This window comes from Pseudophryne corroboree, chromosome 2 (assembly GCF_028390025.1).
Source record: "Pseudophryne corroboree isolate aPseCor3 chromosome 2, aPseCor3.hap2, whole genome shotgun sequence".
Taxonomy (NCBI): domain Eukaryota; kingdom Metazoa; phylum Chordata; class Amphibia; order Anura; family Myobatrachidae; genus Pseudophryne; species Pseudophryne corroboree.
The window spans coordinates 696584852-696729030 of record NC_086445.1 but is presented as its reverse complement, the minus strand read 5'-3'; the positions used below and the strand labels follow the sequence as shown (position 1 = coordinate 696729030).

Here is a 144179-nt window from a genome sequence, read left to right as displayed (position 1 = left end):
TGACTAGACGTACATGTAACTCACTTGTGTCCCTACGGTATACCTATCTGTGTAACTTTACTTGCCCCCCCCCACACACACACACACACACACACACACACACACACACACACACACACCTGCTTACCTGTTACCTACTTGGCTGTTGTATAGCAAACCGAAAACAAATTCCTAGTATACGTAAGTATACCTGTCCAATTAAGCTGATTCTGATTCTGATTGTAAATTTTACAAAAAGAGATTCATGTATCCATCCTGGTGCTAACTACATGGAGGATCCAGGTATGGGGAAGGGGAGTGTGAGTAAGATTTAATTTAAAAAAATTATTTTAAGAAGAGTATAGAAGAGGTTGTATCCTCATGAATGATGATGAACTTAAAACCCTTTTGCCTCCACGACCCAAAATTATATATAGACGGGCGCCCACAATTCAGAATAGCCTAATAAGAAGCCATCTCAGAATAGAGGACTACGATACTCGGGAATAAGACATCAGGTTTTTACAAATGCAACAACTGTTCAGCATGCAAGAAGACTAACAGCAAAACTACAAAACCCATTAGGAGCATAGTGTCAAAATCCACAAAAAAGGAGTTCAAAATAAAGGAAAATATCACATGCAATTCAGTAGGAGTAATCTATCTCCTCACTTGTCCTTGCGGTCTACAGTATATAGGAAAGACCGCCCGCAAACTCAGTATAAGAATAAATGAGCATTTACTGAACATCAAGAACAAGAAAGAGAATCATAGTATTCCCAGGCACTTTAATCTCATGCATAGAAGTGATCCATCAACTATAGAATTTGTAGGTCTCAAATATATCAAAAAACCATGGAGAGGAGGGGACTGGGACTCTGACCTTCTGAGAGAAGAAACAAGGCTGATTTTTGAGTTGGAGACCCTTACCCCAAAGGGATTAAACGTAGACTTGAGCTACATCCATTCCTCAAGAAATGAATATTTAGTGCTTGTAATCATATACAGGAAAATTCAATTCAATATTTTGGTACATAATTCTTAGCCTCACCCTCTTCTATACTCTTCTTAAAATATTTTTTTTACATTAAATCTTACTCACACTCCCCTTCCCCATACCTGGATCCTCCATGTAGTTAGCACCAGGATGGATACATGAATCTCTTTTTGTAAAATTTACAAACACACTGTATTATTGTCTAGAGGCACGACAATTACTTTCAACTAAATTCATATAGGTAAAACTTCCAGCATATGTGTAAACGCTAGATAGAAAATTGGATAGAAACTAGTAAGCATATACACTAACACATCTGTATATTTGCATATACACATTGAGATGGGTCTATATGCAAATGTACGTGTGATACTATACAAATCTGTGGATATAAATACTGGATCTAGTAAGGTATGAGCCTTGATTTAGGTATCACAGATCATACGACATCAATACCCCTTCTTCTAGCAACAAAAAAAAGGAGGAATATCAATTGCACTAATTTATATAAACACTATACATAGAGCTTACAATTATGATATTCAAGATATGTCTTATGTCTTATATGTTTTATGTTGACTTTCCTATCTGTCTCATTTCTATATTTATATGTCGCTATAGCTATTGATAGAGACTTAATAATAATAAAAAAAGGGGAAAAAAATTCTATTCCATATTTTAAATTACTATTCTCTATATTTCCTCTCTATCTCCTCCTATTTTTTCTACTTTTCATATTTTTTACTTTTTCCACTATTATTATAATATTTTTATAATTTTTTTATTTACTTTTTTCATCTTTATTATTATGCGTATACAAATTATGGCACGCATCCAAATTGAGATTGGATAAGAAGACCAAATGAGCTGTATAGCTGTATAATTGTAACTATATGAGATGAACACTTCCTGCTTAAACATTATATGTAAAGAACTCCATTAGAGATTGCGCCGGCATAGCGCACAGTGAGGGCGGAAGTGACGAGACGGCCTGACTGCAAGTAAGGGCACAGAACGGAATAAGAAGACGGGGTTTTGAAAGATCAGGCATCCTGACGAAGCCTGTGTAAACAGGCGAAACACGTTGATTGCCGAGCTGCGGATTGGATTCAAGCCTCAGAAACGCTGACCTCCGCTGCTACATCTTCTGTCTGCCGGCAGACACCCGCTTCAATTCACCTGCAGGGGACTTAAACAAGCATCCCGTCTTGCATCAGGAAGAGCAACCTGAGTGCATTGCGGATTTATCCTGATTAACTACTACTGCCTCACCATTCATCAACTATACTCCCTGACTGGAGATACTTTTCAGACTCTGAGAACTTGATACAAGTAACAACCTATATTACAGCAACACAGTAGCCATTAGAAGTTGAGCAGCTTCTTTGAAATGGACTTCTCTTAATAGAGTAAACCGCAAAAGCGTGTCTATTGAGTGCTTTCATATCTGTCTGTTAACCTTTTCCTTATATGTGTCGTCAAGTGTCTATTGTGTGAGTATACCGGTATTAGGAACACACATACACCCAGCATAAAACCGCGTGTTCTCTCTTTTTTTATTCAATATATTTTTTAATATTGCATGCATGAACTCTCATTTTACTCCATATACAGATCTTTTATAGCGATACATTTCTGATACCATTTTTTTAAACCTTTTTTCTGTGCAATAGTTTTCGATTTTCAACAAGTAATAAATCTATATATATTTTTAATCTATTTGATTCTTTTAGTCGTTTTATATATATATTCCTTATTATTTTTACTTTTATATGTTTAAATCAAAGCGCTGGGAGTAACCAATCTATACATATCTAATAGGACCAGTGGAATCCCTTATCCTTCTTAGCTGCTATTTAAACGGGTCTGGGACTGAGGGTCGACAGCACAAAGGTCGACACACCTTAGGTCGACGTCAATTGGTCGACACACCTTATGTCGACATGGACAAAAGTTCGACAGGAACAAGGTCGACATGGAAAAAGGTCGACATGAGTTTTTTATGTTTTTTTGGTGTCGTTTTCTTCGTAGAGTGACCGGGAACCCCAATTAGTGCACCGCGTCCCCTCGCATGGCTCGCTTCGCTCGCCATGCTTCGGGCATGGTGCCTTCGCTCCGCTACCGCTTTGCTCGGCACACTTTACCGTTCCAATCGTAGTCCACGTGGAACGTTAAGTATGAAAAGGTTCAAAAAAAGAAAAAAATCGTGAAAAACTCATGTCGACCTTTTTCCATGTCGACCTTGTTCCTGTCGACCTTTTGTCCATGTCAACCTTTTGTCCATGTCGACCGAAGGTGTGTTGACCAATTGGCGTCGACCTAAGGTGTGTCGACCTTTGTGCTGTCGACCTGGAGTCCGGATACCATTTAAACATAAGGTATTAGCGCAGCCCTCACAACATATTTCTAGTCTGCATTGTGGTTTGTGGCTCAGTACTATGAATGCATATGTCTTTTAACGTCAATAGTCAAGTCTTCCAATGGACTTATTAGTGAAACGTGATAGCTTTATTTTCTCTTTGTTTCCTCAAATATTGAATGCATATGTCTTGCAAATTTATTAATAAAGTATTCTAATGACTTGCTTATGACACCCTATAAAATATATCATGTTTAATACCATGGACATTGTAGCTTATTTACTTAAATCTCTTAATTGTTTTATGCAGCATCTGTGTGCAAACTGATTAGCTCAGTTGGAAAGGTGATGTGCTTTTGCTGTCATAGTAAGACTGTCATTGGTTTGAGTCCCATGTAAGGGTGTTTTTATTTTACTTGCCTGCATTGCAGTTTGTGGCTCTATTCTATGTAATGCATATGTCTTTTAACAACAACAGTCAAAGCTTCCAATCGGCTTGTTAGTGAAACTCAATATATAGCTTTATTTTCACTTTGTATCCTCAAATATTGAATGCATATGGGGGATTAAAACAGTAGCAGAAATGTCACTGTTTGGTAGGTTTGAAAGTGATATACACTGCAGTGATGAGTCTGTATTACACTCAGACCTGTGGCGTCCCACCTCTGTAGTGTTATGTCCTTCTGAATGTCTATGTGACCAGAGCCGATGAGGTGGTGCATCTGATAGTCCTATGGAGGTTCCGGAATGTGGGGTACCCCTGGTGGGCTGCTGGCAATGTGGGATATGACTAGGGCTGGTACTACGGTAGTTAGGACTCCGGACGCACCGCTTTCCCTTGCGCCCTGATCAGCCGCGGTGTCGCTCTGACAAGCGCACCGTGGTTCTCTGGGCAGCTGGGATGTGGTCACCGTCTTGGAGAGAGAGAAGGAAAAATGCTTCTAGCCCTGTTCGGCTGTCTGCTTTGCCTTCTCCTCTCCTACGGGGTCCCTTACCTTATTCTCTCAGCTCCGTCTGTCCTCTTCTTGCCCGCAGCCGGTATCTCTTCTCCTTGGTAACCTCTCTTCCTTCCGGGTCGGTCCGGTCACGTGACCGCAGCGGTGTTTCTCTCACAGAGATCCTGCAGTCTTCCCATGCAGACTGCCTGGGAAGACTGCAGGATCTCTGTGAGAGAAACACGATTCCTGATACAAACAGAGCCGTGGAGAAGGAGAGGCAACAGAGGACGAACGAACGAAGGGACAGCATACGGAGAGAACAACCACTGCGGTCACGTGACCGGACCGACCCGGAAGGAAGAGAGGTTGCCAAGGAGAAGAGATACCGGCTGCGGGCAAGAAGAAGACAGACGGAGCTGAGGGAATAAGGTAAGGGATCCCGTAGGAGAGGAGAAGGCAAAGCGGACAGCCGAACAGGGCTAGAAGCATTTTTCCTTCTCTCTCTCCAAGACGGTGACCAAATCCCAGCTGCCCAGAGAACCACGGTGCGCTTGTCAGAGCGACACCGCGGCTGATCAGGGCGCAAAGGGAAAGCGGTGCGTCCGGGGTCCTAACTACCGTAGTACCAGCCCTAGTCATATCCCACATTGCCAGCAGCCCACCAGGGGTACCCCACATTCCGGAACCTCCATAGGACTATCAGATGCACCACCTCATCGGCTCTGGTCACATAGACATTCAGAAGGACATAACACTACAGAGGTGGGACGCCACCGGTCTGAGTGTAATACAGACTCATCACTGCAGTGTATATCACTTTCAAACCTACCAAACAGTGACATTTCTGCTACTGTTTTTCTCCCCCTGAACACTGCAGAAACTGATTTTCTTTTTTCTTAAAACCCGTCTTTCCCCCTCCCCCCCTCCCCCCCTTTTTTTTTCTTTCCCCCCTTCCCTTTTACACCTTGCATCATATTCCTATATGTATGCATCAGGTGAATTTCAAATACACTATTTTTCTGATTAAAAATACGTTTTAAATCCCATAAGAATACATTGTGTAGGTTATCTTTTCAGTTATTATTTATACTAGTAATCCATCATTTCATGATAATTATTTGTGTACGCATCTATTAAGATAACTGACTCAGGCGCGGTTGTACATCTCCATTTCTGTATATCTTTAGAGGTTTGGGTTTTACCTCCTTTACAACCTTGCTGACATAACAGATATCCATACGAGCAGGGTGCTGGGTACGAACCTTATTATCATTATCTAACCATGTTTCACATTGTCAGAACTGTAGTTTTGATAATTGTTCGATGATAGCAGTGGAGCATATCAAGAGTACTGTGAGGGGAGGGGATCGGTTCAGTCGGTTGTGCAGGAGAGAGGCATACTGGATACACAGGATGGATACTCTCGTGCCCAACGGACTGAACGATACAGTTGAACTTAATGGATTCTAGTATGTGTAAAATCCTTTATAAAATTTATAAAATATATCTAATTGTGAAAATATGATCTTTTGACGGTAATCAATGATAATAATAATAAGAATGATTGGTATCTTTAGATAAATATAGAAATATATGATATTGATGGCTATATGTGAAGATATATTGCCAAGTAATTGGAACTCCCTGTATAGAGCATTTATTTTATGGTATATAGTAGGTAATTATCACGGGCTAAGTCTATGGTTCAAACGATAAGTTATAATAAAATAAAATAATAAAGAAAAAGGTAGAAAAAAGACAATATAATCACTATTGGTAAAAGATTATATAAATATCTATAATTTGTTGGTGGTAATTAGTTATACTACGAAATGAACTCTATTTATTTAGGTTATGAGGAGTTACATTGTTTGAATAAAGATAAATATCTGTCTGTATGTATGTCAGAGGTGCCATAATGATTTGTGACCACTAGATGTCAAAGCGATTAAGTTTGGTTTATTGGGTACAGCTGACTATATATGTATATATATATATATGTGTTTTTATGGAGAAAAATAACTTGTAAAAGCTATGAGCTGTTTAGTATAATTATGAGACACATATATGTATATATATATATATATATATGTAGTAGGAGCCATAATTATCCATATGCATTTAACTTGATAATGAGGCTTGGAAGAGAAAGCATCAGAATATTAATATTCAAGAACCTCATCTCCTCCCAGTCTTCCAACCCCCGGTGCCTCTTTGCCACTCTCAACTCACTCCTCTGCCCACCTCCACCTCGTCTCCCTTCCTCACTCTCTGCTCTTGACTTTGCCAATTACTTCACATCCAAAATCGACTCCATACGTCAGGACATCACATCACACCAGTCCATCAGTAACCAGCTTTCTCCCATCCCTTACCAACCCTCCCCATCCCTCGCACCTACTCTGACATCTTTCTCCCATGCATCTGGAGAGGAAGTCATGGCCCTCATTCGTTCCTGTCCCTCACCACCTCCCCACTTGACCCTATCCCCTCCCGCCTCCTCCGCTACCTCTCTCCTTCTGCTTGTTCCCATCTTTCCCACCTTCTCAATCTATCCCTCTCATCAGGCACTGTCCCCTCTGCCTTCAAGCATGCACTCATCTCTCCTATTCTTAAAAAAACTACACTTGATCCAAACACTCTCTCCAACTACTGACCCATCTCTCTCCTCCCTTTTGCCTCCAAACTCCTTGAGCGTATTGTCTACAAACGCCTAACTTCCTTTCTTTCCTCACACTCACTGCTTGACCCATTCCAGTTGACACGATCCGAGTACTGAGACGCCATTTTCTGCCCGTTAGGTGCCTCCTGAGGTTGGCTTTAACCTTGGTTGTGGCCTGCAGCGCTGGTCTTAGCATTCACCCAGGTATGTGTACTCACGGAAGTGCGGTACTCTCAGCCCCGACGCGGCCGTCACCGCCGCATCCGAGGATCTCTCCTGGATACACGTCCTCCATGTGTCTCTGCCGTTCCTGTGGCCGCTGTGTGCGTCTGGGCGCGTGAAGCTCTGCTGTTGCGGCCTTCGCCGCCATTGTTACATGGCTAAAGTACTTTGTTCCCCTTCTGTGTGTGTTCATGGGTGCAGCCATGTTGGACTTCATCACATGACATTGTTCCTCCTATCCGCAGTGCTGACAGTGCTGGAGCCTAATTGCCCACCAATCCCTGCTAAGCTGTGGGTATAAATATCCTGGATCCACACCCAGAAGATTGTCAGTGCTTCTGTTTCCTTCAGCTACTCCAGTGTAGTTCTCTGTGGATTCTCTCTGCAGCTCAGCCTGACTCTCCAGTGGTTTCCTCCTGCGGTGCATTCCAGCTCTCCTGTGTCCAGCTTGTGGAGCAGCCTGCTTCTCTGTGTTCCTGCATCCAGAGCTAAGTAGTGAGTATACTCTGTATTCCCCAGCGAACCCCAGCTGCATTTCCTATTTCCCAGCGAACCCCAGCTGCGTTTCCTATTTACCAGCGATCCCCAGCTGCATTTCTTATTTACCAGCGAACCCCAGCTGCATTTCTTATTTACCAGCGAACCCCAGCTGCATTTCTTATTTATCAGCGAACTCCAGCTGCATTTCTTATTTACCAACGAACCCCAGCTTCATTTTCCATTTACCTGCAAACCTCAGCTTCATCTTCTGTTTATTCACGAACACTCACATTATTTACAGCTTCACAAATCATCCTCATCATCACGTTAGTCCTCACCTGAGTCCTCAAGCTTTATATAGAACTTTTATTCATTTTGGATTACTGGTCTCAACCAGCAGTATGTTCTTTATCCCTGGTGACAGTATTATTTCAATGCACCTTATTTGACTTTTATTTAATAAAAACCTTCAAAGTTATTTCAGTTGTCATGGTCACGCCTTCGGGCTTCTATTACTACTACTGTGCGCATGTCTAGGAGTCCACTCTCTCCTCCTAAATTCCGGTACCAGTCAGCCCCTACAACTGAGGCTTCCAGTCACCGTCATCAGCCCTCAGTTGTGACACCAGTCTGGCTTCCGTCCTCTCCACTCCACCGAAACTGCCCTTACAAAAGTATGCAATGACCTCCATGCTGCTAAATCTAAGGGACACTACTCTATACTTATTCTACTTGATCTCTCTGCTGCTTTTTGTCACAACTGAGGGTTTAGGTTGACAGGAGGAAGCCTCAGTTGTAGGGGCTGAAATGAAATTAAACTTGGGAGGTTTAATCAGACCCCTGGACATGAAAGTGTAGAAGGATTACCCGATGGTGTGACCATGACAACCAGGTTTAAAAGTCAATAAAAGCTTTATTAACAGACTCCGTGTAGAAACAACAGTATTCACAGATGATAATGAACAGTGGCAATTTATACAGTTCCTGGATCACTATACCATGGAAGGTATCACAGAGCACTGGTAGGTTGAGGAACAGGTGTTAAAGTCCATTGAAAGAATAACCTTACCAGGCCTGGCTGTAGTAGTGTAGGTAGCCGAGGAACACGCCAGTAGATGTATTAGATGAAGCTGGTAACTTGAATAGACTGTTGTAGATACTGGATGGAACCAGCAGATGGTAGAAACACGGAGTGGATGCTGAATGGAATCAGCCAGGTAATGAAGACATGGATTGGATGCTGGATGGAACCAGCCAGGTAATGAAGACACGGAGTGGATACTGTAAGATGCTAGGGAGCGTGGAAACAGGAGAGTTGAAAAGTGGTTACCGGTGGTTAGTGGATACTGCTGGTAAGTAGGGATCCGCTAGAACAATACCGGCACTTTAAGGAAGCTGGATTCTGCTGGAAGCTGACCGCTGGAAGCAGATGGGTTAATAGCTGGAAGCTGGAACAGCCACGGAGGACTGCAGAGTCAGGCTGCACCGCAGGATGGAAGGCAGGTGCGGGTCTCTTAGTGGATACTGGAGACAGGAGCTGGAACCTGGAGAAACAACCACAGGAGAGAGAGACTGGAACTAGGTTTGAACACCAAAGCACTGACCATTTCCTGGTTCAGGCACAGGATACTTATACCTGCTGCAGGGCAGGCATTGGCTGACCAATCATGCAGATTCCACAGCGCAGCAGATTGGTGGAGATTGAACATGTGACTGAAACCAACATGGCTGCGCCCATGTTAGTACTTGGAGGGAGAGTTGGTTTAGAAAACCATGTGGAAACATAGCAGCAATGGCGGCACCGCCGCAGAGGACAGGAGACGCCAAACTGACAACTGCACACTGAGACACATGGATGACAGCGGAGGCCGCGGCAGGCATGAGGCACCACTCTGACAACCTGTATACTGAAACACAGGAGCGGCGGCGGAGGCCGCGGAGGACGGGAGACACCATACAGAATCAAACATGGCGCCGCTGTGACAGCGTCTCAGAGTGACAGGAGGGATATGCAGAGTGTGGACATCAGTAACACAGATGAGATCCGGCCCTGGAACGCTGAGCCAGCCTCAGGAGACATCTAAAAGGCAAGTAATGGCGTCCAGATACCTGGATCGTGACAGCACCCCCCCCCCCTTTAGGAGTGGCCCCAGGACACTTCTTAGGCTTTTGAGGAAACTTAGAATGGAAATTCCGGACCAAGGCAGGAGCATGGACATCTGACGCATTGGTCCAAGAGCGTTCTTCAGGACCATAGCCCTTACAGTCAATAAGATACTGCAATTGACCATAACGGAAACGTGAATCCAGAATCTTGGCAACTTCATACTCAACTCCCCGTTGAGTCTGGACTTTAGGAGCCGGAGGAAGTGCAGAATGAAACCGATTCAGAATCAGCGGTTTCAATAGGGAAACATGGAATGTCCTGGGTATTTTCAAGAAGGGAGGTAAATGGAGTCTGTAAGCAACAGGATTGAGGACTTGTTCAATTTTAAGAGGACCGATGTAACGAGGTGCAAACTTCATGCTGGGAACTCTCAACCTCAAATTATTCGTGGACAACCATACACGATCACCCACTTTGAGAGCAGGAACCGCTCTACGCTTCCTATCTGCAAACTTCTTGTACCTGAACGAGGCTTTGAGCAGGGCCGCTCGCACATTCTTCCAGTTATTTGAAAACTGACGCAAGGTGACATCCACTGCTGGAACAGAAGTTGCTGGAAGCGGTTGGAATTCTGGAACTTTAGGGTGGAATCCATAGTTGATGAAGAATGGTGTTGAAGAAGATGAGGAATGGTATTGGTTGTTGTGGCTGAACTTGGCCCAGGGAAGGAGTTGAACCCAGTCATCTTGAGAGGACGACACATAAATGCGGAGGAAGGCCTCCAAGTCCTGATTCACCCTCTCAGTTTGACCATTGGTCTGAGGATGGTAAGCTGTAGAAAACTTCAACTTGACTTGGAGGGCTTGACACAAACTTCGCCAAAATTTGGCTACAAATTGTACTCCTCGATCAGAGATGATCTCTTCAGGAAGACCGTGAAGTCGGAAGATCTCTTGAATAAACACTTGAGCCAACTTGGAAGCTGACGGAAGACCGGTGAGAGGTATGAAATGTGCCATCTTGGTGAACCGGTCAACTACCACCCAGATGGTATTAAACTTGTTGCACGTAGACAGGTCTGTAACAAAGTCCATCGACAAATGAGTCCACGGCCGACGGGGAACAGATAATGGAATCAGTTGCCCCGCAGGCGACTGGCGGGAGACTTTGTGTTGGGCACACTTTGGGCAAGAGGCAATAAACTCCATGACGTCCATCTTCAGAGTTGGCCACCAATAGGACCTAGAGATAAACTCAAGGGTTTTCTGAAAGCCTGTATGTCCGGCAAAATGGGAAGCATGGGCCCAATGCATGAGCTTCTTCCTTAACACCGGCTTCACAAAACTTTTCTCTGGTGGGGGCGTAGAGTCCATCCCTACCGTGGAGAATGCCAACGGATTAATAATAGGATGCTTGTCCGAAGACTCCGACCCATTTTCTTGCTCCCATGAGCGGGAAAGGGCATCGGCCTTGCGATTCTGAGAGCCCGGACAGAACTGGAGTTTAAAGTCGAACCTGGAAAAGAAAAGTGCCCATCTGGCCTGATGAGGGTTAAGACATTGTGCGCTTTTCAGGTATAAAAGATTCTTGTGGTCGGTAAGTATAGTGATTGAAAGAGAAGCTCCCTCCAACAGATATCTCCACTCCTCTAGAGCGAGCTTGATGGCTAGCAACTCCTGGTCGCCAATGGCATAGTTGCGCTCAGCTGGGGAGAACTTCCGGGAGAAGAAACTGCAAGGATGTAGATGACCATCTTTAGCCCTCTGGGATAACACCACTCCTACTCCAATGGAGGAGGCATCCACCTCAAGGATGAAAGGAGAGTCGATGTCGGGCTGTTTCAGAACCGGTGCAGAGATGAACCATTGCTTTAATAGATGAAAAGCTTGCATAGCTTCTTCAGACCACTTGGACGGATTAGCACCCTTCTTGGTTAACGCAGTGATAGGCGCCACAATGGTGGAAAAGTCTCGTATAAACTTTCTGTAGTAATTGGCGAACCCTAAAAACCTCTGGACCCCTTTGAGGGTTAAGGGTATCGGCCAATTCTGGATTGCTTGTAGTTTCTCAGGATCCATCTCTAGTCCGGAACCGGACACAATGTAACCTAGAAACGGAATGGACTTGACTTCAAAGACACATTTCTCTAATTTTCAATAGAGATGATTGACACGGAGACGGGACAGAACCTCCTTTACCCAAAAACGATGTTCCTCTAGATTATTGGCAAAGATAAGGATATCATCTAGATAAACCACGACATGGCGGTATAAGATGTCTCTGAAGATCTCATTCAGGAAATGCTGGAAGACAGCTGGAGCGTTGCTCAATCTGAAGGGCATGACGAGGTACTCATAATGTCCATCACGGGTGTTAAAGGCAGTCTTCCACTCATCACCCTCACGGATCCGGATGAGATTGTAGGCACCCCTCAAATCCAACGTTGTAAAGATGGTTGCTCCGCTAACTCTATCGAAGAGCTCTGTAATCAAGGGTAAAGGATATCGGTTCTTGACGGTAATGTCGTTCAGACCTCTGTAGTCGATGCACGGCCGCAGGCCACCGTCTTTCTTCTTAACAAAAAAGAAGCCTGCGCCAGCTGGAGAAGAAGAAGGTCAAATAAAACCCTTCGCCAGGTTCTCCTTGATGTACTCCTCCATGGAATGCGTCTCTGGTAGAGACAACGGATAAGTTCGGCCTCGAGGTGGAACCTTCCCTGGGATGAGATCAATTGGACAGTCCCATTCTCTATGAGGAGGAAGGATATCAGCGGAAGCTTTACTGAACACGTCCGTGTAGTCTTGATATGGAGGAGGTGGAACATCAGACGACCTGGGGAAGGAAGAACAAACAAGAAGCACTTTGGACAAACAGGTCTCAGCACAGGAGGGTCCCCATACTAGTATTTGTGTAGTTGTCCAGTCAATCGATGGATTGTGGAGACGGAGCCATGGAAGGCCCAAAACCACTGGATGTGTGGCTCTTGGAATCACAAGAAAGGAAATAAATTCTGAATGAAGAACTCCTACTCTCAGACGAACTGGTAGAGTCCTTAGAAAAATAACTGCGTCAAAAATCTAACTGCCATCCACGGCAGTCAAGGAAATGGACGAGGAAAGTCTCTCGGTGGGTAGGGACCACCGTTTAACATAAGCTTCGGTTATGAAATTCCCAGCTGCTCCGGAATCTAGGAGGGCAATGACGTTCCTATAACGCTGAGCAATTTGAAGCGAGACTGGGAGATTACAATCGTGAGGAGATGGAGAGGAGATCATTACTCCAAGCCGGCCCTCTCCTTGGCGAGCTAGGATTTGAAGTTTCCCGGACGTTTGGGACAGGCATTGATAGCGTGAGACGGAGCTGCACAGTAGAGACAGAGAGACTCAGAGAGACGTCTTCGTCGCTCAGCGGGAGATAGACGGGAACGACCAATTTGCATGGGCTCATCATTGGATGGAGACGGTTGACGAGGAGGAGGAGCAGAAGATTTTGGAATAGATGATCTTCCTCGCTCAGTTGCTCTTTCTCTGAACCGTAAATCAACTTTTGTGCATAGTGAAATTAGCTCATCCAACTTAGAGGGCAAGTCTCTGGTAGCTAATTCATCCTTGATGCGTTCTGATAAGCCATGCCAGAATGCAGCATACAGGGCCTCGTCGTTCCATGCCAGTTCAGATGCCAGGATCTTGAACTGTATAAGATACTGTCCCACAGTACGCGTTCCCTGGCGTAAACGGAGAATCTCAGATGAAGCTGAAGTTACCCGGCCTGGCTCGTCGAAGATGCGCCTGAATGTTGCTACAAAGTCAGTAAAGGAGGACAGCAGGGTATCAGACTTCTCCCATAAAGGTGATGCCCAGTCAAGGGCTGAGCCACTGAGAAGGGAAATAATATAGGCAATTTTAGTACGATCACTGGGGAAATTGCCAGGTTGTAGTTTAAAATGGATTTCACATTGGTTGAGAAATCCCCTGCAGAATCTTGGAGATCCGTCAAATTTTGCTGGCATTGGAAAATGAAGACGTGGAGTAGAAATGGGTAAGGTGGGTGGGGTTACAGCTGGTGTCACTGTGGTGGACGCACCGGACGTGCCTGGTCCACGGAGGGTCGTTTGAATCCCATCCAGCCGAGTAGAGAGATCCTGGAGACAGCGGATGATGTGGACTTGTGCAGCCTCCTGATGTTCGAGTCTGGCTGCCAGTTCTTGCATCGGCCTGGCCGCTTGATCCTGGTCTCCGGCTGGATTCATATGGTCAGTGCTTACTGTCACAACTGAGGGTTTAGGCTGACAGGAGGAAGCCTTAGTTGTAGGGGCTGAAATGAAATTAAACTTGGGAGGTTTAATCAGACCCCTGGACATGTAAGTGTAGAAGGATTACCCGAAGGTGTGACCATGACAACCAGGTTTAAAAGTCAATAAAAGCTTTATTAACAGACTCCGTGTAGAAACAACAGTATTCACAGATGATAATGAACAGTGGCAATTTATACAGTTCCTGGATCACTATACCATGGAAGGTATCACAGAGCACTGGTAGGTTGAGGAACAGGTGTTAAAGTCAATTGATAGAATAACCTTACCAGGCCTGGCTGTAGTAGTGTAGGTAGCCGAGGAACACGCCAGTAGATGTATTAGATGAAGCTGGTAACTTGAATAGACTGTTGTAGATACTGGATGGAACCAGCAGATGGTAGAAACACGGAGTGGATGCTGAATGGAATCAGCCAGGTGATGAAGACACGGAGTGGATGCTGGATGGAACCAGCCAGGCAATGAAGACACGGAGTGGATACTGTAAGATGCTAGGGAGCGTGGAAACAGGAGAGTTGAAAAGTGGTTACCGGTGGTTAGTGAATACTGCTGGTAAGTAGGGATCCGCTGGAACAACACCGGCACTTTAAGGAAGCTGGATTCTGCTGGAAGCTGACCGCTGGAAGCAGATGGGTTAATAGCTGGAAGCTGGAACAGCCACGGAGGACTGCAGAGTCAGGCTGCACCGCAGGATGGAAGGCAGGTGCGGGTCTCTTAGTGGATGCTGGAGACAGGAGCTGGAACCTGGAGAAACAACCACAGGAGAGAGAGAGAGGAACTAGGTTTGAACACCAAAGCACTGACCATTTCCTGGTTCAGGCACAGGATACTTATACCTGCTGCAGGGCAGACATTGGCTGACCAATCATGCAAAATCCACAGCGCAGCAGATTGGTGGAGATTGAACATGTGACTGAAACCAACATGGCTGCGCCCATGTTAGTACTTGGAGGGAAAGTTGGTTTGGAAAACCATGTGGAAACATAGCAGCAATGGCGGCGCCGGCCGCAGAGGACAGGAGACGCCAGACTGACAACTGCACACTGAGACACATGGATGACAGCGGAGGCCGCGGCAGGCATGAGGCACCACTCTGACAACCTGTATACTGAAACACAGGAGCGGCGGCGGAGGCCGCGAGACACCATACAGAATCAAACATGGCGCAGCTGTGACAGCGTCTCAGAGTGACAGGAGGGATATGCAGAGTGTGGACATCAGTAACACAGATGAGATCCGGCCCTGGAACGCTGAGCCAGCCTCAGGAGACATCTAAAAGGCAAGTAATGGCGTCCAGATACCCGGATCGTGACACTTTTGACACTGTGGACCATCCTCTCCTACTGCAAATTCTTCACTCCATTGGTCTATGTGACACTGCCCTCTCTTGGCTGTCCTCTTACCTTTCTGACCATTCTTTCTCTGTCTCCTCTCATGACTCCACCTCCCCCTCACTTCCACTAACTGTAGGGGTACCCCAAGGTTCTGTCCTTGGTCCTCTTCTCTTAACTCTCTATACGTCCTAACTAGGTAAGCTCATTAGTTCTTTTGGTTTCCAATATCATCTCTACGCTGATGACACCCAAATCTATCTTTCCTCTCCAGACCTCTCCCCTGCTCTCCTCACTCGTATCTCCAACTGTCTCTCTGCTACCTCTTCCTGGATGTCCCAGCGCTTTCTTAAACTTAACATGTCTAAGACCAAGCTGATCATCTTCCCTTCCTCCCGCATAACCTCACCTCCTACAATCTCATTATCTATTGATGGCACTACTATCTCCTCTAGCCCCCAAGTGCGCTGTCTTGGAGTAATCCTTGACTCCTCCCTCTCCTTCAAACCACATATTCAGCACCTCTCACAAAGCTGCCATTTTCATCTAAAAAATATTTCCAGGATCAGACCCTTTCTGACCCAGGATGCTACTACGACTCTTATCCACTCACTGGTCATCTCCAGACTGGACTACTGTAATCTGCTCCTGACTGGCATTCCTGACAAATACCTCTCTCCACTCCAATCTATCCTCAATGCTGCTGCCCGGCTCATCTTCCTCACCAAACGCACTACGTCCACCTCTCCTCTCTTACTAGACCTTCACTGGCTCCCCTTCCCTTTCAGAATCCATTTCAAGCTTCTCACACTCGCTTACAAAGCCCTCACCCACTCCTCTCCCATCTACATCTCTGACCTTATCTCCCTTTACACTCCCACCCGTCCTCTTCGCTCTGCTAATGCACGCCGACTCTCCTGCCTACGGATTACTTCCTCCCACTCCTACCTCCAAGATTTTTCACGTGCTGCACCACTTCTTTGGAATTCCCTACCTCTCCCCCTCAGACTCTCCACCTCTCTACAAAACTTCAAACGGGCTCTCAAGACCCACTTCTTCACCAAACCCAGCCAAATCTCATCCTAACCCTCTGTTCTACGCTCTCTATGTACCCCAACTGTGTCACCCCTGTCTGTCTACCCCTCCCCTTTAGAATGTAAGCTCTCACGAGCAGGGCCCTCTTCCCTCATGTGCTTATCCTTTCTTACTTTAATAATCTTCAACTGCACCAATTCCATCAGTCTTCTGCCACCTGATACTTATTCCAGTGTCATCTGCTGATGTAACTATGTTTATTTACCCTGTACTTGTCCTATACTGTCATCAACTGTAAGTTGCTGTTTTCCTATTTGATTATTTGTTTATGTACTCTGTAATTGGGCGCTGCGGAACCCTTGTGGCGCCATATAAATAAAGGATAATAATAATAATAATGAACTAGTAATGAAAATGAGGCTTGGATCGCGGGTGCTATTGCGCATGCGCGAACCTGGAATGCCGGTATTTAAAGTTAAAATGAAGGAGGAGGAATAATTATTCACTGAGGAAGCCGCCGAAGCCGGAGGGTAGGCGGAGAAACGCGTTTGTGGACTCACTGTGGTAGTACCACGTCATCATTTGCTGCTGCTGCCATGATTGATTGAGCGCTCGTACCAGCGCTGGCTGTGCTGAGGAGAGCCGGGATCTATTGCAGCTATCACCACGCTGTGCTGCCGCGGCTGTTTGAAGCAGTTATCAGGCATCCATAGCATTAAGGAGAAAAGCCCATACACCGGAGAGTGAGATACGGATCACAGTTATCATTGCCACTGGCTGGAAGGCTGGTATGCCTACAAGCATTGTTTGGAGAGGTATCCATTAGAGTACAGAGTGTACTGCACTCGTGGTGTATTGTGGATTCTCAGCTATTCAGACGGGGCTTTACATATACTGCCTATTTGTATAAACAGTTGATTATATACTAATAGCGATAAATGCTTAATATAACAACATCAACATCAAGTCTTCTGTAAGGTATGGACGGTATTGAATATAACACAGGCTCAATATCTATCTGACTAAAACACTAAAAGCTGATCTCAAATTAACAGCTGCACCATCAATTATATCTATAGTGCACTAACAAACAACCTGCTTGAACTGTTGGACAAATTCCTCTGCTTTAAAATCTTTCTTGCTTAAACTAACATGTGCATGCGGACTTCTCTGTTTACCAATAAGGCATACTGTGCTGTATAGAAAATTTAAGGAATTTACATCTTAGAGCCATATTAGGAGAATTATAGAGATATAGGGCATTTGTTATTCTAGTTGGATAATTTTGAATGAATTGTTTTCTGTTGTGGAGATAATTTTAATATATTATATATTTTTTAGATTAAATTGATACTGGCCGGTATCTTAGTGTGATATCTCTATATATATGTATAGGTGAAAATCTTTTTATATCTGTATTCTATATATCAAATATAAAGTAAAGGTTATCTTTTTATACAACGTGAAAAGCGCTGTCTCATTCTTTGTTCTAGTTCCTTTAAATCTTGGGACAACTGGGATCAGTGTCCCGAGACTAGCTGCTTTCACATTGTAGGTGACAGCGCCAGGTGTATATTTCTAAATCATCATTGTACACAGCTGCTGGCATGGCCCAGAGACCCACTATTGCATGTGCGTGGATCACAAAAGCCATTGCTAAATGGTCAGGTAGCCTAACTGAGGGGTTAGATTCCTTGTCTAGGGGGGATGTTGTTTTACTCCTGCAGCATATACAGGACTCTGCAAACTTTATGGTGGAAGCCATACAAGAGATAGGCTTGCTTAATGCACGCACCACCGCTATGGCTGTGTCAGCACGCAGGGGCTTGTGGCTATGCCAGTGGACTGCTGATGTGGACTCCAGGAAAGGCGTGGAAGGCCTACCATTCACAGGAGAGGCCTTGTTTGGAGATGAACTAAACAAATGGATTTCCAAAGCTACTGTGGGTAAGTCTACGTATCTTCATTCCGCAGCTCCACGCTTCTACGGCCTCTAGAGGCACAAGAGGTAAACCACGTAAACCAGCAAATTCAGGTGCTCAGGAACAGAGCTCAGGCTCTGCTTCCTCAAAGCCTTCAGCATGACGGTGGACAGCGATGCCTGGAAGGCTGTCAGGTGGGAGCCCGACTAAAATTCTTCAGTCGCATCTGGTCAAGTTTGTGCCAGGATCCCTGAGTCATAGATCTTATTTCTCAGTGCTACAGACTGGAGTTCCAAGAGCTCCCACCTCACAGATTCTTCAAATCAGGCTTACCAGTTTCACAAGAGGCAAGTATAACTTTACAGCATGCCATCCAAAAACTGGTACAGACTCAAGTCATTGTTCCAGTTCCAACTCATCTGCAAAACAAGGGGTACTATTTCAACTTGTTTGTAGTACCGAAACCGGATGGTTCGGTATGGCCGATTCTGAACCTCAAGTCCTAGAACCCATTCTTAAGAGTGTTCAAGTTCAAGATGGAGTCTCTGAGAGCGGTGATCTCAGGTCTGGAGGAGGGGGAATTCCTAGTGTCTTTGGATATCAAGGATGCGTAACTTCACATTCCGATCTGGCCGCCTCACCAGGCTTATCTACGGTTTGCACTGCAGGACTGTCACTGCCAGTTCCAGGCCCTGCCATTTGGTCTCTCCACGGCACCAAGGGTGTTCACCAAAGTGATGGTAGAGATGATGTTTCTACTCCGCAAACAGGGAGTGAATATAATTCCGTACCTGGACATTCTTCTACGTCCAAGCGCCGTCCAGGGAGAGGTTGCTGGACAGCATTGGACTCCTAATCAAACTCCTCCAGGATCACGGGTGGATTCTGAACCTTCCGAAATCTCACCTAGAGCTAAAACGGAGGCTTCCATTCCTGGGAATGATACTGACATGGAGTCGCAGAAGGTGTTCCTTCCATTGGAAAAGGCATTAGTAATCCAGTCGATGGTTCGGGATGTCCTGAAGCTAACCCGGATATTGGTGCATCTGTGCATTCGCCTTCTGGGGAAAATGGTGGCCTCTTACGAGGCACTTCAATAAGGAAGTTTTCACAGAAGACCCTTCCAGCTCGATCTGTTGGACAAATGGTCCAGATCACATCTTCACATGCACCAGAGGATCCATCTGTCGCCAAAAGCCAGGATCTCCCTTCTGTGGTGGCTACAGACTTATCACCTCATCAAGGGTCGGAGGTTCGGAATTCAGAACTGGATTCTGTTAACCACGGTCGCAAGCCTCAGAGGTTGGGGAGCAGTCACCCAGGGGGTGCAGTTTCAAGGAAGATGGTCAAGTCAGAAAGTCATCCTTCCAATCAACATTCTGGGACTCAGGGCCATATGCAACGCCCTACTGCAGGCCTCACATCTCCTTTTCAGGATCGGGCCATTCAGGTCCAGTCGGACACTGTGACGGCGGTGACGTACATAAACCAACAGGCAGACTAAAAAGCAGAGCAGCGATGTCAGAGGTGTCAAGAATTCTCCTCTGGGCAGAAAAAAACAAACGCTGTGGCGTTGTCAGCGGTCTTCATTCCGGGAGTAGACAAACTGGGAAGCAGACTTCCTCAGCAGACAAGACCTGCAAAAACGTAATTCTCCTTTTCCAAAACTACTCACAGTACAGCTGTACCGTGAGTAGTCTTGGAAAATGAGAATTACGTTTTTATCATTATCTTTGGACTTCTTTTTTGCCTTATTGGATTTCGTTTTTATGCTATTTTTTTTTTTGTCTTTACCATATGTATATTGTGGTACCTTTGCCATTGAACTTCTGTTTCAAATTAAATGAAATCACATAGACGTCAATAAAGATACCTTTATGGGTACCCACTTACTTGTTTCTGTGTAAGTGGGGTACGCCCTTCTTTTACTTTGTGGAAATAATGAGTAACTTAATCGGGTCCATTTGAAACTGTTCTACACATTTGTCTTTTTGCTTTTATCTCTTTGGATGAACTGGGAGGAACTCACAACATACTGTATTAAGATTGTTCCAAACGAAAAACCCATTTTTACTGCAATTGGAGATCATTCATCTTTAATAATAAGGGATGTAATGTATTCCATGTTAAATTGTATTTATGCGCCCTGGACATGAGGGAGAAAATGCTCTGTTCCTGGACTTTCCTGGTAATGTATGATTGCCATCACCTGTGGTGAAACACCTTTATCAATTAACTAGCTCACCACAAGTGATGGCAATCATGCATTACCAGGAAAGTCCAGGAACAGAGCATTTTCTCCCTCATGGAGAGGGTCAGGTAGGCAAGTATGTGCTGTGCCCGTGCTGCACCCCTATGGACTCCCCCGCTCCATTAGACTCTCCCCGACCTTGCAAAGCTTCAAACGGGCACTAAAAATAAGATTTTACTTACCGGTAAATCTATTTCTCGTAGTCCGTAGTGGATGTTGGGGACTCCTTAAGGACCATGGGGAATAGACGGGCTCTGCAGGAGACATGGGCACTTTAAGAAAGAATTTAGATTCTGGTGTGCTCTGGCTCCTCCCTCTATGTCCCTCCTCCAGACCTCAGTTAGAGAAACTGTGCCCGGAAGAGCTGACAGTACAAGGAAAGGATTTTGGGAATCCAGGGTAAGACTCATACCAGCCACACCAATCACACCGTATAACTTGTGATAACTTTACCCAGTTAACAGTATGAACAATCACAGAGCATTAGATAAACTCTGATGCAACTATAACATAACCCTTATTTAAGCAATAATAAGAATTTATTTACCGATAATTCTATTTCTCGTAGTCCGTAGTGGATGCTGGGGACTCCGTCAGGACCATGGGGATTAGCGGCTCCGCAGGAGACAGGGCACAAAAGTAAAAGCTTTAGGATCAGGTGGTGTGCACTGGCTCCTCCCCCTATGACCCTCCTCCAAGCCTCAGTTAGGATACTGTGCCCGGACGAGCGTAGACAATAAGGAAGGATTTTGAATCCCGGGTAAGACTCATACCAGCCACACCAATCACACTGTACAACCTGTGATCTGAACCCAGTTAACAGCATGATAACAGCGGAGCCTCTGAAAAGATGGCTCACAACAATAATAACCCGATTTTTGTAACAATAACTATGTACAAGTATTGCAGACAATCCGCACTTGGGATGGGCGCCCAGCATCCACTACGGACTACGAGAAATAGAATTATCGGTAAGTAAATTCTTATTTTCTCTGACGTCCTAAGTGGATGCTGGGGACTCCGTCAGGACCATGGGGATTATACCAAAGCTCCCAAACGGGCGGGAGAGTGCGGATGACTCTGCAGCACCGAATGAGAGAACTCCAGGTCCTCCTCAGTCAGGGTGTGCCCCTGACCAAGTATCAGCTCGGCAAAGTTGTAAAGCCGAGACCCCTCGGGCAGCCGCCCAAGATGAGCCCACCTTCCTTGTGGAATGGGCATTTACATATTTTGGCTGTGGCAGGCCTGCCACAGAATGTGCAAGCTGAATTGTACTACACATCCAACTAGCAATCGTCTGCTTAGAAGCAAGAGCACCCAGTTTGTTGGGTGCATACAGGATAACAGCAAGTCAGTTTTCCTGACTCCAGCCGTCCTGGAAACTATATTTTCAGGGCCCTGACAACATCTAGCAACTTGGAGTCCTCCAAGTCCCTAGTAGCCGCAGGTACCACAATAAGCTGGTTCGGGTGAAACACTGACACCACCTTAGGGAGAAACTGGGGACGAGTCCGCAGCTCTGCCCTGTCCGAATGGACAATCAGATATGGGCTTTTCTGAGACAAACGCCGCCAATTCTGACACTCGCCTGGCCGAGGCCAGGGCCAACAGCATGGTCACTTTCCCTGTGAGATATTTCAAATCCACAGATTTGAGCGGTTTAAACCAATGTGATTTTAGGAATCCCAGAACTACGTTGAGATCCCACAGTGCCACTGGAGGCACAAAAGGGGGTTGTATATGCAGTACTCCCTTGACAAACTTCTGGACTTCAGGAACTGAAGCCAATTCTTTCTGGAAGAAAATCGACAGGGCCGAAATTTGAACCTTAATGGACCCCAATTTGAGGCCCATAGACACTCCTGTTTGCAGGAAATGCAGGAAACGACCGAGTTGAAATTTCTTCATGGGGCCTTCCTGGCCTCACACCACGCAACATATTTTCGCCACATGTGGTGATAATCTTGTGCGGTCACCTCCTTCCTGGCTTTGACCAGGGTAGGAATGACCTCTTCCGGAATGCCTTTTTCCCTTAGGATCCGGCGTTCAACCGCCATGCCGTCAAACGCAGCCGCGGTAAGTCTTGGAACAGACATGGTACTTGCTGAAGCAAGTCCCTTCTTAGCGGCAGAGGCCATGAGTCCTCTGTGAGCATCTCTTGAAGTTCCGGGTACCAAGTCCTTCTTGGCCAATCCGGAGCCACGAGTATAGTTCTTACTCCTCTACGTCTTATAATTCTCAATACCTTGGGTATGAGAAGCAGAGGAGGGAAGACATACACCGACTGGTACACCCACGGTGTTACCAGAACGTCCACAGCTATTGCCTGAGGGTCTTTTGACCTGGCGCAATACTTGTCCAGTTTTTTGTTCAGGCGGGACGCCATCATGTCCACCTTTGGTCTTTTCCAACAGTTCACAATCATGTGGAAGACTTCCCGATGAAGTCCCCACTCTCCCGGGTGGAGGTTGTGCTGAGGAAGTCTGCTTCCCAGTTGTCCACTCCCGGAATAACCACTGCTGACAGTGCTATCACATGATTTTCCGCCCAGCGAAAAATCCTTGCTTTTTCTGCCATTGCCCTCCTGCTTCTTGTGCCGCCCTGTCTGTTTACGTGGGCGACTGCCGTGATGTTGTCCCACTGGATCAATACCGGCTGACCTTGAAGCAGAGGTCTTGCTAAGCTTAGAGCATTGTAAATTGCCCTTAGCTCAGTATATTTATGTGGAGAAAAATCTCCAGACTTGATCACACTCCCTGGAAATTTTTTCCCTGTGTGACTGCTCCCCAGCCTCTCAGGCTGGCCTCCGTGGTCACCAGCATCCAATCCTGAATGCCGAATCTGCGGCCCTCTAGAAGATGAGCACTCTGTAACCACCACAGGAGAGACACCCTTGTCCTTGGAGATAGGGTTATCCGCTGATGCATCTGAAAATGCGATCCGGACCATTTGTCCAGCAGATCCCACTGAAAAGTTCTTGCGTGGAATCTGCCGAATGGAATCGCTTCGTAATAAGCCACCATTTTTCCCAGGACTCTTGTGCAATGATGCACTGACACTTTTCCTGGTTTTAGGAGGTTCCTGACTAGCTCGGATAACTCCCTGGCTTTCTCCTCCGGGAGAAACACCTTTTTCTGGACTGTGTCCAGAACCATCCCTAGGAACAGCAGACGTGTCGTCGGAAACGGCTGCGATTTTGGATATTTAGAATCCACCCGTGCTGTCGTAGAACTACTTGAGATAGTGCTACTCCGACTTCCAACTGTTCTCTGGACCTTGCCCTTATCAGGAGATCGTCCAAGTAAGGGATAATTAAGACGCCTTTTCTTTGAAGAAGAATCATCATTTCGGCCATTACTTTGGTAAAGACCCGGGGTGCCGTGGACAATCCAAACGGCAGCGTCTGAAACTGATAGTGACAGTTCCGTACCACGAACCTGAGGTACCCTTGGAGAGAAGGGCAATTTGGGACATGGAGGTAAGCATCCTTGATGTCCAGGGACACCATATAGTCCCCTTCTTCCTGGTTCGCTATCACTGCTCTGAGTGACTCCATCTTGATTTGAACCTTTGTATGTAAGTGTTCAAAGATTTCCCATTTAGAATAGGTCTCACCGAGCCGTCTGGCTTCAGTACCACAATATAGTGTGGAATAATACCCCTTTCCTTGTTGTAGGAGGGGTACTTTGATTATCACCTGCTGGGAATACAGCTTGTGAATTGTTTCCAATACTGCCTCCCTGTCGGAGGAAGACGTTGGTAAAGCAGACATCAGGAGCCTGCGAGGGGGAGACGTCTCGAATTTCCAGTCTGTACCCCTGGGATACTACTTGTAGGATCCAGGGGTCCACTTGCGAGTGAGCCCACTACGCGCTGAAACTCTTGAGACGACCCCCCACCGCAATTGAGTCCGCTTGTACGGCCCCAGCGTCATGCTGAGGACTTGGCAGAAGCTGTGGAGGGCTTCTGTTCCTGGGAATGGGCTGCCTGCTGCAGTCTTCTTCCCTTTCCTCTATCCCTGGGCAGATATGACTGGCCTTTTGCCCGCTTGCCCTTATGGGGACGAAAGGACTGAGGCTGAAAAGACGGTGTCTTTTTCTGCTGAGATGTGATTTGGGGTAAAAAAGGTGGATTTTCCAGCTGTTGCCGAGGCCACCAGGTCCGATGGACCGACCCCAAATAACTCCTCCCCTTTATACGGCAATACTTCCATGTGCCGTTTGGAATCTGCATCACCTGACCACTGTCGTGTCCATAAACATCTTCTGGCAGATATGGACATCGCACTTACTCTTGATGCCAGAGTGCAAATATCCCTCTGTGCATCTCGCATATATAGAAATGCATCCTTTAAATGCTCTATAGTCAATAAAATACTGTCCCTGTCAAGGGTATCAATATTTTCAGTCAGGGAATCCGACCAAGCCACCCCAGCGCTGCACATCCAGGCTGAGGCGATCGCTGGTCGCAGTATAACACCAGTATGTGTGTATATACCTTTTTAGGATATTTTTCAGCCTCTCAGCTGGCTCCTTGAGGGCGGCCCTATCTGGAGACGGTACCGCCACTTGTTTTGATAAGCGTGTGAGCGCCTTATCTACTCTAAAGGGTGTTTCCCAACGCGCCCTAACTTCTGGCGGGAAAGGGTATACCGCCAATAATTTTCTATCGGGGGAAACCCACGCATCATCACACACTTCATTTAATTTATCTGATTCAGGAAAAACTACAGGTAGTTTTTTCACACCCCACATAATACCCTTCTTGTGGTACTTGTAGTATCAGAAATATGTAACACCTCCTTCATTGCCCTTAACATGTAACGTGTGGCCCTAAAGGAAAATACGTTTGTTTCTTCACCGTCGACACTGGAGTCAGTGTCCGTGTCTGTGTCGACCGACTGAGGTAAATGAGCGTTTTACAGCCCCTGACGGTGTTTGAGACGCCTGGACAGGTACTAATTTGTTTGCCGGCCGTCTCATGTCGTCAACCGACCTTGCAGCGTGTTGACATTATCACGTAATTCCTTAAATAAGCCATCCATTCCGGTGTCGACTCCCTAGAGAGTGACATCACCATTTCAGGCAATTGCTCCGCCTCCTCACCAACATCGTCCTCATACATGTCGACACACACGTACCGACACACAGCACACACACAGGGAATGCTCTGATAGAGGACAGGACCCCACTAGCCCTTTGTGGAGACAGAGGGAGAGTTTGCCAGCACACACCAAAAACGCTATAATTATACAGGGACAACCTTTATATAAGTGTTTTTCCCTTATAGCATTTTAATATATATATATACATATCGCCAAATAAGTGCCCCCCCTCTCTGTTTTAACCCTGTTTCTGTAGTGCAGTGCAGGGGAGAGCCTGGGAGCCTTCCCACCAGCATTTCTGTGAGGGAAAATGGCGCTGTGTGCTGAGGAGAATAGGCCCCGCCCCCTTTTCGGCGGGCTTCTTCTCCCGTTTTTCTGAGACCTGGCAGGGGTTAAATACATCCATATAGCCCCCAGGGGCTGTATGTGATGTATTTTTAGCCAGAATAAGGTACTATCATTGCTGCCCAGGGCACCCCCCCCCAGCGCCCTGCACCCTCAGTGACCGCTGCTATGAAGTGTGCTGACAACAATGGCGCACAGCTGCAGTGCTGTGCGCTACCTTATGAAGACTGAAGAGTCTTCTGCCGCCGTTTCTGGACCTTCACTTTTCGGCATCTGCAAGGGGGGTCGGCGGCGCGGCTCCGGGACGAACCCCAGGGTGAGACCTGTGTTCCGACTCCCTCTGGAGCTAATGGTGTCCAGTAGCCTAAGAAGCCAATCCATCCTGCACGCAGGTGAGTTCACTTCTCTCCCCTAAGTCCCTCGTAGCAGTGAGCCTGTTGCCAGCAGGACTCACTGAAAATAAAAAACCTAACAAACTTTTACTCTAAGCAGCTCTTTAGGAGAGCCACCTAGATTGCACCCTTCTCGGCCGGGCACAAAAATCTAACTGAGGCTTGGAGGAGGGTCATAGGGGGAGGAGCCAGTGCACACCACCTGATCCTAAAGCTTTTACTTTTGTACCCTGTCTCCTGCGGAGCCGCTAATCCCCATGGTCCTGACGGAGTCCCCAGCATCCACTTAGGACGTCAGAGAAAACTATATACAAGCATTGCAGAAGAAGTCCGCACTTGGGACGGGCGCCCAGCATCCACTACGGACTACGAGAAATAGATTTACCGGTAAGTAAAATCTTATTTTCTCTAACGTCCTAGTGGATGCTGGGGACTCTGTAAGGACCATGGGGATTATACCAAAGCTCCAAAACGGGCGGGAGAGTGCGGATAACTCTGCAGCACCGAATGAGCAAACACAAGGTCCTCCTCAGCCAGGGTATCAAACTTGTAGAACCTTGCAAAGGTGTTTGAACCTGACCAAGTAGCCGCTCGGCAAAGCTGTACTGCCGAGACCCCTCGGGCAGCCGCCCAAGAAGAGCCCACCTTTCTTGTGGAATGGGCCTTAACTGATTTAGGCAGCTGCAACCCAGCCGCAGAATGAGCCCACTGAATCGTGTTAGAGATCCAGCGAGCAATAGTTTGCTTTGAAGCAGGCGCCCCAAGCTTGTTGGAAGCATACAGGGTAAACAAAGATTCTGTTTTCCTGACCTTAGCCGTTCTGGCTACATAAACCTTCAAAGCCCCGACCACATCCAGTGACTCGGAATCCTCCAAGTCAGTAGTAGCCACAGGCACCACAATAGGTTGGTTTAAATGAAAGGGTGAAACCACTTTCGGCAGAAATTGTGGGCGGGTCCGCAATTCTGCTCTATCCGCATGGAAAACCAGATAAGGGCTTTTATGTGACAAAGTCGCCAATTCTGACACACGCCTAGCCGAAGCCAAGGCTAATAGCATGACCACCTTCTACGTGAGATATTTTACTTCCATAGTTTTGAGTGGTTCAAACCAGTGTGATTTCAGGAAACTCAACACCACGTTAAGATCCCAAGGTGCCACTGGAGGCACAAAAGGGGGCTGAATATGCAGCACTCCCTTTACAAACGTCTGAACTTCAGGCAGAGAAGCCAGTTCTTTTTGAAAGAAAATGGATAAGGCCGAAATCTGAAACTTAATGGAACCCCAATTGAAGGCCCAAAGTCACTCCCGACTGTAGGAAGTGAAGGAAAAGGCCCAGCTGGAATTCCTCTGTAGGGGCATTCCTGGCCTCACACCAAGCCACATATTTTCGCCATATACGGTGATAATGTTAAGCCGTCACATCCTTCCTAGCCTCTATCAGCGTAGGAATGAACTCATCCGGAATGCCTTTTTCTGCTAGGATCTGGCGTTCAACCGCCATGCCATTAAACGTAGCCGTGGTAAGTCTTGGAACAGACAGGGCCCCTGTTGCACAATTCCTGTCCTAGAGGCAGAGGCCACGGGTCCTCTGTGAGCATTTCTTGCAGATCTGGATACCAAGTCCTTCTTGGCCAATCCGGAACAAAGAGTATTGTTCTCACTCCTCTTTTCCTTATGATTCTCAGCACCTTGGGTATGAGAGGAAGAGGAGGAAATACATAGACCGACGGGAACACCCACGGTGTCACCAGTGCGTCCACAGCTATCGCCTGAGGGTCTCTTGACCTGGCGCAATATCTCTGCAGCTTTTTGTTGAGGCGGGATGCCATCATGTCCACTTGTGGCAGTTCCCACCAACTTGCAATCTGCATGAAGACTTCTTGATGAAGTCCCCACTCTCCCGGGTGGAGGTCGTGCCTGCTGAGGAAGTCTGATTCCCAGTTGTCCACTCCAGGAACGAACACCGCTGACAGTGCGCTTACGTGATTCTCCGCCCAGCGAAGAATTCTGGTGGCTTCTACCATCGCCACCCTGCTCCTTGTGCCGCCTTGGCGGTTTACATGAGCCACTGCGGTGATATTGTCTGACTGAATCAGAACCGTTTGGTCGCGAAGCAGAGACTCCGCTTGACGTAGGGCGTTGTATATGGCCCTTAGTTCCAGGATATTGATGTGAAGGCAAGTCTCCTGACTTGACCACAGCCCTTGGAAATTTCTTCCCTGTGTGACTGCCCCCCACCCTCGGATGCTTGCATCCGTGGTCACCAGGACCCAGTCCTGAATGCCGAATCTGCAACCTTCGAGAAGGTGAGCACTCTGCAGCCACCACAGGAGAGACACCCTAGCCCTGGGGGATAGGGTGATTAACTGATGCATCTGAAGATGTGATCCTGACCACTTGTCCAGTAAGTCCCATTGGAAGGTCCTCGCATGGAACCTGCCGAAGGGAATGGCCTCGTATGATGCCACCATCCTTCCCAGGACTCGAGTGCAGTGATGCACTGACACCTGTTTTGGTTTTAATAGATTCCTGACCAGTGTCACGAGCTCCTGAGCTCTCTCTATCGGGAGATAAACCCTTTTCTGGTCTGTGTCTAGGATCATGCCTAGGAGAGGCAGATGAGCTGAAGGAACCAACTGCGACTTTGGTATATATAGAATCCAGCCGTGTTGCCGTTACACTTCCAGAGAAAGTGATACGCTGTTCAGCAACTGCTCTCTTGATCTCGCTTTTATGAGGAGATCGTCCAAGTACGTGATAATAGTGACACCTTGCTTCCGCAGGAGCACCATCATTTCCGCCATTACCTTGGTGAATATTCTCGAGGCCTGTGGAGAGACCAAACGGCAACGTCTGAGATTGGTAATGACAATCCCGTACCGCAATTCTGAGGTACGCCTGATGAGGTGGATAAATGGGGACATGAAGGTATGCATCCTTTATGTCCCGAGTCACCATAAAATCTCCCCCTTTCAGGCTTGCAATGACCGCTCTTAGCGATTCCATCTTGAACTTGAACCTTTTCAGGTATATGTTCAGGGATTTTAAATTCAATATGGGTCTGACCGAACCGTCCGGTTTTGGGACTACAACATGGTCGAATAATAACCCCCTCCTTGTTGAAGGAGGGGAACCTTGACCACCACCTGTTGAAGATACAATTTGTGAATTGCAGTTAACACTGTTTCCCTCTAGTGGGGGGAAGCCGGTAGGGCCGTCGGTGAGGGGGCATCTTCTCAAAGTCCAGCTTGTATCCCTGAGACACAATATCGATTGCCCAGGGATCTAACAGGGAGTGAACCCACTTGTGGCTGAACTTACGAAGGCGTGCCCCCACCGGGCCAAGCTCCGCCTGTGGAGCCCCAGCAACCTGCGGTGGATTTTTGTAGAGGCTGGGGAGGACTTCTGTTCCTGGGAACTAGCTGTGTTGTGCAGCTTCTTTCCTCTGCCCCCGCCTCTGGCAAGAAAGGACGCACCTCGGACTTTCTTGTTTCTTTATTGGAAAGGCTGCATTTGATAATGTCGTGCTTTCCTAGGCTGTGCAGGAATATAAGGCAAAATATCAGAATTACCAGCTATAGCTGTGGAGACCAGGTCCGAGAACCCTTCTCCACACAATTCTCAGCCTTCCATATGCCTCTTAAGTCGGCATCATCTGTCCATTGCATATTCTACAGGACACGTCAAGCAGAAATCGACATAGCTTTGACTCTAGGACCCAGTATACTCCTGTCTCTTTGGGCATCTTTTATATATACATATCTCTTAAGACAGCATCTTTAATATATATATATATATCTCTATATATACATATATATCTATATACATACTAGGGTCTCCATCTCTGCTAAGGTACCTGTCCACGCTGCCACAGCGCTATAAACCCATGTCGACACAATCGCCGGTCTGAGTAGTGTACCAGAAAGTGCACGCTATCTGCAGGATCCCTGAGAATAGCTTGACACCCTAGGGGAAGATTCCCATCATATCCTGGCCCTAGTGGGGAAAGGATACTGCCTGAGAATTCTTTGTGGGAAACTGCAGTCTCTTGTCTGGAGATTCCCGCTCTTTTTCATCATGAGAGGAGGGAAATTTACCTCAGCTTTCTTCCCCTTAAACATGTGTACCCTTGTGTCAGGGACAGATGAGTCATCAGTGATATGCAAATCATCTTTTATTACAATAATCATATATTGAATACTTTTCTGCCATTTTGGCTGTAACTTTGCATTATCATAGTCGACACTGGAGTCAAACTCTGTGTCGATATCAGTGTCTATTATTTTGGATAGTGAGCATTGAGAGACTCTGAAGGTCTCTGCGACATAGGGACAGACATGGGTAGATTTCCTGTCTGTTCTCTAATCTTTTGTGCAATAAATTCACCTTAGCACTTAATTACACATATCCAAACAGGTGTCGGCGTTGTCGATGGAGACACCCTCTCACACACATATTTGCTCCATCTCCTCCTTAGGGGAGCCTTTTACCTCAGACATGTCGACACACACGTACCGACACACCACACACTCAGGGAATGCTCATCTGAAGACAATTCCCCCATAAGGCCCTTTGGAGAGACAGAGAGAGAGTATGCCAGCACACACCACAGCGCTATTAACCCAGGAACAACACAGTAACTTAATGTTAACCCAGTAGCTGCCGTTTATATAGATTTTTGCGCCTAATTATGTGCCCCCCCTCTCTTTTTACCCTCTTCTACCGTGTAACTGCAGGGGAGAGACTGGGGAGCTTCCTCTCAGCGGTGCTGTGGAGAAAAAACATGGCGCTGGTGAGTGCTGAGGAAGAAGCCCCGCCCCCTCGACGGCGGGCTTCTGTCCCGCTTTCATGTACAATTTTGGCGGGGGCTCATACATATATACAGTGCCCAACTGTATATTATGCAAACTTTTGCCAAAGAGGTCTATAATTGCTGCCCAGGGCGCCCCCCCCCCCCCCCCTGCACCCTTACAGTGACCGGAGTATGTGGGTGTAGTGTGGGAGCAATGGCGCACAGCTGCAGTGCTGTGCGCTACCTCATATGAAGACTGGAGTCTTCTGCCGCCGATTTCGAAGTCTTCTTGCTTCTTTCATCTGGCTTCTGTCTTCCGGCTCTGCGAGGGGGACGGCGGCACGGCTCCGGGATCGGACGACAAAGGGTGAGATCCTGTGTACGATCCCTCTGGAGCTAATGGTGTCCAGTAGGGTATCCGGACTCCAGGTCGACAGCACAAAGGTCGACACACTTTAGGTTGACGCCAATTGGTCGACACACCTTAGGTCGACATGGACAAAAGGTCGACATGGACAAAAGGTCGACAGGAACAAGGTCGACATGGAAAAAGGTCGACATGAGTTTTTCACAATTTTTTTCTTTTTTTGAACCTTTTCATACTTAACGATCCACGTGGACTACGATTGGAACGGTATAGTGTGCCGAGCGAAGCGGTAGCAGAGCGAAGGCACCATGCCCGAAGCATGGCGAGCGAAGCGAGCCATGCGAGGGGACGTGGTGCACTAATTGGGGTTCCCGGTTACTCTACGAAGAAAACTACACCAAAAAAACATAAAAAACTCATGTCGACCTTTTTCCATGTCGACCTTTTGTCCATGTCGACCCAAGGCGTGGCGACCAATTGGCGTCGACCTAAAGTGTGTCGACCTTTGTGCTGTCGACCCTCAGTCCCAGACCCAGAACGTGTGGTGCTCTATTTTACCTGTACTCTATTTCTGTTATTTATTTACTGTAATGCTATGTTTGTCTCCCTGTACTGTCCTTTGTACGGCACTGCGAAACACGTGGCGCCTAATACATAAAATGTAATAATAATAATAATAATAATATCCTGGCAGAGCGGGACAGGGGGCATGGCCAGCAGCTCTCACAGCACTGTTCATGCCCCCACAATGACGAAAATGGGGGCGAGGCTTGCGATTGTGGCACTTGCTGCGAGGCCACGCCCCCTAAATTCGGCGCTGGCGGCCCTCCTTTAATGACTGCAAAGTTGGGAGGTATGGAATGGGTCATGTTAGAGGGTACAAGGTACAGTTGGAGGGTTAGTCTTTATATAGAAAGTCAGGATGCCACACACTACATTAAACTGCACATGCCTACATATGACATAAGCATCTAAATGCAAAACAAAATATGGTAGATGCTAGAACCAAGTTGGAGAAAGGACCTCTGACCTGCTGCTCCGGAGCGCTCAAGAAAACCGGAAGCGGAAACACAAAACACAGCAGACAAAGCGTCGTGCGGCAAGAAACGCTGGTGAGCCGGAAGCGGAATAGATGTCACGTAGCCTACACCCCGGAATATGTTTAATTTGTGTGTGTTATGTTGGTTATGGTTAAAACCGAGTTGGAGAAAGGACCTCCGACGTCACAAGGGGGAGGAGCCACGTCACCATGGGTAGGAGCCATACCCGAACGGTAGATGCTAGAACCAAGTTGGAGAAAGGACCTCTGACCTGCTGCTTCGGAGCGCTCAAGAAAACCGGAAGCGGAAACACAAAACACAGCAGACAAAGCGTCGTGCGGCAAGAAACGCTGGTGAGCCGGAAGCGGAATAGACGTCACAGGGGAGGAGCTACGGGCGAACAGGGTACCGAAAAGTACCCTCGCGGCCTCGCTTCGCTCGCCACGCTTCGGGGTCCCTTAGCCCACTTGATTCTAGCATCTACCGTTCGGGTATGGTAGATGCTAGAATCAAGTGGGCTAATGGACCTTTTCCGTCTGGGGGAGGAGCCACGACTCAAGGGGGAGGAGCTAGGCCAGCGGGATAGTTCCTCTACTATCCACACCACTAACTATTACCTGTAGTAATCAGGTGGCGAGCGAAGCGAGCCCACGAGGGTACTTTTCGGTACCCTGTTCGCCCGTAGCTCCTCCCCCTGGTGACGTGTCTCCTCCCCTAGATACGTCAGAAGGTCCCTTCTCCCATTCCGATATAGAATCAACCGTTCGGGTATGGCACCTACCCATGGTGACGTGGCTCCTCCCCCTTGTGACGTCGGAGGTCCTTTCTCCAACTCGGTTTTAACCATAACCAACATAACACACACAAATTAAACATATTCCGGGGTGAAGGCTACGTGACGTCTATTCCGCTTCCGGCTCACCAGCGTTTCTTGCCGCACGACGCTTTGTCTGCTGTGTTTTGTGTTTCCGCTTCCGGTTTTCTTGAGCGCTCCGGAGCAGCAGGCAGAGATGGCGTATCGCGGGCAGGGTCCGAAGGTTCAGAAAGTGATGGTGCAGCCCATCGTATCCTTATGCCGGGCGGGGTGGTCTCTCTCCGGGATCAGACAGAGCTACGTACCCCCTGCAGTTGGGCCTCCGCACACGTGCTCCCTCCCTGCTGTCTGTCTCCCGCTCTCCGCCGCCATGGTGGCTGTATCCGGCCTCTGATACTCTCCGCAGATGGCCGTATACAACCGATAGCCGGACGTGCAGGGCAGAGAGCACCGGGGCTGGGGTGGGCAATGTGGGTAAAATCAGGGCTGCCCTCATGCCAGTACCCAGCTGCAGGTTCCCCTTATGTTCGCACTGGCTTTTTATAAATGTCGGAATGAGATGTGACCGCTGCTGCTTATATGTATTTGTCTGTATTAGGGCAGTGTGGGTCAATTCTAGCTAATACCCATCGTTGGGTCAGATGTGTATGGGGGATGAATGTACTGATGTCGTTTTATTAACTTAGTGCAGTGGTTCCCAATCTTCAGATTTTATTTTTCGTAGCACCCCTACACCAAAAGTTTCTTATTGAGCGATTTACATAGAAATATTCAATTAAGTAAATTGTGTTTTATGTCATCCTTAGGTTCAATTATGTGGTGTGGTACAAGATTTGTTTGTTTGTCCACATTTTGTGCTTGACAGCCACCAGCACTGGTTTTAAGCTTACAGCCTTATTAAAAAGGAGTGCTGATTTAAAAGTAAAAATTTAATCACAAAATAAAAGTAGTGTTAGCAGATTTTATATAACATATCACCATCAAGGTAATCAAATAACGGTAAAGAGTCCCATGCAATGTTCATATTGGAAATGAAACAGATGTCACTACACCTGTTCAAGTGTCCATTGGTTGAGTGTGTTTTATTTGTAGACCGTATGTCTAATATATATATATATAATCATCCCTGGATGCGATCCAGATCAGAGTCCCATTTTCATTATAATCACCACTTGGGTAAGCTTTGCTACTACCCCTAAATCAGGATATATTCTCGCCCACGGAAGTAGAGTTTTGATCGTCACTCAGCTGAATCACCGGCGCATTGGAGAGCAGTCTGCTGCAGTGAATGTAGGCCATCAGCCTTTCAGTGAGTACTCGTGGTGAGTCACCTCCTTACGTGCAGAGATGACCAGCGGTAATGGCACAGTGTGATGGAGTGTTTTTCCTTAAGAGGGAGGGTGAACCCAGGTTCAGTTGTAGTTATGAGCAATTTAGCAGACTTCTTTGAAGCTGCCTTTCATATTGAACAGCTGACATCACCACCACTGAACCTGGGATCGCCCTCCCCCTTCAGGAAAAACACGCCAGGAACACTCCATCACACTCTGCCATTACCGCAGGTCATCTCGGCACGTAAGGAGGTGACTCACCACGGGTACTCACTGAAAGGCCAACGCTGACGGCCCACATTGAATGCAGGAAGCTGCTCTCCAATGCGCCGGTGATTCATCTGAGTAACAATCAAAACTCTACTCCCGTGGGTGAGTACGTGGGGTATATTCAATTAAAGTCTGATCCATTCCGACATGTATTGTCGGAATGGATCCGACAACCACTATTCAATCCCATCTAAAATTCGACTTTTTCAAGTCGATTTTTAGATGGGACCCAGAGGAGGAGAGGGGGGGAGCGAGCCGAGGGGGGACACCCGGCGGCAGCCAGAGGAGATGCGCTGCAGCAGGATGTCACTCACCCGCCAGAGCTCACAGCGGCTTCCACCCGGCTTCAGCAGCGTGCTGGAGCCGGGTGGAAGCTGCCGTGTGCTCGGGTGAGTGACATCCAGCTGTAGTGCTGATCTCCTTTATGCCCGCCGGCTGTCTCCCTGCGGTTTCCCCCCTCGCCTCCTCCGGGACTACATTTTGTTGTCTGATTGAGATAGTCGAAAAGGGGGCCAAAACCTGTCGGATTTGGCCCCGTTTTCGACATCAACACGTGGATCGGCAGCTATTCCGCCGATCCACGTGCTTGTCGACAAGTCGAATGCCTCAACTTGTCGAAAAGCTCTGAGTAGGTCAAATCAGGATTCGACCTTAAAAAGTCGAAAACTGCTGTCTTTTCGACAGACGGCAGTTTTCGACTGCAATTGAATATACCCCTATATCCTGATTTAGGGTTAGTAGCATAGCTTACCCAAGTGGTGGTGATAATGAAAAAGGGACTCTGATCTGGATCGTGTCCAGAGATAGATAGATATGTATGTGTGTATATAATATTTCTCTGAGGTCCTAGTGGATGCTGGGAACTCCGTAAGGACCATGGGGAATAGACGGGCTCCGCAGGAGACTGGGCACTCTAAAAGAAAGATTAGGTACTATCTGGTGTGCACTGGCTCCTCCCTCTATGCCCCTCCTCCAGACCTCAGTTAGAATCTGTGCCCGGCCAGAGCTGGGTGCTCCTAGTGGGTTCTCCTGAGCTTGCTAGAAAAGAAAGTATTTGTTAGGTTTTTTATTTTCAGTGAGATCTGCTGGCAACAGACTCACTGCTACGTGGGACTGAGGGGAGAGAAGCAAACCTACCTGCTTGCAGCTAGCTTGTGCTTCTAAGGCTACTGGACACCATTAGCTCCAGAGGGATCGAACACAGGGCCCGACCTCGATCGTCCGTTTCGGAGCCGCGCCGCCGTCCCCCTTGCAGAGCCAGAAGACAGAAGAGAAACGACGAAAACGGCGGCTGAAGACTCCTGTCTTCATTAAGGTAGCGCACAGCACTGCAGCTGTGCGCCATTGCTCCCGCAGCTTACCACACACTCTGGTCACTGTTGGGTGCAGGACGCTGGGGGGGGGGCGCCCTGGGCAGCAATTAGATTACCTTTTGGCACAAAATGCACATAATACAGTCTATAAAACTGTATATGTGCAAAAAACTCCGCCATTAACATTATACAAAACGCGGGAGAAGCCTGCCGCTGAAGGGGCGGGGCCTTCTTCCTCAGCACACCAGCGCCATTTTCTCTTCACAGCTCCGCTGGAAGGACGCTCCCCAGGCTCTCCGCTGCAGTATCTAATACAACAAGGGTAAAAAAGAGAGGGGGGGGGGGGGCACTTAAATTTAGGCGCAAATGTGATAAGAAGCAGCTATTGGAAAAAATCACTCTTTTTAGTGTAAATCCCTGTGTTATATAGCGCTGTGGTGTGTGCTGGCATACTCTCTCTCTGTCTCCCCAAAGGACTTTGTGGGGTCCTGTCCTCAGTCAGAGCATTCCCTGTGTGTGTGCGTTGTATCGGTACGGCTGTGTCGACATGTTTGATGAGGAGGGTTACGTGGAGGAGGAGCAGGAGCCAATGTGTGGTGTCGCCCCCGACGGGGCTGACACCGGAGTGGATGGATATGTGGAAGGTATTAACCGACAGTGTCAACTCCTTACATAAAAGGTTCGATGACGCAGCAGCCTTGGGACAGCCGGGGTCTCAACCCGCGCCTGCCCAGGCGTCTCAGAGGCCATCAGGGACTCATAAACGCCCACTAGCTCAGATGGCTGACACAAATGTCGACACGGAGTCTGACTCCAGTGTAGATGAGGATGAGACAAATGTACAGTCCACAAGGGCCATCCGATGCATGATTACTGCAATGAAAAATGTATTGCACATTTCTGACATTAACCCGGTTACCACCAAAAAGGGTATTATGTTTGGGGAGAAAAAGCTGCCAGTGACTTTTCCCCCATCTGATGAGTTAAATGAATTGTGTGAAGAAGCGTGGAGTTCCCCTGATAAGAAACTAGTGATTTCTAAGAGGTTACTGATGGCGTACCCTTTCCCGGCATCGGATAGGTTACGTTGGGAAACATCTCCTAGGGTGGACAAGGCGCTCACACGCTTATCAAAAAAGGTGGCACTGCCGTCTCAGGATACGGCCGCCCTAAAGGAGCCTGCAGATAGAAAGCAGGAGGCTATCCTGAAGTCTGTGTATACACACTCAGGTGCTATACTGAGACCTGCTATTGCTTCAGCATGGATGTGTAGTGCTGCAGCAGCATGGTCTGATACCCTGTCAGACAACATTGATTCCCTCGACAGGGATACTATTTTGCTAACCATAGAACATATAATGGACGTCGTCTTATATATAAGGGATGCACAGAGGGACATTTGCCGGCTGGCATCTAGAATTAATGAAATGTCCATTTCTGCCAGGAGAGTATTATGGACTCGGCAGTGGACAGGTGATGCTGATTCTAAAAGGCACATGGAGGTTTTGCCTTATAAGGGTGAGGAATTGTTTGTGAACGGTCTCTCGGACCTCGTATCCACAGCAACAGCTGGGAAGTCGGCTTTTTTACCTCCAGGTTCCCTCACAGCCTAAGAAAGCACCGTATTATCAAGTACAGTCCTTTCGGCCTCAGAAAGGCAAGCGGGTCAGAGGCGCATCCTTTCTGCCCAGAGGCAGGGGTAGAGGAAAGAAGCTGCACCAGGCAGCCAGTTCCCAGGAACAAAAATCCTCCCCTGCTTCCACTAAGTCCACCGCATGACGCTGGGGCTCCACAGGCGGAGCCAGGTGCGGTGGGGGCGCGTCTCCGGAACTTCAGCAACCAGTGGGTTCGCTCACAGGTGGATCTCTGGGCTGTACAAATTGTATCTCGGGGATACAAGCTGGAGTTCGAGGCGACTCCCCCTCGCCATTACCTCCAATCAGCCTTGCCAGCTGCTCCCAGGGAAAGGGAGGTAGTACTGGCGGCTATTCACAAGCTGTACCTCCAGCAGGTGATAATCAAGGTTCCCCTCCAACAGAGACAGGGTTACTATTCCACAATGTTTGTGGTAACGAAACCAGACGGTTCGATGAGACCCATTCTGAATTTAAAATCCTTGAACACTTATATAAGGAAGTTCAAGTTCAAAATGGAATCGCTCAGGGCGGTTTTTGCAAGCCTGGAAGAGGGGGATTTTATGGTGTCGCTGGACATCAAGGATGCTTACTTGCATGTCCCCATTTACCCACCTCACCAGGAGTACCTCAGGTTTGTGGTACAGGGCTGTCATTACCAATTCCAGACGTTGCCGTTTGGTCTGTCCACGGCACCGAGAGTATTTACCAAGGTAATGGCCGAAATGATGATACTCCTTCGGAAAAAGGGAGTAATCATTATCCCGTACTTGGACGATCTCCTTATAAAGGCGAGGTCCAGAGAGCAGTTGTTAGTCAGCGTAACACTACCTCGGGAAGTGTTGCAACAGCACGGCTGGATTCTGAATATCCCAAAGTCGCAGCTGATTCCTGCGACGCGTCTGCTGTTCTTGGGTATGATTCTGGACACAGAACAGAAGGTGTTTCTCCCGGAGGAGAAGGCCCAGGAATTATCATCTCTGGTCAGGGACATCCTGAAATTAAAACAGGTGTCGGTGCATCATTGCACGCAAGTCCTGGGAAAGATGGTGGCTTCTTACGAAGCAATCCCCTTCGGCAGATTCCATGCAAAGATCTTTCAGTGGGATCTGTTAGACAAATGGTCCGGATCGCATCTTCAGATGCATCGGTTGAACACCCTGTCCCCAAGGGCCAGGGTGTCTCTGCTGTGGTGGCTGCAGAGTGCTCATCTTCTCGAGGGCCGCAGATTCGGCATACAGGACTGGGTCCTGGTGACCACGGATGCAAGCCTCCTAGGAAGTGGGGCAGTCACTCAGGGAAGGAACTTCCAAGGACAGTGGTCAAGTCAGGAGACTTCACTACAGGCGATGGCAGAAGCCACAAGGATTCTTCGATGGGCGGAGAATCACGTCCTAGCACTGTCAGCAGTGTTCATTCCGGGAGTGGACAACTGGGAAGCAGACTTCCTCAGCAGGCACGACCTCCACCCGGGAGAGTGGGGACTTCATCCAGAAGTCTTCACACTGATTGTAAATCGTTGGGAACGGCCACAGGTGGACATGATGGCGTCCCGCCTCAACAAAAAGCTAAAAAGATATTGCGCCAGGTCAAGGAACCCTCAGGCGATAGCTGTGGATGCACTGGTGACACCGTGGGTGTACCAGTCGGTGTATGTGTTCCCTCCTCTTCCTCTCATACCCAAGGTACTGAGGATAATAAGAAAGAGAGGAATAAGAACTATACTCATCGTTCCGGATTGGCCAAGAAGAACTTGGTACCCAGAACTACAAGAAATGATCTCAGAGGACCCATGGCCTCTGCCTCTCCGACAGGACCTGCTACAGCAGGGGCCCTGTCTATTCCAAGACTTACCGTGGCTGCGTTTGACGGCATGGCGGTTGAACGCCGGATCCTAACGGAAAAGGGCATCCCAGATGAAGTGATTCCTACGCTGATAAAAGCTAGGAAGGATGTGACAGCAAAACATTATCACCGCATATGGCGGAAATATGTTGCTTGGTGTGAGGCCAGGAAGGCCCCATCGGAGGAATTCCAGCTGGGTCGATTTCTGCACTTCCTACAGTCAGGGGTGACTATGGGCCCTAAATTGGGGTCCATAAAGGTCCAGATTTCGGCCCTGTCTATTTTCTTTCAAAAAGAACTGGCTTCACTGCCTGAAGTTCAGACGTTTATTAAGGGAGTGCTGCATATTCAGCCCCCTTTTGTGCCTCCAGTGGCACCTTGGGATCTTAACGTTGTGTTGGATTTCCTGAAACCCCATTGGTTTGAGCCACTTAAGACCATGGCGCTAAAGTATCTCACGTGGAAGGTGGTCATGCTGTTGGCCTTGGCTTCAGCTAGGCGTGTGTCAGAACTGGCGGCTTTGTCATGTAAAAGTCCATATCTGATTTTCCATATGGACAGGGCAGAATTGAGGACTCGTCCCCAATTTCTCCCAAAGGTGGTATCAGCGTTTCATTTGAACCAACCTATTGTGGTGCCTGCGGCTCTTCGGGACTTGGAGGATTCCAAGTTGCTGGACGTAGTCCGGGCCCTAAAAATGTATGTTTCCAGGATGGTTAGAGTCAGAAAAACTGACTCGCTGTTTATCCTGCATGCACCCAACATGCTGGGTGCTCCTGTTTCAAAGCAGACTATTGCTCTCTGGATCTGTAGCACGATTCAGCTGGCACATTCTGCGGCTGGACTGCCGCATCCTAAATCAGTAAAAGCCCATTCCACAAGGAAGGTGGGCTCTTCTTGGGCGGCTGCCCGAGGGGTCTCTGCTTTACAGCTTTGCCGAGCTGCTACTTGGTCTGGTTCAAACACATTTGCAAAATTCTACAAGTTTGATACCCTGGCTGAGGAGGACCTTGAGTTTGCTCATTCGGTGCTGCAGAGTCATCCGCACTCTCCCGCCCGTTTGGGAGCTTTGGTATAATCCCCATGGTCCTTACGGAGTTCCCAGCATCCACTAGGACGTCCGAGAAAATAAGAATTTACTCACCGGTAATTCTATTTCTCGTAGTCCGTAGATGCTGGGTGCCCGTCCCAAGTGCGGACTCTCTGCAATACATGTATATAGTTATTGCTTAACTTAAGGGTTATTGTTATGAGCCATCTCTTGAATGAGGCTCAGTTTTTTGTTCATACTGTTAACTGGGTATAGTTATCACGAGTTGTACGGTGTGATTGGTGTGGCTGGTATGAGTCTTACCCTGGATTCCAAATCCTTTCCTTGTTGTGTCAGCTCTTCCGGGAACAGTTTCCCTAACTGAGGTCTGGAGGAGGGGCATAGAGGGAGGAGCCAGTGCACACCAGATAGTACCTAATCTTTCTTTTAGAGTGCCCAGTCTCCTGCGGAGCCCGTCTATTCCCCATGGTCCTTACGGAGTACCCAGCATCGACTACGAGAAATAGAATTACCGGTGAGTAAATTCTTAATAAATAAATAAATAAATATATATATATATATATGCAAGAGAAGAATGAGGGGCGCGGAGTGTGTCCCCCTCGGTGTCTCCGGAACACATCCGATATGGAGACCTCCCGCCGGCGCTTCACCGCTCACCGCTCTCCGGTTAATGCGTTATAGAATCAGGACAGCATGTAGGACGTAGGCTCGTCACTTTAGTCGTTATGTGTTCCGGAGACACCGAGGGGGACTGACTGTGCCGTTTATTCTAAACTAAGATGTATGTATCTATGTACTACAATTAAATGAACTGTTTGCATTTACACTTATACTCCGCGCCCCTCATTCTTCTCTTGCATATATATATAGCGCGCTCTGGTGTGTGCTGGCATACTCTCCCTCTGTCTCCCCAAAGGGCTAGTGGGGTCCTGTCCTCTATCAGAGCATTCCCTGTGTGTGTGCTGTGTGTCGGTACGTTTGTGTCGACATGTATGAGGAGAAAAATGATGTGGAGACGGAGCAGAGTGTCTGTAACAGTGATGTCACCACCTAGGGGGTCGACACCTGAGTGGATGTACTGTTGAAAATTACGTGACAGTGTCAGCTCTGTATTAAAAAAACAAACAAAAAAAAAACAGTGGTTGACATGAGACAGCCGGCTACTCAGCTTGTGCCTGTCCAGACGTCTCATAGGCCGTCAGGGGCTCTAAAGCGCCCGTTACCTCAGATGGCAGATACAGACGCCGACACGGATACTGACTCCTGTGTCGACGGTGAAGAGACAACCGTGATTTCCAGTAGGGCCACACGTTACATGATTGAGACAATGGAAAATGTTTTATACATTTCTGATAATACGAGTACCACCAAAAAGGGGTATTATGTTCGGTGAGGGAAAAACTACCTGTAGTTTTCCTGAATCTGAGAAATAAAATGAGGTGTGTGATGATGCGTGGGTTTCCCCCCGATAACAATTGATAATTTCTTAAAAAGTATTGGTGTATACCCTTTCCCGCCAGAGGTTAGGGTACATTGGGAAACACCCCCTAGGGGGGATAAGGCGCTCACACGCTTGTAAGAACAAGGGCTCTACCCTCTCATGAGATGGCCGCCCTTAAGGATCCTGCTGATAGAAAGCAGGAGGGTATCCAAAAATGTATTCACACACATACTGGTGTTATACTGCGACCAGCAATCGCCTCAGCCTGGAGGTGCAGTGCTGGGTTGGCATGGTCGGATTCCCTGACTGGAAATATTGATATCCTAGATAAGGATAGTATATTATTGCCTATAGAGCATTTAAAAGATGCATTTCTATATATGCATGATGCACAGCGGAATATTTGCCGACTGGCGTCAAGTCTAAGTGCGTTGTCCAATTCTACCAGTAAAATGGTCAGGTGATGCGGATTCCAAACGGCATTTGGAAGTATTGCCTTTGAAAAGGGACATTTGGGGTCGGTCTTTTAGACCTGGTGGCCACGGCAACAACTGGGAAATCCACGTTTGTACCCCAGGTCGCCTCTCAAAATAAGACGCCGTATTATCAGGCGCAGTCCTTTGTTGGCAAGCGGACAAAAGGTTCCTCTTTTCTGCTCGTGACAGAGGGAGAGGAAAAAGGCTGAAGAGATTAGCCAGTTCCCAGGAACAGAAACCCTTTCCCGCCTCTGCCAAGCCCTCAGTATGACGCTAGGGCCTTACAAGCTCAGGCACGGTGGGGGCCCGTTCTCAATGAATTTCAGTGCGCAGTGGGCTCACTCGCAAGTAGACCCCTGGATCCTTCAGGTAATATCTCAAGGGTACATATTGGAATTCGAGACGTCTCCCCCTCGCCGTTTCCAATAGTCGGCTTTACCGACGTCTCCCTCTGACAGGGAGGCGGTTTTGGAAGCCATTCACAAGCTGTATTCCCAGCAGGTGATAATCAAGGTACCCCTCCTGCAACAGGGAACGGGGTATTATTCCACACTATTGTGGTACCGAAGCCAGGCGGCTTGGTGAGACCGATTCTAAATCTAAAATCTTTGAACACTTACATACAGAGGTTCAAATTCAAGATTGAGTCACTCAGAGCAGTGATTGCGAACCTGGAAGAAGGGGACTACATGATGTCTCGGGACATCAAGGATGCTTACCTTCATGTCAAAATTTACCCTTCTCACCAAGGGTACCTCAGGTTATGGTACAGAACTGTCACTATCAGTTCAGACGCTGCCGTAGGGATGGTCCACGGCACCCCGGGTCTTTACCAAGGTAATGGCCGAAATGATATCCCTTCGAAGGAAGGGAATTTTAGTTATCCCTTACTTGGACGATTCCCTGATAAGGGTAAGATCCAGGGAACAGTTGGAAGTTGGTGTAGCACTATCTCAGGTAGTGTTGCGGCAGCACGATTGGATTCTCAATATTCCAAAATCGCAGCTGGTTCCGACGACTTGTCTTCTGTTTCCTAGGGCTGTTCCTGGACACAGTCCAGAAAAAAGGTGTTTCTCCTGGAAGAGAAAGCCAGGGAGTTATCCGAGCTAGTCAGGAACCTCCTAAAACCGAACCAAGTCTCAGTGCATCAATGCACAAGGGTTCTGGGTAAAAAATGGTGGCTTCCTACGAAGCAATCCCATTCGTTAGATTCCACGCAAGAACTTTCCAGTGGAACCTACTGGACAAATGGTCCGGGTCGCATTTTCAGATGCATCAGCGGATAACCCTGTCACCAAGGACAAGGGTATCCATCCTGTGGTGGTTGCAGAGTGCTCATCTTCTAGAGGGCCGCAGATTGGGCATTCAGGAATGGGTCCTGGTGACCACGGATGCCAGCCTGCGAGGCTGGGGAGCAGTCACACAGGGAAGGAATATCCAGGGCTTAGGGTCAAGCCTGGATACATCACTTCACATAAATATCCTGAAGCTAAGGGCCATTTACAATGCTCTAAGCTTAGCAAGACCTCTGCTTCAAGGTCAGCCGGTGTTGATCCAGTCGGACAACATCATGGCAGTCACCCACGTAAACAGACAGGGTGGCACAAGAAGCAGGAGGGCAATGGCAGAAGCTGCAGGGATTCTTCGCTGGGCGGAAAATCATGTGATAGCACTGTTAACAGTATTCATTCCGGGAGTGGACAACTGGGAAGCAGACTTCCTCAGCACGACCTCCACCCGGGAGAGTGGGGACTTCACCCAGAAGTCGTCCACTTGATTAAAAAACTCGACAGGTATTGCGCCAGGTCAAGAGACCCTCAGGCAATAGTTGTAGACGCTCTGGTAACACCGTGGGTGTACCAGTCAGTGTATGTGTTCCCTCCTCTGCCTCTCATACCCAAGGTACTGAGATTGATAAGATGGAGAGGAGAAAGCACTATATTCGTGGCTCCGGATTGGCCAAGAAGGACTTGGTAACCGGAACTTCAAGAGATGCTCACGGAGGATCCGTGGCCTCTACCTCTAAGAAGGGACCTGCTCCAGCAAGTACCCTGTCTGTTCCAAGACTTACCGCGGCTGCGTTTGACGGCATGCCGGTTGAACACCGGATCCTGAAGGAAAAAAGGCATTCCGGATGAAGTCATCCATATCCTGATCTAAAGCCAGGAAGGATGTAACCGCAAAAACATTATCACCGCAATTGGCGAAAATATGTTGCGTAGTGCGAGGCCAGTAAGGCCCGACGGAGGAAATTCAACTGGGTCGATTCCTACATTTCCTGCAAACAGGAGTGTCTATGGGCCTGAAATTGGGGTCCATTAAGGTTCAGATTTCGGCCCTGTCAATTTTCTTCCAAAAAAGAACTAGCTTCAGTCCCTGAAGTTTAGACGTTTGTAAAAGGGGTACTGCATATACAGCCTCCTTTTGTGCCTCCAGTGGCAATTTGGGATCTCAATGTAGTTTGGGTTCCAAAAGTCACATTGGTTTGAACCACTTAAATCTGTGGAGTTAAAATATCTCACATGGAAAGTGGTCATGCTGTTGGCCCTGGCCTGGGCCAGGCGCGTGTCAGAATTGGCGGCTTTATCCTGTAAAAGCCCTTATCTGATTTTCCATTCGGACAGGGCGGAATTGAGGACTCGTCCTCCGTTTCTCCCTAAGGTGGTTCCAGCGTTTTCACCTGAACCAACCTATTGTGGTGCCTGCCTGCGGCTACTAGGGACTTGGAGGAATCCAAGTTGCTGGATGTTGTCAGGGCCCTGAAAATATTTCCAGGACGGCTGGAGTCAGGAAATCTGACTCGCTGTTTATCCTGTATGCACCCAACAAGCTGGGTGCTCCTGCTTCTAAGCAGACTATTGCTCGTTGGATTTGTAGTACAATTCAGCTTGCACATTCTGTGGCAGGCCTGCCACAGCTAAAATCTGAAAAAAGCCCGTTCCACAAGGAAAGTGGGCTCATCTTGGGCGGCTGCCCGAGGGGTCTCGGCTTTACAACTTTGCCGAGCAGCTACTTGGTCAGGGGCAAACACGTTTGCTAAATTCTACAAATTTGATACCCTGGCTGAGGAGGACCTGGAGTTCTCTCATTCGGTGCTGCAGAGTCATCCGCACTCTCCCGCCCGTTTGGGAGCTTTGGTATAATCCCCATGGTCCTTACGGAGTCCCCAGCATCCACTTAGGACGTTAGAGAAAATAAGAATTTACTTACCGATAATTCTATTTCTCATAGTCCGTAGTGGATGCTGGGCGCCCATCCCAAGTGCGGATTGTCTGCAATACTTGTACATAGTTATTGTTACAAAAATCGGGTTATTGTTGGGAGCCATCTTTTCAGAGGCTCCTCTGTTATCATACTGTTAACTGGGTTCAGATCACAAGTTATACGGTGTGATTGGTGTGGCTGGTATGAGTCTTACCCGGGATTCAAAATCCTTCCTTATTGTGTACGCTCGTCCGGGCACAGTATCCTAACTGAGGCTTGGAGGAGGGTCATAGGGGGAGGAGCCAGTGCACACCAGTTAGTCCTAAAGCTTTCTTTAGATGTGCCCAGTCTCCTGCGGAGCCGCTATTCCCCATGGTCCTTACGGAGTCCCCAGCATCCACTACGGACTATGAGAAATAGAATTATCGGTAAGTAAATTCTTATTTTTTCCCCCTTCTGAAGAATTGAATGAAGTGTGTGAACTAGCGTGGGCTTCCCCCGATAAATTGGTAATTTCAAAAAAATTACTAATGGCGTACCCTTTCCCGCCAGAGGATAGGTCACGTTGGGAAACACCCCCTAGGGTGGATAAAGCACTTACGCGCTTATCAAAAAAGGTGGCACTGCCGTCCCAGGATACGGCCGCCCTAAAGGAACCTGCTGACAGAAAGCAGGAGGCTCTCCAGAAAGCTATATATACACACACTGGTATTATACTGAGACCAGCTATTGCCTCAGCATGGATGTGCAGTGCTGCAGCTGCATGGTCAGACTCCCTGTCAGAAAACATTGACACCCTAGACAGGGACACTATATTGCTAAACGTAGAGCATATTAAAGACGCTGTCTTTTACATAAGAGATGCACAGAGGGATATTTGCCGGCTGGCATCAAAAATAAGTGCACTGTCCATTTGTGCCAGGAGAGGGTTATGGACCCGGCAGTGGACAGGTGATGCAGATTCTAAAAGGCACATGGAAGTTTTGCCTTATAAGGGTGAGGAGTTGTTCGGAGATGGTCTTTCAGACTTAGTGTCCACAGCAACAGCTGGGAAGTCAGCATTTTTGCCACATGTCCCCTCACAACCAAAGAGAGCACCGTATTATCAGGTGCAGTCCTTTCGCCCCCAAAAGAGCCACTTCCCAGGAACAAAAGTCCTCCCCCGCTTCTTCTGCTAAGTCCGCCGCATGACGCTGGGGCTCAGCAGGCGGAGCCAGGTACGGTGGGGGGCCGTCTCAAAAACTTCAGCAATCAGTGGGCTCGCTCACAGGTAGATCCCTGGATCCTTCAAGTGGTATCTCGGGTACAGGCTGGAATTCGAGACATTCCTCCGCCCCCCCGCCGTTTCCTCAAATCTGCCTTACCAACGACTCCTTCAGAAAGAGAGGCTGTGTTAGAGGCAATTCACAAGCTGTATTCCCAGCAGGTGATAGTCAAGGTGCCCCTACTTCAACAAGGACGGGGTTACTATTCCACAATGTTTGTGGTACCGAAACCGGACGGTTCGGTGAGACCCATTTTCTCTGACGTCCTAGTGGATGCTGGGAACTCCGTAAGGACCATGGGGAATAGCGGCTCCGCAGGAGACAGGGCACATCTAAAGAAAGCTTTAGGATCACCTGGTGTGCACTGGCTCCTCCCCCTATGACCCTCCTCCAAGCCTCAGTTAGATTTCTGTGCCCGACGAGAAGGGTGCACACTAGGGGCTCTCCTGAGCTCTTTGTGAAAGTTTTAGTTTAGGTTTATTATTTTCAGTGAGACCTGCTGGCAACAGGCTCACTGCATCGAGGGACTAAGGGGAGAAGAAGCGAACTCACCTGCGTGCAGAGTGGATTGGGCTTCTTAGGCTACTGGACATTAGCTCCAGAGGGACGATCACAGGTTCAGCCTGGATGGGTCACCGGAGCCGCGCCGCCGGCCCCCTTACAGAGCCAGAAGAGCGAAGAGGTCCGGAAAAATCGGCGGCAGAAGACTTTCCTGTCTTCAGATAAAGGTAGGCGCACAGCACCGCAGCTGTGCGCCATTGCTCTCAGCACACTTCACACTCCGGTCACTGAGGGTGCAGGGCGCTGGGGGGGCAGCGCCCTGAGACGCAATAAATCGTTAGAAAACCTTTTATGGCTAAAATAAATGCATCACATATAACTCCTGGGCTATATGGATGCATTTAACCCCTGCCAAAACATACAAGAAAACGGATGATAGGCTCCGCCCCTTTCTCGGCGTCCTTATCTCCTCAGCACACTGGCGCCATTTTCCCTCACAGCTCAGTTGGAGGGAAGCTCCCTGGCTCTCCCCTGCAGTCACTACACTACAGAAAGGGGTTAAAAAAGAGAGGGGGGCACAAATTAGGCGCAGTATAAACAATACAGCAGCTATAAAGGGAAAAACACTTATATAAGGTTATCCCTGTATATATATATATAGCGCTCTGGTGTGTGCTGGCAAACTCTCCCTCTGTCTCCCCAAAGGGCTAGTGGGGTCCTGTCCTCTATCAGAGCATTCCCTGTGTGTGTGCTGTGTCGGTACGTTTGTGTCGACATGTATGAGGAGAAAAATGATGAGGAGACGGAGTAGAGTGTCTGTAATAGTGTTGTCACCCCCTGGGGGGTCGACACCTGAGTGGATGTACTGTGGAAATTGCGTGACAGTGTCAGCTTTGTATAAAAGACAGTGGTTGACATGAGACAGCCGGCTACTCAGCTTGTGCATGTCCAGACGTCTCATATAGGGGCTCTAAAGCGCCCGTTACCTCAGATACAGACGCCGACACGGATACTGACTCCTGTGTCGACGGTGAAGAGACAACCGTGATTTCCAAATAGGGCCACACATTGCATGATTGAGGCAATGAAAAAAGTTTACACTTTTCTGATAATATGAATACCACCAAAAAAAAGGGGTATTATGTTGGTGAGGAAAAACTTCCTGTAGTTTTCCTGAATCTGAAAAATAAAATGCGTGGGTTTCCCCCCGATAACAATTGATAATTTCTAAAAAGTTATTGGCAGTATACCTTTTCCCGCCAGAGGTTAGGGTGCGTTGGGAAACACCCCCTAGGGGGGATAAGGCGTTCACACGCTTGTAAGAACAAGGGCTCTACCCTCTCTTGAGATGGCCGCCCTTAAGGATCCTGCTGATAGAAAGCAGGAGGGTATCCTACAATGTATTTACACACATACTGGTGTTATACTGCGACCAGCAATCGCCTCAGCCTGGATGTGCAGTGCTGGGTTGGCGTGGGCGGATTCCCTGACTGGAAATATGATATCCTAGATAAGGACAGTATATTATTGCCTATAGAGCAATTAAAAGATGCATTTCTATATATGCATGATGCACAGCGGAATATTTGCCAACTGGCATCAAGTATAGGTGCGTTGTCCAATTATACCAGTAAAGTGGTCAGGTGATGCGGATTCCAAACGGCATTTGGAAGTATTGCCTTAAAAGAGGGGATGTACCCCAGGTCGCCTCTCAAAATAAGACGCCGTATTATCAGGCGCTGGCCTGGTTGGCAAGCGGACAAAAGGGTTCCTCTTTTCTGCTCGTGACAGAGGGAGAGGAAAATGGCTGCAGAGATCAGCCAGTTCCAAGGAACAGAAACTCTTTTCCGCCTCTGCCAAGCCCTCAGTATGACGCTAGGGCTTTACAAGTTCAGGCACGGTGGGGTCCCGTTCTCAATGAATTTCAGTGCGCAGTGGGCTCACTCACAAGTAGATCCCTGGATCCTTCAGGTAATATTTCAGGGGTACAAATTGGAATTCGAGACGTATCCCCCTCGCCGTTTCCAAAGGTCTGTTTTACCGACGTCTCCCGCTGACAGGGAGGCAGTTTTGGAAACCATTCACAAGCTGTATTCCCAGCAGGTGATAATCAAGGTACCCCTCCTGCAACAGGGAACGGGGTATTATTCCACACTATTGTGGTACCGAAGCCAGACGGCTCGGTGAGACCGATTTTAAAATCTAAAATCTTTGAACATTTGCATACAGAGGTTCAAATTCAAAATTGAGTCACTCAGAGCAGTGATTGCAAACCTGGAAGAAGGGGGGACTACATGATGTCTCGGGACATCAAGGATGCTTACCTTCATGTCAAAATTGACCCTTCTCACCAAGGGTATTTCAGGTTATGGTACAGAACTGTCACTATCAGTTCGGACGCTGCCGTAGGGATGGTCCACGGCACCCCGGGTCTTTACTGAAGTAATGACCGTAATGATGATATTCCTTCGAAGGAAGGGAATTTTAGTTATCCGTTACTTGGACGATTCCCTGATAAAGGTAAGATCCAGGGAACAGTTGGAGATCGGTGTAGCACTATATCAGGTAGTGTTGCGGCAGCACGATTGGATTCTCAATATTCCAAAATCGCAGCTGGTTCCGACGACTTGTCTTCTGTTCCTAGGGATGATCCTGGACACAGTCCAGAAAGAAGGTGTTTCTCCCGGAGGAGAAAGCCAGGGAGTTATCCGAGCTAGTCAGGAACCTCCTAAAACCGAACCAAGTCTCAGTGCATCAATGCACAAGGGTTCTGGGTAAAAATGGTGGCTTCCTACGAAGCAATCCCATTCGGCAGATTCCACGCAAGACTTTCCAGTGTAACCTACTGGACAAATGGTCCGGGTCGCATCTTCAGATGCTTCAGCGGATAACCCTGTCACCGGGGACAAGGGTATCCCTCCTGTGGTGGTTGCAGAGTGCTCATCTTCTAGAGGGCCGCAGATTCGGCATTCGGGACTGGGTCCTGGTGGCCACGGATGCCAGCCTGCGGGGCTGGGGAGCAGTCACACAGGGAAGGAATTTCCAGAGCTTATGGTCAAGCCTGGAGACATCTCTTCATATAAACATTCTGGAACTAAGGGCCATTTACAATGCCCTAAGTCAAGCGAAACCCCTGCTTCAGGGTCAGGCGGTATTGATCCAATCGGACAACATCACGTCAGTCGCCCACGTAAACAGACAGGGCGGCACGGGAAGCAGGGGGGCAATGGCAGAAGCTGCAAGGATTCTTCGCTGGGCGGAAAATCATGTGATAGCACTGTCAGCAGTGTTCATTCCGGGAGTGGACAACTGGGAAGCAGACTTCCTCAGCAGACACGACCTTCACCCGGGAGAGTGGGGACTTCACCCAGAAGTCTACCACCTGATTGTAAACCGTTGGGAAAAACCAAAGGTGGACATAATGGCGTCCCGTCTAAACAAAAAACTAGACAGATATTGCGCCAGGTCAGGGGACCCTCAGGCAATAGCGGTGGACGCTCTGGTAACACCGTGGGTGTACCAGTCAGTGTATGTGTTCCCTCCTCTGCCTCTCATACCAAAAGTACTGAGAATCATAAGAAGGAGAGGAGTAAGAACTATACTCGTGGTTCCGGATTGGCCAAGAAGGACTTGGTATCTGGAACTTCAAGAGATGCTCACGGACGAACCGTGGCCTCTACATCTAAGAAAGGACCTGCTCCAGCAGGGGCCTTGTCTGTTCCAAGACTTACCGCGGCTGCGTTTGACGGCTTGGCGGTTGAACGCCGGATCCTGAAGGAAAAAGGCATTCCAGATGAAGTCATCCCTACCCTGGTCAAGGCCAGGAAGGACGTAACCGCAAAACATTATCACCGCATTTGGCGAAAATATGTTGCGTGGTGGGAGGCCAAGAAGGCCCCTACAGAGGAATTTCAACTGGGTCGTTTCCTCCATTTCCTGCAAACAGGACTGTCTATGGGCCTAAAATTAGGGTCCATTAAGGTTCAAATTTCGGCCCTGTCGATTTTCTTCCAAAAGGAACTGGCTTCAGTGCCTGAAGTTCAGACATTTGTAAAAGGGGTACTGCATATACAGCCTCCTTTTGTGCCTCCAGTGGCACCTTGGGATCTCAATGTTGTGTTGAGTTTCCTAAAGTCACATTGGTTTGAACCACTCACCACTGTGGACTTAAAATATCTCACATGGAAGGTGACGATGCTGTTAGCCCTGGCTTCAGCCAGGCGTGTGTCAGAATTGGCGGCTTTATCATATAAAAGCCCTTATTTAATATTTCATTCTGACAGGGCAGAATTGAGGACTTGTCCTCAATTTCTACCTAAGGTGGTTTCTGCATTTCACATGAAGCAACCTATTGTGGTACCTGCGGCTACTAAGGACTTGGAGGATTCCAAGTTGCTTGACGTGGTCAGGGCCCTGAAAATATGTTTCCAGGACGGCTGGAGTAAGAAAATCTGACTCGCTGTTTATCCTGTATGCACCCAACAAACTGGGTGCTCCTGCTTCTAAGCAGACGATTGCTCGTTGGATTTGTAGTACAATTCAGCTTGCACATTCTGTGGCAGGCCTGCCACAGCCAAAAATCTTAAAATGCCCACTCCACAAGGAAGGTGGGCTCATCTTGGGCAGCTGCCCGAGGGGTCTCGGCTTTACAACTTTGCCGAGCAGTTACTTGGTCTGGAGCAAATACGTTTGTAAAATTCTACAAATTTGATACCCTGGCTGAGGAGGACCGGGAGTTCTCTCATTCGGTGCTGCAGAGTCATCCGCACTCTCCCGCCCGTTTGGGAGCTTTGGTATAATCCCCATGGTCCTTACGGAGTTCCCAGCATCCACTAGGACGTCAGAGAAAATAAGAATTTACTTACCGATAATTCTATTTCTCGTAGTCCGTAGTGGATGCTGGGCACCCATCCCAAGTGCGGATTGTCTGCAATACTGGTACATAATTATTGTTACCAAAAAATTCGGGTTATTGTTGTAGTGAGCCATCTTTTATAGAGGCTTCTCTATTATCATGCTGTTAACTGGGTTCAGATCACAAGTTGTACAGTGTGATTGGTGTGGCTGGTATGAGTCTTACCCGGGATTCAAAATCCTTCCTTATTGTGTCAGCTCGTCCGGGCACAGTATCCTAACTGAGGCTTGGAGGAGGGTCATAGGGGGAGGAGCCAGTGCACACCAGGTGATCCTAAAGCTTTCTTTAGATGTGCCCTGTCTCCTGCGGAGCCGCTATTCCCCATGGTCCTTACGGAGTTCCCAGCATCCACTACGGACTACGAGAAATAGAATTATCGGTAAGTAAATTCTTATTTTAAATTTGAAATCCTTGAACACATATTTAAGAAAATTCAAGTTCAAGATGGAATCGCTCAGGGCGGTTATTGCAAGCCTGGAAGAGGGAGATTACATGGTATCTCTGGACATCAAGGATGCTTACCTGCATGTCCCCATTTACCATCCTCACCAGGAGTACCTCAGATTTGTGGTACAGGATTGTCATTACCAATACCAGACGTTGCCGTTCGGCCTGTCCACGGCACCGAGGGTATTTACCAAGGTAATGGCCGAAATGATGATACTCCTTCGGAAAAAGGGAGTTTTAATTATCCCATACTTGGACGATCTCCTGATAAGGGCGAGGTCCAGAGAGCAGTTGTTGGTCGGCGTAGCATTATCTCAGGAGGTGCTACACCAGCACGGTTGGATTCTGAATATTCCAAAGTCTCGGCTGGTTCCGGCGACACGTCTACTGTTCCTGGGGATGATTCTGGACACAGTCCAGAAAAAAGTGTTTCTCCCAGAGGAGAAAGCCAAGGAGCTGTCATCTCTAGTGAGAGGCCTCCTAAAACCAAAACAGGTGTCGGTGCATCATTGCACGCGAGTCCTGGGAAAGATGGTAGCTTCCTACGAAGCGATTCCATTCGGCAGGTTCCATGCCAGAACCTTTCAGTGGGACCTGTTGGACCAATGGTCCGGATCGCATCTTCAAATGCATCGGTTGATAACCCTGTCTCCAAGGACCAGGGTGTCTCTGCTGTGGTGGGCGCAGAGTGCTCATTTCAGAGAGGGCCGCAGATTCGGCATACAGGACTGGGTCCTGGTGACCACGGATGCCAGCCTTCGGGGCTGGGGTGCAGTCACACGGGGAAGAAACTTCCAAGGACTTTGGTCAAGTCAGGGACTTCCCTACACATAAATGTTCTGGAACTGAGGGCCATTTACAATGCCCTAAGTCAAGCAAAGCCCCTGCTTCAAAACCAGCCGGTTCTGATCCAGTCAGACAACATCACGGCAGTCGCCCATGTAAATCGACAGGGCGGCACAAGAAGGACGGCGATGGCAGAAGCCACAAGGATTCTCCGATGGGCGGAAAATCACGTGTTAGCACTGTCAGCAGTGTTCATTCCGGGAGTGGACAACTGGGAAGTAGACTTCCTCAGCAGGCACGACCTCCACCCGGGAGAGTGGGGACTTCATCCAGAAGTCTTCCAACTGATTATAAACCGTTGGGAAAAGCCACAGGTGGACATGATGGCGTCCCGCTTAAACAAAAAGCTAGAAAAATATTGCGCCAGGTCAAGAGACCCTCAGGCGATAGCTGTGGACGCTCTAGTGACACCGTGGGTGTACCGGTCAGTTTATGTGTTCCCTCCTCTTCCTCTCATACCCAAGGTACTGAGGATAATAAAGAAAAGAGGAGTAAGAACTATTCTCATTGTTCCAGATTGGCCAAGAAGGTCTTGGTACCCGGAACTTCAAGAATTAATCTCAGAGGACCCATGGCCTCTGCCGCTCAGACAGGACCTGCTGCTGCAGGGGCCCTGTCTGTTCCAAGACTTAGCGCGGCTGCGTTTAACGGCATGGCGGTTGAACACCGGATCCTAAAAGAAAAGGGTATTCCGTAGAGATGAGCGGATTCGGTTTTACTCGGTTTTACTCGGTTCTCAAAACCGAATCTTATTGGCTATCCAAAACACGTGACATCCGTGAGCCAATTAGATGTCGTTTTGAGAACCGAGTAAAACCGAGTAAAACCGAACCCGCTCATCTCTAGTATTCCGGAGGAAGTCATTCCTACGCTTATTAAAGCTAGAAAAGATGTAACCGTACAACATTATCACCGCATATGGCGAAAATATGTTGCGTGGTGTGAGGCCAGGAAGGCCCCAAGGTGACTATGGGCCTAAAACTGGGTTCCATTAAGGTCCAGATTTCGGCTCTGTCGATTTTCTTCCAAAAAGAACTGGCTACACTGCCTGAAGTTCAGACATTTGTTAAGGGAGTGCTGCATATTCAGCCTCCTTTTGTGCCTCCAGTGGCACCGTGGGACCTCAACGTGGTGTTGGGTTTCCTAAAGTCACATTGGTTTGAGCCACTCAAAACCGTGGATTTAAAATATCTTACGTGGAAAGTGGTCATGCTTTTGGCCTTGGCTTCGGCAAGGCGTGTGTCAGAATGGGCGGCTTTGTCATGTAAAAGCCCCTATTTGATTTTCCATATGGATAGGGCAGAATTGAGGACTCGTCCCCAGTTTCTTCCTAAGGTGGTATCAGCTTTTCACTTGAACCAACCTATCGTGGTGCCTGCGGCTACTAGGGACTTGGAGGACTCCAAGTTACTGGACGTAGTCAGGGCCTTGAAAATTTATGTTTCCAGGACGGCTGGAGTCAGGAAGACTGACTCGCTATTTATCCTGTATGCACCAAACAAGATGGGTGCTCCTGCTTCAAAGCAGACTATTGCTCGCTGGATTTGTAGCACAATTCAGCTTGCGCATTCTGTGGCTGGCCTGCCGCAGCCTAAATCTGTAAAAGCCCATTCCACGAGGAAAGTGGGCTCTTCTTGGGCGGCTGCCCGAGGGGTCTCGGCTTTACAACTTTGCCGAGCTGCTACTTGGTCAGGGGCAAACACGTTTGCAAAATTCTACAAATTTGATACCCTGGCTGGGGAGGACCTTGAGTTCTCTCATTCGGTGCTGCAGAGTCATCCGCACTCTCCCGCCCGTTTGGGAGCTTTGGTATAATCCCCATGGTCCTTACGGAGTCCCCAGCATCCACTAAGACGTCAGAGAAAATAAGATTTTACTCGCCGGTAAATCTATTTCTCGTAGTCCGTAGTGGATGCTGGGCGCCCGTCCCAAGTGCGGACTGTCTGCAATACTTGTATATAGTTATTGTTAACTACAAGGGTTATTGTTGAGCCATCTTTTGAGAGGCTCTGTTGTGTTCATACTGTTAACTGGGTATATTATCACGAGTTATACGGTGTGATTGGTGTGGCTGGTATGAGTCTTACCCGGGATTCAAAATCCTTCCTTATTGTGTCAGCTCTTCCGGGCACAGTATCCTTACTGAAGTCTGGAGGAGGGTCATAGTGGGAGGAACCAGTGCACACCAGGTAGTCCTAAATCTTTCTTAGCTGTGCCTAGTCTCCTGCGGAGCCGCTATTCCCCATGGTCCTTACGGAGTCCCCAGCATCCACTACCGACTACGAGAAAAGAACAGGATAGTAGCAAATTTTCTGTCCCATTTGTTACTAGGTATAACACTAAGGGTGGGGCCATTAAAAAGATCTTACAGAAACATTGGGACATTGTGTCTAGATCCAATATTACAGAAAGTGATCCCCAGATGTCCACAGGTGGTATTTAGAAAATCATGCTCTTTGAAGGACAAACTGGCTCCAAGTAATCTGAAAAATAAGATTTTACTCACCGGTAAATCTATTTTGTTTGTATACCACCAATTCAGATCTGGGTCTTTCCTTCGCTTTATTATAGGACTCTTCAATCACTCGCTCTGGATATTTCTTATTAATAAAGCGTTGTTTATAGATATCTGCCTGTTCTTTAAATTTAGACAATTCTGAACAGTTGCGTTTAAGTCTTACAAACTGTGAATAGGGTATATTATTTACCCATTTTTTTATAGTGGCAACTCTGATAATGCACATAGCTGTTGCGATCTGTTTTTTTAATATGTGTATACGTGTTAACCCTTCCTCCCTCCCTCGAATCAGTAATATCCAGTACCAGGTCCAAGAATTCAATCTTAGTCTTTTGAAAGTTGGAAGTAAATTTAAGATTAAACGTATTCGTATTTAGATACTCCATAAATTCGTCAAACATTAACTCACTGCCAGACCATACCATAAGAATATCATTATAAATCTTGCTGATAGACCAGCATTTATAATGGAATGGGATAGAATCCTAGAAAACAGCTCGTTCGAATTAATGCGACTACTCATTCAAGAGAGAAAGAAAGAGCTTACTGATGTGGATAGGGAATTAAGTGAATTGGAAAAAGAAATAGAACCTATTAAAGATTTAGAGGAAATTATAGAATTAAGATCGGCCAGTGATATGAGAATTAAGAAATTAGAGTGATATTATTAACACTAAGGTCTCCAAATTTAAACGGGACACCTTGGATTATAGGAATGGGAATATTAAAAGTTGGCCAAGACAAAAACAGGAATGGAGACAGAGGGATCAGTCTAGAGATTTTAAATGGCAGAAAGTAGAAAATAAGAGATCATATAAAGTTAATGAAAAGAGGCCAAATAATATTCCTTTAAAGAATAGATATGAAACACTAGTCTCTCCGTGATTTAACAAACGAGCAAGACGTTTTTTTCCCAGGGGACAGATGTGGGAGGACAGGAGGCAACTAGGAGGGGCAGAAATAGAATCCAGTCCGGGTATCAGTACAAAAAGAAAGGACGATATAAAAGAATGAAGCGAGGAGGAAAAAGGAACAAAAATGAGGAGGCAAAATCCCCGCTAGAACTAAATGTATTTAATCTGTCGGACCATACTTTGAGTGAAATGGAGTCACAATTGTTAACTAAGGGATTATCCTTTGCCCCAAATATGGCACCAAATGGTTTTGAACTGTTCATTGACGTTAATAAATTTGTGAGGGTTCTAACGCTAAAACGCCATTTTGCCAAAAATAAGACAGGAGATTTAGAATCCACTAATATGCAGGGAAAGAAATTTAGAAAGAGGTCTACCTATTATCCCATAGAGTCTAGGGGTAGTTTCATTGACACCTTCTCATCTTTGGTAAAAAAGGATTTGGATGAATTATGTTTAAATGGAAGTAAATCAAGAGACAATTTGTCCCAGGGTGAAAGAACTGCATTGAAAACCCTGGAAGATGACCCGAATTTGGTCATAAAGATGGCCGATAAAGGGGGGGGGGGGGGGTATTGTTGTATTAAACAGAAAAGATTATGTGGATGAATGTAATAGGCTCCTTGGTGATAGCGATACCTATAAAAAACTGGAGGGGGACCCACCGGATAGGATAGTTGAAGAAATTAGAATGTTGTTAGTGAAAGGTATTAAAGATTCAAGTATATCCCAAGAGGAATTTAATTAATTTGTTTATCCCACAACCCAGAATTCCCATTTTTTTATAGTTTACCAAAGGTTCATAAAAGGTTACAGAAACCACCGGGCCGCCCCATTATTTCGGGGATTGGGTCAGCAAGTTCACATATTTCCGAGTTTGTGGATGCACGTATTAAAAAATGTGACTTCATTAGGATCATATACAAAGGACTCAACCCAAATTTTGAATGAAGTAGATAAATTTAAATGGAATACTACATTTTCATGGGTTACAATCGATGTAGAAGCGTTGTACACAAGTATACCCCATATGGGGGGGTTGGAAGCGGTGAAGTCCTTTTTAGACGTAGATGGAAGTATGAATGATAATATAAAATCTTTCATTTTAGAATGTATAAGATGCATACTGGAAAATAATTATTTTAAGTTCCAGGAATCATTTTTTAATCAGGAGTGCGGTGTGGCGATGGGAACACCGTACGCACCAAGTTTAGCCAACCTTTATTTGGGTAAATTGGAGGAGCAAGTAATTGAAAATAATAACCCCTATTCATCGTACATTCATCTATATAAAAGATTTATAGATGATATTCTTATGGTATGGTCTGGCAGTGAGTTAATGTTTGACGAATTTATGGAGTATCTAAATACGAATACGTTTAATCTTAACATTACTTCCAACTTTCAAAAGATTAAGATTGAATTCTTGGACCTGGTACTGGATATTACTGATTCGAGGGAGGGAGGAAGGGTTAACACCTATACACATATTAAAAAAACAGATCGCAACAGCTATGTGCATTATCAGAGTTGCCACTATAAAAAATGGGTAAATAATATACCCTATTCACAGTTTGTAAGACTTAAACGCAACTGTTCAGAATTGTCTAAATTTGAAGAACAGGCAGATATCTATAAACAATGCTTTATTAATAAGAAATATCCCGAGCGAGTGATTGAAGAGTCCTATAATAAAGCGAAGGAAAGACCCAGATCTGAATTGGTGGTATACAAACAAAAAGAACAGGATAGTAGCAAATGTTCTGTCCCATTTGTTACTAGGTATAACACTAAGGGTGGGGCCATTAAAAAGATCTTACAGAAACATTGGGACATTTTGTGTCTAGATCCAATATTACAGAAAGTGATCCCCAGATGTCCACAGGTGGTATTTAGAAAATCATGCTCTTTGAAGGACAAACTGGCTCCAAGTAATCTGAAAAAAGAGTGTCTTACACTCAGGTGGCATTGAGGGCTTTTATGCATGTACGAAGTGTAAGGTCTGTCAATACGTTAATAAAGATCATAAACAATTCTTTAATTATAACAATGAGAAATCGTGGAGAATTAAGGGGACAATGAGTTGTTTGAGCACATATGTCATTTATTTACTAGAATGTAAATGTGGGAAGCGCTATGTGGGTAAAACTAAACGGGTTTTAAAATTAAGAATATTAGAGCATGTACGAAATATTACCCATAAGGTGGAAAACCATAGTGTACCACGACATTTTTCTGGCTGCTGTGATTCAAAACTTCATGGCTTCTCCTTTAAGGCGATAGAGAGGGTACACCTTGATGAAAGGAAAGGTGATTTATTAAATTTACTCTCAAAGCGAGAAACATTTTGGATTTATACACTGAACACGTTCGCACCGCACGGCCTAAATGAGGGCTGTGACATAGTGCCGTTTCTGAACGGTTAATCCTGTATGCATGTATCGTAGAGTCGCCGGTGGCAGTGGCTAACTCAGGATGCATATGCATGGCAGGTGATGGTGAGGTTACGGCGCGTTAGAGTGGACATGTGCAGGGTTATATTCAATGCATTCTATTCCCTCTCTCAGGTATTTAACTAACTTGGTATCAATGTTTTGTGATTGGTATTGCTGCTACTTCTAGGTTACATTATGTGGTTCAGCTGGATTCATGATTAAAATTAAGCATATAAATGCTAAAAGGCTGTAGAAATGTTAGATTATGAAATCTGTTAAGATTTCATGTGGTTCCTATTTGATTCATGTTGTTCTATGATGTTTAAACTGTATAACTTATGATATTTTCTCTAACGTCCTAGTGGATGCTGGGAACTCCGAAAGGACCATGGGGAATAGCGGTTCCGCAGGAGACTGGGCACAACTAAAAGAAAGCTTTTAGACTACCTGGTGTGCACTGGCTCCTCCCACTATGACCCTCCTCCAAGCCTCAGTTAGATTTCTGTGCCCGGCCGAGCTGGATGCACACTAGGGGCTCTCCTGAGCTCCTAAAAAGAAAGTTTATTTTAGGTTTTTTATTTTACAGTGAGACCTGCTGGCAACAGGCTCACTGCATCGAGGGACTAAGGGGAGAAGAAGCGAACCTACCTGCTTGCAGCTAGCTTGGGCTTCTTAGGCTACTGGACACCATTAGCTCCAGAGGGATCGACCGCATGGAACTGGCCTTGGTTTTCGTTCCCGGAGCCGCGCCGCCGTCCCCCTTACAGAGCCAGAAGCAAGAAGAGGTCCGGAAAATCGGCGGCAGAAGACATCAGTCTTCACCAAGGTAGGGCACAGCACTGCAGCTGTGCGCCATTGCTCCTCATGCACACTTCACACTCCGGTCACTGAGAGTGTAGGGCGCTGGGGGGGGGGGGGCGTCCTGAGCAGCAATAAAAACACCTTGGCTGGCAAATATATCACAATATATAGCCCCAGAGGCTATATATGTGATAAATACCCCTGCCAGAATCCATAAAAAAGCGGGAGAAAAGTCAGCGAAAAAGGGGCGGAGCTATCTCCCTCAGCACACTGGTGCCATTTTCTCTTCACAGTGCAGCTGGAAGACAGCTCCCCAGGCTCTCCCATGTAGTTTGCAGGCTCAAAGGGTTAAAAAGAGAGGGGGGGCACTAAATTTAGGCGCAATATTGTATATACAAGCAGCTATTGGGAAAAATTCACTCAATATAGTGTTAATCCCTAAATTATATAGCGCTCTGGTGTGTGCTGGCATACTCTCTCTCTGTCTCCCCAAAGGGCTGTGTGGGGTCCTGTCCTCAGTCAGAGCATTCCCTGTGTGTGCGGTGTGTCGGTACGGCTGTGTCGACACGTTTGATGAGGAGGCTTATGTGATGGCAGAGCAGATGCCGATAAATGTGATGTCGCCCCCTGTGAGGCCGACACCAGAGTGGATGGATAGGTGGAAGGTATGATCCGACAGTGTCAACTCCTTACATAAAAGGCTGGATGACGTAACAGCTATGGGACAGCCGGCTTCTCAGCCCGCGCCTGCCCAGGCGTCTCAAAGGCCATCAGGGGCTCAAACGCCCGCTCCCTCAGATGGCAGACACAGATGTCGACACGGAGTCTGACTCCAGTGTCGACGAGGTTGAGACATATACACAATCCACTAGGAACATCCGTTACATGATCCCGGCAATAAAAAATGTGTTACACATTTCTGACATTAACCCAAGTACCACTAAAAAAGGGTTTTATGTTTGGGGAGAAAAAGCAGGCAGTGTTTTGTTCCCCCATCAAATGAGTGAATGAAGTGTGAAAAAGCGTGGGTTCCCCCGATAAGAAACTGGTAATTTCTACTAAGTTACTGATGGCGTACCCTTTCCCGCCAGAGGATAAGTTACGCTGGGAGATATCCCCTAGGGTGGATAAGGCGCTCACACGTTTGTCAAAAAAGGTGGCACTGCCGTCTTAGGATACGGCCACTTTGAAGGTACCTGCTGATAAAAAGCAGGAGGCTATCCTGAAGTCTGTATTTACACACTCAGGTACTAGACTGAGACCTGGAGATAGTGCTGCTGCAGCGTGGTCTGTAACCCTGTCAAACAGGGATACTATTTTGCGAACATAAGACGTCGTCTTATATATGAGGGATGCACAGAGGGATATTTTGCCGGCTGGCATCCAGAATTAATGCAATGTCCATTCTGTCAGGAGGGTATTAGAGACTCGACACTGGACAGGTGATGCTGACTTTAAAAGGCACATAGAGCCTTATAAGGGTGAGGAATTGTTTGGGGATGGTCTCTGGGACCTCGTAGCCACAGCAACTGCTGGGAAGAAAATTTTTTTACCTCAGGTTTCCTCACAGCCTAAGAAAGCACTGTATTATCAGGTACAGTCCTTTCGGCTTCAGAAAAGCAAGCGGGTAAAAGGCGCTTCCTTTCTGCACAGAGACAAGGGAAGAGGGAAAAAGCTGCACCAGTCAGCCAGTTCCCAGAATCAAAATTCTTCCCCCGCTTCCTCTGAGTCCACCGCATGACGCGGGGGCTCCACAGGCGTAGCCAGGTACGGTGGGGGGCCGCCTCAAAAATTTCAGCCATCAGTGGGCTCGCTCACAGGTGGATCCCTGGATCCTTCAAGTAGTATCTCAGGGGTACAAGCTGGAATTCGAGGCATCTCCCCCCTGCCGTTTCCTCAAATCTGCCTTGCCGACAACTCCCTCAGGCAGGGAGGCTGTGCTAGAGGCAATTCACAAGCTGTATTCCCAGCAGGTGATAGTCAAGGTGCCCCTACTTCAACAAGGACGGGGTTACTATTCCACACTGTTTGTGGTACCGAAACCGGACGGTTCGGTGAGACCCATTTTAAATTTGAAATCCTTGAACACACACACAAAAAAATTCAAGTTCAAGATGGAATCGCTCAGGGCGGTTATTGCAAGCCTGGAGGAGGGGGGATTACATGGTATCCCTGGACATCAAGGATGCTTACCTACATGTCCCCATTTACCATCCTCACCAGGAGTACCTCAGATTTGTGGTACAGGATTGCCATTACCAATTCCAAACACTGCCGTTTGGACTGTCCACGGCACCGAGGGTCTTTACCAAGGTAATGGCAGAAATGATGATACTCCTTCGAAAAAAGGGAGTTTTAATTATCCCGTACTTGGACGATCTCCTTATAAAGGCGAGGTCCAAGGAGCAGTTGTTGGTCGGAGTAGCACTATCTCGGGAAGTGCTACAACAGCACGGATGGATTCTATACATTCCAAAGTCACAGCTGGTTCCTACCACACGCCTACTGTTCCTGGGGATGGTTCTGGACACAGAACAGAAAAAAGTGTTTCTCCCGCAGGAGAAAGCCAAGGAGCTGTCATCTCTAGTCAGAGACCTCCTGAAACCAAAACAGGTATCCGTGCATCACTGCACACGAGTCCTGGGAAAAATGGTAGCTTCTTACGAAGCAAAATTCCATTCGGCAGGTTCCATGCAAGAACCTTTCAGTGGAACCTCTTGGACAAGTGGTCGGGATCGCATCTTCAGATGCATCGGCTGATAACCCTGTCTCCAAGGACCAGGGTATCTCTACTGTGGTGGCTGCAGAGTGCTCATCTTCAAGAGGGCCGCAGATTCGGCATACAGGACTGGGTCCTGGTAACCACGGATGCCAGCCTTCAAGGCTGGGGGGCAGTCACACAGGGAAGAAATTTCCAAGGACTTTGGTCAAGTCAGGAGTCGTCCCTACACATAAATATTCTGGAACTGAGGGCCATTTACAATGCCCTAAGTTTGGCAAGGCCTCTGCTTCAACACCAGCCGGTACTGATCCAATCAGACAACATCACGGCAGTCGCCCATGTAAACCGACAGGGCGGCACAAGAAGCAGGATGGCGATGGCAGAAGCCACAAGGATTCTCCGATGGGCGGAAAATCACGTCTTAGCACTGTCAGCAGTGTTCATTCCGGGAGTGGACAAATGGGAAGCAGACTTCCTCAGCGGACACGACCTACACCCGGGAGAGTGGGGACTTCATCCAGAAGTCTGCCAACTGTTGGTAAACCGTTGGGAAAGGCCACAGGTGGACATGATGGCGTCCCGCCTAAACAAAAAACTAGATAATGCGCCAGGTCAAGGGATCCTCAGGCAATAGCTGTGGACGCTCTAGTGACACCGTGGGTGTACCAGTCGGTTTATGTATTCCCTCCTCTGCCTCTCATACCAAAGGTACTGAGAATAATAAGAAAACGAGGAGTAAGAACGATACTCGTGGTTCCGGATGGACCAAGAAGAGCTTGGTACCCTGAACTTCAAGAAATTATATCAGAGGACCCATGGCCTCTACCGCTCAGACAGGATCTGCTACAGCAGGGGCCCTGTCTGTTCCAAGACTTACCGCGGCTGCGTTTGACAGCATGGCGGTTGAATTCCGGATCCTAAAGGAAAAGGGCATTCCGGAGGAAGTCATTCCTACGCTGATAAAAGCCAGGAAAGAAGTAACCGCAAACCATTATCACCGTATTTGGCGAAAATATGTTGCGTGGTGTGAGGCCAGGAATGCCCCAACAGAGGAATTTCAGCTGGGTCGTTTTCTGCACTTCCTACAGTCAGGAGTGACTATGGGCCTAAACTTGGGTTCCATTAAGGTCCAGATTTCGGCTCTGTCGATTTTCTTCCAGAAAGAACTGGCTTCACTGCCTGGAGTTCAGACATTTGTAAAGGGAGTGCTACATATTCAGCCCCCTTTTGTGCCTCCTGTGGCACCTTGGGATCTCAACGTGGTGTTGAGTTTCCTAAAATCACATTGGTTTGAGCCACTTAAAACTGTGGATTTGGAATATCTCACGTGGAAAGTGGTCATGTTATTGGCCTTGGCTTCGGCCAGGCGTGTGTCAGAATGGGCGGCCTTGTCAGGTAAAAGCCCTTATCTGATTTTCCATATGGATAGGGCAGAATTGAGGACTCGTCCCCAGTTTCTCCCTAAGGTGGTATCAGCTTTTCACTTGAACCAACCTATTGTAGTGCCTGCGGCTACTAGGGACTTGGAAGATTCCAAGTTACTGGACGTAGTCAGGGCCTTAAATAATTATATTTCCAGGACGGCTGGAGTCAGGAAAACTGACTCGCTTTTTATCCTGTAGGTACCCAACAAAATAGGTGCTCCTGCTTCTAAGCAGACTATTGCTCGCTGAATTTGTAGCACAATTCAGCTGGAGCATTCTGCGGCTGGATTGCCGCATCCTAAATCAGTAAAAGCCCATTCCACGAGGAAAGTGGGCTCACCTTGGGCGGCTGCCCGAGGGGTCTCGGCTTTACAACTTTGCCGAGCTGCAACTTGGTCAGGGGCAAACACGTTTGCCAAATTCTACAAATTTGATACCCTGGCTGAGGAGGACCTTAAGTTCTCTCATTCGGTGCTGCAGAGTCATCCGCACTCTCCCGCCCGTTTGGGAGCTTTGGTATAATCCCCATGGTCCTTTCGGAGTTCCCAGCATCCACTAGGACGTTAGAGAAAATAAGATTTTACTCACCGGTAAATCTATTTCTCTGACGTCCTAGTGGATGCTGGGAACTCCGTAAGGACCATGGGGAATAGCGGCTCCGCAGGAGACTGGGCACAAAAGTAAAAGCTTTAGGACTACCTGAACCTGCACTGGCTCCTCCCCCTATGACCCTCCTCCAAGCCTCAGTTAGATTTTTGTGCCCGGCCGAGAAGGGTGCACACTAGGGGCTCTCCTGAGCTTCTTAGTGAAAGTTTTAGTTTTAGGTTTTTTATTTTCAGTGAGACCTGCTGGCAACAGGCTCACTGCATCGAGGGACTAAGGGGAGAAGAAGCGAACTCACCTGAAGTGCAGAGTGGATTGGGCTTCTTAGGCTACTGGACAACATTAGCTCCAGAGGGACCGAACACAGGCCCAGCCTCGGAGCTCGGTCCCAGAGCCGCGCCGCCGGCCCCCTTACAGAGCCAGAAGCAAGAAGAGGTCCGGAAAAATCGGCGGCAGAAGACATCAGTCTTCAACAAGGTAGCGCACAGCACTGCAGCTGTGCGCCATTGTTACTCAGGCACACTTCACCCACCGGTCACTGAGGGTGCAGGGCGCTAGGGGGGGGCGCCCTGAGCAGCAATGTAAAACACCTTGGCTGGCATAAATACACCACATATAACCCCCAGGGCTATATGGATGTATTTTAACCCCTGCCAGAACTTACAAAAAAGCGGGAGAAAAATCTGCCGAGAAGGGGGCGGAGCCTATCTCCTCAGCACACAGGCGCCATTTTCCATCACAGCTCCGCTGGAAGGACGTCTCCCTGACTCTCCCCTGCAGTCCTGCACTACAGAAAAGGGTAAAAAAGAGAGGGGGGGCACTAATTTGGCGCAGTTTTGATACCAACAGCAGCTATAAAGGGAAAAGCACATTTTATAGTGGTATTCCTGTTTATATATAGCGCTCTGGTGTGTGCTGGCATACTCTCCCTCTGTCTCCCCAAAGGGCTAGTGGGGTCCTGTCCTCTATCAGAGCATTCCCTGTGTGTGTGCGGTGTGTCGGTACGATTGTGTCGACATGTTTGAGGAGGAAAATGAGATGGAGGCGGAGCAATTGCCTATTATACAGTTGTCACCCCCTGGGGAGTCGACACCTGAGTGGATGAGCTTATGGAAGGAATTGCGTGACAGTGTCAGCTCGTTACGACAGACAGTTGACGACATGAGACAGCCGGCTACTCAGCTTGTGCCTGTCCAAGGGTCTCAAACGCCATCAGGGGCTTTAAAACGCCCGTTACCTCAAATGGCAGACACGGATACTGACTCCAGTGTCGACGATGATGAGACAAACGTGACTTCCACTAGGGCCACACGTTACATGATTGAAGCAATTAAAAATGTATTGCATATATCTGATAATACAAGTACCACTAAAAAGGGTATTATGTTTGGTGAGAAAAAACTGCCTGTAGTTTTTCCTGTATCCGAGGAATTAAATGAAGTGTGTGATGAGGCGTGGGTTTCCCCCGATAAAAAACTGATAATTCCTAAAAGGTTATTGGCATCGTACCCTTTCCCGCCAGAGGATAGGGCACGTTGGGAAACACCCCCTAGGGTGGATAAAGCGCTCACACGTTTGTCAAAACAGGTAGCACTACCCTCTCCTGATACGGCCGCCCTAAAGGAACCTGCCGATAGAAAGCTGGAGAATATCCTAAAATGTATATACTCTCACACGGGTGTTATACTGCGACCAGCAATCGCCTCAGCCTGGATGTGCAGTGCGGGCCTGGCGTGGTCGGATTCCCTGACTGAAAATATTGATACCCTAGATAGGGACAGTATATTACTGACTATAGAGCATTTGAAGGATGCATTTCTATATATGCGTGATGCACAGAGGGATATTTGCCGACTGGCATCAAGAGTTAGCGCGCTGTCCATTTCTGCTAGAAGAGGTTTATGGACGCGGCAGTGGTCAGGTGATGCGGATTCTAAAAGGCACATGGAAGTATTGCCTTATAAGGGGGAGGAGTTATTTGGGGTAGGTCTATCAGACCTGGTAGCCACGGCAACTGCTGGAAAATCCACATTTTTACTCCAGGTAGCTTCTCAACCTAAGAAGACGCCGTATTATCAGGCGCAGTCCTTTCGGCCCCATAAGGGCAAGCGGGCAAAAGGCGCCTCATTTATGCCCCGTGGCAGAGGGAGAGGAAAAAGGCTGCAACGAACAGCCAGTTCCCAGGAACAAAAGCCCTCCCCCGCCTCCGCAAAGTCCTCAGCATGACGCTGGGGCTTTACAAGCAGACACGGTGGGGGCCCGTCTCAAGAAGTTCAGTGCGCAGTGGGCTCACTCGCAAGTGGACCCCTAGATCCTTCAAGTGGTATCTCAGGGGTACAAATTGGAATTCGAGACGTCTCCCCCTCGCCGTCTTCTAAAGTCTGCTTTACCGACGTCTCCCTCAGACAGGGAGGCAGTATTGGATGCCATTCACAAGCTGTATTCCCAGCAGGTGATAATCAAGGTACCCCTCCTACAACAGGGAAAGGGGTACTATTCCACACTATTTGTGGTACTGAAGCCGGACGGCTCGGTGAGACCAATTTTAAACCAAAAATCCTTGAACACTTACATACAAAGGTTCAAATTCAAGAGGGAGTCACTCAGAGCAGTGATTGCAAACCTGGAAGACGGGGACTATATGGTGTCTCTGGACATCAAAGATGCTTACCTACATGTCCCAATTTGCCCTTCTCACCAAGGGTACCTCAGGTTTGTGGTACAGAACTGTCACTATCAGTTTCAGACGCTGCCGTTTGGATTGTCCACGGCACCCCGGGTCTTTACCAAGGTAATGGCCGAAATGATGATACTCCTTCGAAAGAAGGGAGTTTTAGTTATCCCTTACTTGGACGATCTCCTGATAAGGGCAAGATCCAGGGAACAGTTGGAAGTCGGGGTAGCACTATCTCAGATAGTGCTGCGCCAGCACGGTTGGATTCTCAATATTCCAAAATCTCAGCTGATCCCGACTACCCGACTCCTATTCCTAGGGATGATCCTGGACACAGTCCAGAAAAAGGTGTTTCTCCCGGAGGAGAAAGCCAGGGAATTATCCGAACTAGTCAGAAATCTCCTAAAACCAGGCCAAGTCTCAGTGCATCAATGCACAAGGGTCCTGGGAAAGATGGTGGCTTTTTACGAAGCAATCCCATTCGGCAGATTCCACGCAAGAACCTTCCAGTGGGATCTGCTAGACAAATGGTCCGGGTCGCATCTTCAGATGCATCAGCGGATAATCTTGTCACCAAGGACAAGGGTGTCTCTCCTGTGGTGGTTGCAGAGTGCTCATCTTCTAGAGGGCCGCAGATTCAGCATTCAGGACTGGGTCCTGGTGACCACGGATGCCAGCCTGAGAGGCTGGGGAGCAGTCACACAGGGACGAAATTTCCAGGGCTTGTGGTCAAGCCTGGAGACATCACTCCACATAAATATCCTGGAGCTAAGGGCCATCTACAATGCTCTAAGCCTAGCAAGACCTCTGCTTCAAGGTCAGCCGGTGCTGATCCAGTCAGACAACATCACGGCAGTCGCCCACGTAAACAGACAGGGCGGCACAAGAAGCAGGAGGGCAATGACAGAAGTTGCAAGGATTCTTCGCTGGGCGGAAAATCATGTGATAGCACTGTCAGCAGTGTTCATTCCGGGAGTGGACAACTGGGAAGCAGACTTCCTCAGCAGACACGACCTCCATCCGGGGGAGTGGGGACTTCACCCAGAAGTCTTCCACATGATTGTGAACCGTTGGAAAAAACAAAAGGTGGACATGATGGCGTCCCGCCTCAACAAAAAACTGGACAGGTATTGCGCCAGGTCAAGGGACCCTCAGGCAATAGCTGTGGACGCTCTGGTAACACCGTGGGTGTACCAGTCAGTGTATGTGTTCCCTCCTCTGCCTCTCATACTCAAGAAGGAGAGGAGTAAGGACTATACTCGTGGCTCCGGATTGGCCAAGAAGGACTTGGTACCCGGAACTTCAAGAGATGCTCACAGAGGACCCGTGGCCTCTACCTCTAAGAAAGGACCTGCTTCAGCAGGGACCCTGTCTGTTCCAGGACTTACCGCGGCTGCGTTTGACGGCATGGCGGTTGAACGCCGGATCCTGAAGGAAAAAGGCATTCCGGATGAAGTCATCCCTACCCTGATCAAAGCCAGGAAGGATGTGACCGTGCAACATTATCACCGCATTTGGCGTAAATATGTTGCGTGGTGCGAGGCCAGGAAGGCCCCTACAGAGGAATTTCAACTGGGTCGTTTCCTACATTTCCTGCAAACAGGACTGTCTATGGGCCTAAAATTAGGGTCCATTAAGGTTCAAATTTCGGCCCTGTCGATTTTCTTCCAGAAAGAACTGGCTTCAGTTCCTGAAGTTCAGACGTTTGTCAAGGGGGTACTCCATATACAGCCTCCTTTTGTGCCTCCAGTGGCACCTTGGGATCTCAATGTAGTTTTGGGGTTCCTAAAATCACATTGGTTTGAACCACTCTCCACTGTGGACTTAAAATATCTCACTTGGAAAGTGGTAATGTTGTTAGCCCTGGCTTCAGCCAGTCGTGTCTCAGAATTGGCGGCTTTATCCTATAAAAGCCCTTACCTAATTTTTCATACGGACAGGGCAGAATTGAGGACTCGTCCTCAATTTCTCCCTAAGGTGGTTTCAGCGTTTCACTTGAACCAGCCTATTGTGGTGCCTGCGGCTACTAGGGACTTGGATGGCTCCAAGTTGCTGGACGTAGTCAGGGCCCTGAAAATATATGTTTCCAGGACGGCTGGAGTCAGGAAATCTGACTCGCTGTTTATCCTGTATGCACCCAATAAGCTGGGTGCTCCTGCTTCTAAGCAGACTATTGCTCGTTGGATTTGTAGTACAATTCAGCTTGCACATTCTGTGGCAGGCCTGCCACAGCCTAAATCTGTAAAAGCCCATTCCACAAGGAAGGTGGGCTCATCTTGGGCGGCTGCCCGAGGGGTCTCGGCTTTACAACTTTGCCGAGCAGCTACTTGGTCAGGGGCAAACACGTTTGCTAAATTCTACAAATTTGATACCCTGGCTGAGGAGGACCTGGAGTTCTCTCATTCGGTGCTGCAGAGTCATCCGCACTCTCCCGCCCGTTTAGGAGCTTTGGTATAATCCCCATGGTCCTTACGGAGTTCCCAGCATCCACTAGGACGTCAGAGAAAATAAGAATTTACTTACCGATAATTCTATTTCTCGTAGTCCGTAGTGGATGCTGGGCGCCCATCCCAAGTGCGGATTGTCTGCAATACTTGTACATAGTTATTGTTACAAAAATCGGGTTGTTATTGTTGTGAGCCATCTTTTCAGAGGCTCCTCTGTTATCATGCTGTTAACTGGGTTCAGATCACAGGTTGTACGGTGTGATTGGTGTGGCTGGTATGAGTCTTACCCGGGATTCAAAATCCTTCTTTATTGTGTCAGCTCTTCCGGGCACAGTATCCTAACTGAGGCTTGGAGGAGGGTCATAGTGGGAGGAGCCAGTGCACACCAGGTAGTCTAAAAGCTTTCTTTTAGTTGTGCCCAGTCTCCTGCGGAGCCGCTATTCCCCATGGTCCTTTCGGAGTTCCCAGCATCCACTACGGACTACGAGAAATAGGTTTACCGGTGAGTAAAATCTTATTTTTAAATTGTTCATTTTATGGCTAATTGCACTTTAATTGAGAACGACACCCAGAATGGGTATATATGGACAATATGTAGTGGGTAAATCACACCCCCTGACGAAGTACCTGTAGTACGAAACGCGTTGGGCGTGGCTGACTTGACGTGGACGCTGTGACGTCACCATCCGGGAACAGAGCCGGTGCAGAGACGAGCCGTGGATCCGAACATCGGAGTGGCTAAGTCACGGTGCAAATACCGTTGTCGATGAATTTTAACCTCAATGTATGTGAACATGTGTTACAAGTAAAGGTGTTACTTTTTATACATTTATGAGTGCGTTATCCACTCTTTAACAAAATATATATGTGCGTGTATGTGTGTGTATATATATATATATATATATATATATATATATATATATATATATATATATATATATATATATATATATATATATATATATATATATATATATATATATATAATTTCTCTGACGTCCTAGTGGATGCTGGGAACTCCGTAAGGACCATGGGGATTAGCTGCTCCGCAGGAGACTGGGCACAAAAGTAAAGCTTTAGGACTACCTGGTGTGCACTGGCTCCTCCCCCTATGACCCTCCTCCAAGCCTCAGTTAGATTTTTGTGCCCGGCCGAGAAGGGTGCACACTAGGGGCTCTCCTGAGCTTCTTAGTGAAAGTTTAGTTTTAGGTTTTTTATTTTCAGTGAGACCTGCTGGCAACAGGCTCACTGCATCGAGGGACTAAGGGGAGAAGAAGCGAACTCACCTGCGTGCAGAGTGGATTGGGCTTCTTAGGCTACTGGACACCATTAGCTCCAGAGGGACCGAACACAGGCCCAGCCTCGGAGTCCGGTCCCAGAGCCGCGCCGCCGGCTCCCTTACAGAGCCAGAAGCAAGAAGAGGTCCGGAAAATCGGCGGCAGAAGACATCCTGTCTTCACCAAGGTAGCGCACAGCACTGCAGCTGTGCGCCATTGCTCCTCAGCACACTTCACATTTCGGTCACTGAGGGTGCAGGGCGCTAGGGGGGGGCGCCCTGAGCAGCAATAAAAACACCTTGGCTGGCGAAAATACATCACATATAGCCCCCAGGGCTATATGGATGAATTTTAACCCCTGCCAGATTCCACAGAAAAACGGGAGAAAAGGCCGCCGAGAAGGGGGCGGAGCCTATCTCCTCAGCACACTGGCGCCATTTTCTCTCACAGCTCCGTTGGAGGGAAGCTCCCTGGCTCTCCCCTGCAGTTACTACACTACAGAAAGGGGTTAAAAAAGAGAGGGGGGCACTAATTAGGCGCAGTATAACAATACAGCAGCTATAAGGGGAAAAACGCTTATATAAGGTTATCCCTGTGTGTGTGTATATATATATATATATATATATATATATATATATATATATATATATATATATATATATATATATATATATATATATATATATATATATATATATATATATATATATATATATATTTTTTTTTTATTATATAGCGCTCTGGTGTGTGCTGGGATACTCTCCCTCTGTCTCCCCAAAGGGCTAGTGGGGTCCTGTCCTCTATCAGAGCATTCCCTGTGTGTGTGCTGTGTCGGTACGTTGTGTCGACATGTATGAGGAGGAAAATGAGGTGGAGGCGGAGCAATTGCCTGTAACAGATGTCACCCCCTAGGGAGTCGACATCTGAGTGGATGAGCTTATGGAAGGAATTATGTGAGTCGGCTCTTTACAAAAGATTGATGACATGAGACAGCCGGCGACTCAGCCTGTGCCTGTCCAGGTGTCTCAAAAGCCATCAGGGGCTCTAAAACGCCCGTTACCGCAGATGGCAGATACAGACGCCGACACGGATACTGACTCCAGTGTCGACGATTAAGAGACGAATGTGACTTCCAGTAGGGCCACACGTTAAATGATTGCGGCTATAGAAAATGTTTTCTCTGACGTCCTAAGTGGATGCTGGGGACTCCGTCAGGACCATGGGGAATAGCGGCTCCGCAGAAGACAGGGCACAAAAGTAAAAGCTTTAGGATCAGGTGGTGTGCACTGGCTCCTCCCCCTATGACCCTCCTCCAAGCCTCAGTTAGGTTTTTGTGCCCGGCCGAGAAGGGTGCAATCTAGGTGGCTCTCCTAAAGAGCTGCTTAGAGTAAAAGTTTTATTAGGTTTTTTATTTTCCGTGAGTCCTGCTGGCAACAGGCTCACTGCAACGAGGGACTTAGGGGAGAAGAAGTGAACTCACCTGCGTGCAGGATGGATTGGCTTCTTAGGCTACTGGACACTAGCTCCAGAGGGACGATCACAGGTACAGCCTGGATGGGTCACCGGAGCCGCGCCGCCGACCCCCTTGCAGATGCCGAAGAGAGAAGAGGTCCAGAAATCGGCGGCTGAAGACTTCTCAGTCTTCATGAGGTAGCGCACAGCACTGCAGCTGTGCGCCATTGCTCTCAGCACACTTCACACCAACGGTCACTGAGGGTGCAGGGCGCTGGGGGGGGGCGCCCTGGGCAGCAATGAAAGTACCTATACTGGCTAAAAATACATCACATATAGCCTCTGGGGCTATATGGATGTATTTAACCCCTGCCAGGTTGTCAGAAAAACGGGAGAAGAAGCCCGCCGAAAAGGGCGCGGGGCCTATTCTCCTCAGCACACAGCGCCATTTTCCCTCACAGAACTGCTGGTGGGAAGGCTCCCAGGCTCTCCCCTGCACTGCACTACAGAAACAGGGTTAAAACAGAGAGGGGGGGCACTTATTTGGCGATATGCTTATATATTAAGATGCTATAAGGGAAAACACTTATATAAAGGTTGTCCCTGTATAATTATAGCGTTTTGGTGTGTGCTGGCAAACTCTCCCTCTGTCTCCCCAAAGGGCTAGTGGGGTCCTGTCCTCTATCGGAGCATTCCCTGTGTGTGTGCTGTGTGTCGGTACGTGTGTGTCGACATGTATGAGGACGATGTTGGTGAGGAGGCGGAGCAATTGCCTGTAATGGTGATGTCACTCTCTAGGGAGTCGACACCGGAATGGATGGCGTATTTAGGGAATTACGTGATAATGTCAACACGCTGCAAGGTCGGTTGACGACATGAGACGGCCGGCAAACAAATTAGTACCTGTCCAAACGTCTAAAACACCGTCGGGGGCTTTAAAACGCCCATTTACCTCAGTCGGTCGACACAGACACGGACACTGACTCCAGTGTCGACGGTGAAGAAACAAACGTATTTTCCTTTAGGGCCACACGTTACATGTTAAGGGCAATGAAGGAGGTGTTACATACTTCTGATACTACAAGTACCACAAAAAAGGGTATTATGTGGGGTGTGAAAACTACCTGTAGTTTTTCCTGAATCAGATAAATTAAATGAAGTGTGTGATGATGCGTGGGTTTCCCCCGATAGAAAATTATTGGCGGTATACCCTTTCCCGCCAGAAGTTAGGGCGCGTTGGGAAACACCCCTTAGGGTGGATAAGACGCTCACACGCTTATCAAGTGGCGTTACCGTCTCCAGATACGGCCGCCCTCAAGGAGCCAACTGATAGGAGGCTGGAAAATATCCTAAAAAGTATATACACACATACTGGTGTTATACTGCGACCAGCGATCGCCTCAGCCTGGATGTGCAGCGCTGGGGTGGCTTGGTCGGATTCCCTGACTGAAAATATTGATACCCTTGACAGGGACAGTATTTTATTGACTATAGAGCATTTAAAGGATGCATTTCTATATATGCGAGATGCACAGAGGGATATTTGCACTCTGGCATCAAGAGTAAGTGCGATGTCCATATCTGCCAGAAGATGTTTATGGACACGACAGTGGTCAGGTGATGCAGATTCCAAACGGCACATGGAAGTATTGCCGTATAAAGGGGAGGAGTTATTTGGGGTCGGTCCATCGGACCTGGTGGCCACGGCAACAGCTGGAAAATCCACCTTTTTTACCCCAAGTCACATCTCAGCAGAAAAAGACAGTCTTTTCAGCCTCAGTCCTTTCGTCCCCATAAGGGCAAAAGGCCAGTCATATCTGCCCAGGGATAGAGGAAAGGGAAGAAGACTGCAGCAGGCAGCCCATTCCCAGGAACAGAAGCCCTCCACCGCTTCTGCCAAGTCCTCAGCATGACGCTGGGGCCGTACAAGCGGACTCGGGTGCGGTGGGGGGTCGTCTCAAGAGTTTCAGCACGCAGTGGCCTCACTCGCAAGTGGACCCCTGGATCCTACAAGTAGTATCCCAGGGGTACAGATTGGAAATTCGAGACGTCTCCCCCTCGCAGGTTCCTGAAGTCTGCTTTACCAACGTCTCCCTCCGACAGGGAGGCAGTATTGGAAACAATTCAGAGCTGTATTCCCAGCAGGTGATAATCAAAGTACCCCTCCTACAACAAGGAAAGGGGTATTATTCCACACTATATTGTGGTACTGAAGCCAGACGGCTCGGTGAGACCTATTCTAAATCTAAAATATTTGAACACTTACATACAAAGGTTCAAATCAAGATGGAGTCACTCAGAGCAGTGATAGCGAACCAGGAAGAAGGGGACTGTATGGTGTCCCTGGACATCAGGGATGCTTACCTCCATGTCCCAATTTGCCCTTCTCACCAAGGGTACCTCAGGTTCGTGGTACAGAACTGTCACTATCAGTTTCAGACGCTGCCGTTTGGATTGTCCACGGCACCCCGGGTCTTTACCAAGGTAATGGCCGAAATGATGATTCTTCTTCAAAGAAAATGGACGATCTCCTGATAAGGGCAAGGTCCAGAGAACAGTTGGAGGTCGGAGTAGCACTATCTCAAGTAGTTCTACGACAGCACGGGTGGATTCTAAATATTCCAAAATCGCAGCTGTTTCCGACGACACGTCTGCTGTTCCTAGGGATGATTCTGGACACAGTCCAGAAAAGGGTGTTTCTCCCGGAGAAGAAAGCCAGGGAGTTATCCGAGCTAGTCAGGAACCTCCTAAAACCAGGAAAAGTGTCAGTGCATCATTGCACAAGGGTCCTGGGAAAAATGGTGGCTTCTTACGAAGCGATTCCATTCGGCAGATTTCACGCAAGAACTTTTCAGTGGGATCTGCTGGAAAAATGGTCCGGATCGCATCTTCAGATGCATCAGCGGATAACCCTGTCTCCAAGGACAAGGGTGTTTCTTCTGCGGTGGCTGCAGAGTGCTCATCTACTAAAGGGCCGCAGATTCGGCATTCAGGACTGGGTCCTGGTAACCACGGATGCCAGCCTGAGAGGCTGGGGAGCAGTCACACAGGGAAAAAATTTCCAGGGAGTGTGATCAAGTCTGGAGACTTCTCTCCACATAAATATACTGGAGCTAAGGACAATTTACAATGCTCTAAGCTTAGCAAGACCTCTGCTTCAAGGTCAGCCGGTATTGATCCAGTGGGACAACATCACGGCAGTCGCCCACGTAAACAGACAGGGCGGCACAAGAAGCAGGAGGGCAATGGCAGAAACTGCAAGGATTCTTTGCTGGGCGGAAAATCATGTGATAGCACTGTCAGCAGTGTTCATTCCGGGAGTGGACAACTGGGAAGCAGACTTCCTCAGCAGGCACGACCTCCACCCGGGAGAGTGGGGACTTCATCGGGAAGTCTTCCACATGATTGTGAACCGTTGGGAAAGACCAAAGGTGGACATGATGGCGTCCCGCCTGAACAAAAAACTGGACAGGTATTGCGCCAGGTCAAGAGACCCTCAGGCAATAGCTGTGGACGTTCTGGTAACACCGTGGGTGTACCAGTCGGTGTATGTGTTCCCTACTCTGCTTCTCATACCCAAGGTACTGAGAATTAGAAGACGTAGAGGAGTAAGAACTATACTCGTGGCTCCGGATTGGCCAAGAAGGACTTGGTACCCGGAACTTCAAGAAATGCTCACAGAGGACTCATGGCCTCTGCCGCTAAGAAGGGACTTGCTTCAGCAAGTACCATGTCTGTTCCAAGACTTACCGCGGCTGCGTTTGACGGCATGGCGGTGGAACGCCGGATCCTAAGGGAAAAAGGCATTCCGGAAGAGGTCATTCCTACCCTGGTCAAAGCCAGGAAGGAGGTGACCGCACAACATTATCACCACATGTGGCGAAAATATGTTGCGTGGTGTGAGGCCAGGAAGGCCCCACGAAGAAATTTCAACTCGGTCGATTCCTGCATTTCCTGCAAACAGGAGTGTCTATGGGCCTCAAATTGGGGTCCATTAAGGTTCAAATTTCGGCCCTGTCAATTTTCTTCCAGAAAGAATTGGCTTCAGTTCCTGAAGTCCAGAAGTTTGTCAAGGGAGTACTGCATATACAACCCCCTTTTGTGCCTCCAGTGGCACTGTGGGATCTCAACGTAGTTCTGGGATTCCTCAAATCACATTGGTTTAAACCGCTCAAATCTGTGGATTTGAAATATCTCGCATGAAAAGTGACCATGCTGTTGGCCCTGGCCTCGGCCAGGCGCGTGTCAGAATTGGCGGCTTTGTCTCACAAAGCCCATATCTGATTGTCCATTCGGACAGGGCAGAGCTGCGGACTCGTCCCCAGTTTCTCCCTAAGGTGGTGTCAGCGTTTCACCTGCACCAGCTTATTGTGGTACCTGCGGCTACTAGGGACTTGGAGGACTCCAAGTTGCTAGATGTTGTCAGGGCCCTGAAAATATAAGTTTCCAGGACGGCTGGAGTCAGGAAAACTGACTTGCTGTTATCCTGTAGGCACCCAAAAAACTGGGTGCTCTTGCTTCTAAGCAGACGATTGCTAGTTGGATGTGTAGTACAATTCAGCTTGCACATTCTGTGGCAGGCCTGCCACAGCCAAAATATGTAAATGCCCATTCCACAAGGAAGGTGGGCTCATCTTGGGCGGCTGCCCGAGGGGTCTCGGCTTTACAACTTTGCCGAGCTGCTACTTGGTCAGGGGCACACCCTGGCTGAGGAGGACCTGGAGTTCTCTCATTCGGTGCTGCAGAGTCATCCGCACTCTCCCGCCCGTTTGGGAGCTTTGGTATAATCCCCATGGTCCTGACGGAGTCCCCAGCATCCACTTAGGACGTCAGAGAAAATAAGAATTTACTTACCGATAATTCTATTTCTCGTAGTCCGTAGTGGATGCTGGGCGCCCATCCCAAGTGCGGATTGTCTGCAATACTTGTACATAGTTATTGTTACAAAAATCGGGTTATTATTGTTGTGAGCCATCTTTTCAGAGGCTCCGCTGTTATCATGCTGTTAACTGGGTTCAGATCACAGGTTGTACAGTGTGATTGGTGTGGCTGGTATGAGTCTTACCCGGGATTCAAAATCCTTCCTTATTGTGTACGCTCGTCCGGGCACAGTATCCTAACTGAGGCTTGGAGGAGGGTCATAGGGGGAGGAGCCAGTGCACACCACCTGATCCTGAAGCTTTTACTTTTGTGCCCTGTCTTCTGCGGAGCCGCTATTCCCCATGGTCCTGACGGAGTCCCCAGCATCCACTACGGACTACGAGAAATAGAATTATCGGTAAGTAAATTCTTATTTTAACACACTTCTGATAATACCAGTACCACTAAAAAGGGTATTATGTTGGGTGAGAAAAAACTGCCTGTAGTTTTTCCTGCATCTGAGGAATTAAATGAAGTGTGTGATGATGCGTGGATTTCCCCCGATAAAAACTGTTAATTCCTAAAAAGTTATTAGCATCATACCCCTTCCCGCCAGAGGATAGGGCACGTTGGGAAACACCCCCTAGGGTGAATAAAGCGCTCACACGCTTGTCTAAACAGGTGGCACTACCGTCCCCGGATACGGCCGCCCTTAAGGAACCTGCTGACAGAAAGCAGTAAAATATCCTAAAATGTATATACACTCACACGGGTGTGATACTGCGACCAGCAATCGCCTCAGCCTGGATGTACAGTGCTGGGGTGGCTTGGTCGGATTCCCTGACTGACAATATTGATACCCTAGATAGGGACAGTATATTACTGACTATAGAGCATTTAAAAGATGCATTTCTATATATGCGTGATGCACAGAGGGATATTTGCCGACTGGCATCAAGAGTAAGTGCGCTGTCCATTTCTGCCAGAAGAGGGTTATGGACAAGACAGTGGTCAGGTGATGCTGATTCCAAAAGGCATATGGAAGTATCGCCTTATAAAAGGGAGGAGTTATTTGGGGTAGGTCTAACAGACCTGGTGGCAACGGCTGGAAAATCCACATTTTTACCCCAGGTAGCCTCTCAACATAAGAAGACGCCGTATTATCAGGCGCAGTCCTTTGGGCCCCATAAGCAGAAGCCCTCTCCCGTTTTCTGCCAAGTCCTCAGCATGACGCTGGGGCTTTACAAGCGGACTCGGGCACGGTGGGGGCCCGTCTCAAAAATTTCAGCGTGCAGTGGGCTCACTCACAGGGGACCCCTGGATCCTTCAGGTGGTATCTCAGGGGTACAAATTGGAATTCGAGACGTCTCCCCTTCGCCGTTTTCCTAAAGTCTGCTTTACCGACGTCTCCCTCCGACAGGGAGGCGGTATGGGAAGCCATTCACAAGCTGTATTCCCAGCAGGTGATAATCAAGGTACCCCTCCTACAACAGGAAAAGGGGTATTATTCCACGCTGTTTGTGGTACCGAAGCCGGACGGCTCGGTGAGACCTAATTTAAATCTGAAATCCTTGAACACTTACATACAAAGGTTCAAATTCAAGATGGAGTCACTCAGAGCGGTGATGGCAAACCTGGAAGAAGGGGATTATATGGTGTCTCTGGACATCAAGGATGCTTATCTCCATGTCCCAATTTACCCTTCTCACCAAGGGTACCTCAGGTTTGTGGTACAGAACTGTCACTATCAGTTTCAGACGCTGCCGTTTGGTTTGTCCACGGCACCCCGGGTCTTTACCAAAGTAATGGCCGAAATGATGATACTCCTTCGAAGGAAGGGAGTTTTAATTATCCCTTACTTGGACGATCTCCGGATAAGGGCAAGATCCAGGGAACGGTTGGTAGTCGGGGTAGCACTATCTCAAGTAGTGTTGCGGCAGCACGGTTGGATTCTTAATATTCCAAAATCGCAGCTGATCCCGACGACACGTCTTCTATTCCTAAGGATGATCCTGGACACAGTCCAGAAAAAGGTGTTTCTCCAGGAGGAGAAAGCCAGGGAGTTATCCGAACTAGTCAGAAACCTCCTAAAACCAGGCCAAGTGTCAGTGCAGCAGTGCACAAGGGTCCTGGGAAAAATGGTGGCTTCCTACGAAGCAATTCCATTCGGCAGATTCCACGCAAGAACTTTCCAGTGGGACCTGCTGGAAAAGAGGTCCGGATCGCATCTTCAGATGCATCAGCGGATAACCCTGTCACCAAAGACAAGGGTGTCTCTCCTGTGGTGGTTGCAGAGTGCTCATCTTCTAGAGGGCGCAGATTCGGCATTCAGGACTGGGTCCTGGTGACCACGGATGCCAGCCTGCGAGGCTGGGGAGCAGTCACACAGGGAAGAAATTTCCAGGGCTTGTGGTCAAGCCTGGAGACATCACTTCACATAAATATCTTGGAGCTAAGGGCCATTTACAATGCCCTAAGCCAAGCAAGACCTCTGCTTCAAGATCAGCCGGTGCTGATCCAGTCGGACAACATCACGGCAGTCGCCCACGTAGAGAAGCTGCAAGGATTTTTTCGCTGGGCGGAAAATCATGTGATAGCATTGTCAGCAGTGTTCATTCCGGGAGTGGACAACTGGGAAACAGACTTCCTCAGCAGAAGTCTTCCACATGATTGTAAACCGTTGGGAAAAACCAAAGGTGGACAGGATGGCATCCCGCCTAAACAAAAAATTGGACAGGTATTGCGCCAGGTCAAGGGACCCTCAGGCAATAGCTGTGGACGCTCTGGTAACACTGTGGGTGTACCAGTCAGTGTATGGGTTCCCTCCTCTTCCTCTCTTACCAAAAGTATTGAGAATTATAAGATGGAGGGGAGTAAGAACTATACTCGTGGCTCCGGATTGGCCAAGAAGGACTTGGTACCCGGAACTTCAAGAGATGCTCACGGTGGACCCGTGGCCTCTACCTCTAAGAAGGGACCTGCTCCATCAAGGACCCTATATATTCCAAGACTTACCGCGGCTGCGTTTGACGGCAGGGCGGTTGAACGCCGGATCCTGAAGGAAAAAGGCATTCCGGATGAAGTCATCCCTACCCTGATCAAAGCCAGGAAGGATGTAACCGCAAAGCATTATCACCGCATTAGGCGAAAATATGTTGCGTGGTGCGATGCCAGTAAGGCCCCGATGGAGGAATTTCAGCTAGGTCGATTCCTGCATTTCCTGCAAACAGGAGTGTCTATGGGCCTAAAATTGGGGTCCATTAAGGTTCAAATTTCGGCCCTGTCAATTTTCTTCCAGAAAGAACTAGCTTCAGTTCCTGAAGTTCAGACGTTTGTAAAAGGGGTACTGCATATACAGCTTCCTTTTGTGCCTCCAGTGGCACCTTGGGATCTCAATGTAGTTTTGGGGTTCCTAAAGTCACAATGGTTTGAACCACTTGAATCTGTGGAGTTAAAATATCTCACATGGAAAGTGGTCATGCTGTTGGCCCTGGCCTAGGCCAGGCGCGTGTCAGAATTGGCGGCTTTATCCTGTAAAAGCCCTTATCTGATCTTCCATTCAGACAGGGCGGAATTGAGGAATCGTCCTCATTTTCTCCCTAAGGTGGTTTCAGCGTTTCATCTGGACCAACCTATTGTGGTACCTGCGGCTACTAGTGACTTGGAGGACTCCAAGTTGTTGGACATAGTCAGGGCCCTGAAAATGTTTCCAGGACGGCTGGAGTCAGAAAATCTGACTCGCTGTTTATCCTGTATGCACCCAACAAGCTGGGTGCTCCTGCTTCTAAGCAGACTATTGCTCGTTGGATTTGTAATACAATTCAGCTTGCACATTCTGTGGCAGGCCTGCCACAGCCAAAATCTGTAAAAGCCCATTCCACAAGGAAGGTGGGCTCATCTTGGGCGGCTGCCCGAGGGGTCTCGGCTTTACAACTTTGCCGAGCAGCTACTTGGTCAGGGGCAAACACGTTTGCTAAATTCTACAAATTTGATACCCTGGCTGAGGAGGACCTGGAGTTCTCTCATTCGGTGCTGCAGAGTCATCCGCACTCTCCCGCCCGTTTGGGAGCTTTGGTATAATCCCCATGGTCCTTACGGAGTTACAAGCATCCACTAGGACGTCAGAGAAAATAAGAATTTACTTACCGATAATTCTATTTCTCGTAGTCCGTAGTGGATGCTGGGCGCCCATCCCAAGTGCGGATTGTCTGCAATACTTGTACATAGTTATTATTAACTAAATCGGGTTATTGTTGTTGTGAGCAATCTATCCAGAGGCTCCTCTGTTATCATGCTGTTAACTAGGTTCAGATCACAGGTTGTACGGTGTGCTTGGTGTGGCTGGTATGAGTCTTACTCGGGATTCATAAATCCTTCCTTATTGTGTACGCTCGTCCGGGCACAGTATCCTAACTGAGGCTTGGAGGAGGGTCATAGGGGGAGGAGCCAGTGCACACCAGGTAGTCCTAAAGCTTTACTTTTGTGCCCAGTCTCCTGCGGAGCCGCTAATCCCCATGGTCCTTACGGAGTTCCCAGCATCCACTACGGACTACGAGAAATAGAATTATCGGTAAGTAAATTCTTATTATTTATATATAAAACGGAGATTCCACACAGGTGGAGGGGGCACTCACAATTTGAATAACACATACAGACAATTAAATAGCATAAAACATTCATAGTTTAATAGTTGGATAGTCCGTTGCACCAACTCGCCCTTAATCGACGTTTCGACCCCATGACTGGGTCTTTTTCAAGATAGGCAGGTTCGGTGAAAATTCAAATAACTTTTAAAGATGTATACATAGTCACATCAGTGGAGTTCTGGAAAAGAGAGAGAACATAAGACCACACTTAATGCCTCCCAGGCCCCATTATTGCACATTTAACCATGAACTAAATTACACACAGCGCACTTTACAGTGCACTCGTCAGATGAACCTTAAGCCCAGTGGATATTAACATGCTGCAATGACCACCAATGTGAGTCCAATTAACAAAAAAGGCTCACATAGACAAATCACTTTAGGAAGATGTCCTGACAACTTCTATCCACTCAGTTGGTGTACAGCTCAAGTACCTAAAAAACCAATATGAACAATATATCAACAAATAAGCTAGTAAACAGACCCAGTGCTAATTGACTCAAAAAACACGTAAACATATACAGATACATACTCCAGTAACTATGCCTTCACACGTAGATGTATGTAAGCTTCTAATAATGTAGTTCACGTGATAGTCTCCCTATAGACAAAAATGGAAGGTGAAGTTGGAGACTACAGATATATACTGATATAGTAGGTGAGTGTAGTAAACACTAACTACTCACTAAATATCAGCAATCATTCCAGTGTGAATGCATCCAGGTAAGCCAATTAATAAATTCCACAACGCTTCAAAGACGATCACTGAAATACAAACATTGTACAGTCTAAATATCGGTCACCAGAGGAATCACTTAAAAACAGAGTTAATAACCAATAAGTGGTGAGTACTCACACAACCATGTTCACACAGTCAAAGGCACCTGGATCTACACACACTGTCTAAACGCCGGGGAATATAACCCCAGACGACCGGAAGTGAACTCAACGTCACTTCCGCTCCACGAGTTCAACACGGAGTCACCACCTAGTCCAAAACTATTTAATTACCCACAAAAACATAAATTTCCCACCTGCGGGTGAAGATGCTAGCGGGCCTGATGCCTAATGTAGTTCAAAACGTGGCTGCTACACACAGCCGCTACATACAACGGTCCAGGACGTTCTCTGCGTCTCACGGACCGGAAATGAATCTATTAACATTGGCCGCGACGCGTCATGCGTTCCACACACCGGACGCATGCGTTCCACCGGGTGATGGTGAGACGCACCGCTACCTACAGGTGAATACTCACCTTATCATATCACTATACTATTAGTAAATCCGAAGGTCTCAAAGTACAAAGGGGTCCCGAGCACTATATCCACTGGGCGAGCAATTAACATAAAAAAGTAAATAACACACAAAGATATATGTATGTTCTTCAAAATAGGGCATTAGGACATCAAGCAACAATGGAACCTGAGGGCTTATGGTGGTGCGACATCCACATTGGTCTAGCCCAACTGTCTATATTCCCAACATCAGGGGGTGTGGAATGTATTTCTATATGTATTATTGGTATTTTTTGTTTAAAAACATTTATGTATTGTCAGACAATCAGATGTTTGAACTGTATTATTATTTACTATGTATGTAACAATCATCCTGATGTTGGGAATATAGACAGTTGGGCTAGACCAATGTGGATGTCGCACCACCATAAGCCCTCAGGTTCCATTGTTGCTTGATGTCCTAATGCCCTATTTTGAAGAACATACATATATCTTTGTGTGTTATTTACTTTTTTATGTTAATTGCTCGCCCAGTGGATATAGTGCTCGGGACCCCTTTGTACTTTTTGAGACCTTCGGATTTACTAATAGTATAGTGATATGATAAGGTGAGTATTCACCTGTAGGTAGCGGTGCGTCTCACCATCACCCGGTGGAACGCATGCGTCCGGTGTGTGGAACGCATGACGCGTCGCGGCCAATGTTAATAGATTCATTTCCGGTCCGTGAGACGCAGAGAACGTCCTGGACCGTTGTATGTAGCGGCTGTGTGTAGCAGCCACGTTTTGAACTACATTAGGCATCAGGCCCGCTAGCATCTTCACCCGCAGGTGGGAAATTTATGTTTTTGTGGGTAATTAAATAGTTTTGGACTAGGCGGTGACTCCGTGTTGAACTCGTGGAGCGGAAGTGACGTTGAGTTCACTTCCGGTCGTCTGGGGTTCTATTCCCCGGCGTTTAGACAGTGTGTGTAGATCCAGGTGCCTTTGACTGTGTGAACATGGTTGTGTGAGTACTCACCACTTATTGGTTATTAACTCTGTTTTTAAGTGATTCCTCTGGTGACCGATATTTAGACTGTACAATGTTTGTATTTCAGTGATCGTCTTTGAAGCGTTGTGGAATTTATTAATTGGCTTACCTGGATGCATTCACACTGGAATGATTGCTGATATTCAGTGAGTAGTTAGTGTTTACTACACTCACCTACTATATCAGTATATATCTGTAGTCTCCAACTTCACCTTCCATTTTTGTCTATAGGGAGACTATCACGTGAACTACATTATTAGAAGCTTACATACATCTACGTGTGAAGGCATAGTTACTGGAGTATGTATCTGTATATGTTTACGTGTTTTTTGAGTCAATTAGCACTGGGTCTGTTTATTAGCTTATTTGTTGATATATTGTTCATATTGGTTTTTTAGGTACTTGAGCTGTACACCATCTGAGTGGATAGAAGTTGTCAGGACATCTTCCTAAAGTGATTTGTCTATGTGAGCCTTTTTTGTTAATTGGACTCACATTGGTGGTCATTGCAGCATGTTAATATCCACTGGGCTTAAGGTTCATCTGACGAGTGCACTGTAAAGTGCGCTGTGTGTAATTTAGTTCATGGTTAAATGTGCAATAATGGGGCCTGGGAGGCATTAAGTGTGGTCTTATGTTCTTTCTCTTTTCCAGAACTCCACTGACGTGACTATGTATAAATCTTTAAAAGTTATTTGAATTTTCACCGAACCTGCCTATCTTGAAAAAGACCCAGTCATGGGGTCGAAACGTCGATTAAGGGCGAGTTGGTGCAACTGACTATCCAACTATTAAACTATGAATGTTTTATGCTATTTCATTGTCTGTATGTGTTATTCAAATTGTGAGTGCCCCCTCCACCTGTGTGGAATCTCCGTTTTGTATTTGTGGCTGACTATGTCAGTTTCACTGGGTGCACCCTAAATATGTGTTTATAAATCGATTTGATGTGAGTTCGGATCTCCAATGAGATTATTTATATATATATATATATATATATATATATATATATATATATATATATATATATTCAATTTTTATATATATATATATATATATATATATATATATATATATATATATATATATATATATATATATATATATATATATATATATATATATATATATATACACATATATATATATATATATATATATATATATAAAAAAAAAATTTTATTTTTTTTTATTATATACATATCTATCTATCTATCCCTGGACACGATCCAGATCAGAGGCCCTTTTTCATTATCACCACCACTTGGGTAAGCTATGCTACTACCCCTAAATCAGGATATAGGGGTATATTCAATTTCAGTCGAAATCTGCCGTCTGTCGAAAAGACGACAGTTTTTGACTTTTTAAGGTCGAATCCTGATTTGACCTATTCAGAGCTTTTCGACAAGTTGAGACATTCGACTTGTCGACAAGCACGTGGATCGGCGGAATAGCTGCCGATCCACGCGTTGATGTCGAAAACGGGGCCAAATCCGACAGGTTTTGGCCCCCTTTTCGACTATCTCAATCCGACAACAAAATGTAGTCGGAATGAGATAGACCCGGAGGAGGCGAGGGGGCAAACCGCAGGGGGACAGCCGGCGGGCATAAAGGAGATCAGCACTACAGCTGGATCTCACCCGCCCGACCACACGGCAGCTTTCACCCGGCTCCAGCACGCTGCTGGAGCCGGGTGGAAGCTGCCGTGAGCTCTGGCGGGTGAGTGACATCCTGCTGCAGCGCATCTCCTCTGGCTGCCGCCGGGTGTTCCCCCTCGGCTCGCCCCCCCCTCTCCTCCTCTGGGTCCCATCTAAAATTCGACTTGAAAAAGTCGAATTTTAGATGGGATTGAATAGTGGTTGTCTGATCCATTCCGACAAATACATGTCGGAATGGATCCGACTTTAATTGAATATACCCCATATTCTCACCCACGGGAGTAGAGTTTTGATTGTTACTCAGATGAATCACCGGCGCATTGGAGAGCAGCTTCCTGCATTCAATGTGGGCCGTCAGTGTTAGCCTTTCAGTGAGTACCCGTGGTGAGTCACCTCCTTACGTGCCGAGATGACCAGCGGTAATGGCAGAGTGTGATGGAGTGTTCCTGGCGTGTTTTTCCTGAAGGGGGAGGGCGATCCCAGGTTCAGTGGTGGCGATGTCAGCTGTTCAATATGAAAGGCAGCTTCAAAGAAGTCTGCTAAATTGCTCATAACTACAACTGAACCTGGGTTCACCCTCCCTCTTAAGGAAAAACACTCCATCACACTGTGCCATTACCGCTGGTCATCTCTGCACGTAAGGAGGTGACTCACCACGAGTACTCACTGAAAGGCTGATGGCCTACATTCACTGCAGCAGACTGCTCTCCAATGCGCCGGTGATTCAGCTGAGTGACGATCAAAACTCTACTCCCGTGGGCGAGAATATATCCTGAGTTAGGGGTAGTAGCAAAGCTTACCCAAGTGGTGATTACAATGAAAATGGGACTCTGATCTGGATCGCGTCCAGGGATAGCGATAGATATATAGAGAGAGAGATATATTATGAGACGTACTGTCTACAAATAAAACACATTCAACCAATGGACACTTGAACAGGGGTAGTAACATCTGTTTCATTTCCAATACAAACATTGTGTGCGAGTCATTACCGTTATTTGATTACCTTGATGATATTATGTTATATGAAATCTGCTAACACAGCTTTTATTATGTGATTAAGTTTTAACTTTTAAATCCGCTCCTTTTTAATAAGGTTATATGCTTGTTATTTTGTATCCATCATAGACTGCCAGATAGTCAGTTAGGAGCAGCTATTACACATTACATTTTAAAACATGGTGACATTCTGAATAATTATAGGTGCGCCCGATTAACTTTCTAAGGAATGTTTATTTATCTTTAGCAGCACTGGTGTTGCCTATTACGTTGACCATATATACCGTATATACTCGAGTATAAGTCGACCCGAATATAAGCCGAGGCACCTAATTCTACCACAAAAACCTGGGAAAACTTATTGACTCGAGTATAAGCCTAGGGTGGGAAATGCAGCTCTAGCCGTACACAGCCCTCAGTGCCAGATATGCCCCCACAGTGCCTGATGTGCCAGATATGCCCTCATGCTGCCAAATATGCCCCACAGTACCAGATGTGCTAGATATGCCCTCATGCTGCCAAATATGCCCCACAGTGCCAGATGTGCCAGATATGCCCTCATGCTGCTAAATATGCCCCACAGTGCCAGATATGCCCTCATGCTGCCAAATATGCCCCACAGTGCCAGATGTGCCAGATATGCCCTCATGCTGCCAGATATGCCCTCATGCTTCCAGATATGCCCCTCATGCTGCCAGATATGCCCCTCATGCTGCCAGATATGCCCCACAGTGCCAAATATGCCCTCATGCTGCCAGATATGCCCCACAGTGCCAGATATGCCCTCATGCTGCCAGATATGCCCCTCATGCTGCCACATATGCCCCTCATGCTGCCCCATATGCCCCTTCCCCCAGTGCCTGTTACTTACCCCTCCGTCGATCCCGCGCTGTCTTCTGAAGGAGGAACACGGAGCGCACAGCGCGCGCCTCTCTTGTGTCCCTCCTGCATCTCCGGCGGCCATGGCGGGTCTATTAAAGGAAGTGCCGGTTCGTGATCAGAGGTCACGAACGGGTACTTCCTTTAATAGACCCGCCGCTGCCGCCGGAGATGCAGGAGGGACACAGGAGAGGCGCATGCTGTGCGCTCCGTGTCCCTCCTTCACACTGCTCTGCCTGTCACACTGCACTGCCACTGACTCGAGTATAAGCCGAGGTGGCTTTTTCAGCACAAAAAAAAGTGCTGAAAAAGTCGGCTTATACTCGAGTATATACGGTAATTTGAATTGGTTCTGGACCAACAATCCAAGGCAGGTTGCCTAGGCACACAGTTTGAGGACCACTGACTTAGTGTATAGTCTTTTTACTGAATATTGGTGTCAGCCTTAACTCCCTTATATCAGAATCTCATTTTCAGGTACCTTCAAAATGTAAGTGTATTTTGTGCTTTTCTATTTACAATGCTTTGTTTCTTGCCAGTGTTCATTGGGTTGAAATTGCTGTTACTTTTTACAGAGATCGCGGATACAAGTGTGGTTATACGAGCAAGTGAACATGCGTATAGAAGGATGCATCATTGTGAGTATAATCGCTTTGCACCATACCTGAATCCTATCTCCATTCTGGACTGCTGTGAGCTACAATGACTAAGCTGTCCCTCTACAAACTTTGAAAGAGAGTCAGATGTGCTGTTAACATACATGCAGAAAGAACCAGGCTGCTCAGGCATGAATAAACTGGGTTCTACTTTCATGTTTTCAGTGTTCAGCCAATAGGTATGTGTAGAAAGATGGGGATTAGTCTGAAAAAATAATGTTCATATAGGACAGGGATGGGGACCCTTTGGCTCTCCAGTTGTTGTTGAACTACACATACCAGCATGCCTTGCTACAGTTTTGTTATTTGGCCATGCTAAAACTGTTGCAGGGCATGCTGGGATGTTTAGTTCAACAACAGCTGGAGAGCCGAAGGTTCCCCATCCTTGATACAGGATATCTGCAGCTGGCAAGATATGTGATTGCACTTTCTTTAACAAAAGGAATATAAAAAAACAGGCTTCCTTTTTAATATAATATGTTTTTAAGAGTGAAATCTACAATGGGAAAATATAAGCTTTTTACTGTTTTTTAGGGATTTGATGAGTATATGAACTTGGTGTTGGATGATGCAGAAGAAATCCATCTGAAAACAAAAACCCGGAAACAGCTTGGTGAGCTTTGCTATTCAACTTAAAACATGTGCATACTGTATCAGAAGGAAATTGTGAAACAACCACTTTTTTTTTTTTTTTTTTTTTTTTTGTTTCCTTTGTCGAACATAACCATGAACAGAGATACTATCCGAATCCATTAAGTCTTTTCTAGCATGCATTATTTTAAATCCAGTTGGCTGCTGATATCCTTTAACCACTTGCCTGGCATAGTCGCATCGTTTGCGACCACACCAGGCTGTGTGTTAACTGACCTGGTTTCAAATGATGTGACAAGTCAAACACAGAGTGGGGGCCTGCCGGAAGATAATCTTCTAGCAGGTGCCATGCTGAGGGACATTAAGGCCCTCTACATCCCTGCACTCTCCCCCAGTGTCTGCAGTGCTGCTGATGTCTTCCGGCATTGAGTGGGCCATTCAATTTCTTTTTAGGCATTACCCGGTAGCACCTTTTCAGTCCTAAGCAGAGTTGTCTTCCCTGGTGCAAGTCCTGTGAAAACCCTACTAGCGAACAGTCGTGGACCAGGGACTCTTAACCCGGGTAGACACTTTCAGACATGAGCTGGCCCTGGTTGATATGCATTCACGTGCAAATTTCCTGGTTTTAGGCTTATGTCTCAAAGGGATTTCAATCCCAAGAAAGGTGGGCAACATTATGTAATTGTGCTGTTAGAAGCTGATGGAAAATTTTGCATAAGCGACACTAAAACCCCTTTGAGACATAGGGGTATATGCAATTGCGGTCGAATTCTGGCTGGAATTCGACCGTTTTTTTAATTCAACACAATTCGACAGTCAGACACCCTGCCGCCGGGACCCGAATTCGACATATTCAATAAAAAACGGAATCAACAGTCCCGCTGTCGAAAAACGGACCAATTGACGGATAGTGTGCGTCCTGGATTCGACTTTTTGGACGGCACAAAAGTGTTAAAAAAAAAAAAAATTGCGTGGGGTCCCCCCTCCTAAGCTTAACCAGCCTCGGGCTTTTTGAGCCGGCCCTCGTTGTAAAAATACGGGGGGAAAATTGACAGGGGATCCCCCATATTTTTACAACCAGCACCGGGCTCTGCGTCCGGTCCTGGTGCAAAAAATACAGGGGACAAAAAGCGTAGGGGTCCCCCGTATTTTTAACACCAGCACCGGGCTCCACTAGTCAGAGAGATAATGCCACAGCCGGGGGACACTTTTATATCGGTCCCTGCGGCCCTGGCATTAAATCACTAACCAGTTACCCCTGGCCGGGGTACCCTGGAGGAGTGGGGACCCCTTAAATCAAGCCCCCCCCCCCCCTTCCAGCCACCCAAGGGCCAGGTGTGAAGCCTGAGGCTGTCCCCTCCCCCCCCCCATCCAAGGGCTGCGGATGGGGGTCTGATGGCCTTGTGTCAAATAAAAGAATATTGTGTTTTGTAGCAGAACTACAAGTCCCAGCAAGCCACGACGTGGCGCTCCCTGATTGGCTGAAGGGACCCTCTGTGACAGGAGTCACGGGGGGTCCAGGCATTCGGGGAAAGGGGTCCCATGTATAAACCCCTTTCAGTGCGTGGTACGGCTTTTGCGTTTTATTTTTTTGCCAAGTACGTGGATTACAAAAAAGGACAGATTTACACTGGATTATGGTGAGTATAATTTTATTTTCAGGTACCCCGTGGATTCTACATGGAGAAGTGGACAGTCGGCGTGTGAACATAGGTAAGTATGTGTGTGTCGGTATGTATGTAAAGTTTCTTTTTCATCCACTAGGGGTCACTGGAGTACTCTTGGGATATGGACCGCCTCCATAGGAACAGGGCACTGAATATTTAAATTTAGAACACTCCACCCCTCCATATCCCAGAGTACCTCAGTGTTTTTTCTGTGCTCAAGTAGCAACAGGCTTATGTGGCTTAGTCCACAATTCTTTTGAATATTTTTATTTTTTTGTTTCATACACATCCCTTTCCCCCTTCCAAAAGGCCAGGGTCAGGGATAGTGCAAGCTGCTACAGGCAGCTGTGGTGTGTCGGTCCTCACTAAATGAGCACCCTCACAGCCAGACAGACATCCTGCAGAAAGGCTGGCCGGTGCTTACAGAGAAGCCCCGTCGGAGCCTCACCACAGGAGTCCAGGTATGTTGGTCGGGGGGCGGTCAGCTCACGCTGCCGCCCCGCTGTGTGGGGACAATGTTTACTTTAATACCGCTGGCGCATGGCCGCTTGGATCCCTTTACAGCCTGCCCGCCGCCGCTGCTCAGACCGCTTCAGGACGCGCTCCCCACTGTCTGTTTCCAGCGCGTCCCGCTACCCAGCTCCCGCTGGCCGCCCCACACTAGCGCTGCCCGCCCCGCATACTGCCTCCGCAACGGAGCATACAGGGGGGGGGGATGGGCATTACAGGCTGCAAGCAGACGAGGGGATACAATCAGCGGCACGAGGAGGGACAAACAGCAGCAGTATGCTAGGCTGCAGGGATGATTTACACAGGATTTTCATACAGGGTTATATATCAGTTTAAAACCTTGTAACCTGTATTGTGACTAAGTTTTAGCATGGCAGCATTTTAACCATGCTTCCTGTGTCTTCCTGTTGTGATTCCAGAACGTTCCAGTACTACATCTCTACTCCACTGGAGGCGCAGGGGTGTTAGTGGGAATTTGGGATCACATTTCATAGTACCGGCCACGTGTACTGCACTTGGCCAGATAGATAGATAGATAGATAGAGATATAGATAGATAGAGATATATATATATATATATAGATATGTATATATAGATATGTATATATGTATATATATAGATATATATATATATATATATATAGATAGATAGATAGATAGATATATATGTAGATATATATATATATATATATATATATATATATATATATATATATATATATATATATATATATATAGATAGATATAGACACCTTAGTACTATTTTACTGAGTCGGGCAAGTGTCTGTTTTTATTGTATTGTCTGTCTCCATAATGAGTAAGGCACCAGCAAAAATTAAAAAGCATCACTGCAAAGTCTGTAGCAGTGCGTTACCGGATGGATCTACCACATGTACAGTATGTTTTGTGGATTCAGTTACGAATACAATTTCTGCTCCGGTTTTAAAGCCAGTTTACTCCCCGGACCCTCCATGGGAAATTCTAGCCAATGTACTGGCTGGGTTGCAATCAGAATTGACCACCGCTCCACAAGAGCGGGAAGCGGCAAGATCTGAGTCTAGGGTGAGACCGCCAGAACTACCGGAGTCGTCTCAGCCTTGCGAAAGGTCCAAATCCATTTTGGGTAGACGGGATAAATTTCATATGTCTTATGATTTACCAGTTTCTGCTATGTTGCATTCTGACGATTCCATGCCAGACCTCATGGCACAAGATGAGGGTGAGGAGGGCGAAGTGGAGTCAGATAGTGAGGATTTTAACAGCTCAGGCATTGATAATCTCATCAGAGCGGTGCGTCAGTCTCTGAAGTTTACAGAAACTGAGGAGCCTCTGACAAATGAACAAGTCGTATTTACTAAACGACAGAGAACTCCAATGTGTTTTCCTGTTTCGGAGTCTCTTAAGATGTTAGTAGAAACACGACAGACTCCAGATAAACGGTTTTCTATACCTCGCAGATTTAAGTCTAGTTACCCGTTTCCAGACTCTGTGACATGTACATGGGAGAATCCACCAATAGTTGATTCGTCAGTGTCGAAACTTACAAAGAAATTAACCATACCAGTGCCAGCTGCTACTATGCTTAAAGACCCATCAGATTGCAAAATAGAAACTATGCTAAAGTCCATGTATGTAGCAGCAGGAGTGCTGCTGAGACCTGGCTTGGTTGGCATCTGGGTCACTAAGGCGCTCATAGTATGGATAACAGAACTCAAGTCTGCCCTACATGACGAACACCTTATACTTCTTGCTGATCAAATGTGTGAGGCTGCGGAGTATCTATGTACAGCTTCTACTGACGTCTGTCAGCTCACTTCTCGCATTTCATCGTCACTGGTTACAGTACGACGAGCTCTCTGGCTGCGTTCTTGGCAAGCGGAGGCAGAGGTCAAGAGGTATAGAGGCGTTACCTTACGGTGGCGAGAAGTTGTTTGGTCCTGAATTGGACTAATGGATTTCTGAGGCCACGGGAGGAAAGTCTGTTTTCTTACCATTGCCTCCACCGGTACCAAGACGGAGATACTCTGGACCTGCGTTCAAATCCTTTAGACCTAAGTCCTTTCGCGGACGTGGCAGAGGAACAGCCATGCCAGGTAGACGGGGTCGAGGACGTGGTTTCCAACAAACCAACACAAGTCGTCAGGACGCTAAGGTCACCGACAAGCCAGTGGCATGACGGGCTACGTAACTTACTACAGATTCAAGATGGAATCTCTGCGCTCAGTGATTGCAGGTTTAGAGCCAAAGGAATTCATGATTGCGCTAGATCTTAAGGATGCGTACTTACACATTCCGATTTGGCAACCTCATCGGAGGTTCTTGCAGTTTGCAATACGCCAGAACCATTACCAGTTTCAGGCTCTACCGTTTGGCCTTTCGTCAGCGCCTCGGGTATTCACCAAAGTGATGTCTGTGAAGATAGCTCATCTCAGATCCCTGGGAGTGACAATAGTTTCGTATTTAGACTATCTGCTCATCAAAGCCCCGTCTCAACAGATGCTTCTCCAACATGCGCTGCTAACGTACAATGTACTGGTTCACCACGGTTGGATTGTCAACTTCAAGAAATCGCATCTCATTCCGTCTCAACGCCTTCAATTCCTAGGTATGATTCTCGATACGGTAAATCAAAGAATTTACCTACCACAACAGAAAGTAGATTATTCGCCATCTCGTACAATTAGTGCTCAAGCCACGCACAGTCTCGGTACATTTGTGCATTCGCCTCTTAGGAACAATGGTGGCGGCTTTTGAAGCGCTTCAGTTCGGAAGATTTCACTCGCGTCCATTTCAACTGGATGTGCTCGCACAGTGGTCGGGCTCGCATCTGCAGATTCACCACAGGGTGAGGTTGTCGCCAAGGGCAAGGGTGTCTCTACTCTGGTGGCTCAAGGTACACAATTTAACCGCAGGGAAACTGTTTGGCGAGTCTCTGAGGTTGGGGAGCTGTAGTTCAAAATTGTCAGCTCCAGGGTCTCTGGGCGGATCACGAAAGATTGCGGTCTATAAATGTCCAGGAACTCCACGCAATTTACAATGCACTACGACAAGCAGTACACATGCTTCGCTCTCAGACTGTCCAAGTGCAGTCAGACAACGCAACGGCAGTCGCATACATCAACAAACAAAGAGGAACGAGAAGCCGCATGGCAAAGCGGGAAGTAGCTTGAATCCTCAATTGGACAGAATACCACCAGGTGATATTGTCGGCAGTGTTCATTCCGGGAGTGGACAACTGGGAGGTGGATTTTCTCTGGCTGGGTCCACAGGATAACATTGGGATATTGTCGAGCGACAGCGAAAATGGCACCAACACGGTCACAAGCTTTCTGGCCTCCCAGGATGCATTGGGGCCTCCACTATATAGTCCCGCCCACTGACTCAGTCAGATCAGTTTTATGCTTGGTGTGGCAGGAAGCCGCATGGTCACAGGGCTGCTGTGAAAGCAGCCTCAAGTTTTCATTACTTTATTTTTATAGACTTACTGTTTTGGTTTGAGCGACTTCTCTTAACAGCGTCTTAAACGCATATTAGAAAGAGTCGCTCCAACAACTCCCCACCGGGTCGCAACAACGCTTACCTTCGCAGTACAGTGCTGTCTCGACGGGCGTCTGTGTCGGATGTTCTAGCAGGTCCAGCAGACGTTACCAGGCTGTGGCCGGAGCATGGGGAGACGGTGAGTTTATGGACTTCCTCTTACTAGAGGGGTCAGGACACAGCTACACTGATTTGGTGGAGACTGTGTGTTGATGCGCCGAACATCTCGAGTGTGACAGCGCTACGCTTTGGGGATCATAGGCGCCAGGACTAGGTGAGGCCGCGATCCTGGGAGTTTAAGTCAACAGGGGCTTTCAGATGCTCTCCTGGCCGTCCCTCCTCCGAGTTCATGGCCAGTTCCCGCGTGTCTCTCGTTTCATGAACTGAATGACTTCACTTCCGGCTCGGACGCTACCACGAGGGTACTCGGTCGTAGCTTAGACGCTGCGGTTGTGTACACTGGATATAAACCCGCCCAGACCGAGTCGCAGGCCTTTAGTGTCTGCATGCACGTGGAGTCGCTCAGCGTCCGTGTCCGTTATCAGTTACCAAGAGCGGCAGTGTACACCAGTAGCGTCTGAATCCACTCAGCGTCTTACGAGCGTCTTTGCTTGGATATGGAAGTGTGGTGAATCTCCCTGTATCCCGCTCTCTGGAGGCAGGGTGTACAGTACTAAAAATTCCTTCTACTTCTTAGTGTGCATTGTTAATTTTTAGTACCTATTGCATATGAGACCTGTATATTACTGTGTTTTCTGCATGTTATGTTGAAAAAAGAACCAGTTAAACAGAAGTACAATTTTCCTACTTATGTATAAGTTATTATGGAGGTTGTATTCTCATATGACAATGTCTAATGCTTTAACATGTGACTGACTGCTAGTATGCGTGCTGACTTTTCTGTGTAATGTCAGTCCTGTTCTGACCCTCAAATCAGGTGCACTGTGGTCAGATTGGTTTCACCTCTATATACTGATTATAGGGTGTTTTTCAGTCACAAAATTGTGTAGTCAATATCAGAAAAAATGTCTGTGAGCGGCAAAGTGATGAGGAGAATTTGTCAAGCACTCCCATAGCCCTAACATGCTTATCTTGTAAGTCAGGGGTAATTGATATGAATCAGTTGGTCACTTATGAGGGTTTGTGTGCAAACTGTTTCGCTTTTCAGCGAAGTAAAAAACAGGAGTTAGTTCAACCTCCAGTAGAGCCACCATGGAATATGTTCGCAAAGACTCTGTCTTCAATAGCGGGCAGGTTAGCTCCAGTAGCACCACCTCAAGGGTTAGGTTACACTATGAACCCATACATGCAGCTCCCTTCCTATGGTTTTGTTCCAGTAGCTTCTACAAGCAAACAAGGGGCAGGTAATACTAGGACTGATACGTCTGTATGGCAGACTACACAAGATGATACATCGGATGATGATGCGGAAACAATAGATTCAACTCCGTATGATGATCAGTCTCGGAGCTTTAGTTCAGATGATGTAGCTGAACTCATTAATGCAGTAAAGGCTGTGCTTTCTCTGGAAGAACCAGCCAAGACTGCGTTAAAAGCAAAAGCACCTGTATTCAAACGAACAAAGTCAGTGAAAGCTGAATTTCCAGCGTCAGGAGTTGACGGAAATGATGGATGAGTCTTGGGCAGCGCCCGGTAAAAAGTATAAGATTCCTAGGAGATGGGATTTCCTGCTGGAGATTGTTCAAAGAGAGAAGTTCCTCCAAAAGTAGATGCACATGTTCTGCGACTCGTGCATAAATCTGCTTTGCCACTGTCATCTACCTCTTTGAATGATGTCACAGACAGCAGGGTAGAGAGCCTATTGAAAAATATTTCTCTGACGTCTTAAGTGGATGCTGGGACTCCGTAAGGACCATGGGGAATAGCGGCTCCGCAGGAGACTGGGCACAACTAAAGAAAGCTTTAGGACTACCTGGTGTGCACTGGCTCCTCCCACTATGACCCTCCTCCAGACCTCAGTTAGAATCTTGTGCCCGGCTGAGCTGGATGCACACTAGGGGCTCTCCTGAGCTCCTAGAAAGAAAGTATATTTCTCTGACGTCCTAAGTGGATGCTGGGGACTCCGTCAGGACCATGGGGGTTAGCGGCTCCGCAGGAGACAGGGCACAAAAGTAAAAGCTTTAGGATCAGGTGGTGTGCACTGGCTCCTCCCCCCATGACCCTCCTCCAAGCCTCAGTTAGATTTTTGTGCCCGGCCGAGAAGGGTGCAATCTAGGTGGCTCTCCTAAAGAGCTGCTTAGAGTAAAAGTTTGTTAGGTTTTTTATTTTCAGTGAGTCCTGCTGGCAACAGGCTCACTGCTACGAGGGACTTAGGGGAGAGAAGTGAACTCACCTGCGTGCAGGATGGATTGGCTTCTTAGGCTACTGGACACCATTAGCTCCAGAGGGAGTCGGAACACAGGTCTCACCCTGGGGTTCGTCCCGGAGCCGCGCCGCCGACCCCCCTTGCAGATGCCGAAAAGTGAAGGTCCAGAAACGGCGGCAGAAGACTCTTCAGTCTTCATAAGGTAGCGCACAGCACTGCAGCTGTGCGCCATTGTTGTCAGCACACTTCATAGCAGCGGTCACTGAGGGTGCAGGGCGCTGGGGGGGGGCGCCCTGGGCAGCAATGATGGTACCTTATTCTGGCTAAAAATACATCACATATAGCCCCTGGGGGCTATATGGATGTATTTAACCCCTGCCAGGTCTCAGAAAAACGGGAGAAGAAGCCCGCCGAAAAGGGGGGCGGGGCCTATTCTCCTCAGCACACAGCGCCATTTTCCCTCACAGAAATGCTGGTGGGAAGGCTCCCAGGCTCTCCCCTGCACTGCACTACAGAAACAGGGTTAAAACAGAGAGGGGGGGCACTTATTTGGCGATATGTATATATATATTAAAATGCTATAAGGGAAAAACACTTATATAAAGGTTGTCCCTGTATAATTATAGCGTTTTTGGTGTGTGCTGGCAAACTCTCCCTCTGTCTCCCCAAAGGGCTAGTGGGGTCCTGTCCTCTATCAGAGCATTCCCTGTGTGTGTGCTGTGTGTCGGTACGTGTGTGTCGACATGTATGAGGACGATGTTGGTGAGGAGGCGGAGCAATTGCCTGAAATGGTGATGTCACTCTCTAGGGAGTCGACACCGGAATGGATGGCTTATTTAAGGAATTACGTGATAATGTCAACACGCTGCAAGGTCGGTTGACGACATGAGACGGCCGGCAAACAAATTAGTACCTGTCCAGGCGTCTCAAACACCGTCAGGGGCTGTAAAACGCTCATTTACCTCAGTCGGTCGACACAGACACGGACACTGACTCCAGTGTCGACGGTGAAGAAACAAACGTATTTTCCTTTAGGGCCACACGTTACATGTTAAGGGCAATGAAGGAGGTGTTACATATTTCTGATACTACAAGTACCACAAGAAGGGTATTATGTGGGGTGTGAAAAAACTACCTGTAGTTTTTCCTGAATCAGATAAATTAAATGAAGTGTGTGATGATGCGTGGGTTTCCCCCGATAGAAAATTATTGGCGGTATACCCTTTCCCGCCAGAAGTTAGGGCGCGTTGGGAAACACCCTTTAGGGTAGATAAGGCGCTCACACGCTTATCAAAACAAGTGGCGGTACCGTCTCCAGATAGGGCCGCCCTCAAGGAGCCAGCTGAGAGGCTGGAAAATATCCTAAAAAGGTATATACACACATACTGGTGTTATACTGCGACCAGCGATCGCCTCAGCCTGGATGTGCAGCGCTGGGGTGGCTTGGTCGGATTCCCTGACTAAAAATATTGATACCCTTGACAGGGACAGTATTTTATTGACTATAGAGCATTTAAAGGATGCATTTCTATATATGCGAGATGCACAGAGGGATATTTGCACTCTGGCATCAAGAGTAAGTGCGATGTCCATATCTGCCAGAAGATGTTTATGGACACGACAGTGGTCAGGTGATGCAGATTCCAAACGGCACATGGAAGTATTGCCGTATAAAGGGGAGGAGTTATTTGGGGTCGGTCCATCGGACCTGGTGGCCTCGGCAACAGCTGGAAAATCCACCTTTTTTACCCCAAATCACATCTCAGCAGAAAAAGACACCGTCTTTTCAGCCTCAGTCTTTTCGTCCCCATAAGGGCAAGCGGGCAAAAGGCCAGTCATATCTGCCCAGGGATAGAGGAAAGGGAAGAAGACTGCAGCAGGCAGCCCATTCCCAGGAACAGAAGCCCTCCACAGCTTCTGCCAAGTCCTCAGCATGACGCTGGGGCCGTACAAGCGGACTGAAGTGCGGTGGGGGGTCGTCTCAAGAGTTTCAGCGCGTAGTGGGCTCACTCGCAAGTGGACCCCTGGATCCTACAAGAAGTATCCCAGGGGTACAGACTGGAAATTCGAGACGTCTCCCCCTCGCAGGCTCCTGATGTCTGCTTTACCAACGTCTTCCTCCGACAGGGAAGCAGTATTGGAAACAATTCACAAGCTGTATTCCCAGCAGGTGATAATCAAAGTACCCCTCCTACAACAAGAAAAGGGGTATTATTCCACACTATATTGTGGTACTGAAGCCAGACGGCTCGGTGAGACCTATTCTAAATGGGAAATCTTTGAACACTTACATACAAAGGTTCAAATCAAGATGGAGTCACTCAGAGCAGTGATAGCGAACCAGGGAGAAGGGGACTATATGGTGTCCCTGGACATCAAGGATGCTTACCTCCATGTCCCAAATTGCCCTTCTCACCAAGGGTACCTCAGGTTCGTGGTACGGAACTGTCACTATCAGTTTCAGACGCTGCCGTTTGGATTGTCCACGGCACCCCGGGTCTTTACCAAAGTAATGGCCGAAATGATGATTCTTCTTCAAAGAAAAGGCGTCTTAATTATCCCTTACTTGGACGATCTCCTGATAAGGGCAAGGTCCAGAGAACAGTTGGAAGTCGGAGTACACTATCTCAAGTAGTTCTACGACAGCACGGGTGGATTCTAAATATCCAAAATCGCAGCCATTTCCGACGACACGTCTGCTGTTCCTAGGGATGGTTCTGGACACAGTCCAGAAAAAGGTGTTTCTCCCGGAGGAGAAAGCCAGGGAGTTATCCGAGCTAGTCAGGAACCTCCTAAAACCAGGAAAAGTGTCAGTGCATCATTGCACAAGAGTCCTGGGAAAAATGGTGGCTTATTACGAAGCGATTCCATTCGGCAGATTCCACGCAAGAACTTTTCAGTGGGATCTGCTGGACAAATGGTCCGGATCGCATTTTCAGATGCATCAGCGGATAACCCTATCTCCAAGGACAAGGGTGTCTCTCCTGTGGTGGTTACAGAGTGCTCATCTTCTAGAGGGCCGCAGATTCGGCATTCAGGATTGGATGCTGGTGACCACGGAGGCCAGCCTGAGAGGCTGGGGAGCAGTCACACAGGGAAAAAATTTCCAGGGAGTGTGATCAAGTCTGGAGATTTTTCTCCACATAAATATACTGGAGCTAAGGGCAATTTACAATGCTCTAAGCTTAGCAAGACCTCTGCTTCAAGGTCAGCCGGTATTGATCCAGTGGGACAACATCACGGCAGTCGCCCACGTAAACAGACAGGGCGGCACAAGAAGCAGGAGGGCAATGGCAGAAAATCATGTGATAGCACGGTCAGCAGTGTTCATTCCGGGAGTGGACAACTGGGAAGCAGACTTCCTCAGCAGGCACAACCTCCACCCGGGAGAGTGGGGACTTCATCGGGAAGTCTTCCACATGATTGTGAACCGTTGGAAAAGACCAAAGGTGGACATGATGGCGTCCCGCCTGAACAAAAAACTGGACAAGTATTGCGCCAGGTCAAAAGACCCTCAGGCAATAGCTGTGGACGTTCTGGTAACACCGTGGGTGTACCAGTCGGTGTATGTCTTCCCTCCTCTGCTTCTCATACCCAAGGTATTGAGAATTATAAGACGTAGAGGAGTAAGAACTATACTCGTGGCTCCGGATTGGCCAAGAAGGACTTGGTACCCGGAACTTCAAGAGATGCTCACAGAGGACTCATGGCCTCTGCCGCTAAGAAGGGACTTGCTTCAGCAAGTTCCATGTCTGTTCCAAGACTTACCGCGGCTGCGTTTGACGGCATGGCGGTTGAACGCCGGATCCTAAGGGAAAAAGGCATTCCGGAAGAGGTCATTCCTACCCTGGTCAAAACCAGGAAGGAGGTGACCGCACAAAATTATCACCACATGTGGCGAAAATATGTTGCGTGGTGTGAGGCCAGGAAGGCCCCATGAAGAAATTTCAACTCGGTCGTTTCCTGCATTTCCTGCAAACAGGAGTGTCAATGGGCCTCAAATTGGGGTCCATTAAGGTTCAAATTTCGGCCCTGTCGATTTTCTTCCAGAAAGAATTGGCTTAAGTTCCTGAAGTCCAGAAGTTTGTCAAGGGAGTACTGCATATACAACCCCCTTTTGTGCCTCCAGTGGCACTGTGGGATCTCAACGTAGTTCTGGGATTCCTAAAATCACATTGGTTTAAACCGCTCAAATCTGTGGATTTGAAATATCTCACAGGGAAAGTGACCATGCTGTTGGCCCTGGCCTCGGCCAGGCGAGTGTCAGAATTGGCGGCGTTTGTCTCAAAAAAGCCCATATCTGATTGTCCATTCGGACAGGGCAGAGCTGCGGACTCATCCCCAGTTTCTCCCCTAAGGTGGTGTCAGTGTTTCACCCGAACCAGCTTATTGTGGTACCTGCGGCTACTAGGGACTTGGAGGACTCCAAGTTGCTAGATGTTGTCAGGGCCCTGAAAATATAGTTTCCAGGACGGCTGGAGTCAGGAAAACTGACTTGCTGTTATCCTGTATGCACCCAACAAACTGGGTGCTCTTGCTTCTAAGCAGACGATTGCTAGTTGGATGTGTAGTACAATTCAGCTTGCACATTCTGTGGCAGGCCTGCCACAGCCAAAATATGTAAATGCCCATTCCACAAGGAAGGTGGGCTCATCTTGGGCGGCTGCCCGAGGGGTCTCGGCTTTACAACTTTGCCGAGCTGATACTTGGTCAGGGACACACCCTGACTGAGGAGGACCTGGAGTTCTCTCATTCGGTGCTGCAGAGTCATCCGCACTCTCCCGCCCGTTTGGGAGCTTTGGTATAATCCCCATGGTCCTGACGGAGTCCCCAGCATCCACTTAGGACGTCAGAGAAAATAAGAATTTACTTACCGATAATTCTATTTCTCGTAGTCCGTAGTGGATGCTGGGCGCCCATCCCAAGTGCGGATTGTCTGCAATACTTGTACATAGTTATTGTTACAAAAATCGGGTTATTATTGTTGTGAGCCATCTTTTCAGAGGCTCCGCTGTTATCATGCTGTTAACTGGGTTCAGATCACAGGTTGTACAGTGTGATTGGTGTGGCTGGTATGAGTCTTACCCGGGATTCAAAATCCTTCCTTATTGTGTACGCTCGTCCGGGCACAGTATCCTAACTGAGGCTTGGAGGAGGGTCATGGGGGGAGGAGCCAGTGCACACCACCTGATCCTAAAGCTTTTACTTTTGTGCCCTGTCTCCTGCGGAGCCGCTAATCCCCATGGTCCTGACGGAGTCCCCAGCATCCACTACGGACTACGAGAAATAGAATTATCGGTAAGTAAATTCTTATTTTTAGGTCTTTTATTTTACAGTGAGATCTGCTGGCAACAGACTCACTGCAGCGAGGGACTAAGGGGAGAAGAAGCGAACCTACCTGACTGGAGATAGCTTGGGCTTCTTAGGCTACTGGACACCATTAGCTCCAGAGGGATCGAACACAGGAACTGGCCTCGATCGTTCGGTCCCGGAGCCGCGCCGCCGTCCCCCTTACAGAGCCAGAAGCAAGAAGAGTCCGGAAAATCGGCGGCAGAAGACTTCGGTCTTCACCAAGGTAGCGCACAGCACTGCAGCTGTGCGCCATTGCTCCTCATGTACACCTCACACTCCGGTCACTGATGGGTGCAGGGCGCTGGGGGGGGGCGCCCTGAGGGCAATATTATACACCTTGGCTGGCAAATCTACACCATATATAGTCCCAGAGGCTATATAGATGTAAAAAAATACCCTTGCCAGAGTTTAAAAAACGTGGGAGAAGTCCGCCGAAAAAGGGGCGGGGCTATCTCCCTCAGCACACTGGCGCCATTTCTCCCTCACAGCTCCGCTGGAAGGAAGCTCCCTGGCTCTCCCCTGCAGTCTACAAGCTACAGAAGGGTAAAAAAGAGAGGGGGGGGGCACTAAATTTAGGCGCAGTGTATATATGTGTGTGTGTAAAATATATATATATATATATATATATATATATATATATATATATATATATATATATATATATATATATATACACCACACACACAGCAACCAGCTATAAGGGGATATAATTCAGTTAGTCCCTGTATTATATAGCGCTCTGGTGTGTGCTGGCATACTCTCTCTCTCTGTCTCCCCAAAGGGCTTTGTGGGGTCCTGTCCTCTGTCAGAGCATTCCGTGTGTGTGTGGTGTGTCGGTACGGCTGTGTCGACATGTTTGATGAGGAGGCTTATGTGGAGGCGGAGCAGATGCCTAGAAATGTGATGTCACCCCCTGCGGGGCAGACACCTGTGTGGATGGACTTGTGGAAGGAATTACGTGAAAGTGTCGACTCCTTACATAAAAAATTTGACGACATGCCAAATGCGGGACAGCCGGCTTCTCAGCTCGTGCCTGCCCAGGCGTCTCAACGGCCATCAGGGACTCTAAAACGCCCGCTACCTCAGATGGCAGACACAGATGTCGACACGGATACTGATACCAGTGTCGACGACGAAGAGACTTATGTAATGTCCAATAGGGCCACTCGTTACATGATTGAGGCAATGAAAAATGTATTACACATTTCTGATATTACCCCAGGTACCACAAAAAAGGGTATTATGTTTGGGGAGAAAAAACTACCAGTGGTTTTTCCCCCTTCTGAAGAATTAAATGAAGTGTGTGAAGTAGCGTGGGCTTCCCCCGATAAAAAATTGGTAATTTCTAAAAGCTTACTAATGGCGTACCCTTTCCCGCCAGAGGATAGGTCACGTTGGGAGACACCCCCTAGGGTGGATAAAGCGCTCACACGCTTGTCAAAGAAGGTGGCACTACCGTCTCCGGATACGGCCGCCCTAAAGGAGCCTGTTGATAGAAAGCAGGAGGCGATCCTGAAGTCTGTATATACACACTCAGGTATTATACTGAGACCAGCTATTGCTTCAGCATTATTGTGCAGTGCTGCAGCTGCGTGGTCAGATTCCCTGTCGGAAAATATTGACACCCTAGACAGGGACACTATATTGCTAACCGTAGAGCATATAGAAGACGCAGTCTTATACGTGAGAGATGCACAGAGGGACATTTGCCGGCTGGCATCTAAAATAAGTGCAATGTCCATTTCTGCCAGGAGAGTGTTATGGACTCGGCAGTGGACAGGGGATGCAGATTCTAAAAGGCACATGGAAGTTTTGCCTTATAAGGGTGAGGAGTTATTCGGGGATGGTCTCTCAGACCTAGTTTCCACAGCAACAGCTGGGAAGTCAGCATTTTTGCCCCATATTCCCTCACAGCCTAAGAAAGCACCGTATTATCAGGTACAGTCCTTTCGGCCCCAGAAAAGCAGGCGGGGAAAAGGCGCGTCCTTTCTGCCCAGAGGCAGAGGTAGGGGGAAAAAGCTGCAACAGACAGCCGGTTCCCAGGAGCAAAAGCCCTCCCCCGCTTCCTCCAAATCCGCCGCATGACTGTGGGGCTCCACAGGCGGAGCCAGGTACGGTGGGGGGCCTGCTCAAAAATTTCAGCAATCAGTGGGCTCGCTCACGGGTGGATCCCTGGATCCTTCAAGTAGTATCTCAGGGGTACAAGCTGGAATTCGAGTCGTCTCCCCCCCGCCGTTTCCTCAAATCTGCCTTGCCGACAACTCCCTCAGGCAGGGAGGCTGTGCTAGAGGCAATTCACAAGCTGTATTCCCAGCAGGTGATAGTCAAGGTGCCCCTACTTCAACAAGGACGGGGTTACTATTCCACAATGTTTGTGGTACCGAAACCGGACGGTTCGGTGAGACCCATTTTAAATTTGAAATCCTTGAACACATATATAAAAAAATTCAAGTTCAAGATGGAATCGCTCAGGGCGGTTATTGCAAGCCTGGAAGAGGGGGATTACATGGTATCCCTGGACATCAAGGATGCTTACCTGCATGTCCCCATTTACCATCCTCACCAGGAGTACCTCAGATTTGTGGTACAGGATTGTCATTACCAATTCCAGACGCTGCCGTTTGGGCTGTCCACGGCACCGAGGGTATTTACCAAGGTAATGGCCGAAATGATGATACTTCTTCGAAAGAAGGGAGTTTTAATTATCCCGTACTTGGACGATCTCCTGATAAAGGCGAGGTCCAAGGAGCAGTTGTTGGTCTGGGTAGCACTATCTCGGGAAGTGCTACAACAGCACGGTTGGATTCTAAACATTCCAAAGTCACAGCTGGTTCCTACGACACGTCTACTGTTCCTGGGGATGGTTCTGGACACAGACCAGAAAAAAGTGTTTCTCCCACACGAGAAAGCCAAGGAGCTGTCTTCTAGTCAGAGGCCTCCTGAAACCAAAACAGGTGTCGGTGCATCATTGCACGCGAGTCCTGGGAAAAATGGTAGCTTCCTACGAAGCAATTCCATTCGGCAGGTTCCACGCAAGAACATTTCAGTGGGACCTGTTGGACAAGTGGTCCGGATCGCATCTTCAGATGCATCGGCTGATAACCCTGTCTCCAATGACCAGGGTATCTCTGCTGTGGTGGCTGCAGAGTGCTCATCTTCAAGAGGGCCGCAGATTCGGAATACAGGACTGGGTCCTGGTGACCACGGATGCCAGCCTTCGAGGCTGGGGGGCAGTCACACAGGGAAGAAACTTCCAGGGACTATGGTCAAATCAGGAGATTTCCCTACACATAAATATTCTGGAACTGAGGGCCATTTACAATGCCCTAAGTCAAGCAAGACCCCTGCTTCAAAACCAGCCGGTACTGATTCAGTCAGACAACATCACGGCAGTCGCCCATGTAAACCGACAGGGCGGCACAAGAAGCAGGATGGCGATGGCAGAAGCCACAAAGATTCTCCGATGGGCGGAAAATCACGTGTTAGCACTGTCAGCAGTGTTTATTCCGGGTGTGGACAACTGGGAAGCAGACTTCCTCAGCAGGCACGACCTCCACCCGGGAGAGTGGGGACTTCATCCAGAAGTTTTCCAAATGCTGGTAAACCGTTGGGAAAGGCCACAGGTGGACATGATGGCGTCCCGCCTCAACAAGAAGCTAAAAAGATATTGCGCCAGGTCAAGAGACCCCCAGGCGATAGCTGTGGACGCTCTAGTGACACTGTGGGTGTACCAGTCGGTTTATGTGTTCCCTCCTCTGCCTCTCATACCAAAGGTACTGAGAATAATGAGAGGAGTAAGAACGATACTCGTGGTTCCGGATTGGCCAAGAAGAGCTTGGTACCCAGAACTTCAAGAAATGATCTCAGAGGACCCATTGCCTCTGCCGCTCAGACAGGACCTGCTGCAGCAGGGACCCTGTCTGTTCCAAGACTTACCGCGGCTGCGTTTTGACGGCATGGCGGTTGAACACCGGATCTTAAAAGAAAAGGGCATTCCGGAGGAAGTCATTCCTACGCTCATTAAAGCCAGGAAACATGTAACCGCACACCATTAACACCGCATATGGAGAAAATATGTTGCGTGGTGTGAGGCCAGGAAGGCCCCAACGGAGGAATTTCAGCTGGGTCGATTTCTGCACTTCCTACAGTCAGGGGTGACTATGGGCCTAAAATTGGGTTCCATTTAGGTCCAGATTTCGGCTCTGTCGATTTTCTTCCAAAAAGAACTGGCTTCACTGCCTGAAGTTCAGACATTTGTTAAGGGAGTGCTGCATATTCAGCCTCCTTTTGTGCCTCCAGTGGCACCTTGGGACCTCAACGTGGTGTTGGGTTTCCTAAAGTCACATTGGTTTGAGCCACTTAAAACCGTGGATTTAAAATATCTCACGTGGAAAGTGGTCATGCTTTTGGCCTTGGCTTCGGCCAGGCGTGTCAAAATTGGCGGCTTTGTCTTGTAAAAGCCCCTATCTGATTTTCCATATGGATAGGGCAGAATTGAGGACTCGTCCCCAGTTTCTCCCTAAGGTGTTATCAGCTTTTCACTTGAACCAACCTATCGTGGTGCCTGCGGCTACTAGGGACTTGGACTCCAAGTTACTGGACGTAGTCAGGGCCTTGAAAATTTATGTTTCCAGGACGGCTGGAGTCAGGAAGACTGACTCGTTATTTATCCTGTATGCACCCAACAAGCTGGGTGTTCCTGCTTCGAAGCAGACTATTGCTCGCTGGATTTGTAGCACAATTCAGCTTGCGCATTCTGCGGCTGGCCTGCCGCATCCTAAATCTGTAAGCCCATTCCACGAGGAAGGTGGGCTCTTCTTGGGCGGCTGCCCGAGGGGTCTCTGCTTTACAACTTTGCCGAGCTGCTACTTGGTCAGGGGCAAACACGTTTGCTAAATTCTACAAATTTGATACCCTGGCTGAGGAGGACCTTATTTCTCTCATTCGGTGCTGCAGAGTCATCCGCACTCTCCCGCCCGTTTGGGAGCTTTGGTATAATCCCCATGGTCCTTACGGAGTCCCAGCATCCACTTAGGACGTCAGAGAAAATAAGATTTTACTCACCGGTAAATCTATTTCTCGTAGTCCGTAGTGGATGCTGGGCGCCCGTCCCAAGTGCGGATTGTCTGCAATACTTCTACATAGTTATTGGTAACTAAAGGGTTATTGTTGAGCCATCTGTTGAGAGGCTCAGTTATATTTCATACTGTTAACTGGGTATAATATCACGAGTTATACGGTGTGATTGGTGTGGCTGGTATGAGTCTTACCCGGGATTCAAAATCCTTCTATTGTGTCAGCTCTTCCGGGCACAGTATCCAAATTGAGGTCTGGAGGAGGGTCATAGTGTTAGGAGCCAGTGCACACCAGGTAGTCCTAAAGCTTTCTTTAGTTGTGCCCAGTCTCCTGCGGAGCCGCTATTCCCCATGGTCCTTACGGAGTCCCAGCAACCACTACGGACTACGAGAAATAGATTTACCGGTGAGTAAAATCTTATTTTTTTCTCTTGTGGGTGCAGTGGTAAGACCTGCTATGGCTTCGGCCTGGGTAGCAAAGGCAATGGGCGAATGGATAGAGGAACTAGAGAATGACATCCCCTCTCCTACTAGGGAGCAAGAGGATCGTCTTTGCCGTTTAAGACAATCTGCCCAGTATTTAGAAGAAGCAGCCATTGATGTAGGCACTGTTGCTTCTAAAGCTTCAGCCCTGGCAGTAGTCGCTCGCAGAGCAGTCTGGCTACGGACCTGGAAGGCAGATGCGGAGTCCAAGAAGGAATTGGAAGCATTGCCTTTCGTGGGTAATATATTATTTGGAAAACCTTTATCGGATATCCTACAGTCAGAGGCTGAATCGAAGGTCAGATTTCCGGCTGCTTATAACCCTAAGTCCAAGGGTTTAAAATTTCGCTCATTTCGCTGGCAAAGCGAAAGGTAAAGAGGACCCTGAACAACCCCAGTTTAAATCCAGGGGTAGGAAGCAGTGGTCTCGAAAAAAGCCAGCTTCCAAACCTGAACAGAAACCCTCAGCCTGAAGAGACGGGCCTCCGCCTTTAGGATTCCAGGGTTGGGGGCCAACTCCTGCAATTTGCACACACATGGCAACAGTCAACAGCAGATGCCTGGGTGCAGAAGGTAGTATCTCAGGGGTATGGGTTCCCATTCAGGAGGCAGCCTCCTCAAAGATTTTTCTCTAACGTCCTAGTGGATGCTGGGAACTCCGAAAGGACCATGGGGAATAGCGGCTCCGCAGGAGACTGGGCACAACTAAAAGAAAGCTTTTAGACTACCTGGTGTGCACTGGCTCCTCCCACTATGACCCTCCTCCAAGCCTCAGTTAGATTTCTGTGCCCGGCCGAGCTGGATGCACACTAGGGGCTCTCCTGAGCTCCTAGAAAGAAAGTTTATTTTAGGTTTTTTATTTTACAGTGAGACCTGCTGGCAACAGGCTCACTGCATCGAGGGACTAAGGGGAGAAGAAGCGAACCTACCTGCTTGCAGCTAGCTTGGGCTTCTTAGGCTACTGGACACCATTAGCTCCAGAGGGATCGACCGCATGGAACTGGCCTTGGTGTTCGTTCCCAGAGCCGCGCCGCCGTCCCCCTTACAGAGCCAGAAGCAAGAAGAGGTCCGGAAAATCGGCGGCAGAAGACATCAGTCTTCACCAAGGTAGCGCACAGCACTGCAGCTGTGCGCCATTGCTCCTCATGCACACTTCACACTCCGGTCACTGAGGGTGCAGGGCGCTGGGGGGGGGGGGAAAGCGGGAGAAAAGTCAGCGAAAAAGGGGCGGAGCTATCTCCCTCAGCACACTGGCGCCATTTTCTCTTCACAGTGCAGCTGGAAGACAGCTCCCCAGGCTCTCCCCTGTAGTTTGCAGGCTCAAAGGGTTAAAAAGAGAGGGGGGGGCACTAAATTTAGGCGCAATATTGTATATACAAGCAGCTATTGGGAAAAATTCACTCAATATAGTGTTAATCCCTAAATTATATAGCGCTCTGGTGTGTGCTGGCATACTCTCTCTCTGTCTCCCCAAAGGGCTGTGTGGGGTCCTGTCCTCAGTCAGAGCATTCCCTGTGTGTGTGCGGTGTGTCGGTACGGCTGTGTCGACACGTTTGATGAGGAGGCTTATGTGATGGCAGAGCAGATGCCGATAAATGTGTCGCCCCCTGTGGGGCCGACACCAGAGTGGATGGATAGGTGGAAGGTATAATCCGACAGTGTCAACTCCTTACATAAAAGGCTGGATGACGTAACAGCTATGGGACAGCCGGCTTCTCAGCCCGCGCCTGCCCAGGCGTCTCAAAGGCCATCAGGGGCTCAAAAACGCCCGCTCCCTCAGATGGCAGACACAGATGTCGACACGGAGTCTGACTCCAGTGTCGACGAGGTTGAGACATATACACAATCCACTAGGAACATCCGTTACATGATCCCGGCAATAAAAAATGTGTTACACATTTCTGACATTAACCCAAGTACCACTAAAAAGGGGTTTTATGTTTGGGGAGAAAAAGCAGGCAGTGTTTTGTTCCCCCATCAAATGAGTGAATGAAGTGTGAAAAAGCGTGGGTTCCCCCGATTAGTAATTTCTAAAAAGTTACTGATGGCGTACCCTTTCCCGCCAGAGGATAAGTTACGCTGGGAGATATCCCCTAGGGTGGATAAGGCGCTCACACGTTTGTCAAAAAAGGTGGCACTGCCGTCTTAGGATACGGCCACTTTGAAGGTACCTGCTGATAAAAAGCAGGAGGCTATCCTGAAGTCTGTATTTACACACTCAGGTACTAGACTGAGACCTGCAGATAGTGCTGCTGCAGCGTGGTCTGTAACCCTGTCAAACAGGGATACTATTTTGCGAACATAAGACGTCGTCTTATATATGAGGGATGCACAGAGGGATATTTTGCCGGCTGGCATCCAGAATTGATGCAATGTCCATTCTGTCAGGAGGGTATTAGAGACCCGACACTGGACAGGTGATGCTGACTTTAAAAGGCACATAGAGCCTTATAAGGGAATTGTTTGGGGATAGTCTCTGGGACCTCGTATCCACAGCAACAGCTGGGAAGGAAAAAAATTTTTTTACCTCAGGTTTCCTCACAGCCTAAGAAAGCACTGTATTATCAGGTACAGTCCTTACGGCTTCAGAAAAGCAAGCGGGTAAAAGGCGTTTCCTTTCTGCACAGAGACGAGGGAAGAGGGAAAAAGCTGCACCAGTCAGCCAGTTCCCAGAATCAAAATTCTTCCCCCGCTTCCTCTGAGTCCACCGCATGACGCGGGGGCTCCACAGGCGTAGCCAGGTACGGTGGGGGGCCGCCTCAAAAATGTCAGCGATCAGTGGGCTCGCTCACAGGTGGATCCCTGGATCCTTCAAGTAGTATCTCAGGGGTACAAGCTGGAATTCGAGGCGTCTCCCCCCCCCGCCGTTTCCTCAAATCTGCCTTGCCGACAACTCCCTCAGGCAGGGAGGCTGTGCTAGAGGCAATTCACAAGCTGTATTCCCAGCAGGTGATAGTCAAGGTGCCCCTACTTCAACAAGGACGGGGTTACTATTCCACACTGTTTGTGGTACCGAAACCGGACGGTTCGGTGAGACCCATTTTAAATTTGAAATCAAAATAGGTGCTCCTGCTTCTAAGCAGACTATTGCTCGCTGAATTTATAGCACAATTCAGCTGAAGCATTCTGCGGCTGGATTGCCGCATCCTAAATCAGTAAAAGCCCATTCCACGAGGAAAGTGGGCTCATCTTGGGCGGCTGCCCGAGGGGTCTCTGCTTTACAACTTTGCCGAGCTGCAACTTGGTCAGGGGCAAACACGTTTGCTAAATTCTACAAATTTGATACCCTGGCTGAGGAGGACCTTGAGTTCTCTCATTCGGTGCTGCAGAGTCATCCGCACTCTCCCGCCCGTTTGGGAGCTTTGGTATAATCCCCATGGTCCTTTCGGAGTTCCCAGCATCCACTTAGAACGTTAGAGAAAATAAGATTTTACTCGCCGGTAAATCTATTTCTCGTAGTCCGTAGTGGATGCTGGGCGCCCATCCCAAGTGCGGATTGTCTGCAATACTTGTATATAGTTATTGTTAACTAAAGGGTTATTGTTATGAGCCATCTGTTGAGAGGCTCAGTTATGTTTCATACTGTTAACTGGATATGGTATCACGAGTTATACGGTGTGATTGGTGTGGCTGGTATAAGTCTTACCCGGGATTTAAAATCCTTCCTTATTGTGTCAGCTCTTCCGGGCACAGTATCCTAACTGAGGCTTGGAGGAGGGTCATAGTGGGAGGAGCCAGTGCACACCAGGTAGTCTAAAAGCTTTCTTTTAGTTGTGCCCAGTCTCCTGCGGTGCCGCTATTCCCCATGGTCCTTTCGGAGTTCCCAGCATCCACTACGGACTACGAGAAATAGATTTACCGGTGAGTAAAATCTTATTTTTTGCACCAGCCCGTCTCGTATAGAGTCGAAGGCCAATGCCCCTGCAAGAAGCAGTCCAAAAATTACTGCAGTCAGGTGTGATTGTCCCAGTACCTCCATCACAAAAGGGACAGGGGTATTACTCCAATCTGTTTCTAATCCAGAAACCAAATGGGTCATATCGACCAATTCTAAATCTGAAAATGTTGAACAAATACATATGGATCCCGAAGTTCCACATGGAGACGTTACGCTCCATAATGTTGGCTATGGAACCGGGAGATTACATGGTATCTCTGGATGTACGGGATGCTTACCTACATGTGCCTATAGCACTGTCACATCAGTGTTACCTCAGGTTTGCCATCCTCCAGGAACATTTCCAGTTCCAAGCTCTGCCTTTGGGTATTTTTTCCCCAGTAGTACTACAGGTACCAGCGGGCCTGTTTTTCTCCCGCATGCTGGTACTTGTGGTTCTCCAAGTACCAGCTTGCCGGGGAGGCTTGCTGGTACTTGTAGTACTACTGGAAAAAACAATATTCTTGACAATTTCTAAAGGCTATCAGCCCCCCATCTGCAGCCCTTGGATGGGGGGGACAGCCTCGGGCTTCACCCCTGGCCCTTGGGTGGCTGGGGGGGGACCCCTTGATTGAAGGGGTCCCCACTCCCCCAGGGTACCCCGGCCAGGGGTAACTAGTTGGATATTTAATGCCACGACCGCAGGGCACTGTATAAAAGTGACCCCCGGCTGTGGCATTATCTGTCCAGCTAGTGGAGCCCGATGCTGGTGTAAAAAATACGGGGGACCCCTACTCTTTCTGTCCCCCGTATTTTTTGCACCAGCACCAGGCGCAGAGCCCGGTGCTGGTTTTAAAAATACGGGGGATCCCCTGTCCAATTTTTCCCCTGATTTTTAGAACCAGGACCAGCTCGAAGAGCCCAAGGCTGGTTATGCTTTGGAGGGGGTCCCAACGCCATTTTTTTTCCGGTTTTTACCATTCCATCTAAAAAAATATTATTTAAAAAAATATATAAATAATACTTGTGCCTCCAAAACAGACAAAACAAGTACCTAATCCCTTCTAATATAAATAGATATGCTATTACCCCAAAAAAAAACACCAAAAAAAAACATGTTTTAAATTTTTTTTATTAGTTTCACCCACCAAAGTGTGGCGGATTGAATGACGAATTTACTGTCTAAAAGCACTGTTGTCGAATTTCCAAACTTCAATTGAATATACTTTTGTCGAATTGCAGCATTTGTACCATTTAAAAAAAGTCGAATTTCAAAAAGTCGAATTTTGAAAGTCCGTTTTTTTGACGGGAAGTACTGAATTGCATTGTCTTTTTTTTTTTTTTTTTTTTTTAGGGCGAAAAAGTCCCGAAATTCGACAATTTCGGGAATTCGACCGCAATTGCATATACCCCTATGGGGTATATGCAATTGCGGAATTCGACCGTTTTTAAATTACACAATTCGACAGTCGCATACCCTCCCGCCGGGACCCGAATTTGACATATTCAATAAAAAACGGATTTGACAGTCCCGCTGTCGAAAAACGGACCAATTGACGATAATGTGCATCCTGGATTCGACTTCATGGACGGCACAAAAGTGTATAAAAAATCCTGGAAAAAATGCGTGGGGTCCCCCTTCCTAAGCATAACCAGCCTCGGGCTCTTTGAGCCGGTCCTGGTTGTAAGAATACGGGGGGGGGGAAATGACAGGGGATCCCCCGTATTTTCACAACTTCCATTTATTTGGTAACTGCACTCGGCACAAATTACAGGCAACATGACTCAAATCCCAGTGTCTGTGCTGAGTGTCCTGTATGCTACACACCCAGCAGCATTCTCACCCTCTCGCCCCTCACCTTGTGTAACACTTTTGTAGTGTTTAAATCCAGTCTGTGGCACCTGTCATAGTAGTGCTATAATTCATTACATATAACAGGATCATCAGTATGAATCAATGAGCAAGCCTGGTTTAGCATTGACTCTTGTTGCCACTTTAAAACTACGCTCAAAGCCGCTTCTTGGTCAGGAACATTCATTGGTGTATAAAAATCTAGTTGGCACTTTTGCTAATGTGTATCGTTTATCAGCTGAGTGCATTTATTGCGAACTGTGCAGTCTGTCACTTAGCCTGATTATCAAGTGACCAGATCTGGTCATTTGGCTTGTATTCTTTTATTTCTATTGCACCATATATAGGGGAGAGCATACAACAAAATGTTACATTAGAATCTAGAAGTTTACTTTATAGACATACACAATCCTAACACAGTTTACGTAACAAAGCGGGCAGTTAGAGAGAGAGAGCCTTGTTTAGAAATTGATTTTCTCGAACGTCCTAAGTGGATGCTGGGACTCAGTAAGGACCATGGGGAATAGCGGCTCCGCAGGAGACTGGGCACAAAAGTAAAAGCTTGAACTAGCTGGTGTGCACTGGCTCCTCCCCCTATGACCCTCCTCCAAGCCTCAGTTAGATTTTTGTGCCCGAACGAGAAGGGTGCATGCTAGGTGGCTCTCCTGAGCTGCTTAGAGTAAAAGTTTATTTTAGGTTTTTTATTTTCAGTGAGTCCTGCTGGCAACAGGCTCACTGCATCGTGGGACTAAGGGGAGAAGAAACGAACTCACCTGCGTGCAGAGTGGATTGGGTTTCTTAGGCTACTGGACATTAGCTCCAGAGGGACGATCACAGGTTCAGCCTGGATAGGTCCCGGAGCCGCGCCGCCGGCCCCCTTACAGAGCCAGAAGAACGAAGAGGTCCGGTGAAATCGGCGGCAGAAGACGTTCCTGTCTACAACTAAGGTAGCGCACAGCACTGCAGCTGTGCGCCATTGCTCTCAGCACACTTCACACTCCGGTCACTGAGGGTGCAGGGCGCTGGGGGGGAGCGCCCTGAGACTCAATAAAAACAGAAATACCTTAGGATGGCAAAAGAAATACATCACATATAGCTCCTGGGCTATATGGATGTATTTAACCCCTGCCAGTTTTCCAGAAAAAAGCGGGAGATAAGGCCGTCGTGAAGGGGCGGAGCCCATCTCCTCAGCACACAAGCGCCATTTTCCCTCACAGTTCCGCTGGAAGGACGGCTCCCTGACTCTCCCCTGCAGTCCCTACAGAATCAGGGTAAAAACGAGAGAGGGGGGGCACTATTGGCAGCTAAATTATAAACAGCAGCTATAAAAGGGAGTAACACTTATATAAGGTTATCCCTATATATATATATATATATATATATATATATATATATATATATATATATATATATATATATATATATAGCGCTCTGGTGTGTGCTGGCAAACTCTCCCTCTGTCTCCCCAAAGGGCTAGTGGGGTCCTGTCCTCTATCAGAGCATTCCCTGTGTGTGTGCTGGGTGTCGGTACGATTGTGTCGACATGTATGAGGAGGAAAATGATGTGGAAGCAGAGCAATTGCCTGTATTAGTGATGTCACCCCCTAGGGAGTCGACACCTGACTGGATGGTTGTATTTAAAGAACTACGTGACAATGTCAGCACTTTACAAAAAACTGTTGACGATATGAGACAGCCGACAAATCAATTAGTGCCTGTCCAGGCGTCTCAGACACCGTCAGGGGCGATAAAACGCCCGTTACCTCAGTGGGTCGACCCAGACACGGATACTGAGTCCAGTGTCGACGGTGAGGAGACAAACGTAATGTCCAGTAGGGCCACACGTTACATGATCACGGCAATGAAGGAGGCATTGAACATTTCTGACACTACAAGTACCACAAAGAAGGGTATTATGTGGGGAGTGAAAAAACTACCAGTAGCTTTTCCTGAGTCAGACGAATTAAATGAGGTGTGTGATAAAGCGTGGGTTTCCCCCGATAAAAAAGTGCTAATTTCTAATAAATTATTGGCACTATACCCTTTCCCGCCAGAGGTTAGGGCGCGTTGGGAAACACCCCCTAGAGTAGATAAAGCGCTCACACGTTTATCTAAACAAGTAGCGTTACCGTCTCCTGATACGGCCGCCCTCAAAGAACCAGCGGATAGAAGGCTGGAAAATATCCTGAAGGGTATATACACACATACTGGTGTTATACTGCGACCAGCAATCGCATCAGCCTGGATGTGCAGTGCTGGAGTGGCGTGGTCGGATTCCCTGACTGAAAATATTGATACCCTGGATAGGGACAGTATATTACTAACTATAGAGCATTTGAAGGATGCATTACTATATATGCGTGATGCACAGAGGGATATTTGCACCCTGGCATCAAGAGTGAGTGCTATGTCCATTTCTGCCAGAAGAGCGTTATGGACGCGACAGTGGTCAGGGGATGCGGATTCCAAACGACATATGGAAGTATTGCCGTTTAAAGGGGAGGAGTTATTTGGGGCCGGTCTATCGGACCTGGTGGCAACGGCCGGAAAGTCCACCTTTTTACCCCAGGTCACCTCTCAGCAGAAAAAGACACCGTCTTTTCAAACTCAGTCCTTTCGTTCCCATAAGTACAGGCGGGCAAAAGGCCACTCATTTCTGCCCCGGGGCAGAGGAAGAGGAAAAAGACTGCACCAGGCAGCCTCTTCCCAGGAGCAGAAGCCCTCCTCTGCTTCTGCCAAGTCTTCAGCATGACGCTGGGGCTTTACAAGCGGACTCGGACACGGTGGGGGCCCGTCTCAAAAATTTCAACGCGCAGTGGGCTCACTTGCAAGTGGACCCCTGGATTCTGCAGGTAGTATCACAGGGGTACAAACTGGAATTCGAGACGTCTCCCCCTCGCCGGTTCCTGAAGTCTGCTCTACCAAAGTCTCCCTCCGACAGGGAGGCAGTTTTGGAAGCCATTCACAAGCTGTATTCCCAGCAGGTGATAATCAAGGTACCTCTCCTACAACAGGGAAAGGGGTATTATTCCACGCTGTTTGTGGTACCGAAGCCGGACGGCTCAGTGAGACCAATTTTAAATCTAAAATCCTTGAACACTTACATAAAGAGGTTCAAATTCAAGATTGAGTCACTCAGAGCAGTGATAGCAAACCTGGAAGAAGGGGACTATATGGTGTCTCTGGACATCAAAGATGCTTATCTCCACGTCCCAATCTACCCTTCTCACCAAGGGTACCTCAGGTTTGTAGTACAAAACTGTCATTATCAGTTTCAGACGCTGCCGTTTGGATTGTCCACGGCACCTCGGGTCTTTACCAAGGTAATGGCCGAAATTATGATTCTTCTTCGAAGAAAAGGCGTTTTAATTATCCCTTACTTGGACGATCTCCTGATAAGGGCAAGGTCCAGGGAACAGTTAGAAGTCGGAGTAGCACTATCTCAGTTAGTGTTACGTCAGCACGGGTGGATTCTAAATATTCCAAAATCGCAGCTGATTCCAACGACACGTCTCCTGTTCCTAGGAATGATTCTGGACACAGTCCAGAAAAAGGTGTTTCTCCCAGAGGAGAAGGCCAGGGAGTTATCCGAGCTAGTCAGGATTCTCCTAAAACCAGGCCAGGTGTCAGTGCATCAGTGCACGAGGGTCCTGGGAAAAATGGTGGCTTCTTACGAAGCGATTCCGTTCAGAAGATTCCATGCAAGAACGTTTCAGTGGGATCTTCTGGACAAATGGTCCGGATCGCATCTTCAGATGCATCAGCGGATAACCCTGTCGCCAAGGACAATGGTGTCTCTTCTGTGGTGGCTGCAGAGTGCTCATCTACTAGAGGGCCGCAGATTCGGCATTCAGGATTGGATCCTGGTGACCACAGATGCCAGCCTGAGAGGCTGGGGAGCAGTCACACAGGGACAAAATTTCCAGGGCTTGTGGTCAAGCATGGAAACATCTCTTCATATAAACATTCTGGAACTAAGGGCCATTTACAATGCCCTAAGTCAAGCAAAACCCCTGCTTCAGGGTCAGGCGGTATTGATCCAATCGGACAACATCACGTCAGTCGCCCACGTAAACAGACAGGGCGGCACGAGAAGCAGGAGGGCGATGGCAGAAGCTGCAAGGATTCTTCGCTGGGCGGAGAATCATGTGATAGCACTGTCAGCAGTGTTCATTCCGGGAGTGGACAACTGGGAAGCGGACTTCCTCAGCAGGCACGACCTTCACCCGGGGGAGTGGGGACTTCATCCAGAAGTCTTCCAAGAGATGGTAAACCGTTGGGAAAAACCAAAGGTGGACATGATGGCGTCCCGTCTCAACAAAAAACTAGACAGATATTGCGCCAGGTCAAGGGACCCTCAGGCAATAGCGGTGGACGCTCTGGTAACACCATGGGTGTACCAGTCAGTGTATGTGTTCCCTCCTCTGCCTCTCATACCAAAAGTACTGAGAATCATAAAAAGGAGAGGAGTAAGAACTATACTCGTGGTTCCGGATTGGCCAAGAAGGACTTGGTACCCGGAACTTCAAGAGATGCTCACGGAGGACCCGTGGCCTCTACCTCTAAGAAAGGACCTGCTCCAGCAGGGACCTTGTCTGTTCCAAGACTTACCGCGGCTGCGTTTGACGGCATGGCGGTTGAACGCCGGATCCTGAAGGAAAAAGGCATTCCAGAAGAAGTTATCCCTACCCTGATAAAGGCCAGGAAGGATGTAACCGCGAAACATTATCACCGCATTTGGCGAAAATATGTTGCGTGGTGTGAGGCCAAAGAGGCCCCTACAGAGGAATTTCAACTGGGTCGCTTCCTACATTTCCTGCAAACAGGACTGTCTATGGGCCTAAAATTAGGGTCCATTAAGGTTCAAATTTCGGCCCTGTCGATTTTCTTCCAAAAAGAACTGGCTTCAGTGCCTGAAGTCCAGACGTTTGTCAAAGGGGTACTGCATATACAGCCTCCTTTTGTGCCCCCGGTGGCACCTTGGGATCTCAATGTGGTTTTGGGGTTCCTAGAATCACATTGGTTTGAACCACTCACCACTGTGGAATTAAAATATCTCACATGGAAGGTGGTAATGCTGTTAGCCCTGGCTTCAGCCAGGCGTGTCTCAGAATTGGCGGCTTTATCTTATAAAAGCCCTTACCTGATTTTTCACACGGATAGGGCAGAATTGAGGACTCGTCCTCAATTTCTCCCAAAGGTGGTTTCAGCGTTTCACGTGAACCAGCCTATTGTGGTGCCTGCGGCTACTAGGGACTTGGAGGACTCCAAGTTACTGGACGTAGTCAGGGCCCTGAAAATATATATTTCCAGGACGGCTGGAGTCAGGAAATCTGACTCGCTGTTTATCCTGTATGCACCCAACAAGCTGGGTGCTCCTGCTTCTAAGCAGACGATTGCTCGTTGGATTTGTAGTACAATTCAGCTTGCACATTCTGTGGCAGGCCTGCCACAGCCAAAATCTGTAAAAGCCCATTCCACAAGGAAGGTGGGCTCATCTTGGGCGGCTGCCCGAGGGGTCTCGGCTTTACAACTTTGCCGAGCAGCTACTTGGTCAGGGGCAAACACGTTTGCTAAATTCTACAAATTTGATACCCTGGCTGAGGAGGACCTGGAGTTCTCTCTTTCGGTGCTGCAGAGTCATCCGCACTCTCCCGCCCGTTTGGGAGCTTTGGTATAATCCCCATGGTCCTTACGGAGTCCCAGCATCCACTTAGGACGTTAGAGAAAATAAGAATTTACTTACCGATAATTCTATTTCTCATAGTCCGTAGTGGATGCTGGGCGCCCATCCCAAGTGCGGATTGTCTGCAATACTTGTATATAGTTATTGTTACAAAATTTGGGTTATTATTGTTGTGAGCCATCTTTTCAGAGGCTCCTTCGTTTATCATACTGTTAACTGGGTTCAGATCACAGGTTGTACGGTGTGATTGGTGTGGCTGGTATGAGTCTTACCCGGGATTCAATATCCTTCCTTATTATGTACGCTCGTCCGGGCACAGTATCCTAACTGAGGCTTGGAGGAGGGTCATAGGGGGAGGAGCCAGTGCACACCAGCTAGTTCAAGCTTTTACTTTTGTGCCCAGTCTCCTGCGGAGCCGCTATTCCCCATGGTCCTTACGGAGTCCCAGCATCCACTACGGACTATGAGAAATAGAATTATCGGTAAGTAAATTCTTATTTTTTTATTTTTTTTATTATGATCAAATTAGCTTAAGAACACCTATTTAGGAAATATCAAATACGAATTTATGGAAAAACAATAAAAAATAAATAAAAAAAATCTGTACAAACACCAATGTTCTAAACGTTGTGACAATCACAACTTAATTTTTTCAGTGCCTTCCCCTTTCTGCAGCTTCTGGAGTTCACAGGAAAGGTGAAGGACTGTTTTTTCACATTTCCCCAGCGGCTGCAGACATTAGCTGGGGGCGCTGCTGGGCTGATCTGCAGCATGGCAGGTACTGGGGGGGAGGGAACCAGGAAGCAGAGGGACTGGAGGCTCAGAGCGGAAACTGCAGGAAGATCCTCTTTCTGCAGCCTCAGTGGGCTTTCTGGCTGGTCGCAACTGATGCAACCATGCCAGGCAAGTGGTTAATAAGTGACAATCTTCTCGTTTATTGATATTATGCGTCTTCTATGAAAATAATTGTTGCTGTCTGCATATAAACTAACAAAGAACAGTAGTCTTTCCTTTAGTGTCTAGTAGTCTTTGTATTGTGCTTTCAATGTCGCCCTGCATTGTTCACTACTTGTTACAGTACCACATCTTTCTCATACATCCTAGAGGATGCTGGGGTCATCATAGAACCATGGGGTATAGACGGGATCCGCAGGAGACATGGGCACTTTAAGACTTTGAAAGGGTGTGAACTGGCTCCTCCCTCTATGCCCCTCCTCCAGATTCCAGTTTTAGAATTGTGCCCAGTGAGACAACGTGCTGCAGGGAGCTCTACTGAGTTTCTCTGAAAAAATACTTTTTGTTAGGTTTTTTATGTTCAGGGAGGCTGCTGGCAACAGTCTCCCTGCTTCGTGGGACTTAGGGGAGAGGAGTATGACCCACTTCCAGTGAGTTCAAGGGCTCTGCTTCTGGCTACAGGACACCATTAGCTCCTGAGGGTGCTGATCGCTGGGTACGCCTAGATGCCCACTCCCGCAGCCTGCTGTCACCCCCTTACAGAGCCAGAAGTCAGAAGACAGGTGTGTAGATGAAGAAAAGACTTCAGTGTTGGCATTTATCTGAGGTACCGCAGCGCGCCAATCTCCCACATACATGCAGCACTACAGGGGGTGGGGGGCGCGCCCTGGGCAGCTAATAAATCCTCAGTGGACATCTGGCAAGAGGGGACATTAGTCCCAAAACCCCCGCCAGTATAATCATACAATAAGCGGGACGGAAGCGCGCCATTAAGGGGGCGGAGCTTTGTCCTCACAGCTCTCGTCGCCATTTTCTCTCCATCAGGCTGCAGAGACGCTGGTCCTTCCTTCACACTGACAAGTATCAGGGTGCAAAATGGGGGGGGGGGGGGCGCGCACTGGCTAAATTTGGTGCAATATGCTTTACATTAAAAGCGTGTTAGTTCTGGGGCGTTTATTGGGTGCTTCAGAACCGCTGATTAAGCGCTGGGGTGTGGGCTGGCAAATCCCTTCTGTGTCTCTCTGACAGGCTTTACTGTGGGTCTGTCCCCTATATGCCCGGTGTGGGTGTTTGGTGCACGTGTGTTGACATGTCTGAGGCTGAAGGTTCTTCCCAGGAGGAGGCTGTATTAGGAACACAAACGGCTGCGGGGGTGACCCTGTCGGCACTGCGTACGCTGGATTGGGTAAATGTGTTGAACACCTTGAATGCTAATGTGGCTCTTATTAGTAAGAGGCTAGATAAGTCTGAGTCTCAGACCCAGGCGTGGAAGAAATCTGTAGGATATGTTATTGCAAAGTCAGGTCCCCTCAGGGTCAGAGAAACGTACGCTGGCCCAATTGGCATACACTGATACAAACATGGATTCTGATTCCAGTGTCGACTATAGCGGTTCCATATTAGATCCAAAATTGTCAAAAAGCATTCAGTACATGATTGGCGGTTAAAGAGGTACTACATATCACGGAGGACCCGGCTGTCCCTGATAAAAGGGTCTGTATGTATAAGGAAAGGTAACGTTTCCTCTCTCTCATGAACTGAACACGCTATTTGAAAAACTCTGGGAAGCTCCTGACAAAGTTTCAGATTCCCAAAAGAATTACGGTAGCTTATCCGTTTCCCTCGGCGGATAGGGAAAAGTGGGAGTCACCACCCCCCACCGTGGACAAGGCCCTGTCACGTTTTGTCTAAAAAGGTGGCTCTCCCGTCACCTGACACGGCGGCCCTTAAGGATCCTGCGGATCGTAAACAGGAAACTACGTTAAAGTCCATTTATGCGGCAACAGGTACGCTACTCAGACCTGTCATTGCGTCTGCGTGGGTAAGTAGTGTTATCGAAAAATGGCCAGACAACTTGTCTTCTGATATAGATACCCTAGATAGGGATAGCGTCCTCTTGACGCTGGGTTATATCAAGGACGCTGCAGCATACCTTAAGGAAACTGCGAGAGATATTGGTCTTTTGGGATCTAAGGCCAATGCCATGGCAGTCTCATCTAGACGAGTGTTGTGGATACACCAATGGAATGCTGATTCCAAGAAAAGTATGGAATCTACCATATAAAGGTAAGGCCTTATTTGGTGACTGCCTTGATGATTTGGTGTCTACAGCTACCACGGGTAATTCATCCTTTTTACCTTATGTTCCTCCACAACAAAAGAAAACGTATCACTATCAGATGCAGTCCTTTCGGCCCAATAAATACAGAAAGGGCAGAGGTTCTTCCTTCCTTGCTACTAGAGGAAGGGGAAGAGGTAAACTATCACCAGTCTTGTCAGGCTCCCAGGAGCAGAAGTCCTCCCAGGCTTCTACCAATTCCACTGCATGACGTTGGGACTCTATCCGTTTAGTAGATAGACAGTGTCTAGTTAGACAGTCAATAGATAGACACCATATATTAGACAGACATTAGGTCGACAGGGTCAAAAGGTCGACAGGGTCAAAAGGTCGACATGATAATTGTCGACATAAAAAAGATACTAATGTGTTTTTTTAATTTAACATGTTTTTGGATTATTTCATACTTTCTCTATCCATGTCGGCATAGAGTTGGTTATAAACCTTGTGGCGAGCGCAGCGAGCCACCGTGCCCGAAGCGTTTCGAGCGAAGCGAGCCCCGCGAGGGTATGCCTTTCTGCAATTGGGGTGCCAGATGACAAAACTATCCACACAAAGCACAAAAATGCAAAAAACATGGTGTCTACCATTTTCACGTCGACCTTTTGACCTGTCGACCTTTTCCATGTCGACCTTTTGACCCTGTCGACCTAATGTCTGTTTAACATATGGTGTCTATCTATTGACTGTCTAACTAGACACTATCTATCTTTCATACCGGAACCCGTTGGGACTCCTATGCAGGAGTCCGCACCGGTGGGGGCACGTCTCAAACTCTTCAGTCAGTTTTGGGTTCGTTTAGACCTAGACCCATGGGTTTTACAAATAGTATCCCAAGGGTACAAGCTGGAGTTTCAAGACGTTCCCCCTCGCTTTTTTTTCAAATCGGCCTTACCAGCTTCTCTTCCGGACAGGGAGGTAGTTTGCGACGCAATACAAAAGTTGTCTCAAAATCAAGTTATCGTCAGGGTTCCCCAGTCACAACAGGGAGAAGGCTTTTATTCAAGCCTGTTTGTGGTCCCGAAGCCGGATGATCGGTCAGTCCAATCCTAAACCTGAAATCCCTAAATTTGCCAAAATCACAGTTGATTCCGACGACGCAGTTGTCGTTTTTGGGAATGATATTGGACACCGAACTACAGAGAGTCTTTCTTCCAGTGGACAAGGCTCTGGAACTTCAGAGTCTGGTCAAACACATTCTGAAACCAGCAAGAGTGTCAATCCATCAGTGCATTCGATTGCTGGGGAACATGGTTGCGGCCTACGAGGCCATTCAGTTTCGCAGGTTCCATGCAAGAGTGTTCCAGTGGGACCTGTTGGACAAGTGGTCCGGGTCCCACCTACACATGCACCAGAGGATAATCCTGTCTTCCATGACCAGGGTATCACTCCTGTGGTGGCTGCACAGCTCTCACCTCCTAGAGGGGCGCAGATTCGGGATACAGGACAGGATCCTGGTGACCATGGATGCAAGCCTCCGAGGCTGGGGTGCAGTCACTATGGGAGAAAACTTCCAAGGAAGATGGTCAAGTCAGGGAACTTGTCTCCACATAAATGTTCTGGAGTTAAGGGCCATTTACAACGGCCTTCTGCAAGTGGAACATCATCTTCGAGATCTGCCTGTACTGATGCAGTTGGACAATGTAACAGCAGTAGCGTACATAAACCGTCAGTGCGGAACGAAAAGCAGAGCGGCAATGGCAGAAGCCACAAGGATTTTCCGCTGGGCGGAAAAGCATACAAGCTCTCTGTCAGCGATCTTCATTCCAGGAGTGGACAACTGGGAAGCAGACTTCCTCAGCAGACATGATCTCCATCCAGGAGAGTGGGGCCTCCACCAAGAAGTCTTCGCAGAGGTGACAAGTCGTTGGGGAGTTCCTCAAGTAGACATGATGGCATCTCGTCTCAACAAGAAGCTTCAGAGATATTGTTCCAGGTTAAGGGACCCTCAAGCAATTGCAATGGATGCACTGGTGACACCGGGGGTGTTTCAGTCGGTGTATGTATTCGCTCCACTTCCACGGATTCCAAAAGTTCTCAAAATCATAAGAACAACAAGAGTTTGAGCAATCCTCATTGCCTCAGACTGGCCAAGGAGGGCTTGGTATCCAGATTTTCAGGAGTTGGTCATAGAAGATCCTCGGCCTCTTCCTCCTCGCGATGACCTGCTGCAGCAGGGGCCGTGCGTATCAAGACTTACCGTGGCTATGTTTGACGGCATGGCTGTTGAGCGCCGGATCCTAGCCCGAAAGGGTATTCCCAAGGAAATCCTTCCCACTCTGATTCAGGCCAGGAAAGGAGTAACGTCTAAACATTACCATCGTATTTGAGAAAATATGTTTCTTGGTGTGAATCCAAGGGGGCTCCTACGGAAGAGTTTCGGCTAGGACGTTTTCTCCATTTTTTACAAGCAGGTATGGATGCGGGCCTAAAATTGGGCTCAAGGTACAGATTTCGGCCTTATCAGTTTTCTTTCAGAAACAATTGGCCTCCCTTCCAGAAGTTCAGACTTTCGTGAAAGGCGTGTTGCACATCCAACCTCCATTTGCTGCCACTGGAGGCACATTGAAGGAACTGTAACACCACATTAAGATCCAATCACATTGGTTTGAACCTTTTACGGAAGGTGGAATTGAAATTCCTCACTTGAAAAGTGGTCATCATGTTGGCCTTGGCATCTGCAAGGCGGGTGTCTGAGTTAGCGGCCTTGTCTCACAAGAGCCCTTATTTGATATTCCATGAACATAGAGCTGAATTGAGGACACGTCAACAATTTCTACCGAAGGTTTCCTCTTTCCACATGAACCAACCTATTGTGGTGCCTGTGGCTACGGACGCCTTCGCTGAGTCAAAATCTCTGGATGTGGTCAGAGCTTTGAAGATTTATGTCGCCAGAACGGCTCAGATTAGGAAAACAGAGGCTCTGTTTGTCCTGTATTCTCCCAACAAGGTTGGGTGTCCTGCTTCCAAGCAGAGCATGGACGTTGGATCTGTAACACGATTCAGCACGCTCATTCCATGGCTGGATTGCCGTTACCGGAATCGGTGAAAGCCCATTCTACTAGAAACGTGGGCTCATCCTGGGCGGCTGCCCGGTGGGTCTCGGCATTGCAACTTTGGCAAGCAGCTACTTGGTCGGTCAAACACATTTGCAAATTTATACTAGTTTGACACCTTGGCCGATGAAGACCTTAAGTTTGGTCAATCGGTGCTGCAGAGTCATCCGCACTCTCCCGCCCATTCTAGAGCTTTGGTATAACCCTATGGTTCTATGATGACCCCAGCATCCTCTAGGACGTATGAGAAAATAGGATTTTAATACCTACTAGTAAATCCTTTTCTCTTAGTCCGTAGAGGATGCTGGGCGCCCTTCCCAGTGCGTACTGTATCTGCGGTTATTAGTTGTGGTTACACACATGTTGTGTTACGTTATTGTCAGCATGGTGCTGCAAGTGTTCATGCCGTTGGCTTGTGTTCTGTTGAATGCCACGTTGTGCGGCATGCTTGAGGTATGAGCTGGTATGAATCTCACCTTAGTTTAACAATAAATCCCTTTCCTTGAAATGTCAGTCTCCCTGGGCACAGTTCCTATAACTGGAGTCTGGAGGAGGGGCATAGAGGGAGAAGCCAGTTCACACCCATTCAAAGTCTTAAAGTGCCCATGTCTCCTGCAGATCCCATCTATACCCCATGGTTCTATGATGACCCCAGCATCCTCTACGGATTAAGAGAAACGTATTTACCGGTAGGTATTACAATCCTATTTTCCAGGCACTGTGGTAGTTAAGTCTTTGTACACTTAGGCTAACGATCATTTATTTTTGTTTTTTTCCTCCACAGGTCGTATTATGTTGAAAGGAGACAACATTACTTTGCTTCAGAGCGTTGTGACTTGACTTCAGTTTTTTTTACTTGGTTATTTTTTTTTTATTTTTTTTTTATACACAACTTGTTTAGTGTGAAGATCCTAAATTATGCCACATATGTTAACTGGGGACTGCTGTAATGTATTGTTTTGCGAAGAACCTGGAATAGTTGTGTATACTTTTTTTTGTTTTTTTTTTAATAAATTTCTAATGCTGATCTGTGTACTGTTGACTGAGCTTTGTACAAAAGCGTTACAAACTGTAGTAACATGTAAACTAGCAACGTCTACTTATTCTGGTAGGTGGCGCTGCAGAGCCTGTAAATTTCAGTACAGAGGATTTTTCCTTTTTTTCTGCGGTCTTAGCACAAAAATGGGAATATTCATACTTTTTTTTTTTTTTTTTTTTCTCTGACGTCCTAGTGGATGCTGGGAACTCCGTAAGGACCATGGGGAATAGCGGCTCCGCAGGAGACTGGACACAAAAGAAAAGCTTTAGGACTACCTGGTGTGCACTGGCTCCTCCCCCTATGACCCTCCTCCAAGCCTCAGTTAGATTTTTGTGCCCGACCGAGCTGGGTGCAATCTAGGGGGCTCTCCTGAGCTTCTTAGGAAAAGTTAGTTTTAGGTTTTTTATTTTCAGTGAGACCTGCTGGCAACAGGCTCACTGCATCGAGGGACTAAGGGGAGAAGAAGCGAACCTGCCTGCTTGCAGCCAGCTTGGGCTTCTTAGGCTACTGGACACCATTAGCTCCAGAGGGACCGAACACAGGCCCAGCCTCGGAGTCCGGTCCCAGAGCCGCGCCGCCGGCCCCCTTACAGAGCCAGAAGCAAGAAGAAGTCCGGAAAATCGGCGGCAGAAGACATCAGTCTTCACCAAGGTAGCGCACAGCACTGCAGCTGTGCGCCATTGCTCCTCATGCACACCACACGCTCCGGTCATTGATGGGTGCAGGGCGCTGGGGGGGGGGGGGCGCCCTGAGCAGCAATATGTACACCTTGGCTGGCTAAAATACATCACATATAACCCCCAGGGCTATATGGATGTATATTAACCCCTGCCAGATTCCAGAAAAAAGCGGGAGAAAAGTCCGCCGAGAAGGGGGCGGAGCCTATCTCCTCAGCACACTGGCGCCATTTTCCCTCACAGCTCCGCTGGAAGGACGTCTCCCTGACTCTCCCCTGCAGTCCTGCACTACAGAAAAGGGTAAAACAAGAGGGGGGGGCACTAATTAGGCGCAGTATAATATAAACAGCAGCTATAAGGGGAAAAACACTCTGTATAGTGTTATCCCAACATATATATAGCGCTCTGGTGTGTGCTGGCATACTCTCCCTCTGTCTCACCAAAGGGCTAGTGGGGTCCTGTCCTCTGTCAGAGCATTCCCTGTGTGTGTGCTGTGTGTCGGTACGACTGTGTCGACATGTATGAGGAGGAAAATGATGTGGAGGCGGAGCAATTGCCTATAATGGAGATGTCACCCCCTAGGGAGTCGACACCTGAGTGGATGGGCTTATGGAAGGATTTACGTGAAAGTGTCAGCTCTTTACAAAAGACGGTTGATGACATGAGACAGCCGGCTACTCAGCTTGTGCCTGTCCAGGCGTCTCAAAGACCATCGGGGGCTCTAAAACGCCCGCTACCTCAGATGGCAGATGCAGACGCCGACACGGATACTGACTCCAGTGTCGACGATGAAGAGACGAATGTGACTTCCAGTAGGGCCACACGTTACATGATTGAGGCAATGAAAAATGTTTCTCTAACGTCCTAGTAGATGCTGGGGACTCCGAAAGGACCATGGGGAATAGCGGCTCCGCAGGAGACTGGGCACAAAGTAAAAGCTTTAGGACTAGCTGGTGTGCACTGGCTCCTCCCCCTATGACCCTCCTCCAAGCCTCAGTTAGATTTTGTGCCCGAACGAGAAGGGTGCAATCTAGGTGGCTCTCCTGAGCTGCTTAGAGTAAAAGTTTAAATAGGTTTTTTATTTTCAGTGAGACCTGCTGGCAACAGGCTCACTGCATCGAGGGACTTAGGGGAGAGAAACGAACTCACCTGCGTGCAGAGTGGATTGGGTTTCTTAGGCTACTGGACATTAGCTCCAGAGGGACGATCACAGGCCCAGCCATGGATGGGTCCCGGAGCCGCGCCGCCGGCCCCCTTACAGATGCTGAAGCAAGAAGAGGTCCATAAATCGGCGGCAGAAGACTTTCCTGTCTTCATAAGGTAGCGCACAGCACTGCAGCTGTGCGCCATTGCTCCCAGCACACTTCACACTCCGGTCACTGAGGGTGCAGGACGCTGGGGGGGGGCGTCCTGGGAAGCAATGAATTTACCTTAGTTGGCGAAAAATACATCACATATAGCTCCTGGGCTATATGGATGTATTTAACCCCTGCCAGTTTTCCAGTAAAAAGCGGGAGAAGAGCCTGCCGTGAAGGGGGCGGGGCCTATCTCCTCAGCACACAGCGCCATTTTTCCCACACAGCTCCGCTGGTAGGAAGGCTCCCAGAATCTCCCCTGCATCCTGCAACTACAGAAACAGGGTAAAAAAGAGAGGGGGGCACTTATTTGGCAAAATAACAGATATAAGCAGCTATAAGGGATAGACACTTATTGTAAGGTTGTCCCTATACATATATAGCGATCTGGTGTGTGCTGGCAAACTCTCCCTCTGTCTCCCCAAAGGGCTAAGTGGGTCCTGTCCTCTATCAGAGCATTCCCTGTGTGTGTGCTGGGTGTCGGTACGTGTGTGTCGACATGTATGAGGAGGAAAATGATGTGGAGGCGGAGCAGAGTGTCTGTAACAGTGATGTCACCCCCTAGGGGGTCGACACCTGAGTGGATGTACTGTTGAAAATTACGTGACAGTGTCAGCTATATATAAAAAAAACAGTGGTTGACATGAGACAGCCGGCTACTCAGCTTGTGCCTGTCCAGACGTCTCATAGGCAGTCAGGCAGATGGCAGATACAGACGCCGACACGGATACTGACTCCTGTGTCGACGGTGAAGAGACAACCGTGATTTCCAGTAGGGCCACACGTTACATGATTGAGACAATGGAAAATGTTTTATACATTTCTGATAATACGAGTACCACCAAAAAAGGGGTATTATGTTCGGTGAGGGAAAAACTACCTGTAGTTTTCCTGAATCTGAGAAATAAAATGTGTGATGATGCGTGGGTTTCCCCCCGATAACAATTAATAATTTCTTAAAAAGTATTGGCTGTATACCCTTTCCCGCCAGAGGTTAGGATGCATTGGGAAACACCCCCTAGGGGGGATAAGGCGCTCACACGCTTGTAAGAACAAGGGCTCTACCCTCTCATGAGATGGCCGCCCTTAAGGATCCTGCTGATAGAAAGCAGGAGGGTATCCAAAAAAAGGTATTTACACACATACTGGTGTTATACTGCGACCAGCTATCGCCTCAGCCTGGAGGTGCAGTGCTGGGTTGGCATGGTCGGATTCCCTGACTGGAAATATTGATATCCTAGATAAGGATAGTATATTATTGCCTATAGAGCATTTAAAAGATGCATTTCTATATATGCATGATGCACAGCGGAATAATTGCCGACTGGCATCAAGTATAAGTGCGTTGTCCAATTCTACCAGTAAAATGGTCAGGTGATGCGGATTCCAAACGTCATTTGGAAGTATTGCCTTTGAAAGGGGACATTTGGGGTCGGTCTTTTAGACCTGGTGGCCACGGCAACAGCTGGGAAATCCACGTTTGTACCCCAGGTCGCCTCTCAAAATAAGACGCCGTATTATCAGGCGCAGTCCTTTGTTGGCAAGCGGACAAAAGGTTCCTCTTTTCTGCTCGTGACAGAGGGAGAGGAAAAAGGCTGCAGAGATCAGCCAGTTCCCAGGAACAGAAACCCTTTCCAGCCTCTGCCAAGCCCTCAGTATGACGCTAGGGCTTTACAAGCTCAGGCACGGTGGGGGCCCGTTCTCAATGAATTTCAGTGCGCAGTGGGCTCACTCGCAAGTAGACCCCTGGATCCTTCAGGTAATATCTCAGGGGTACATATTGGAATTCGAGACGTCTCCCCCTCGCCGTTTCCAAAAGTCGACTTTACCGACGTCTCCCTCGGACAGGGAGGCAGTTTTGGAAGCCATTCACAAGCTGTATTCCCAGCAGGTGATAATCAAGGTACCCCTCCTGCAACAGGGAACGGGGTATTATTCCACACTATTGTGGTACCGAAGCCAGACGGCTCGGTGAGACCGATTCTAAAATCTTTGAACACTTACATACAGAGGTTCAAATTCAAGATTGAGTCACTCAGAGCAGTGATTGCGAACCTGGAAGAAGGGGACTACATGATGTCTCGGGACATCAAGGATGCTTACCTTCATGTCAAAATTTACCCTTCTCACCAAGGGTACCTCAGGTTTATGGTACAGAACTGTCACTATCAGTTCAGACGCTGCCGTAGGGATGGTCCACGGCACCCCGGGTCTTTACCAAGGTAATGGCCGAAATGATGATGTTCCTTCGAAGGAAGGGAATTTTAGTTATCCCTTACTTGGACGATTCCCTGATAAGGGTAAGATCCAGGGAACAGTTGGAGGTCGGTGTAGCACTATCTCAGATAGTGTTGCGGCAGCACGATTGGATTCTCAATATTCCAAAATCGCAGCTGGTTCCGTCGACGTGTCTTCTGTTCCTAGGGATGATCCTGGACACAGTCCAGAAAAAGGTGTTTCTCCCGGAGGATAAAGCCAGGGAGTTATCCGAGCTAGTCAGGAACCTCCTCAAACCGAGCCAAGTCTCAGTGCATCAATGCACAAGGGTTCTGGGTAAAATGGGGGCTTCCTACGAAGCAATCCCATTTGGCAGATTCCACGCAAGAACTTTCCAGTGGGACCTGCTGGACAAATGGTCCGGGTCGCATCTTCAGATGCATCAGCGGATAACCCTGTCACCAAGGACAAGGGTGTCCCTCCTGTGGTGGTTGCAGAGTGCTCATCTTCTAGAGGGCCGCAGATTCGGCATTCAGGACTGGGTCCTGGTAACCACGGATGCCAGCCTGCGAGGCTGGGGAGCAGTCACACAGGGAAGGAATATCCAGGACTTATGGTCAAGCCTGGAGACATCACTTCACATAAATATCCTGAAGCTAAGGGACATTTACAATGCTCTAAGCTTAGCAAGACCTTTGCTTCAAGGACAGCCGGTGTTGATCCAGTCGGACAACATCACGGCAGTCACCCACGTAAACAGACAGGGTGGCACAAGAAGCAGAAGGGCAATGACAGAAGCTGCAAGGATTCTTCGCTGGGCGGAAAATCATGGGATAGCACTGTCAGCAGTATTCATTCCGGGAGTGGACAAATGGGAAGCAGACTTCCTCAGCACGACCTCCACCCGGGGAGAGTGGGGACTTCACCCAGAAGTCTTCCACAGGATTATAAACCGTTGGGAAAAACTCGACAGGTATTGCGCCAGGTCCAGGGACCCTCAGGCAATAGCTGTAGACGCTCTGGTAACACCGTGGGTGTACCAGTCAGGGTATGTGTTTCCTCCTCTGCCTCTCATACCCAAGGTACTGAGATTGATAAGATGGTGAGGAGTAAGCACTATATTCGTGGCTCCGGATTGGCCAAGAAGGACTTGGTAACCGGAACTTCAAGAGATGCTCACGGAGGATCCGTGGCCTCTACCTCTAAGAAGGGACCTGCTCCAGCAAGGACCCTGTCTGTTCCAAGACTTACCGCGGCTGCGTTTGACGGCATGGCGGTTGAACGCCGGATCCTGAAGGAAAAAGGGCATTCCGGATGAAGTCATCCCTATCCTGATCAAAGCCAGGAAGGATGTAACCGCAAAAACATTATCACCGCAATTGGCGAAAATATGTTGCGTGGTGCGAGGCCAGTAAGGCCCGACGGTGGAAATTCGACTGGGTCGATTCCTACATTTCCTGCAAACAGGAGTGTCTATGGGCCTGAAATTGGGGTCCATTAAGGTTCAAATTTCGGCCCTGTCAATTTTCTTCCAAAAAGAACTAGCTTCAGTCCCTGAAGTTCAGACGTTTGTAAAAGGGGTACTGCATATACAGCCTCCTTTTGTGCCTCCAGTGGCACTTGGGATCTCAATGTAGTTTTTTTTTTTGGATTCCAAAAGTCACATTGGTTTGAACCACTTAAATCTGTGGAGTTAAAATATCTCACATGGAAAGTGGTCATGCTGTTGGCCCTGGCCTGGGCCAGGCGCGTGTCAGAATTGGCGGCTTTATCCTGTAAAAGCCCTTATCTGATTTTCCATTCGGACAGGGCGGAATTGAGGACTCGTCCTCAATTTCTCCCTAAGGTGTTTTCAGCATTTCACTTAAACCAACCTATTGTGGTGCCTGCGTCTACTAGGGACTTGGAGGATTCCAAGTTGCTGGACGTAGTCAGGGCCCTGAAAATATATGTTTCCAGGACGGCTGGAGTCAGAAAATCTGACTCGCTGTTTATCCTGTATGCACCCAACAAGCTGGGTGCTCCTGCTTCTAAGCAGACGATTGCTCGTTGGATTTGCAGTACAATTCAGCTTGCACATTCTGTGGCAGGCCTGCCACAGCCAAAATCTGTAAAAGCCCATTCCACACGGAAAGTGGGCTCATCTTGGGCGGCTGCCCGAGGGGTCTCGGCTTTACAACTTTGCCGAGCAGCTACTTGGTCAGGGGCAAACACGTTTGCTAAATTCTACAAATTTGATACCCTGGCTGAGGAGGACCTGGAGTTCTCTCATTCGGTGCTGCAGAGTCATCCGCACTCTCCCGCCCGTTTGGGAGCTTTGGTATAATCCCCATGGTCCTTTCGGAGTCCCCAGCATCCACTAGGACGTTAGAGAAAATAAGAATTTACTTACCGATAATTCTATTTCTCATAGTCCGTAGTGGATGCTGGGCGCCCATCCCAAGTGCGGATTGTCTGCATTACTTGTACATAGTTATTGTTACAAAAATCGGGTTATTGTTGTTGTGAGCCATCTTTTCAGAGGCTCCTTCTGTTATCATGCTGTTAACTGGGTTCAGATCACAAGTTGTACGGTGTGATTGGTGTGGCTGGTATGAGTCTTACCCGGGATTCAAAATCCTTCCTTATTGTGTACGCTCGTCCGGGCACAGTATCCTAACTGAGGCTTGGAGGAGGGTCATAGGGGGAGGAGCCAGTGCACACCAGCTAGTCCTAAAGCTTTTACTTTGTGCCCAGTCTCCTGCGGAGCCGCTATTCCCCATGGTCCTTTCGGAGTCCCCAGCATCCACTACGGACTATGAGAAATAGAATTATCGGTAAGTAAATTCTTATTTTTACACATTTCTGATAGTACAAGTACCACTAAAAAGGGTATTATGTTTGGTGAGAAAACTACCTGTAGTTTTTCCTGCATCTGAGGAATTAAATGAAGTGTGTGATGAAGCGTGGGTTTCTCCCGATAAAAAACTGATAATTCCTAAAAGGTTATTGGCATCATACCCCTTCCCGCCAGAGGATAGGGCACGTTGGGAAACACCCCCTAGGGTGGATAAAGCGCTCACACGCTTGTCTAAACAGGTGGCACTACCGTCTCCTGATACGGCCGCCCTTAAGGAACCTGCTGACAGAAAGCAGGAGAATATCCTAAAATGTATATACACTCACACGGGTGTTATACTGCGACCAGCAATCGCCTCAGCCTGGATGTGCAGTGCTGGGGTGGCTTGGTCGGATTCCCTGACTGAAAATATTGATACCCTGTATAGGGACAGTATATTACTGACTATAGAGCATTTAAAAGATGCATTTTTATATATGCGTGATGCACAGAGGGATATTTGCCGACTGGCATCAAGAGTAAGTGCGCTGTCCATATCTGCCAGAAGAGGGTTATGGACGCGGCAGTGGTCAGGTGATGCTGATTCCAAAAGGCATATGGAAGTATTGCCTTATAAAGGGGAGGAGTTATTTGGGGTAGGTCTATCGGACCTAGTGTCCACGGCAAATGCTGGGAAATCCACATTTTTACCCCAGGTAGCCTCGCAACATAAGAAGACGCCGTATTATCAGGCGCAGTCCTTTCGGCCCCATAAGGGCAAGCGGGCAAAAGGCTCCTCATTTCTGCCCCGTGGCAGAGGGAGAGGAAAAAGGCTGCAGCAAACAGCCAGTTCCCAGGGAAGCCCTCTCCCGCTTCTGCCAAGTCCTAAGCATGACGCTGGGGCTCTACAACGGTGGGGGCCCGTCTCAAGAATTTCAGCGCGCAGTGGGCTCACTCACTAGTGGACCCCTGGATCCTTCAGGTGGTATCTCAGGGGTACAAATTGGAATTCGAGACGTCTCCCCCCCCCCCCCCCCCCCCCCCCGCCGTTTCCTAAAGTCTGCCTTACCGACGTCTCCCTCCGACAGGGAGGCGGTATTGGAAGCCATTCACAAGCTGTATTCTCAGCCGGTGATAATCAAGGTACCCCTCCTGCAACAGGGAAAGGGGTATTATTCCACGCTGTTTGTGGTACCGAAGCCGGATGGCTCGGTGAGACCTATTTTAAATCTAAAATCTTTGAACACTTACATACAGAGGTTCAAATTCAAGATGGAGTCACTCAGAGCGGTGATCGCGAACCTGGAAGAAGGGTATTATATGGTGTCTCTGGACATCAAGGATGCTTACCTCCATGTCCCAATTTACCCTTCTCACCAAGGGTACCTCAGGTTTGTGGTACAGAACTGCCGCTATCCGTTTCAGACGCTGCCGTTTGGATTGTCCACGGCGCCCCGGGTCTTTACCAAAGTAATGGCCGAAATGATGATACTCCTTCGAAGGAAACGAGTTTTAATTATCCCTTACTTGGACGATCTCCTGATAAGGGCAAGATCCGAGGAACAGTTGGTAGTCGGAGTAGCACTATCTCAAGTAGTGCTGCGGCAGCACGGTTGGATTCTCAATATCCCAAAATCGCAGCTGATCCCGACGACACGTCTTCTATTCCTAGGGATGATCCTGGACACAGTCCAGAAAAAGGTGTTTCTCCCGGAAGAGAAAGCCAGAGAGTTATCCGAGCTAGTCAGAAACCTCCTAAAACCAGGCCAAGTATCAGTGCATCAATGCACAAGGGTCCTGGGAAAAATGGTGGCTCCCTACGAAGCAATCCCATTCGGCAGATTCCACGCAAGAACATTCCAGTGGGACCTGCTGGACAAATGGTCCGGATCGCATCTTCAGATGCATCGGCGGATAACACTGTCCCCAAGGACAAGGGTGTCTCTCCTGTGGTGGTTGCAGAGTGCTCATCTTCTAGAGGGCCGCAGAGTCGGCATTCAGGACTGGGTCCTGGTGACCACGGATGCCAGCCTGCGGAGCAGTCACACAGGGAAGAAGCTTCCAGGGCTTGTGGTCAAGCCTGGAGACATCACTTCACATAAATATCCTGGAGTTAAGAGCCATTTACAATGCTCTGAGCCAAGCAAGACCTCTGCTTCAAGGTCAGCCGGTGCTGATCCAGTCGGACAACATCACGGCAGTCGCCCACGTAAACAGACAGGGCGGCACAAGAAGCAGGAGGGCAATGGCAGAAGCTGCAAGGATTCTTCGCTGGGCGGAAAATCATGTGATAGCACTGTCAGCAGTGTTCATTCCGGGAGTGGACAACTGGGAAGTAGACTTCCTCAGCAGGCACGACCTCCACCCGGGAGAGTGGGGACTTCACCCGGAAGTCTTCCACATGATTGTAAACCGTTGGGAAAAACCAAAGGTGGACATGATGGCGTCCCGCCTCAACAAAAAACTGGACAGGTATTGCGCCAGGTCAAGGGACCCTCAAGCAATAGCGGTGGACGCTCTGGTAACACCGTGGGTGTACCAGTCAGTGTATGTGTTCCCTCCTCTGCCTCTCATACCCAAGGTGCTGAGGATTATACGGCGGGGAGGAGTAAGAACTATTCTCGTGGCTCCGGATTGGCCAAGAAGGACTTGGTACCCGGAACTTCAAGAAATGCTCACAGAGGACCTGTGGCCTCTACCTCTGAGAAGGGACCTGCTCCAGCAGGGACCCTGTCTGTTCCAAGACTTACCGCGGCTGCGTTTGACGGCATGGCGGTTGAACGCCGGATCCTAAAGGAAAAAGGCATTCCAGACGAAGTCATCCCTACTTTGATAAAAGCCAGAAAGGATGTAACCGCAAAGCATTATCACCGCATCTGGCGGAAATATGTTGCGTGGTGCGAGGCCAAAAAGGCCCCGACGGAGGAATTTCAACTGGGTCGATTCCTGCATTTCCTGCAAGCAGGAGTGTCTATGGGCCTAAAATTAGGATCCATTAAGGTCCAGATTTCGGCCCTGTCGATTTTCTTTCAGAGAGAACTGGCTTCAGTGCCTGAAGTCCAGACGTTTGTTAAGGGAGTGCTACATATACAGCCTCCTTTTGTGCCTCCAGTGGCACCCTGGGATCTGAATGTTGTTTTGGGTTTCCTAAAATCACATTGGTTTGAACCACTCAACACTGTGGACTTAAAATATCTCACATGGAAAGTGGTCATGCTGTTGGCCCTGGCTTCAGCCAGGCGTGTGTCAGAATTGGCGGCTTTATCCTGTAAAAGCCCTTACCTGATTTTTCATACGGACAGGGCAGAATTGAGGACTCGTCCTCAATTTCTCCCAAAGGTGGTTTCAGCGTTTCATCTGAACCAGCCTATTGTGGTACCTGCGGCTACTAAGGACTTGGAGGACTCCAAGTTGCTGGACGTTGTCAGGGCCCTGAAAATATGTTTCCAGGACGGCTAGAGTCAGAAAATCTGATTTGCTATTTATCCTGTACGCACCCAACAAGCTGGGTGCTCCTGCTTCTAAGCAGACTATTGCTCGCTGGATTTGTAGTACAATTCAGCTTGCGCATTCTGTGGCAGGCCTGCCACAGCCAAAATCTGTAAAAGCCCACTCCACAAGGAAGGTGGGCTCATCTTGGGCGGCTGCCCAAGGGGTCTCGGCTTTACAACTTTGCCGAGCTGCTACTTGGTCAGGGTCAAATACTTTTGTGAAATTTTACAAATTTGACACTCTGGCTGAGGAGGACCTGGAGTTTTCTCACTCGGTGCTGCAGAGTCATCCGCACTCTCCCGCCCGTTTGGGAGCTTTGGTATAATCCCCATGGTCCTTACGGAGTTCCCAGCATCCACTAGGACGTCAGAGAAAATAAGAATTTACTTACCGATAATTCTATTTCTCGTAGTCCGTAGTGGATGCTGGGCGCCCATCCCAAGTGCGGATTATCTGCAATACTTGTACATAGTTATTGTTAACAAATCGGGTTATTGTTGTTGTGAGCCATCTATCCAGAGGCTCCTCTGTTATCATGCTGTTAACTGGGTTCATATCACAAGTTGTACGGTGTGATTGGTGTGGCTGGTATGAGTCTTACCCGGGATTCAAAATCCTTCCTTATTGTGTACGCTCGTCCGGGCACAGTATCCTAACTGAGGCTTGGAGGAGGGTCATAGGGGGAGGAGCCAGTGCACACCAGGTAGTCCTAAAGCTTTTCTTTTGTGCACAGTCTCCTGCGGAGCCGCTATTCCCCATGGTCCTTACGGAGTTCCCAGCATCCACTACGGACTACGAGAAATAGAATTATCGATAAGTAAATTCTTATTTTTTTCCCCCTCCAAAAGCACAAACAGATATTTATAGTGCAGAAGATGGACAGCAGTATAATTGAAATCTTCTTTTTCAAAATGTCTGTTTATGCTGCTTTGTTAGTCCGGCTTAGTGTCATAAATGGTACAAAAGTCCAGTACAACAATGTGCTCTATCACATAGATGGGTATCCAGCTGTCCTGCACTAGAGTGGCCTCAGAAAATGATTACAATCAACAGTGGGTAGTATGGGAACCCACACAAGCTTAGAGCTCTGGAGCTCTCTTTAACACTACAGGCAAATTGTATTTCTCATGATAGTGCAAAGCTTGTAGGGGGAGCAGTCATTGTGAGATTACTGGTTTTAAGGCATGGTGGTTGACAACTTTACGCTCAAAAAAAAAAAAAAAAAGTGTTTTCTCTTGCGTCCTAGAGGATGCTGGGGACTCTGTAAGGACCATGGGGTATAGACAGGCTCCGCAGGAGACATGGGCACTATAAAGAACTTTAGAATGTGTGCGCACTGGCTCCTCCCTCTATGCCCCTCCTCCAGACCTCAGTTAGATCCTGTGCCTAGAGGAGACTGGTTGCACTACAGGGGAGCTCTCCTGAGTTTCTCTGAAAAATAATTTTGTTAGGTTTTTTATTTTCAGGGAGCACTGCTGGCAACAGGCTCCCTGCATCGTGGGACTGAGGAGAGAGAAGCAGACCTACTTAAATGATAGGCTCTGCTTCTTAGGCTACTGGACACCATTAGCTCCAGAGGGTCGGAACGCAGGTATCACCCTCGCCGTTAGTCCCAGAGCCGCGCCACCGTCCTCCTCACAGAGCCGGAAGATAGAAGCCGGGTGAGTATAAGAAGAAAGAAGACTTCAAAGGCGGCTGAAGACTTCAGATCTTCTGAGGTAAGGGTGCAGGGGGGGCGCCCTGGGCAGCAATTATAAACTTCTTGGGACTGGCTAATATATATATATTTCTCTGACGTCATAGTGGATGCTGGGTACTCCGTAAGGACCATGGGGAATAGACGGGCTCCGCAGGAGACTGGGCACTCTTAAAAGAAAGATTAGGTACTATATCTGGTGTGCACTGGCTCCTCCCTCTATGCCCCTCCTCCAGACCTCAGTTAGAATCTGTGCCCGGCCAGAGCTGGATGCACTCTAGGGGCTCTCCTGAGCTTCCTAGAAAAGAAAGTATTTGTTAGGTTTTTTATTTTCAGTGAGATCTGCTGGCAACAGACTCACTGCTACGTGGGACTGAGGGGAGAGAAGCAAACCTACCTGCTTGTGCTTCTAAGGCTACTGGACACCATTAGCTCCAGAGGGATCAAACACAGGGCCCGACCTCGATCGTCCGGAGCCGCGCCGCCGTCCCCCTTGCAGAGCCAGAAGACTGAAGAGAAAGTTGAAAACCGGCGGCTGAAGACTCCTGTCTTCATTAAGGTAGCGCACAGCACTGCAGCTGTGCGCCATTGCTCCCTTAGCACACCACACACTCCGGTCACTGATGGGTGCAGGGCGCTGGGGGGCGCCCTGGGCAGAAATTACATTACCTTATTGGCAAAAAGGCACATAATACAGTCTAATAAACTGTATATGTGCAATAACCCCCGCCATTAACTATTTAAAAACGCGGGAGAAGCACGCGGCTGAGGGGGCGGGGCTATCTTCCTCAGCACACCAGCGCCATTTTTTCTTCACAGATCCGCTGGAAGGACGCTCCCCAGATTCTCCCCTGCAGTTTCCAGACTTCAAGGGTAAAAAAGAGAGGGGGGGGGGACATAAATTTAGGCGCAAACTGTTAATAAGCAGCTATAGGGGAAAAATCACTCAGTATAGTGTACATCCCTGTATTATATAGCGCTGTGGTGTGTGCTGGCATACTCTCTCTGTCTCCCCAAAGGACTTTGTGAGGTCCTGTCCTCAATCGGAGCATTCCCTGTGTGTGTGCGGTGTCGGTACGGCTGTGTCGACATGTTTGAGGAGGGTTACGTGGAGGCGGAGCAGGAGACGATAAGTGTGATGTCGCCTCCTACGGGGCCGACACTGGAGTGGATGGATATGTGGAAGGTATTAACCGACAGTGTCAACTCCTTACATAAAAGGTTCGATGACGTAACAGTATTGGGACAGCCGGCATCTCAGCCCGCGCCTACCCAGGCGTCTCAGAGGCCATCAGGGGCTCAAAAACGCCCGCTACCTCAGATGGCAGACACAGATGTCGACACGGAGTCTGACTCCAGTGTAGACGAGGATGAGACAAATGTACAGTCCACAAGGGCCATCCGGTGCATGATTACGGCAATGAAAAATGTATTAAACATTTCTGACATTAACCCGGTTACCACTAAAAAGGGTATTATGTTTGGGGAGAAAAAGCAACCAGTGACTTTTCCCCAATCTGATGAGTTAAATGAATTGTGTGAAGAAGCGTGGTGTTCCCCTGATAAGAAACTGGTAATTTCTAAGAGGTTACTGCTGGCGTACCCTTTCCCGCCAACGGATAGGCTACGTTGGGAAACATCCCCTAGGGTGGACAAAGCGCTCACACGCTTATCTAAAAAGGTGGCACTGCCGTCTCAGGATACGGCCGCCCTAAAAGAGCCTGCGGATAGAAAGCAGGAAGCTATCCTGAAGTCTGTATATACACACTCGGGTACCATACTGAGACCTGCAATTGCTTCAGCATGGATGTGTAGTGCTGCAGCAGCTTGGTCGAATACCCTGTCAGACAACATTGATACACTCGACAGGGATACTATTTTGCTAACCATAGAGCATATAAAGGACCTAGTCTTATATATGAGGGATGCACAGAGGGATATTTGCCGGCTGGCATCTAGAATTAATGCTATGTCCATTTCTGCCAGGAGAGTATTATGGACTCGGCAGTGGACGGGTGATGCTGATTCTAAAAGGCACATGGAGGTTTTGCCTTATAAGGGTGAGGAATTGTTTGGGGACGGTCTATCGGACCTCGTATCCACAGCAACAGCTGGAAAATCGACTTTTTTACATCACGTTCCCTCACAGCCTATGAAAGCACCGTATTATTAAGTACAGTCCTTTCGGCCTCAGAAAGGCAAGCGTGTCAGAGGCGCATCTTTTCTGCCCAGAGGCAGGGGTAGAGGAAAGAAGCTGCATCAGACAGCCAGTTCCCAGGAACAAAAGTCCTCCCCTGCTTTCACTAAGTACACCGCATGGCGCTGGGGCTCCACAGGTGGAGCCAGGTGCGGTGGGGGCGCGTCTCCGGAACTTCAGCGACCAGTGGGTTCGCTCACAGGTGGATCCCTGGGTCCTACAAGTGGTATCTCAGGGATACATGTTGGAGTTCGAGGCGACTCCCCCTCGCCGCTACCTCAAATCGGCCTTGCCAACTGCTCCCAGGGAGAGGGAGGTAGTACTGGCGGCTATTCACAAGCTGTACCTTCAGCAGGTGATAATCAAGGTTCCCCTCCTTCAACAGGGACGGGGTTACTATTCCACAATGTTTGTGGTACCGAAACCAGACGGTTCGGTGAGACCCATTCTAAAATTAAAATCCTTGAACACTTATCTAAGGAAGTTCAAGTTCAAAATGGAATCGCTCAGGGCGGTTATCGCAAGCCTGAAGAGGGGGATTTTATGGTGTCGCTGGACATCAAGGATGCCTACCTGCATGTCCCCATTTACCCACCTCACCAGGAGTACCTCAGGTTTGTGGTACAGGATTGTCATTACCAATTCCAGACATTGCCGTTTGGTCTGTCCACGGCACCGAGGGTATTTACCAAGGTAATGGCCGAAATGATGATACTCCTTCGGAAGAAGGGAGTTATAATTATCCCGTACTTGGACGATCTCCTTATAAAGGCGAGGTCCACGGAGCAGTTGTTAGCCAGCGTAGCACTATCTCGGGAAGTGCTGCAACAACACGGCTGGATTCTGAATATCCCAAAGTCACAGCTGATTCCTGCGACACGTCTGCTGTTCTTGGGCATGATTCTGGACACAGAACAGAAGAAGGTGTTTCTCCCTGTGGAGAAGGCCCAGGAATTGTCATCTCTGGTCAGGGATCTCCTGAAACCAAAACAGGTGTCGGTTCATCACTGCACGCGAGTCCTGGGAAAGATGGTGGCTTCTTACGAAGCATTTCCCTTCGGCAGGTTCCATGCAAGGATTTTTCAGTGGGATCTGTGGGACAAATGGTCCGGATCGCATCTTCAGATGCATCTGTTGCTCACCCTGTCCCCGAGGGCCAGGGTGTCTCTGCTATGGTGGCTGCAGAGTGCTCATCTTCTCGAGGGCCGCAGATTCGTCATACAGGACTGGGTCCTGGTGACCACGGATGCAAGCCTCCGAGGTTGGGGGGCAGTCACTCAGGGAAGGAACTTCCAAGGACAGTGGTCAAGTCAGGAGACTTCCCTACACATAAATATTCTGGAACTAAGGGCCATTTACAACGCCCTGAGTCAAGCAGAACCCCTGCTTCAAAACCAACCGGTGCTGATTCAGTCAGACAACATCACGGCGGTCGCCCATGTAAACCGCCAGGGCGGCACAAGAAGCAGGATGGCAATGGCAGAAGCCTCAAGGATTCTTCGATGGGCGGAGAATCACGTGCTAGCACTGTCAGCAGTGTTCATTCCGGGAGTGGACAACTGGGAAGCAGACTTCCTCAGCAGGCACGACCTCCACCCGGGAGAGTGGGGACTTCATCCAGAAGTCTTCAAGCTGGTATTAAATCGTTGGGAACGACCACAGGTGGACATGATGGCGTCCCGACTCAACAAAAAGCTAAAAAGATATTGCGCCAGGTCAAGGGACCCTCAGGCGATAGCTGTGGACGCCCTAGTGACACCGTGGGTGTACCAGTCGTGTATGTGTTCCCTCCTCTTCCTCTCATACCCAAGGTACTGAGGATAATAAGAAGGAGAGGAGTATGAACTATACTCATAGTTCCGGATTGGCCAAGGAGAACTTGGTACCCAGAACTACAAGAAATGATCTCGGAGGACCCATGGCCTCTGCCGTTCCGACAGGACCTGCTACAGCAGGGGCCCTGTCTGTTCCAAGACTTACCGCGGCTGCGTTTGATGGCATGGCGGTTGAACGCCAGATCCTAACGGAAAAGGGCATTCCGGATTAAGTAATTCCTACGCTGATAAAAGCTAGGAAGGATGTGACGGCAAAACATTATCACCGCATATGGCGAAATTATGTTGCTTGGTGTGAGGCCAGGAAGGCCCCTACAGAGGAATTCCAGCTGGGTCGATTTCTGCACTTCCTCCAGTCAGGAGTGACTATGGGCCTAAAATTGGGATCCATAAAAGTCCAGATTTCGGCCCTGTCTATTTTCTTTCAAAGAGAACTGGCTTCACTGCCTGAAGTTCAGACGTTTGTTAAGGGAGTGCTGCATATTCAGCCCCCTTTTGTGCCTCCAGTGGCAACTTGGGATCTCAACGTTGTGTTGGATTTCCTG

General features: G+C 48.1%; 1 protein-coding gene across 1 annotated transcript; it reads left to right on the top strand.

Moving 5' to 3' along the window:
• Positions 1-33541: 33541 nt before the first annotated feature.
• On the top strand, positions 33542-127335 carry SNRPE (small nuclear ribonucleoprotein polypeptide E). Its single transcript, XM_063957272.1, has 5 exons — positions 33542-33702; positions 89032-89058; positions 89144-89206; positions 89759-89837; positions 127093-127335. The coding sequence occupies exons 1-5, from the start codon at positions 33649-33651 to the stop codon at positions 127146-127148; spliced, it is 279 nt and encodes a 92-aa protein (XP_063813342.1). The 5' UTR covers positions 33542-33648; the 3' UTR covers positions 127149-127335.
• The last annotated feature ends 16844 nt before the right edge of the window (positions 127336-144179 follow it).

Excerpts from the sequence above, each read along its gene's own strand:
- SNRPE (XM_063957272.1), top strand. The coding sequence starts at position 33,649 with ATGGCGTATCGCGGGCAGGGTCCGAAGGTTCAGAAAGTGATGGTGCAG. Across the intron at positions 89,059-89,143 it reads TTTTCAGGTACCTTCAAAAT|AGATCGCGGATACAAGTGTG; the intron begins GTAAGTGTATTT and ends TACTTTTTACAG. Across the intron at positions 89,838-127,092 it reads AAAAACCCGGAAACAGCTTG|GTCGTATTATGTTGAAAGGA; the intron begins GTGAGCTTTGCT and ends TTTCCTCCACAG.